Source organism: Tursiops truncatus, chromosome 1, assembly GCF_011762595.2.
Source record: "Tursiops truncatus isolate mTurTru1 chromosome 1, mTurTru1.mat.Y, whole genome shotgun sequence".
In the NCBI taxonomy this organism is placed as follows: domain Eukaryota; kingdom Metazoa; phylum Chordata; class Mammalia; order Artiodactyla; family Delphinidae; genus Tursiops; species Tursiops truncatus.
Genome location: NC_047034.1, coordinates 126,023,670 through 126,138,202, shown reverse-complemented (window position 1 = coordinate 126,138,202; position 114,533 = coordinate 126,023,670). Strand labels below are relative to the sequence as shown.

The 114,533-nt window shown below is 40.2% G+C and overlaps 1 protein-coding gene across 1 annotated transcript; it reads left to right on the top strand.

Moving 5' to 3' along the window:
• Positions 1–23,520: 23,520 nt before the first annotated feature.
• Positions 23,521–107,798, top strand: IL12RB2 (interleukin 12 receptor subunit beta 2). Its single transcript, XM_019919342.3, has 16 exons — positions 23,521–23,896; positions 35,219–35,330; positions 36,850–37,137; positions 43,992–44,106; positions 45,015–45,199; positions 46,418–46,560; positions 47,678–47,828; positions 56,770–56,849; positions 69,609–69,828; positions 84,254–84,454; positions 87,868–87,966; positions 88,057–88,215; positions 92,736–92,873; positions 95,644–95,734; positions 98,103–98,202; positions 102,529–107,798. The coding sequence occupies exons 2-16, from the start codon at positions 35,255–35,257 to the stop codon at positions 103,066–103,068; spliced, it is 2,586 nt and encodes an 861-aa protein (XP_019774901.1). The 5' UTR covers positions 23,521–23,896; positions 35,219–35,254; the 3' UTR covers positions 103,069–107,798.
• The last annotated feature ends 6,735 nt before the right edge of the window (positions 107,799–114,533 follow it).

Below are 114,533 nucleotides of genomic sequence, written 5' to 3'. Positions count from 1 at the left end.
CAATTTGACCTTTTTCGTTACCTCTAAAGAATTCCTCTTACGCAGGTAATTGCCAAATCCAATTAATACTTTCGCATATGTCACCTTCTATATGAATCCTTTCCATTTCCCCTGCCCTCCACAGGTAGAACTGGTCTCTCTTGCATTGGTGTTTTTTGGTATACCTTACGGAAATTTTGATCAAACACCTTAAATATTTCATTGTTCATATTTGCTTATATAATACTCCTCTACCAAAATGTAAGCCACCAAACTCTGAATTTCTATCCTTAATATTTAGAATTGCTTCTATTCTTAATGTTTAGAACCTGACACAGACTATGTTCCCAATATATATTTCACAAATGAATTTAATGACTAAATGCACTCCTCTGAAGCAGAACTTATCATTTTGGACAGTTCCTTACCTTTTTAAGTTAGTTCCTCCCTCAGTTTCCATGGTCTCTTTCTCTACCTGATTTTTCCCCAGCCTCTTACAGTTTCTTGTCTATCCCTTTTTTTCTCACATTCTTTCAAGATTAGTGTTTCTAAGGTTCCCAAGGACTTTATAAAATCTCCCTGGATGATCTCATGTACTTTCATGTTTTCAATTACCACCTTCATGCTGATGCCTTCTATATGTCTTGGCTAGATCTCTCTTCAAAGTACCAGGCTTATATAGCCAGTTGCCTACTAGACATCCTCCGTCATAACTCCAAACTGCCTCAAACTCAGCCTGTCCAAAGCTGAACTGACAATCCTCCTCTATGTGACATTCCATAATCTGGTTGAGTCCTATTTTGGAATCTGTTCCTAAATGTCTCTTAATTCCATATTCTCCTCTGCATCTCTGCCCCACTCACAGAGTACCCAGTCTCTCCTTCCTCCAGGTCACTCTCCTCTCTATTTCAAGACTTAAAAGGAGAATTAGGTCAATGTTTTTAGTGCTTCAACAGTTCTCTATATACTTCAGGATAATTCTCTCTCCCTAAACATAACATGCTTATTCCTTTGTCCTCTACTTGGGAGACCCCTCCCTGTCATATCAGCCAGCCAGTCTCTTGTCCGTGTAATCATCCAAGGAACTTTAACGTGTGCCTTCTATGTGCAAAATACTGGGCTCATATATCTTTTCTTTTTTTAAAGTACAATGATTATACATTGCAGTTGTTAATAACACTTTCTTTTCTTTAATATTTATTTATTTATTTATTTGGTTGTGCCTGATCTTGGTTGTGGCATGTGAACTCTTAGTTGCGGCATGCTTGTGGGATCTAGTTCCCTGACCAGGGATTGAACCCTGGCCCCTGCATTGGGAATGTGGAGTCTTAACCACTGCACCACCAGGGAAGTCCCTGGGCTCATATATCTTCCTTCAAAAAGCTTCCCTGATCTGCCTCCCCATTTTACAAGATGGCCACTTTCACAGAATTCATCAAACTCTATTATGATTACTTATCTACACATCTCTTTTTTTCCCCTCAGCGTTAGTGAGGTATAGATGAGAAACAAAATTGTAAGGTATTTAAAGTGTACAACATGATGATTTGATATACACATACATTGTGAAAGGATTCTTCCCTGCATCAAGTTAATTAACACATCATATATTTACCTTTTTTTTTTTTTTTTTTTTTTTTGGTGAGAACATTTAAGTTCTACTCTTTTACAAAATTTCAATTTGTGTCTCTTATCACCTCTTTCCTGTGGGGCCTATCATAACGTCCAACCCATACCAGGCATTTAACAAATTGCCACTAATGGAATGGACGGTTGAATCTTTCATGGGTCCTCACAAAAGACAAATGAGAATCTTCCAATCTGACCAACCCTACATGTCAGCTCATTTCCCACACTCCACCCCATGCATCTTTAGGATTCGTAGAAATTATTCAAACCTTCCCAAGCTCAACCTACACTTTGACTCCTTACATCTAACCATACAATCCACCTCCATCGATGATCTTCCCACGCTCCTTTGGACCTGCAAAGTTCCTATTCATCCTTCCAGACCCACCGTGAGTGTCACATCCTGTGACTCTGTTTTTTATTCCCTCAGGATGAGTTAGATACTCTTCTGATTATTACCATAGCAGTATACACATAGTAAAACTTACTCTTGCACATATGCTGTTGTTTAAAAATATCTTTATATCTGTTTTTTTTCACCAAAATGGGGAAAGATTGAGGATATGAAATATCTACCCATCTTGGTATTCTCAGCAATTGGCACTGTAAACTGAATGAATGGTTGACTGGCTAAACACATGTTCAAATTTGGGCTTTAGGAAGATTAAATTGGCGAAAGAGTAATTAGGAATATAATACAAAGGCAATGAATACCTGAACTAGGATGCTGCTAGTGATGATAGAAATACTAAGAATATCAAGGTGGCAATGTTGAAAGAAATTGACAACCCAGCCAAAGTTAAAAAGGAGAGAGAAAAAACAAAATTAACTCTAAGAGTTTTATTCAGTTATGCACGCCTTTGAAAATCTAAAGAAAGCTAAGGGCATCATTCCTGGAAAAGAATGCACATATGCTCATTCGCAAAAGCTTCTTTGCATAATAAATCAGGAGATTCCTTCCTTTCTTAAATATCACCACTTAAGTTCACACACCACTCCTTTAGAGTTGTAAGACTGGATGGTTTGGAGGATGGTGATAGCGTTAAGCAACCTATGAACAACTTGAAAAATAGTTGGTTTAGAGGAGTAGAGGGAAGTCGAGTTTTAAAAATACAGAACAAACACCTTATAGTGTGCGTGGTTTTGACTACTCTAAAGAGACCCTTGAGGAGCATGACGTGTAATTTCTAAGGATGCTGAAGCCTGAGGCAGTGCTCTATAACAGCAAGTGACTTAGTAGTTAGCCCGGCTGAGTGCCTAGCCAATGAAACTCAGCTTTTAATGCACTAGCCCTAACAAAGTGAAAAAGATCAGCTTGTGGAATGGGTATGTGCAGAGGAAACTCATGACTTTAAAGGCTAAGTTTAAATTATGAACTCACACAATCATCTCCTTATGTGAGAATTAGATACATCATTGATCAAGGTTTACTGTATAGAGTTTGAAATGCTCATGAGCCACAGAAGCAGAGATGCTCCTTAGATGGTTGAAATGGTTATTGAAAAAGAAACTGAAGTTAAGGTACAGACTTGAGATTCATTCCTGCTAAAGAGTGAATTTCAAATAGTATTCAAGTATAAGATTACCAAGTGTGATAGGCAGACTTCTAAGATAGTCCTATGATTCTCACTCTCTTGTATTCATATCTTTGTATAATCCTCCTTTCTTGAGTGTGGAACCGGTGACCTGTTTCTAACCAAGAGAAAATGGTAGTGGTGGTAGGATATCACTCCTGTAATTATGCTACCTTATATGGCAAAGGTGAAGGTATTTTGTGGGTGTAATTGAGGTCCCAAATCAGTTAGCGTTGAGTCAGTTAAAAGGGAGATAATCAGATGAGCCCTCTAAAAGAGGGACTGAGGCCTTCCCCACGTTCAGAGATTCTTCTGCTGGCTTGAAGGAACAAGCCACCAAGAGTTCTATCGTTGCATGGAAATGAATTCTGCCAACAACCCTGTGAGCTTGGAAGAGGACAGCATGCTTCAGATAATGTCACAGCCCTGGTCAACACCATGAGTGCAGCCTTGTGAGACGCTTTATGAGCAGAGAGCACAGCTGAGCCATGCCCGGGCTCCTGACCCACCAAAACTCTGAGATAATAAATATATATTGTTTTAAACTGTTACCTATGTGGCAATTTGTGATGCAGCAGTAGAATAGTAATACACCAATGGAAAAAGAATATGAAGAGAACCAAAGAGGGTCAAAATTTCTGACAAATATTGATATATCCATATTTGAATGACTGGGAAAAGAAATAGGGACAAAAATGGGTATTAAAAAGGGGTGGTGGTCAGACGGTGTCTTAGTTTGGGCTGCTATAACAAGAATTCTAGAGACTGGGTGGCTTAAATAACAATATTTAGTTCTCACAGTTCTGGAGGCTGGAAGTTTGAGATCAGGGTGAAAGCATGGTCAGGTTCCTGTGAGAGCTGTCTTCTTGATTTCCTCACAATGTGAAGAGAGAGCTTAGGTTTCTTTAACTCCTTATGAGGGCACCAATCCCATCATGGGAGCTCTACGCACATGACCTCATCCAAACCTATTACTTCCCAAAGGCCTACCTCCAAATACCATCACACTGGAGATTAAGGCGTCAACATATGAATTTGGGGGGGAACGCAAACACTCTGTCCAAAGCAGATGGAGACTTCCTGATAATAATATAGCAGGTGATATAAGAAGCTGTCTCTAACTCCAAATACATTGAAATTCTGAATTTTTAAAAAAATTTGTTTAAAATACATAGCCAAGCCAAAAGTAAGAAAGAACTACCCCATTTGCCAGATACGAAGAGAGGCTCAAAGTAAAAGCACTGAGTAGGAGCTAAAGCAGAATTCACAGGGGTAAAGGAAATAATTACAGACCTTTGGGACTGGAGTTTCACTACTTGTGAGAAGAAGCAGCACATAGCCTCAGACCCAAGTTTGATGGAAAGCTTGAATAATTCTGTGAACCACTCAAGGTTGACCTGTTAGTGAAAATGGGTCAAGGAAAACTCCACCAAACCAACATAATAAGACAATTAAAAAAATAAGAAGTATAAGAATTAGAAGTGACAAAGGTTTCATATTTTTAGGTGATACAATCATTTATATAAAAAAAAGATAAACTATGATAACCAATAAGATTAACTATTATAACAGAGTGTTATAATAATTTATCAGAATAAGATCTGTATATAAAAATCATTAGTGCCCCCTGGTTCCAGCAATATCCAATTAGAAAACATAATAAAAAGATTTTTTTTCCAATTAAAAAACATAATAAAAAGATTTCTTTTATAACAAAAGATAAAGTTGGAATTAGCATAATAAGTAATGCCAGACCTTTATGCAGAAAATTTTAAGTAAAAATTATTCATAAAATAACTACAGCATACATATAGTTCAAAAATTTAAAATACAAAAAGAAAGAAATACTATTTAAAAATGACCTCCCACTCTTTCTCAGCCACTTAATTCCCTTCTCCAGGGGAAATCACTCTTGGTTTCTTATGCATTCTTTCAGAGATATCCTAGGGATACACAGGCAAATATATATTTTTCTTTCTTTTTTTTTTTAATAAAATGACAGCATAGGGCTTCCCTGGTGGCGCAGTGGTTGAGAGTCCGCCTGCCAATGCAGGGGACGCGGGTTCGTGCCCCGGCCCGGGAGGATCCCACGTGCCGTGGAGCAGCTGGGCCCGTGAGCCATGGCCGCTGAGCCTGCGCGTCCGGACCCTTTGCTCTGCAACGGGAGAGGCCACAACAGTGAGAGGCCCGCGTACTGCAAAAAAAAAAAAAAAAAACGAAAATGACAGCATAGTGGAACATTGCTCAGTACCCCATCTTTCTTCACATATCAATATATCTTGGGGATAAATTCATATTAGTACATATGAAATTGCCTCATTCTTTTAAAGTGTAGCACTGCATTCCATTTACATAACCAGTCCCATATTAATTAATATTGGTACAAACAATGCCATTGTGAAAAGCCCTGTACGTAAATCACTTTCCACATTTCCATATGCAAAAGTATCTCAAGTTCAAATTGCTAGAAGAGGAATTGTTAAGTCAAAGGTTTTGTGCATTTAAAATATCAATAAATAAGCCAAATAGCCAAAATACCTCCCTAGAGGTTGCACTAATTCACATTCCCACCAGCAATGTTGGTTAGTGCCTGTTTTCTCCCAATATACTCTCCATCTCAGTGTTTTTTCAAAATTTGATCTTTGCTAATATGACAGGTAAAAAATGGTCTCATGCAAGTGAAAACCACAAAGAGATACCATTTCACACACAGTGGGATGGCTATAATAAAAAGACAGATATTAAGTTTTGGTGAAGAACCTGTATACACTGCTGATGGTAGGAATTTTAAATGATGCAGCCACCTTGGAAAACAGATTGAACATTTCTCAAAAACTTAAACATAGAGTTGTTATATTAGACCAAGCAATTTCACTCTTAGGAATATACCCAAGGGAAATGAAAACATATGTCCACACATAAACTTGTACATGAAAGCTTATAACAGCATCATTCCACCAAAAGATAGAAACAACCAAAATGTCCATCAATTGATGAATGGCTAAACAAAATGAAGTATATCAATAAAATGGAATAATATTATTTAACCAGAAAAAGGAATAAAGTTAGTGATACATGCTACAACACAAATGAACCTTGAAATCATGCTAAGTGAAAGAGGCCAGCTGCCAAAGACCATATATTATATCATTCCATTTATATGAAATGTCCAGAATAGGCAAATCTACAGACACAGAAAATAGATTAGTGGTTGCCTCCGGTCAGGAGGGTTAGAAGGGTCGGAGGTGATAGCTAAAGTTTACAGTGTTTCTTTGGAAGGTGATGAAAACAGTCTGAAATTGATTATAGTGATGGTTGCACAACTCTATGAATATACTAAAACCATTGACTTCTACACTGTACATGGATGAGTTATGTGGTATAATAACTATATCTCAATATATCTCAAACTGTTACCAAAAATATCTCAAATTATTACAAAAAAGTGGTTTCAGTGTAGTTTCAACTTGCGTTCCTATTATTAAGAGTGAAGTTGAGCATCTCTCCATATATTTATTAACACTTCAGGTTTTTCCTTTTGTGACTTGTCTATTTATATCCATTACTCATTTTCTATTCATTTTTTTCTTATCAATTTATAAGATTTTTTTGTACATTTTAGCTACAATGAGATGCTTTACAAATTGGCAAGAACTATAAAGTTGGTGTGGTCGGCAGAAAAATGCGCCCCCCCCCAAAATGATCCTGACATTTTAATCCCCAGAACCTGTGAATATATTAGGTTACAGGGCAAAAGAGAATTAAGGTTGAAGGTAGAATTAAAGTTGTTAATCAGTGGACTTTGAAAGAGGGAGATTATCCAAGTGAGCATAATGTAATCACAGGGGTCCTTAAATGTAAAAGAGGGAGACAGGAAAGGGAGAGTTAGGGTGATGTGACATGAAAAACACTTGACTGACCATTGTTATCTTTGAAGATGAAGGGAGCCGTGAATCAAGGAATGTGAGTTGATTCTAGAAGCTGAGAAAGGCAAGAAAATGGATTCTCCCTTAGGGTCTCTAGAAAAGAGTGCAACGTTGCCAACAAACTGATTTTAGCTCAATATGACCCGCTTTGGACTTCTGACCTTAAGAATGTAAAAATCTGTGTTATTTTAAGCCACCAAGCTTGTAGTAATTTATTGCAGAAGCATTAGGAAACTAATACAATTGGATAGTACAAGTTTCTGAAAAAGATGAGGAGAAATGGATATCCTCACATGCCACTCATGTGACTGCCAAATGGTGTAGCCAATTTTAAAGAGCAATCTTGTAGTACTTAGTTCATTTGAGTGTGTGCATCACTTATGACTCAGCACTTCTATTTCTGGGTGCACACCTTAGAGAAACATCCACATACATGCACAAGAGACATACACGAAGATGTTCAAGGTATTATTTGTGGCAGCAAGGAGTTCGAAGCAACTGAGAAGCCCATCAATATGAGAATGAATGTGGAAATGTGGATTATGCTTTTGAAGGAATGTTATGCAACAGGCTGCAACAATGAACCAAAGCTACTTGTAACAACATGAATCGATCATAAAAACACAATGTTGAGAGGGAAACAAATGTGAAAACAGTATTAAATTTATAAAGCAATACCATTCATTTAAATTTTTTAAAACATAACAATGTTAGATATTTATCATAAATTCATAAGTATGTGAATAAACACACAGAATGCAAATTGGAAAGATACATTATATAAATGAGAGTGTCAGTGAGTTGGGAAGTAATAAGACTGGGGATAGACAATTAGAAAGAAAAAAAAAGTAAACAAAACGAAAAGTTAAAAGGGGGTATGAACTAGACTCACCAAAAAAAAAAAAGAGAGAGATAACTCAAATAAATAAAATCAGAAATGAAAGAGGAGACATTACAACTGATACCACAGAAATACAAAGGGTCATAAGAGACTACCATGAATAATTATATGCAAAAAATTGGACAATCTAAAAGAAATGGATAATTTCCTAGAAACATACAAAGTACCAAGACTGAATCATGAAGAAATAGAAAACCTGAACAGACTTATTACTAGTAAGGAGATTGAATCAGTAATCAAAATCTTCCCAACCAATAAAAGTCCAGGACCTGATGGCTTCACTGGTGAATTCTAACAAACACTTAAAGAAGAACTAATATCATGCCTTCTCAAAATCTTCCCAAGAAATAGAAGAGAAGGGAACCCTTCCAAACTCATTTTACAAGGTCAGCATTACCTCACTATCAAAACCAGAAAAGGCCACTACAAGAAAAGAAAATTAGAGGCCGATATTCCTGATGAACATAGATGTACAAATACTCAACAAAATATTAGCAAACCAAATCCAACAATACCTTAAAAGAATTATATACCATAATCAAATGGGATTTATTCCAGGGGTGCAAAGATGGTTCAACATCCACAAATCAATCAAAGTGTTACACCATATTGACAAAAAGAAGGATAAAAATCATATGATCATATCAATAGATGCAGAAAAGTTATCTGACAAAATTCAACATCCATTTATGATAAAAACTCTCAACAAAGTGGAAACAGAGGGACTAGACCTCAACATAATAAAGGCTATACATGACAAGTCCACAGCTAACATAATACTCAGTGGAGAAAAGCTGAAAATATTACCCCTAAGATCAGGAACTAGACAGGGATGCCTACTCTTGCCATTTTTATTCAGCCTAGTACTGGAAGTCCTAACTAGAGCAATTAGGCAAGAAACAGAAATAAAATGCATCCAATTGGAAAGGAAGAAGTAAAACTATCATTATTTGCAGATGATATGATACTATTAGAGAAAACCCTAAAGGCTCAACTAAAAAAAAAGCAAAGAAACTGAGAAGTAATAAACAAATTTAGTAAAGTTTCAGAATATAAAATCAATATACAAAAATCAGTGAGGTTTCTATACACTAATAATAAACTATTAGAGAAAATAAGAAAGCAATCCCATTTACAATTGCATCAAAAAGAATAAAATACTTAGGAATAAATTTAACCAAGGAGGTGAAAGACCTGTACACTGAAAACTATAAGACATTGATGAAAGAAGCTGAAGAAGTCACAAATTGAAACATAGTCCATGCTCATAGATTGGAAGAATTAATATTGTTAAAATGTCTATACTACCCAAAGAATCTACAGATTCAATGCAATTGCTATCAAAATTCCAATGGCATTCTTTCACAAAAAGAACATACAATACTAAAATTTGTATGGAACCACAAAAGACCCTTAATACCCAAAACAAACTTGAGAAAGAATAAAAAGCTAGAGACATCATGCATCCTGATTTCAAAGTATATTACAAAGCTATCATAATCAAAGAGTATGATACTGGCATAAAAATAGACACAGATCAACCGAACAGAATAGACAGCCCAGAAATAAGCCCACACATATGTAGGTTTATGACAAAGAAGCTGAGAATACACAAGGGGGAAAAAGGAGTCTCTTTGATAGATATTGCAGGAAAAACTGGACAGACACATGCAAAAGAATGAAACTAGACCACTCTCTTACACGTTACACAAAAATTAACTCAAAACAGATTAAAGCTTGAACATCAGACCTGAAACCATAAAACTCCTAAAAGAAAATACAGGCAGTAAACTTTTGACATTGGTCTTGGCAATGATTTTTTGGCTTTGACACCAAAAGCAAAGGCAACAAAAGCAAAAGTAAACAGGTGGGACTATGTCAAACTAAAAAAGCTTTCACACAGCAAAGGAAACTGTCAACAAAATGAAAAGGCAACCTACTGAATGGGAGAAAAAATTTGCAAGTCATATATTTGAAAGGGGTTAATATCCAAAATATATAAAGAACTCATACAACTCGATAGCAAAAAAACAAACAACTCAATTAAAAAATTGGACAGAGGATCTGAATAGGCATTTTTCCAGAGATAATATAGAGATGGCCAACAAGCACATGAAAAGGTGCTCCATATCACTAATCAAAAGGGAAATGCAAGTCAAAACCACAATGAGATATCACCTCATATCTGTTAGAATACTATTATTAAAAAAACAAGAAATAACAAGTGTTGGAGAGGATGTGGAGAAAAGGGAACCCTTGTGCACTGTTGGTGAAAATGTAAATTGGTGCAGTCACTATGGAAAACAGTATGGAGCCGCCTCAAAAAAGTTAAAACTAGAGCTACCATATGATCCAGCAATTCTCCTTCAGGGAAGAAAACAAAGACAATGACTTGAAAAGGTATCCACACCCCAAAATTCATTGCAGCACTATTTACAATAGCCAAGATATGAAAACACACTAAATGTCCACTGATGGACAAATGGATCAGTTGTGTGTATATATATGATGGAATACTATTCAGCCATAAAAATGAAGGAATTACTGCCATTTGCAGCAACATGGATGGACCTTGAGGGCATTATGCTAAGTAAAATAAGTCAGATAGAGAAAAACAATGCTGTATGATCTCACTTATACATGGAATCTAAAAAGCGAACAAACAAACACCAAACTGGTGAATACAGAGAACAGACTGGTGTTTGTTGAAAGCAGAGGATGGAGAGTGGGTGAAATTGGTGAAGGTGGTCAAAAGGTACAAACTTCCAGTTATAAAGTAAAATAAATAAGTCCTGGGGATGTATACAGCATGGTGACTATAGTTAATAATACTGTATTATAGGGCTTCCCTGGTGGCGCAGTGGTTGGGAGTCCGCCTGCGATGCGGGGGATGCGGGTTCATGCCCCGGTCCAGGGGGATCCCACATGCCGCGGAGCTGCTGGGCCTGTGGGCCATGGCCACTGGGCCTGCACGTCCGGAGCCTGTGCTCCGCAACGGGAGGGGCCGCAGTGGTGAGAGGCCCGCGTACCGCAAAAAAAAAACAAAAAACAAAAAAACTGTATTACATATTCAAAAGTTGCTAAGAAAATCTTAATAGTTCTCATCACAAGAAAACAAAATCGTAACTCTGTGGAATGATGGACATTAATTAGACACTGTGATGATTATTTCACAATATACACATATATCAAATAATTATGTTGTACACCTGAAAGAAATATAATGTTATATGTCAATTATATCTCAATAAAAATTGTAAACATGCACTTTTTCTGATGCTTAAATTCTACTTCCAAAATTTATCCCACGAAATAGCCACAAATGTTCAGAAATGCGTATATAAACTATGTAAAGTATGTTTCTTGCAATATCATGTTGATAATGGAAAATTACAAAACAAAATGTCCATTAAAATGAAACTATTTCATGAATTGTGGCCTATTTGTGTTACAGATGTGATGAAGTTGTTTAAGAAACATATGAGATAGGCTTACACACTTTGACATGGAAAGAACTCCAAGATGAACAATGGTAGAAAAGACCAATATGTATACCATGGTCCCAAATGTACCCACACAAAGAAAGGCGTATGTTTGTGAATACAATGAATAGAAAGTGGGTGTAGAGGTTAGAAATTGTTAACAGTAGACCCAGCTAAAAGTTGTGTTTGCTTGGGACTTTGCATAAATTCAAACAACAGAAGGTGTCACTATCAAAGTATGGTCTGGATGGACTGATAGATATTAATAAGAGGACCAAAATCTCCCTAAACTAAATTTGATAGTTGTTGGGTTTATGATGAGGGTGGGGGAAAAGGGCATTGTTTATTTTGCTCTCCACTCTTATATTCTTGACTGTTGCCTAATTAAAAAAAAAAAAAGTACTGATGTATTAACTGCAAAGAAAGAAAGAAGAAAGGCAGGGGTGGGGTAGGATTTTAAAAGACAACTGCATGCTGTGTACTCCATGTACTGGCAGTTATACTCAACATGATTCTATACATCTAGGGCAAGGTTAGCAAATTTATTTTCTGTATAGGACCAGATAACAAATATTTTAGCCTCTGTAGATCCTGTAACATTTACAATATCTAGGATTCAGTAAAAAATTACTACATGGGCAAAGAAGCACAATTAATGTGACTCATAAGCAGGCAATAGAAATAAAATCAGAAATAGCAAAGATGAAAGAAATAGCAGACAAGGACTTTACTACAACTATTATAAATGCACTCAAGGATTAAAAGGAAAAACTGATAACAAGTGAAAAGGAAACTATTAAAAATGGAACTTCTAAAGATGATAAACATTTTAAAATTTTTTCTAAAACTAACTGGATAGGGGGCTTCCCTGGTGGTGCAATGGTTAAGAATCCACCTGCCAATGCAGGGGACATGGGTTCGAGCCCTGGTCCAGGGAGATCCCAGATGCCACGGAGCAACTAGGCCCGTGTGCCACAACTACTGAGCCTGCGCTCTAGAGCCTGCGAGCCACAACTACTGAGCCCGCATGCTGCAACGATCGAAGCCTGCGCGCCTAGAGCCCATGCTCTGCAACAAGAGAAGCCACGATGCTGAGAAGCCTGTGCACTGCAACAAAGAGTAGCCCCTGCTCGCCACAACTAGAGAAAGCCCGCACGCGGCAATAAAGATCCAATGCAGCCAAAAATAAATAAATAAAACTAGATAGATTTAACAGATTTGACACTGCTGCAGAAAGAGCAATAAACTTGAAGACACAGCAATTGAAACTACCCAAGCTGAAGCAAAAAGAGAAAAAAAAACTGAAAAAAAAAGAGGTTTACAGGAACAATGTCTGAATATTTTTCCAGTTTTGGCAAAAACAAAAAACCCCCACAGATCTACCAAGTTCAACAAACACTAAGCAGAATTAACACCAAGGAAATCACACCAAAGCACATCATAATATAATATGAATATCAGTGATAAGGAGAAAAATCTTGAAGACATCAAGGGGGCAAAAAGGACATTACATATAGGAGAACAAGATAAGAAATCCACTGACTCTCATCAGAAACAATGCAACCCCAAAGACCATGGAATAATATCTTTAATATGCTACGGAGAAAAAAACTTGTCACTTTATATAAACACGAAAAATACTGCAAAATGAAGGTGAAATAGACATTTTTAGACAAATAAAAGCTGAGAAAATTTGTCACTAGCACACCTGCACTATAGGAAATGTTAAAGGAATTTCTTTAGACAGAAGTGAAATGATACCCAGTGGAAACTTTGATCTCTACAAAGGAATAAAGGGTTCTGGCACTGAAAAATATGTGGGAAATATAGAAAATTTTGTTTTCTATTTTTAAATTTCTTTAAAAGATAGTTAAAGCAAAAGTAGTAATAATGTATTGTGTGGCTTGTAATATGTACGAAGGTAAAATGTGCAATGGAATAGCATAGAAGATATGAAGATAGAAGCCTACTGTTGTAAAGGTCTTGCATTATACATTATTTGAAGGTAGGCTGAGATAAATTAATAATACTTATTTGTAAAAACTATCAGACATAGGAAAAGATGATCGTAGTCAAGGATATACAGTTTAAAGCAATGAGATACCATTTCTCACCTGTTATATTGATAAAAATTACAGAAGATGGATAGCATTCATTGTTAGTGATGATGTGGTATGCTCGTAAGAGTGTGAATTATTACAGTTTGGATAATAATCTTGCATAATATATTAAAGTGAAAAAGCTCAAACCCTTTGATTCAACAAGCCACATGTGAGATTCTACTACACACTATACATTTGTGTATGTTTATGTTTAAGAATATTTTTCTTTTGGTGAGTATGTTGTATTTTTGTTTGGAGGAAAATAGGACAAAAACTGAAGACCTATAAATAAGAGAAGGGTCAAATAAATCTTAGTGTATACATAGTATGGAATACTTGTAGCTATGGAATAAATGAATTAGATCTATTATGTATGTTGTGGAATGAAGTTTATGCCAAGTGGTAAAGAAAAACAAAAGATAGATAGAATGACTCAATTTTTGTTTAAAGCAGGAAAAAAAAACCCTATACATCTGTAAAGACATGAAGAAAAATGTGGAAAGATTCTCACAAAACTATTACTTTAGGGGCTTCCCTGGTGGCGCAGTGGTTGAGAGTCCGCCTGCCGATGCAGGGGACACGGGTTCGTGCCCCGGTCCGGGAAGATCCCACATGCCACGGAGCGGCTAGGCCCGTGAGCCATGGCCACTGAGCCTGTGCGTCCGGAGCCTGTGCTCTGCAACGGGAGCGGTCACAACAGTGAGAGGCCCGCGTACCGCAAAAAAAACAAAAAAAAAACTATTACTTTGGAGGGAGGGACTAGAAAGAAAGGCCAAATTATTAATTTACCCTATTATTACTCTGTTGTGTTTGACTTGTAGCAAAGGATACTTAATTGAGATTCTGTCTCAGTTTTAACAGAGGTCCTGTAGACTAAAATCAAAAACACTAATACATCACCCAGCAGATAGCAGTGCTTCAGACCAATGACTTCCGGTGTCTCACATTTTTCTCCCTTCCAAAGGGGAGCATTCATTGTTCCTGTTCCACCACTTTACATCATGGGTGAGGGAGTGGGGTACAGGTAATGTGTGTCTGGCAGTTATAGGCAGTGGACCAGAGGAGTCATAGCTCACTAGGCAGCCACTGTTGCTCACTACCCAGAAAGCTTGGCTCTGAGCTGGATACATTGACGGGACAGGATTGGAGGTTATCTCACTACAGAAATCAGAGAGTATTTTTTTTAACATTTTTGTTGGAGTATAATTGCTTTACAATGGTGTGTTAGTTTCTGCTGTATAACAAAGTGAATCAGCTATACATATACATATATCCCCATATCTCCTCCCTCTTGCGTCTCCCTCCCACCCTCCCTACCCCACCCCTCTAGGTGGTCACAAAGCACCGAGCTGATCTCCCTGTGCTATGTGGCTGCTTCCCACTACCTATCTATTTTACATTTGGTAGTGTATATATGTCCATGCCACTCTCTCACTTCGTCCCAGCTTACCCCTCCCCCTCCCTGTGTCCTCAAGTCCATTCCAGAGAGTATTTTTTTATGTATGGAAAGCATGGAGCAAAGAGATATTTGGAGCCTAAAAGACTGATACATAGAAAAGAATGTTAATGCTCACCAAGCATCTATGTTCCAGAGTGCCCTTCATTAGATTTTCATTGAGCAAATCTATAACTAACTAACTAATTAAATAAATAAGAATCTACTGTGTGATTTTATGTAGGAATGTGAGAAATTTGTCTTTTATGTGAACCACTCTCCTCTTTAGAAGAACCTAAGAACTTTCTCTTGGGCCACCGCAAGTTCTGCTTCTGATGCCCAGGTTACAAGCCATTATATGATGGGATCTGTGAATCCTGTGTGTCATATGTCTCTTAGATTTAGCTGTTGAGAAGAACCAAGCCAGACTGCGAATCAAACTTATATTGTGCAGGGCCTGTGGCTGTCAGTGTTTTAAATTTGCCTCCTGTCTCATTTTACTCTTTAAGCTTTATTTTCATTTAATAAGGCTTCTGGCAACCTAAAAACCTCTTGTAAATGCATTGTTCCTATCTAAGACACGGCATTTTCCATGTGGTTTGTTCATCTATAAACAACATCTGCGCTTGCTGAATGTCAGTTGTGGAAAAGTTACAACTCCGCATTTTAAGAATCTTTGGGGATCACAAATAATCTAAGAATCTTACACTACAATATTTTATATTTTCAACATATGACACTATAAGTATATTTAGGAGTTACATTGGTGTCCTATCAGTGTAACACTTTGGACAGATGAGTAAAATTGATAATTAAGCAAAAACTTTCAGAAATGGAACTTTTGCAAAGTGAAGCAGTAAGAATGAATAATTAATCTTAGATTCTAATCTTCTTATTAAAATAAAAGGTTAAAATGTATGTCAAAACTTCTTACCAAGCTTAAGTGTGCCAGCATTTGTCTGATGCACTAAATCACTATGTTGGCAACCATCTCTTAATATTTATTCTGACAAATGACACTCAGTTGTTTATAGCACAGTATGATTAAGTACTTTCAGGACTTCTGGTATCAACAATGAGCCAAAATAGACATTTAAAGGAATGGAAAAATACCAGAAATGGAAACTGAACTAGTATTTCCTAGAAAAGTCTTTGTCACTGTCAGTGTGGTTATTCACTTAATTGAGCTTTTGATTTGCAAGTGCTATAGCTACACAGATGACCATCTCATATCCAAAGACTTAATCATCCTAACCATCATAGGTTGATAGTTTGGTTTGTATGTTAGGCTCTTGCTTCACCAGCCTTTCTCAACTGTCTAGGGCTTGTTCTCAGAAAATACAGAAGCAAGATTTTTTTTTCTCTAACTAGATAGGCAACCACTGACAACCACCATGTATCTACTAGGGAAACTCCCCAGAGATTCAAAGAAGAGGAGGAAGGAAAGGAAAAGAAAGGAAAAAAGAAAACAGAAAGACCTCTACAGATGGTTAAATTCCATACGGAAGGGTCATTGACATGCTAAGCAAAACTATATATAATTTTCCAACTATTCTTTTTTAACTCTGTTGAAAGTTTGAAGATTCAATATCACTTATAACTTTGGTTGACCAAAGAGAATGAGATCTCTCCAGAGCAAGTCAATTCAACTCAACAAGCATTTGTTGAGCCCCTGTTCTGTGCTGCTCACTGTGCCAAGTGCTGGAGATAAGGGGGCAAACAAGACAGGACTCCTTGCAGTCCTGGAGCTTACAATAACAGGAAGGATGCAGGGAGGATGGGAGAACCCCTGTTATCAATAACTATTAGCACGAGCTTTCCCTCAATATTTAACCCTAAATTGAATGAGCTACTGATGAACTTAGAAGAAGATAATTTCTCTAATAATGCTTATGTAAGATAAGTCATCTTCTGATTTATTTGCATCCAGGGAAAAGAAGAGAATAATGAAGGCTATCATTGTTGCCTGCATCTTATAGTTTTCTCATAATTTGTTTTGCTTGCTTAACTGATTCAAGTCCTTTCTCCAATACCTCTCATCTGTTCCCCTACAGAAAATGGCTCAGATGTACTGGAATACCATCTTGTGTCTGATTTAGCAATTTTATAACATGCTTCAGTTAGAAGTTAACAGACTAGTGGTTTCTAAACATTTTAGATTGTGCATGCCTTAAGAAAAAAGGGACTTGAGAATATAGCCCCAATATATGGTCAGCTTTTTAAAAAATTTACTTAAAAATTTTATATATACATAAATATATATTATAAATATAAATTTCCAACATATATATTGTAAAATGTACACAAAAATAGAAATTAATTTTAAAATGAGAGTAAAATTCATTTTTTGAATAATTTATTAACAAAATAAGAAGCCTTTCTTCTCACTAAAAATTGTAGAAAAATAAGCTAATCTATGAATTATATAAGCTTTTTATTAACATTTGGTTACATAATTTTATTACTCCTGATATTGATTAGTCGTCCTTTCAAACTGAGCAGAAGCTGCTGCATTTTCATATTTTTTAACACCTGGGTTGAAAATTCACTCAATTACTCAACTGAAAGACTGAAAAAGATAGTAAATTGTTTCCAAGTTTTTTAAGCATTTTTTTGTAGGTGACAAAGTTACATATTTTTAGCAAAAAAAAAAAAAATCCCACAATAGTGGTAACGTTTTGAAATATTTGTTTTCAAATGTTCTCTTTATAGCACTTTCTCACCCAGTGTTGAAATGTTATCTTTACTTGAAGGGACAAAAAAGCCTTGTTTTTTATTTTTTTCCAAAAATATCTATTAGGTAACATACTACTAAGAGACACATCATTACAGAAAAGATCAGCGAGTTTAAAATATTTGCCTTCTTCGTAAAAAAAAAAAAAAATAATAGCTCAGTTTTAACTAGATTCTTTTAACTTTGTTGCAAATAATTTTCACAGTCACTCACCAGCTCACTAGGCAGTGATGTTAAGATTCTATAACTTAAGGATTTGTTTTTATCAAATTATTCACGTAGATAAATTGCTGAAGTATGTAAACTACATGTCACAGTCTCATAAAAGCAATCCACTGTACTTTGTGATGTCTAAGACGTACATTTTTCATATTTAACATCTTCAAAACTGGGAGGTGTCTCTACATAATGATCAAGGGATCAGTCCAAGAAGAAGATATAACAATTATAAATGTTTATGCACCCAGCATAGGAGCACCTCAATACATAAGGCAAATGCTAACAACCATGAAAGGAGAAACCGACAGTAACACAATAATAGTAGGGGATTTTAACACCCCACTTACACCAATGGACAGACCATCCACAGAAAATAGATACATAAACAAAAGCTTTAAATGACACAGTAGACCAGGTAGATTTAATTGGTATTTATAGAACATTCCACCCAAAAGTGGGAGAATACCCTTTCTTCTCAAGTGTACATAGAACATTCTCCAGGATAGATCACATCTTGCATCACAAATCAAGCCTCAGAAAATTTAAGAAAACTGAAATCGTATCAACCATCTTTTCTGACCATAATGCTATGAGATTGGAAATCAATTACAGGAAAAAAACTGTAAAAGACACAAATACATGGAGGCTAAACAGTGTGCTACTAAATAACCAAGAGATCACTGAAGAAATCAAAGAAGAAAAAAATATATACACAGAAACAAATGACAACAAAAACACGTGACCCAAAACCTATGGGATGCAACAAAAGCAGTTCTAAAGAGGGAAGTTTATAGCAGTTCAATCTCACCTCAAGAAACAAGAAAAATCTCAAATAAACAATCTAACCCTACACTTAAAACAACTAGAGAAAGAAAAACAAAGAAAACCCAAAGTCAGTAGAAGGAAAGAAATCATAAGGATCAGAGCTGAAATAAATGAAATAGAAATGAAGAAAACAATAGCAAAGATCAATAAAACTAAAAGCTGGTTCTTTGAGAAGATAAGCAAAATTGATAAACCCTTAGCCAGACTCATCAAGAAAAAAAAGGGAGAGGAAGCAAATCAATAAAATTAAAAATGAAAAAGGAGAAATCACAACTGACACCGCAGAAATACAAAGGGTTATAAGAGACTACTACAAACAACTATATGCCAATAAAATGGACAACCACAAAGAAATGGACAAATTCTTGGGAAGATACAATTTTCCAAGACTGAGCCATGAAGAATTAGAAAATATAAACAGACCTATTAAAGTAATGAAATTGAAACTGTAATTAAAAATCTGCCAACAAACAACAGTCCAGGACCAGATGGCTTCACAGGAGAATTCTATCAAACATTTAGAGAAGACCTAACACCAATCCATCTTAAACTCTTCCAAAAAATTGTAGAGGGAGAAACACTTCCAAATTCATTCTATGAAGCCACCATCACCCTGATACCAAAATCAGAAAAAGATATCACAAAAAAAGAAAATTATATAACAATATCACTGATGAACATAGATGCAAAAATCCTCAACAAAATACTAGCAAACAGAATCCAACAGCACATTAAAAGGATCATACACCATGATCAAGTGGAATTTATCGCAGGGATGCAAGGATTCTTCAATATATGCAAATCAATCAATGTGATACACCACATTAACAAATTAAGGAATAAAAACCATATGATCATCTCAATAGATGCAGAAAACGCTTTTGACAAAATTCAACACCCATTTATAATAAAACCCCTCCAGAAAATGGGCATAGAGAGGACCTACCTCAACATAATAAAGGCCATATATGACAAACCAACAGCAAGCATCATACTCAGTGGTGAAAAACTGAAAGCATTGCCACTAAGATCAGGAACAAGACAAGGATGTCCACTCTTGCCACTCTTATTCAACATAGTTTTGGAAGTCCTAGCCATGGCAATCAGAGAAGAAAAAGAAATAGAAGGAATACATATTGGAAAACAAGAAGTAAAACTGTCACTGTTTGCAGATGACATGATACTATACATAGAGAATCCTAAAGATGCAAAATTACTAGAACTAATCAATGAATTTGGTAAGGTTGCAGGATACAAAATTAATGCATAGAAATCTCTGGCATTCCTATACACCAACAACGAAAAATCAGAAAGAGAAATTAAGGAAACACTCCCATTTACCATTGCAACAAAAAGAATGAAATACCTAGGAATAAACCTGCCTAAGGAGGAGAAAGGCTTGTACTCAGAAAACTATAAAACACTGATGAAAGAAATCAAAGATGTCATAAACAGATGGAGAAATACACCATGTTCCTATATTGGAAGAATCAATATTGTGAAAATGACTCTACTACCAAAAGCAATCTACAGATTCAATGCAATCACTTTCAAATTACTAATGGCATTTTTTACAGAACTAGAACAAAAAATCTTAAAATCTGTATGGAGACACAAAAGACCCCGAATAGCCAAAGCAGTCTTGAGGGAAATAAACGGAGCTGGAGGAATCAGACTCCCTGACTTCAAACTATACCACAAAGCTACAGTAATCAAGACAGTATGGTACTGGCACAAAAACAGAAATATAGATCAATGGTACAGGATAGAATGCCCAGAGATAAACCCATGCATATATGGTCACCTAATTTATGACAAAGGAGGCAAGAATATACAACAGAGAAAAGACATTTCTTCAATAAGTGGTTCTGGGAAAACTGGACAGCTACATGTAAAAGAATGAAATTAGAACACTACCTAACACCATACACAAAAATAATCTCCAAATGGATTAAAGACCTAAATGTAAGACTAGACACTATAAAACTCTTAGAGGAAAACACAGGAAAAACACTCTTTGGCATAAACCACAGCAAGATCTGTTTTGACCCACCTCCTAGAGTAACAGAATTAAAAACAAAAATAAACAAATGGGACTTAAAAGCTGTTGCACAACAAAAACCATAAACAAGATGAAAAGAGGATGCTCAGAATGGGAGAAAATATTTGCAAATGAAACAACGGACAGAGGATTAATTTCCAAAGTATACAAACAGCTCATGGAGCTCAATATCAAAAAACAAACAATCCAATTAAAAAATGGGCAGAAAACCTAAATAGACATTTCACCAAGGAAGACATACAGATGGCCAAGAGGCACATGAAAAGAGGCTCAACATCACTAATTATTAGGGAAATGCAAATCAAAACTACAATGAGGCATCACTTCACGCCAGTCAGAATGGCCATTATCAAAAAATCTAGAATCAATAAATGTTGGAAGGGATGTGGTGAAAAGGTAACCCTCCTGCACTGTTGGCAGGAATGTAAATTGATACAACCACTATGGAAAACAGTATGGAGGTTCCTTAAAAAACTAAAAATAGAACTACCATATGACCCAGCAATCCCACTACTGGGTATATACCCTGAGAAAACCACAATTCAAAAAGAGACATGTACCACAATGTTCACTGCAGCACTATTTACAATAGCCAGGATATGGAAGAAGCCTAAGTGTCCATCGACAGATGAATGGATAAAGATGTGGCACATATATACAATGGAATATTACTCAGCCATAAAAAGAAACAAAATTGAGTTATTTGTAGTGAGGTGGATGGACCTGGAGTCTGTCATACAGAGTGAAGTAAGTCATAAAGAGAAAAACAAATACCATTTGCTAACGCATATATATGGAATCTAAAAAAAAAAATTGTACTAATGGACCTAGTTGCAGGGGAGGAATAAAGATTAGACATAGAGAATGGACCTGAGGACATGGGGTGGGAGGGGGAAGCCTTGGCGAAGTGAGAGTAGCATGGACATATATACACTACCAAATGTAAAACAGTTAGCTAGTGGGAAGCAGCAGCATAGCACAGGGAGATCAGCTCCGTGCTCTGAGATGACCGAGAGGGGTGGGATAGGGAGGATGCGAGGGAGGCTCAAGAGGGAGGGGATATGGGGACATACGTATGCATATGGATGATTCACTTTGGTGTACAATAGAAACTAACACAGTATTGTGAAGCAATTATACTCCAATAACGATCTATTAAAAAGAAATTGGGAGGTGTCTTATGCTTACTGCCCAAACGGTATGGTGATGGAGTTGGCTCTTCACATACTAAGCAAGCCTGGATTGGTTTCAGTGGAAGGGAAGAACATCCCAGAGGTAACAGTGGGACATTCTTTTAAGAAATGTGGCTTTATTAATACTCATGTCACTGAAGATGATATTGAGTGAAACAAAAAAGTCATCAGGAATGTTGCAGACTGAACGCGAATGTATCTAAAGAATATTTTAACCAAATTTATTTTGCTTCTATTTTCCTTTTTCTTTTCAAATGAACAAGACTGATAGCAAACACATATGTCTAATAAATCTAAAAGGGATATTTTTTAAAACATAAAAATTTTAGGGGCTTCCCTGGTGGTGCAGTGGTTAAGAATCTGCCTGCCTTCGCAGGGAACACGGGTTTGAGCCCTGGTCCGGGAAGATCCCACATGCCCTGGAGCAACTAAGTCCGTGCGCCACAACTACTGAGTCTGCGCTCTAGAGCCCATGGGCCACAACTACTGAAGCCCACGTGCCACAACCACTGAAGCCCACGTGCCTAGAGCCCATGCTCCTCAACAAGAGAAGCCACCACAATGTGAAGCCCACGCACCGCAACGAAGAGTAGCCCCCGCTCGTGGCCATCAGAGAAAAGCTTCCACGCAGCAACGAAGACCCAACGCAGCCAAAATAAATAAATAAAATAAAATAATAAAATAAAAAAATTTTTTGAAAATAAAAATTTCAATTAAAAATATTCTAAGTGACAAGAAAGCATTATGTCACAAGTTTGTAAGACAGTTCTTTTTCTTACTAGTGTATAAAAAATAGTACGGGGCTTCCCTGGTGGCGCAGTGGTTGAGAGTCCTCCTGCCGATGCAAGGGACACAGGTTCGTGCCCCAGTCCGGGAAGATCCCACATACCGCGGAGTGGCTGGGCCCGTGAGCCATGGCCGCTGGGCCTGCGCGTGCGGAGCCTGTTCTCCGCAACGGGAGAGGCCAGAACAGTGAGAGGCCCAAGTACCACCAAAAAAAAAGCAAAAAAATAGTACGTCTTAGAGTTGAATTCCTAGCGTCAATAAAATATTGTCATAAGTAAAAGCACCGCTGTCATCCCCTCTGCATTTTGGACAGTTTTCCCTCTTCCCTCAGAATCCCACTTATAACATATGGAACATGGGACCATTCAGAGTCAGGGTCATGCCACCTATTTAATGTGAATTCTTTCTTACTTTTTAGTTACAAACACAAATGAAAGTTCTAGTATTTTCTTCTCACACCCAGTCTTACACACAGCCCGCTTCGGTGACCGCAGCACTAGGGTGTGGTAAGTGCTGGGCAAGCACAGAAGAACGTCTCTGAGGAAAGTTCTCTACAGAGTGTCAACGAAGTGCCGCTTCCCCGTGGCGGTGAAGGGCGAGAACATGATTCGGCCGTGCTTTTCATACCCTGGTGCTTAATTCACCTCACCACCCCGGCTGAGGAGCGAGGCTTTCCTACCCTCCTTGTATAGAAGGGAACCCGACGTGTGCCGCAGTAATTACCTTGCTCCGGGCGGCACGGGCACGGGCATAGCCCGCCAGGAGCGGAACCGGACCCTGGCCGGCCCGCTTCGACAGCTGACAGTGCAGCCGCTTTCCCTCTGCCGACGACCACGGCCACATCCATCTCCTCGGCCCGGGCGCCGCCCGACGCACGTCCGCGCGCGCCCCTGCGCCGCCGGAGCGCCCACCCCGGGGTCACAGGCGGGGCGCGCACGGGCACCGGAAAGCCCGGAGCGCACACTGCCTGCGCCGCACGTGCGTCCCGCAGCACCCGGGCTATCGGCTCCGCGCCGCCCCGCAGCGGGCCCGCGGGCTGGAGACGCGCGGTGAGTGGCTGGGGAATCGGTGGGGCGCGGACGCTTGGGACCCCCGGCTTTCGTGCTTCGCTTCTCCCGGGGAGGGGGATTTGGGGGCGGCCTCTGCTCATCTGGGTCCTCACTGTGGGCTGGACGTTCGCTTGAGAGTGCCGGGTCGCGGTTGGCCAGATGGAGCGGAGGGGCGCTCAGATTGAGTTTCCAAGGCGTTCGCAGAACGGTGGGAACGTGAGGAGGGGAGGGCTGGTGTCTGGAAACGGCAGCGGGTACCCGTCAGGGGCCAGGCCCACGGGCGTGACTCGCGGCTCGGAAGTGGATTTTTTGTGAATAAGATATGGAGGAGTCTTACTTAGTCTTGCATGGGGGTGAATTGTCCCTTTCTCCGCAGCACTTTCCTGGGGCCTCTGTAGACGCAGAGTCCCCACCTGTCTAGTCACTAGCAGAATGCTCTGGGGCGAGCCGCCTGGCCAGTCGCTTTTCTCATCTGTGAAATGTCTCTTTAGAGAGGCTCTTTTCACTTGGTTGAGGGGCAGTAAATACAAACATTGGAGGAGATTAAGTATCCCTGCGATTAGATCCAGGTTTTACGAATAGCAATGCAAATGCATACAAAAAGTTTTTTCCTGGTATCTCTAAAGAACAAGGCAAAACTCCGAATGTCTGTTACAATCCCCTACGAGTATATCCTGTGTGGATAAAAGTCTTCGTTGAGCACCTACTATGGACTTGGCCCTTGGGTATCACTGTTATCCTCTATAATTCTTTAGAAACTCAGTGAACTGGTTGTAAGTATTCCCGTTTTACAGATGTGGAAACTTTCACACTTTCACAGAGATAGTGAGTTACAGGTTTTTGGCTCCAGACTCTGTGCTCCTTGCCTTTGCACCTCTGACTCAAAACATTATATCCACCTCCACTTGGGCAAACAAACATTAGATTCTGGTTCCCATTAACAAGGAATGGTACAGTGCCCTGTTTCTCTGTCCAGCATATAACTGAAAGGACCTTAGTGGCTGAGAGCTGATACTCTTTCCCTCCATTTTAATGTGAAATTCTCAATTCATTACTGTCACTTTCTTGGGCACAAAAGGCTCTAAAAGAGTTTGCAGCATTCTTTTATCATGTATCATGTTTCTTGACTGTCATGATGCTTACATAAATTCCCAAATTTTGGCAAGCTTTGAATCTTTCTTACATTAGAATGAGTTATAGTGTGGAAAAAATTCTAAAGCAAATGTGAGATTTTTATGGGAGAAGAATCCTATAAGTACAGTAGATGTACATCATTTCTCAATTGTGGACTTTTTTTTTTTAATTGTACCTGCTTTGTTCTTTGGCCAATTATTTGTCATCTTTGCAATTACACTGACAGCACTGCTCTCAACTTCTGCATGTACATTTGTGCAGGCTAATCTGGAAAGAAACCCAAATCCCAAAGAAGCTTTGTCCAATTTCCTTTGTTCTTGGAACATGGTGGTGTTCTTTGCTAATGGTAACAATGTGTTTTTAAAGTATAAATACGTATTGAACATCTGTTATGTTCAAGACATTGTGCTGGTCATTGTAATATAAAGAAACGTAAGTCTCAGTTCCTGTCCTCAAAAAAGTTAAAACTGTTTAGGAAGACAATAATTATGAGAACACTTAGTATGTCATAAATTATAAGTGGCATGAAGTCACCTTTTATGAAGGAGGTATGGGATCTAGTTTTAATCAAATTAATTCTTCAGTGATGAGCCAGATGAATGGGCCAAGAGAGAGGTCAAAAAGCAAGGCTGTCTAGCTTAATTCTAACAATGTCCTTGATAAGTAAATGATATTATCTTTTTTCTTAAAATAATAATAATGGATGATAGTATTTATTGAGCTCTTTCTATATACCAGGCACTTTGCTAAGAGCTTCTCATTTAACTCCCACAATAATCCCGTCAGTTTGGTGCTATCTTTATTTTTATTTTACAATTGAGGAAACTCAAGCATGGAAGGTAGTTCTAATTTAGCTAATTCTGAATTTACTTCTGGTTTTTCTGTATTAGCGTGATCAACTTGCAGATCTCTCCACCTGCAGAATAGAGATACCAATAGTTACTTTATTTAGTAGAAGACCAAATGTTAACAACTCAGTCACATGCTCTGCATTGTGATAAATTGCTAAGTAAATGCCTATAAAAGATTATTAAGATTAGAATCTTAATTTACATCCCTTTTGCAGTAAAAGGAAAATATTAAGTAAAACAGGCAGAGGTGCTGAGATATGGGATTATTAGTGTCGAGATTTCGGTTGAATTTTTAGTTTATAGAAGAAACCTTGAGGAATATTGTAGCATGGTGATCATTAGTCTTTGCCCCCTACACCCAGGGTGCCTCCAATTATATTAGGATAGTTGTGAAATTCCGAGAAGACTCTTAAAACAAAGTAATTGTAATGTGCTTTAATATTTTTAATGCCTTATAGCACTAAGAAAAGACTCAGGGGTTGAAGCTACAAAACTTGCCAGGATTTTACAAGACTCAAGGATAAACCTGCCACTCCCATGCCATTGTCCACGAATAGAGACTTCAAGGTTAAATGTGTCAAAGGAGAGACCTTTCCAATAAACTAAGGAAGAAAAGTTAGTGAAAGAGATCTAATTTTCTCAATAAATGTGGATTGCCATTTTTCAGAGTTACTTGTGATGATGTTACTATGATGACACAGGTAGAAGTGGAGAAACCAGGATGACACCTGGCCCCAGGATGATCCTCTGGCCCTAAATACCAGGCTCTTTCCGGTATATCATCCTTTTCAGTAAGAGATGGCTTATTTTTTATTTTTTTTTGCGGTACGCGGGCCTCTCACTGTTGTGGCCTCTCCCGTTGCGGAGCACAGGCTCTGGACGCGCAGGCTCAGTGGCCATGGCTCACGGGCCCAGCTGCTCCGTGGCATGTGGGATCTTCCCAGACCGGGGCACGAACCCGTGTCCCGTGCATCGGCAGGCGGACTCTCAACCACTGCGCCACCAGGGAAGCCCAAGAGATGGCTTATTTTATTTATAGCTATTGAAAGATGCAGAGAGTGAAATTAGAGAAGATTGGATTGTTGAAACTTAATTGAACAAGTGCCATGAAAATTGTAGCCTTGTGAAGCTAATCGAAGAAAGAAAAAACATAGCAAATAACACCAACTGATCTGAAAGTACCTTGTTTCTTCAAGACTCCATCCACCTCTTACTTCTTCTTTCTTTATTTCCTGTTTATTGCTCTATTGTAGGAATGCTTGGTCAATTTATAAGACAGTTCACAGTACACATGATTCTGGGGTTGGGGCCTGATAAGATTCCCTAATGCATTTTAAATGTAATTTGTTTACACACAACATTTCAGGAGCCAGTATATTATGTCCAGGGTGATATATCTGAATTGGAAATAGAGACGAACAGGTCTGACAGAACATTCCAGAAAAACAGGAAAGAAGGGAAAAAAGCATAAGGGGATCTTTGTTAAGAAAAATTATAAAGAGGTCATAAAGCGGGAAAGGAGAAAACACCCTAAAATTTAAAAAAAGAGAGAGAGAGGGACCCAAACTTCAGAAGTCTCCTGAATTCAAGCAAGAGAAGAAAGTTCCTGTAAATGGGTAAAATTAGGACTACAAATGCTAACCAGTGAGATGAGAGAAGGTTCAAGAGAGCCTCAGCAGCTGCATAAGAAAGGAAAACAGGTGTGCGTCCAATTCGGCTCATGTAATGGGGGTTGGAACTGTTGGCTAGAGAGAAGAAAAAGCAGAAGGGGTTGATGTGGTTACTTTCCTTCCCCTTTAAGCCATCTGACATGACATTATGAAGGGGGTGATTTGATGATCTGAGGCTGGCAGGCCAGGGTTTGTCCGTGTTATGGCTTGTTCGATTTTTCAACAAATGGTAGACTCAGAAGCAAAAAGGAGATGATGCTTTGGTCAGGAAACTCTTCTTTTTCATGACATAGCCCATGGAAAGGTATGGGGAAGAGAAGTTGGCTCCAGTGGCTGAGTTGCAAGTTAGCTACTTGGTGGACCTGATTTTCCTCTTCCATCCTCAGAGTGGAATAGATCATTAGAGATGGTTACATATTGTATGTACACTGGGTTTTATTGTTTGATCTTCTTTTGAGGGAGGTGGGTGATTCAACCTTCTGAAAACTAAAGCATTAGTCATTGTAAGTGCTTTACTAGATGGGTATCATAAAGATTGTATGTAATGTACATCAAACATAATAAAAGATCAACAAACTGTAGCATTAGTATTAAGGGCAGTGTTAATATTAGCGTTATTTCTAGTTTTATGCTGCTATAGTTGCAACTGATCAGAAGCAATCTTACCTGCTAGAAGTAATCTTGGATTGGAAATTGGGACACCTCCGTTCTGATCTGGATTCTGCTATTAATGTGACCTTTGGACCTTTGGCAAGTCCCTTGTTTTCTCTAGGGCTCAGTTTATCTGTATATAAAATGAGGAATGTAGGGCTTCCCTGGTGGCGCAGTGGTTGGGAGTCCACCTGCCGACGCAGGGGACAGGGGTTCGTGCCCCGGTCCGGGAAGATCCCACATGCCGCGGAGCGGCTGGGCCCGTGAGCCATGGCCGCTGAGTCTGCGCGTCCGGAGCCTGTGCTCCGCCGCAACGGGAGGGGCCGCAGCAGTGAGAGGCCCGCGTACCGCAAAAAAAAAAAAAAAAAAAAAAAATGAGGAATGTAGAATACATTCCAAAGTGTTGTCTCTGTACTGATCTGCCACCAGTAAGATATGTCTGTCAGTAGCTTTGCTGGCAGAAGAGAATGATTTTGTACCCTGCCTCATTGCGTCACCTGGGTAATTAACGGCATGGATTTATAAGGCAGACAGCCTTAATGCACATTCAGAACAATCACTTGGTTGTTCTCTGGTGGCCCAGACTCAAATGTCAGCTTTTGGGAGGGGAAAGGAGCAGTAGGACATGGTAATTATTGGCTAACCTTTGAGGTTCCTTCCTCCTCTGAGTTATTAAATTCTTTGATAGCCACGGCTAAGACTGCCTAACATATGACCTTTTACCTAGTCTAACAAAACATACAATTCCAATACGTTGAAAGTCGTAAACGATTTAGAAAAGAGATACAAAAGCTGGACCCAGAAGGGAAAATGGGAGCTAGCCTCAGTGGAGTGCCTACCCTGTGCTAGGTATTCTCATGGGTCCATGACACTGGCATATTCATCCTCCTAGTAACTTTGTCTAGGTAGGTATTCCTGAACTCATTGCATGAATGAGGAAATGGCCCCCTGACAGTTAACAGCACACAGTAGAACTGAGATTCACTAGCCTTTTTCTTTTCCACAATACCATGCTGCCCCTTGAGCTTACTATGGTGCTACAGAAGAAAAGTGATGTGGAAGTAGGAAGAGTTCTAGCCTACATGAAATTACCACCTGTGGTAAGGGTTTTTCCTAGCCTAGTCAAATATGATTTTAGCTCTTTATTTTGTGCTTCTTGGAGCAGTGGGGAAAGAGAGGCTCACTGAGGGGGAATTGTCTCTGCCCTCCTGCCAGTTGCTTTATTTCTGGCTGGTCCCCGCCCCCCTCATTGAGATGTTGTTTTCACTGTCTGGAAATTGTCACCACTTGAGTGATGAGTCAGTGACATAGCACACTTTTTGATTTTCTGATTCAAGACAGAGTTGTAGTTTTAATATTGACCCTCCAGGCAGGCTGTATGAAGGATGTTTACAGTTGATAGGAGGTTTCATTTTATTGGAAGATACCTCATTTACTTGAAGGTCTTTGGGGTTCTGAGTTTCTTATAAATGAAGCAGCTATTTTATCTGGTCATTCAGAGGAAATGAGCATGTTTGTGTTTGAATCAATGTACTATATAAACTCAAATTTATCCTCTATTTTGCCTATTTCATATATAGGTGTGTGTATATATCTATCATATATGTACATATTTCAGATATATACATTTTTAAAATTCTTATAATAACCAAGTAATGTTTTACTGTTGAATATTTGGAGAATGTTATTGCTTCATAAGTTGCAAGGCACATTGAAAGATACCCTGTAGATACCCTTTGCAGTTAAGAAGCAGAAACCTATTTAATCCCTATATATCTGTTCATTCAGTTATCTTCTAATTCAATCCATAATTTCCTTTATGCCAGAATATTCCAAGGCTTAATGAAAACTAACGAATTTTAAACTAAACTAAGGTAGCTACAATAAAAAAAGACTTATTAATGATGTCGAACACCATGTAGCAGAATAAGATTTAATGTACTTTTAATGTATTGTAGTTATATTAAACTAAACCAGAAGTAAAAAACAGAAAAACCATTTAAATTTCATTCAGTTCAGCACATGCCTTTTATGTGCCACGGATTGTGGCCTCTGCCCATGAGGAACTTGCAAGCTAATGGAGGAGACAAGCCGATACCAGAAGAAATTAGTCCTATTTAATACAACAGGTGCTAAGATAGGAGGATGCCAGGATGCTATGAAGATACTAGTAGGAGGCTTCAGTCTACCTGAAGACATCAATAAGGCTAAGATCTGGCTACTTCTTTCCATCTCTGCTGCTATCACTGTGGTCCACATCACCATCACTTCCTACCTGGGCCTCCCCAGGTGCTTCCTAACTGGTCTGCTTGCTTCTACTCCAGCCTCCATACACAGAGCCAAGACTAGTTTTTCTGTTTGTTTGCTTTTGTATTTGTGTGTGTGTTTAATGTAATTCATATCTTGTGATACCCTAGTTAAAACCCAGCTAAATAAATAAATAAACCCTCTAATGATATACCAATGGTTTCCCATAGATTGGAGAGTAAAATCCAGGCTCTCTTCCATGGCAAACAAGCCCATGGTACATCTGGCTCCTACCTTCTTCTCAAATTTCATTTCATACCATTCTCCCCAGAGTCACTTTCCCCAGCTACCCTGACCTTATTTCTATGCCTCAACCACGGCAAGCTTGTTCCTTTGCCTCCAGGCTTTGCACTCAACCTTTATTCTGTCAGGAAGTCTTTTTGAGTCTTTGTCTGGCCTGTGCCAATCTCAGCTCAAGTTTCACCTCCTAGAAACACCTTCATTGACTGGCTTCTCTCCTCCTCGGGTTCTCTCTCCCCTTAGCCTCTCTTATTCTTTCGTCATTATCTGAAGGTATTTGTTTGTTATTTATTTGTCTTTTGTCTACCTTCTCCAGAATGTTGGTTCCATGAGACCTAAAACCTTGTCTGTCTTTTTCTCCACTCTCTCCCAAGTCCTTGGCACATAGCAATGGCTAAATATATATTTGTTGAATAAATGACTGAATAGAAGGTGCCTGAGCTGAGTTGGGATGGATGAGTAAGACTTAGCCAATCTGGGGCTTCCCTGGTGGTGCAGTGGTTAAGAATCCGCCTGCCAGTGCAGGGGACATGGGTTCAAGCCCTGGTCCAGGAAGATCCCACATGCCGCGGAGCAACTAAGCCCGTGCGCCACAACTACTGAGCCTGCGCTCTAGAGCCTGCGCTCCTAGAGCCCGTGCTCTGCAACAAGAGAAGCCACCGCAGTGAGAAGCCTGTGCACCGCAGCAAAGAGTTGTCCCTGCTCGCCTCAACTAGTGAAAAGCCCGGATACAGCAACAAAGACCCAACACAGCCAAAAATAAATTAAATAAATTAAAAAAAAATACCATTCACTAAAAAAAAAAGACTTAGCCAGTCTAAGAACAGTGGAAATGTAAGAGAATAGCATGAACAAAGACACAGAAGCATGTATTGGCATGGGATGTGCAGCTCAGTGTTACTGGACAACAGTGTCAACAGTGGTGGATGTGGCTGGTAATGAAGACAGGAATTAGCTCACAGAAGCCATTGTGTGCCATGACTTGGGCCTTCATGATTTAGAGAGAGCAAAACTGTTGGATTTCAATTTAGATCAGTGTTTCTCAAACATTTTAAACCAAGACCCAGAGAATACATTTTACAGTATCTGTGAGCTGAGGGTCATCTCCAGATTTCAGAGGCACCACCTTCCTTGGCCCATAACCCCCTCCCTCCATCTTCAAAGGCAGCTGCACAGTCCTCGCTCTACAGCTGTCTGACCGACCCTTCTGCCTCCCTCACCCACTTTTAGGGACTCGCATAATTAGATCGGGCCCATCTGGGTGTCCAGGATAACCTCCTCCCCTCAAGGTCCCTAACTTTAGTCACATCTCCAAAGTCCCTTTGTCGTGCAACATAATATATTCACAGGTCTGGGGATTAGGGCATGGACATCTTTGGTGGGCCATTATGCTGCCTACCACAGGGACGTTTATAGGGAATTGTCTATAGCCCCTCCATTCCCTTCTCTCGTTCAATAAAGACATATTGAGTACTCTTTCCCAATGCCAAGTGCTCGCATACGGCAGTGAGCAAGACAGTCAGAGTTCCTGCTCTCATGGTGGCCTAAACTCTAGCACAAAGGCAGATGACAAATACAACAATCAAATAAACAAGATAGTTACAGATTGTATCATGAAGTAAATAAGGTGATGAGTAGAAAGGAGATGGCCAAGACCACTTTGGCTGAGTGGTCAGGGAGGGGCTCTCTGAGGAAGTGACACATGATCTGAGGTCTGAGAGATGTAAGCCAGTCAGCCACTAAGAAGAGCCAGGGGAAGAGGATTCTAGCAGAGGAAATGAAAAGCGCAGAGTCCCCGGAGCAGCAAAGGGCATGTCTTGTTCAAGGAACAGTCTGAAGGCCAGTGTGAATGAAGCAGAGCTGGCAAGGCAAAAACGTAGAGCAAATGATGGTGGCAAGATAGGAGACATGAAGCCATGCAGTGGCTGAGAGACTCATGTATGGTAAGGACTTGGGATTTTTTTTCTAACAGCAATGGGGACCTGTTGATGTTTTTTTGCTTGTTTTTTTTTTTTTGCGGTACGCGGGCCTCTCGCTGTTGTGGCCTCTCCCGTTGCAGAGCACAGGCTCCGGACGCGCAGGCTCAGCAGCCATGGCTCACGGTCCCAGCCGCTCCGCGGCATGTGGGATCTTCCCGGACCGGGGCACGAACCCGTGTCCCCTGCATCAGCAGGCGGACTCTCAACCACTGCACCACCAGGGAAGCCCTGTTGACGGGTTTTAAATAGAGGTGATATGAAGCAGGTAACATAATCTGATGTATGTTTTTTTTTAAAAGGTAGTCAGCTATGTGAAAATGACTTAGAAAGGGGCAAAGATGGATGGAGAGGCACATTAAGGAGCTACTGCAGTCATCTAGGGGAGAGAGGACAGTGGTTTGGACTGGGGTGAGGATGGTAGAAATGGAGAGAAGTGGACTGATCTGTGATGTATTCAGGAGATAAAATTGACAGGACTTAGTGATGGTTTGGCTGTGGGGCATGAGAGAGAGGGTGGAATCGAGGATGACGTCTAGGTTTTTGAGCAATTCAGGGGATAAAAATATTATTCACGGAGGTAGAAAAGGCTGGAGGAAGAACCAGTTTGGAGAAGGGAGACCAAAAATTCAATTTGAATATGTTAATATTGAGCAGTCTCTTAGATGTCCAAGAAGTGATGCCAAGGAGACATACGTATGAGACTAGAGCTCAGAGCAATGTCTGAGTTGAAGATAAGCATCGGAGAGTCTTTAGCATACAGATGGTATCTAGAGCCAGGTGACCAGAGGAGATCCCTCGGGAGAGACTAGAAATAGAGACAAAAATGTCTTGAGTACACTGAGGTCCTCCAAGACTTAACAGTCAGGAGGAGGAGGAAGAGCCACCAGCAAAGACTATTGAAAAGATGCTGATATTATCTGGGGGCTACCCTGAGTGATGATTGGGTTAGAGGCAGAGGAGTCAAAAGAGCAGGTGGGGCTTCCCTGGTGGCGCAGTGGCTGAGAGTCCGCCTGCCGATGCAGGGGACGCAGGTTCGTGCCCTGGTCCAGGAAGATCCCATATGCCGCGGAGTGGCTGGGCCCGTGAGCCATGGCCGCTGAGCCTGCGTGTCTGGAGCCTGTGCTCCGCAACGGGGGAGGCCACAACAGTGAGAGGCCTGTGTACCGCAAAAAAGGAAAGAACAAGTGGACACTTTCTAGAAGCCCACTAGGGCAGGACTGTTGTATCTCTAGCACTTAACACGGTGCCTGGCAGATGAAAGGTAGCCATCACTGTTGAATGAATAAGTTAATTTTTCTGAGGCTCTCCAGTACGTTCTGGCCCATTTCTAGGTATGGGAATGTGAGGTGAACATTTGCATTGGCTGGTTGCCAGTGGCCCAACATCACACAGCTTTTCAGCCTGCTTCGTGAATTTCTGGCCCACCTTTAATAGAATTTAGGGATTTGCTAAAGCCATTCCTTAAGTTTAAACTTGGAAACAAACAGAAATCACCAGCTTGCGTTTTCCAAATCATTCAAGGTAAAAATACTCAGTAAAATAAATAAATAATGAATTAACAAGCAAACAAACAAAATTGAACTTCTATAGAAAACCCAAACAGCCCCCTAAGAACCCTTGGAATTCTTTTCTTACTGCCAAAGAGATCAATCTTTTACTAAATTCTTGGTGGGGGGGGGGCCGGGGTGTGTGTGGTTATGAGCCACTTTTTTTAAATTATTATTATTATTTGTGTGTGTGTGTGTGTGTGTGTGTGTGGTACGTGGGCCTCTCACCGCTGTGGCCTCTCCCGTTGCGGAGCACAGGCTCCGGATGCGCAGGCTCAGCGGCCATGGCTTACGGGCCTATGAGCCACTTTTTAATCTCCTGTTACTTCCAGAAGCACATAACTAGATCAGAAATTCTCACTACTGGAGCTTCCCTGGTGGTCCAGTGGCTAAGACTTCACCTTCCAAAGTAGGGGGTGTGGGTTCCATCTCTGGTCAGGGAGCTAAGATCCCACATGCCTTGCGGCCAAAAAACCAAAACATAAAACAGAAGCAATATTGTAACAAATTCAGTAAAAGACTTTAAATTTTAAAAATTAAAAAAAAAGAAAGAAATTCTCACTACTCTTGGAATTTAATACTACTGCGTTTGACTATGATGATGCAGCCCTGTTTGGAAGAAAAAAGTTTTGTGTGAGACTGAAGCTCAGAAGGTTAAGTAACTTGCCCAATAGTCTCAAAAGTATTTAAACCAGTTCTAAAGGACTCCAAAGGCCAGATCTCTTCCCCCACCCTTTGCTGACCCCAAGAAGCTTAAAGGACATGGGGGTTAGAGGTGGCTAAGATTTTCAGTTTACTAGTTTTAAAGGTAAACTTCATTAAAAAAAAAAAAATCTTAACAACGTGAAGAAAATTAAAGGGGCATTTTAAGCCCTCTGAATAGTATTGGTTCTGGTATTTTGTGAATGTATTTAACATGAATGAATTTGTGTTCTTTTACAAGGAAAAATACAGAGGTGTATTCCAGAGTTGACTGTCCATGGTACATACAGTTAACGGGTGCCCATTGGCACTTATTTTTATCATCGTGTGGCTGTTAGTTAAAGCAAAAATAGGTAAGATATTTCTGTAATCTAATCTGTGGAGGGATTTTTGGTTTAAATTCTCAGTTATAGATGAAATATGCATTTGTGGTAAATGTTCTGGTAGTTGGTCTTTTGTAGTCAATCTTCTGTCAAGTTTAAGTGGATAAGTCTGGTTCTATGTCTGTTACTAATATGTATTTTATTTCATTAATACTAATGATTAAGAGTCCAATGATATCTTTTCCTCTTAACAAAATGACTAGGTATCAAGCTAGGCATCATGAATGAATGTTTTACATTATAGTGCATTTTAACAGAGGGTATTCATGGATGGTTCAGCTCTGCTAAAAAAATAATGGCTGGCATTTTCTTTGCTGTTTTTATTGGCATCTTATTTTTTACTTTCTGGCCCCTTAGGATCAAAGAAACAGAAAACAAAAATATAAGTAAGATTAGAGAGAGAAAGAGACTTAGTTCTGAAAATAAAAATGGAAACTTTTCAGAATTCAGTATTTCCTTTATTTGATTTGAATAACTTTTTTACCAATTTGTTTATGGTAGTTGATCCAAGCAATCTGATAATTACCAAAAAAGGCTTTCAGTGGAGGCTTTATATCACATCTAAAAATTCAAGGTGAGTCTATAACCTTGAAAAAAACCTTCTGAGGGTTTTTTTCTTTTTTTCATCAGCAGTAGTGAGTACTACCCAAAACTGCTAATTTCTGATTAGTTGTCGTATCTACATATACAAAACCTCCTGGAGAGTAAGAATGACCTCTCTTTAAGAGTTTATTGTGGGACCTGGCATATAGAAAATAATATGGAGAACTCTTTTTAAAAGAAGAATACATTAATGTGATTTCGTATTAGCTGTATTGGGCAATGGTTCATCCTACCTAGGGTCTTACATCTTGAAGGAATACCATGGTAAGACTTGATTTCCATCCTTGATGCAAACTACACATACAGAGCCCCTAAATATTTTCTCTTTGTTATAAAATAATAGATTACACATACTTTAGACCTCTAATATAGCAAGAGAGGGAATTATTCCCAAATCTTCCCTTTAACATTTGTAATAGCCTTTTAAACATTTCTAATAGCTTGTTCATCATTTTGGTATGAGTATTGAAGTAAGTGTTATAAATCATAAGTGGGGATGGAAACAAATGTGATTTATTCTGGGAAGTGATTTTTAGTAGTCTGGTGAATAATTTGCATAAAAGAGAGATTGGTTTTTCCTAGAACTGTGCTCCTGAATGTTCTTCCAACCCTATTTTCTCACCACTTTCCTATTTATAGTTCTGGTTATAGTATTACTGTTTTGAGAAGGATGTACATTTTAATTCAAATACAGTTAGCCTTCAATATGTTTGCCTTCTCTCCTCATTGTGCTTCACCAATACAGCCAGAGCAATGTAGCTTATGTATATTTCCATCATTTGACAGGGTTAGTTTTATCCAGCTTTGGGGAATTACACAAACCCTCCATCTTGCAATGGGTTTCTTATATGCCATCTTATGTCTTTTGCATTTGTGTCTATTGCAGATGTGTGCAAGAGAGGGGATGTGACTGTGCAGCCTTCCCATGTAATTTCACTTGGGTCAGCTGTCAACATTTCGTGCTCTTTGAAGACCAAACAAGGCTGCTTGCAATTCTCCAGTTTTAACAAGTTAATCCTCTACAAGTTTGACAGAAGAATCTATTTTCAGCATGGTTATTCCCTCAGCTCGCAAGTCACAGGTCTTCCCCTGGGTACAACCCTGTTTGTCTGCAAACTGGCCTGTAGCAGTAATGACGAGATTCGAATATGTGGGGCAGAGATCTCCGTTGGTGGTGAGCATTCCATCCTGAATTCCTAAAAATTGGTGATCTTCTTGTATTTGTCATGATTAAGCAGAAATCCAAGTAGGAGACAGTGTTCTTTCTTCTCCCACCACAAGGATATATTTAATCTTTTTTTAAATATAAATTTATTTATTTATGGCTGCATTGGGTCTTTGTTGCTGCACGCAGGCTTTCTCTAGTTGTAGCGACCGGGGGCTACTCTTCGTTGCGATGTGCGGGCTTCTCATTGCGGTGGCTACTCTTGTTGTGGAGCACAGGCTCTAGGCACGTGGGCTTCAGTAATTGTGGTACATGGGCTCAGTAGTTGTGGCACACGGGCTTAGTTGCTCCGCGGCATGTGGGATCTTCCCGGACCAGGGCTCGAACCTGTGTCCCCTGCATTGGCAGGCAGATTCTTAACCACTGCACCACCAGGGAAGTCCTGGATACATTTAATCTTGATAGTAACATGAGCACCTCAATGTAAGAAGTCCAGAAATCAATAGAACTGGGATCACATTTAGTAAGTCTCCTCTTCCTTCTCTTCTCTCTTTTCCACCCCTCTCCTCCCCTCTCTCTTTCGCTCCTCTTTTTGGCCATTAAGACCATTTACCTATTGCCCGTGGCCTCCAATGGCAGGAAAATGGCTCTCCACAGCTGAGTGTTCATTCCTTCTTACTTATGAGAATTGTTCAAAGCCACTGCCCCCTAAAAAGAAGAGAGATGTCTCTTTTGACTTATGCAGCCCAGGCTGATACCCAAGGCTGAGCACTTTTCCTCTCTCTGACTTAATGCACAAAAAATAGTTCTTCCATCCACCTCACTCCTGACCACTGGTTATCAGACTTAGCAGAAGTTGAGAGAACTATCGTCATACTTAGTATCTTTTCCTGGGTTTTCTAGAAAACTGCCTGAGACAAAACTGACATGCTAAGACTTCATGGGGGGAGGGGAGTTGTACAGTTCTAGAGAAGCAAGAGTGAGGGAATGAACTAGAAAAGGAGCAGAGCAAACACGAGGTGGTTAAGTGACTGAGCTGGCCTTGGCATCAACAGAAGATACAGCTGGTTTCTTGGTCAGTAGCGACATCCCCAGAAAGAACATATAGAAATAGAGTGACACGTGAAAGAGTTAACAGTCTGCCATCGGTCAGAGTTCACCCACAGAGCACCAACTCCCCCGCACTGCTTGCTTGCACTGTGTGTGGGCTCCTCCACGCAGCCGTGGGGAGAAAGAACTAAGATGTCAGAGTTGGCGTCTGCAGCCTGAGCCACAGTGCACAGGGTGAGCCAACAGCACACCTTCCTGCAGCCTGCAGCCTGCAGCCTCTAAGGCCCAGCCCAGCAAGCCAGTGAGCATACATAGGCCCTGAGCGATCCCACGGCACTCTGTGCCTCTGTGGATCCAGGGAAGCTCCTAAGGGGCAGGTGAGAGGCATAAGAAGAGTGGGAGGAATTGCTGCAGTAGGCTGACTGACCAAGATGCGAGGACAGGGTCCCTCTCATAAAGAGAGTGACATAGAGCTCAATGAGACTCTTCAGGATGGAAAGAGTCTCTTTCCCTCTTCTAGGGACCTCTTCTCTGTGACCTATAAGAAGGTGGTTGGTACCAGGCGGTCTTCCTGGAGGTCAGCCACAAGCATTGAGCAGAACACCAAGCAAACGTCTAAGCAGATCATTTGTGGGCACGGAGGCATAAACTAGGTCCTGTACTCCTCTTCCAGATCAGGGGCTCCTGTTCACACCACTTATGGGTCATGTATTCTCAGCTCTGATAGCCTGTGGTGTAGTAAAAGGTACCTGGGCTTTGAATCTCAACACTGCCACTAGCAGTGGACTCTTAGACAATTTCAATTCTCTGAGTCTCAGTTTCTCCATCTGTGTGATGAAGATACTAACACCTACCTCATAAGGTGGTTGTAGTGATTAGATGACACCTTGTATGCAAAGTGCTTAACCTAGTACCGGTCACATAGGAGGCACTTAAGTGATGAGCGCTAGGGTTGCAGGTCCATCGGTTTTACTCTTTTCTTCATGTGTGCAGCATGCTAAGTGCTGAGCCTGTTTCTCTTGAAAGGAAGTATAAGCATTGGTTACAGACAAAATGAAAATTTTTTCTTAAAAACACCATTAGTCCTCACCTCCCTTGTCCTCAGAACACCTGAATATTTCATCCAGGTAATTCACAGTCTTACAGACCATCATACCATATTGGTATCAGACATTCTCAGCCCTGTGATGTCAGTTCCAGGTGTCCACAGTGCTGCAGGTGTTTTCTTCTTATTTAGGGGGCTAACAATGGCCTTGAAAGTCAGTATCTTTGCAGATGTCCTTAAGCCATTCCATTCCATTTCCTATCTTTGCTTAGGTGCATGAGAGTGATGTAACCCCTTTTCATTTGTTTACTTTTTTTTTTTTTTTTTTGCGGTACGCGGGCCTCTCACTGTTGTGGCCTCTCCCGTCGCGGAGCACAGGCTCCGGACGCGCAGGCTCAGCGGCCATGGTTCATGGGCCCAGCCGCTCCGCGGCATGTGGGATCTTCCCGGACCGGGGCACGAACCCGCGTCCCCTGCATCGGCAGGCGGACTTGCAACCACTGTGCCACCAGGGAAGCCCTCATTTGTTTACTTTTCCATCCAGAGGTTGTGGATACATCTGTGACAGTTTGCAACATCAGGAGATCTAGGGAGATAGTGAGGGGTATCTGCCCAGTGCAGCTCAGTTGGGTGACACTGCTGGAATGTTGCTTGTGCAGCATACTCAGGTGGTAACCACACTATCAAATGGCTGCTCTTTGAACAAGTTTAGCACCTTTGAGGTGAAGAACTGACTGGAAGCAACACCTTTTTCTGAGTATGGCTAGTCATTCCAAGAAAAGACACAATGAATGTTGGTTTAACCCAGTGTAGTAAGCTTAAACCTATCTAGTGAGGGAGTGAGCAGCCCATTTTCTTTTTTGTGATAAGCAGTAGCCCATAGTGCCATTGCATACTCTGAGTGGGCCTGTCATAAAGTTGACTGGTTCTTCAGAACTGGGAATGGGTAAATGGCCTTTAAGCCTTCTCTTTCTGGCCCCTTCCTGGGCTTGTGCTGCTCTGCTGCCTGGAGCTCATCCAAATTGTGCGGTAACTAAACAACCAGTGCTCTACCTAACCTCAGAGGATTGGGCCACAAACTATTTGGACAATCAAGGAAATAAATGAAAGACAATGGATCCTTGCTTAGTTGTTTTCAATATATGTTTAGCTGTTGATATTTCTGAAAGCTGTTTTTCTAAGACCTTTTATTTCACCTAGTAAGTAGGGCTTTTAAAAATAATAAGCATAATACGCATAACAATTCATTACATGGTAAACCATTTTAATTTTCAGAGACTTTGATTTCTGACCTTTCCTTAGCATCGGCTATTATATATTTGTATTGAAGAGAATCACATCTGGTTTCTCCTGGGGCAGACAGTCTCTGCCCAAACCAAGTCCTGGGCTGAAGTAGACACCTTGATTTCATGGTCCAGGGAACTCACACCGAGAAAGTTGACTTGATTTGTGGGTAAGAGCTGTGGTCTTTAAAATGAGATGCTCTGCAAACTTTTAGGAGTAAAGGTGAGGGTGAGTAACTTTTTCATTAAGCAAAAGTGCCAGGTACTTTATCTCATTTGGTCATCAAAAGACTGTATGAAGCGTTAGGGTAATGATGCTGGTTTGAACACATGCATTTACTTTCATTCCTTGTGAAATAAAGCCAAGATGCAGTAAAAAAAAAAAAAAAAGTTTTGTAGAGGCACAAACCGTAAAGGACAAAAGGAATGGGAGGGGAGACACAGCAACAAAGTTTTGGAAGCTGGAAAACAGGTGGGCCAGTGATAATTGGCTTAGCCTACAGCTGGCAGTGAGAAACTTCAAGATGCAACCTGATTTAATGCAGAAGCTCCCACCCCAGACAGACAGAAATTGGTGATACCATATACTGCTGGGAGTGAGGGTAGCAGTGGGGATAAAAATGGGAGATTTTAATTGAAAAATCTATTTAAAAAACAGATTCTCAGATTCCCTTCCCAATTTCATGTATCCAGTTACTTGCTGCTTTTCTACACTGGCATAGCCCTGGAGGCCTGGTATCAGAGGGCCACTGAGCTAGTTTCAGCCCATTCAGTTGAGATTGATGGTACGCACTGAAAAACAGAAGGATGAAAAGGACATTGGCATATAGCTCCCTTCAGACCTGTACCCTCCTCCTGGCAGATTAGAAAATCCTTTTCTGGAAATCAGACCAGGCTAAGAGGAAATATCTAAAATTATTTGCAATAGAGGTTCCTAAGAAACCCTAGTCAGATCATCCTGGAGTGAAACCCAGAGTCAACAAATGTCCCTCAACTGACATACCCACAGAGCTCCAATCTATAATGTAGTGTTCCCCCTCCTATATATGAATAAAAATACAAGGATCCAGGAATTCCCTGGTGGCCCAGTGGTTAGGACTCAGCGCTTTCACTGCCAAGGGCCTGGGTTCAATCCCTGGTTGGGGAACTAAGATCCCACAAGCCACACAGGGTGGCCAAAAAAAAAACAACAAGGAGCTGAGGAAAATGCCTAACACGGAGAACAGAAACTGAAACAAACATGTGGAACAAAGCATAGAAGCAAAGTGGAAGAAACAGATGTATTCAGGGAGAAGAAATGTTAAGAAACAAAATCTATCCTTGATACACTTAGGAACTAAAAGCAAATATTGCATGTAGAACAAAAATAGGATGCTATAAAAAGGAAATATTCACAGAATAAAAAACATCCCCCCCCCAGAAAAAATAAGTGGAAATGAAAAACTCAATAGGAGGGAAGAAATGTAAACTGAGGGGTTTTTTTCCCTCATATTAGAGCAAAAGGATCAAGAGTTTTAAAATATAGGAGATAAAATACAAAATTAGAGAAGAAGGTCCAACCTATGAAACTAGGGATTTTTAGAAAGAAAAAAACAGATAAGAATTATCAGAGAAATAATTCAAAAATGTTTCCCAAAATAAAAACTAAAAGTTCCCAGAAGTTATGATCTCTTTGAGAATCCATAAGAATGAAAGAAAAGAGACCCCATTAAGCACAGTCTATACTCAGCCAAAGTATCAGTCAAGTGTGAGGGTAGAATAATGACATTTTTAGCCATGTTCAAAATATTTCCTCTCCTGCAACCTTTCCCAGGGAACCACTGGAGGATATACTCCACCAGCACAAGTAATTAAATCAAGAAAGAAGAAAGCATTGGATCTAAGAAACAGGAGATCCAACACAGGGAAAAAAAAAAAGAGAAGGAATTTCCAGGACACTGAGGTCTGGCAGTTCCAGAAAGATAGCTGTGTACAGGTACAGAGGCAAACCCATCTCACTGGAAAGTTCACAAGGCTCCCGGAAACTGGTCTCCAAGCAGATGAAACAAATAGAATTCTCAGTGCTTCTGAGTATGTTGAACAGTGATTCAGATAATTGACTTGAAAGTTTAGAATTATATTAATAATAAGGAAACTAAACAAATGGAAAAACAAGAAAATGACTACCTCCAAGATAAACAAGAAGTTGTACATAAAATGAAAAGTTAACATAGTATTAGTCGTAAGCGGTTGTATATACAGATATATAAATGTATACATGTATATATGTATATCTATATATACACATATGAGTCTATTATCCTAGGAAAAGAAAGAGTTTATTATTCCATTAAACAAACCTCTATGAGCTACATATTGTTCTACTCACTTTATAGATGAAGAAACTGAAGCTCTGAGAAGCTCATCTGGGCAAGATCACACAGTGGGTACTTACTGTCCCCAGATCTATGGTGTGTGCTAAGGACAAAAAAAGCTTTTATTCCATCAATTACAGCTTTCTTTTTTTCTGAGCAGACAGTGTCTAGGGCTTCGGTGGTACCCTTGTTTTATCTCACCCAAAGGAAGCCTCTGTCTACATCTGGGTCTCAGTATTAGGGTAGAATGAGATGACCCAGTAACAGAGTATTCTCTCTTATCTCCATTGAATCTGAGAAACTCGTAGCTTTGAGTTCTGTCTTTGACTATAAAATGGCTTCATTTAAAAATACACACCTTATGATAGAAGGGACCATGCCTGCCTTGTTCACCTTTGCATTTCCACAGCTAACACTGCCTAGCCCATGGAAGGTTCTCAATGTCTGTGTACATAAAGAATTAATTTATACGTGTTCATTAAGTGCTCCAAGTGATGCTGCAGAAATTAGATTCAGGTGGTACAGCCCAGGAAGGCATGACTAAGGGCCAGTGCGTAAAAGTGCCTTGGCAACAAATCTCAGGTCAATGGAGAAAGAAAGCCCCTCAGTTTTAAACGTTTCTAATATTTGAATGGGCTTCATTCTAAAAAAGTAAACTCATTATCAACTGGGGTAATGGAGCTAGCACTGAACGTTCACCTGTCAGGGAGAACAGTAAAATATGGTGGTGAAAGACTTGGATTCAAGTCAGCCACTCCTGGGCTGGAGACCTGATTCTGCCACTTCATCGTTTTGTAATCTTGGGCAAGATACTTCATCTCTAAGTCTTAGGTACTTGATGTAGCTGCTATGATTTCCAATTGAGAAAAACCACACATAAAACACTGAGCATAGGACTTGGCATATAATAATTGTTTGATCCATATTCACTATTATTGCCATGGTTATTAGAAGAAATGCATGCCTAGGAGGCAAATTTGAACTTCATGGGATCTGAAATAGCTCCCAGCTCCTCTGGGTATAGGAGACATAGGGGAAGTATTGTTATCTTGTTGGCAAATAATAACAATGTAATAGAAGTATCACCTGTGTGCTGTTTAAAATAGGTGGTTTTGTTATTTATTTTTAAAGTTGTTCCAGAACAGCCTCAAAACTTATCTTGTATACAGAAGGGAGAACGTGGGACCGTGAGATGCACCTGGGATAGAGGACAAGACACCCACCTGTATACTGCCTATACTTTACAGTGAGTGAGACTGTATTTTCACAGATTTTTGGTAGGTCTTCTCTTAGATGACATTTAGAAGTACCGAACAGTTCTAGTTTTACCAGAGGGAAGAAGCAATAAACACCTCTAGATAATTAGATACTTTAAAAAAAATTCTAGTGTTCATCAAGTAAAACTGGTTTATTCATCTAAAGTGTGACTAACTCAGAGTTCTCTTCAGGGCATCCAAGGCCCCTGTTGTAGTCGTTCTTCCCTGCTCTATAGGATTAAACTGGCTGCATTATATCCCTTTCCTTTTCTGCAGTTGTGGACTCTTAGGGTCACGGTATAGACTCTTAGAGTCTATAAATAGACTCTTTTATGTGGTAGCATTCCATTTGCCTTGGAGGAGTTTCTTTTTAAAGCACCTTTGCCTGACCTGAGAGTTCACAAAAAGAGAGAGTCTGGGAGATTCTTTTCCTTGGAGTTGATTCTGTAATCCTCTCCAAAGATCCCGCTGGTAGCACTATGCCTAAGTGAGTAGGAGATAAGGAAAAGGCAGTGGGGCTCAGGGTTCTGGTCTGTACCAGCATCTGGCATTTCTGTGCAGTAAATGCCAAGGTGGCCATGGATCCTTTGGTTGACTGGATCTGTCCTAAGGAGCTAAGATGTCAGCCGGGGTTTTGGGAATTCAGACAGTGTAGAGATGGTTACTCACCCATACGAATGTCAAAAAGTCTCAGTCCTACCAAAAAAAAAAGAGAGGGGTGAAGTATGGTCCTATTTATGACCACAGAATACAAATATTCCCATTGTGTATCCCCTAGTAGTAAAACTGACCTTAAAAATGTGAGGAATTTTAAATATATGAACATTTTGTTCCTTTGTGCTAAGAAGGCAACAGCACATAAAGTATCTTGCTAAACACAATCGTCTTTCATTTACAGGTTAAAGGGACCAAAAAATTTAACCTTGCAGAAGCAATGTAATGATCACTATTGTGATCATTTGGACCTTGGAATTAACCTAACCCCTGAATCACCTGAATCTAGTTACACAGCCAAGGTTACTGCTATCAACAGTCTTGGGAGTGCTTCTTCATTCCCATCCTCATTCACATTGTTGGACATAGGTATGTATTATTTCACTTTTTGTAAGTGTCGATCTTTAGCACGTGAATATTATTTTTTAAATCACTTGAATGTTCTATGTGTGATTGTTTCAAAAGGGACAGTGGTTCATGGAAAGTGGCCAGTAGGCATAGGCAAAGGATAGATGTTTCTTTGATGCAAGCAAAAGGATGTATGTCTCTAGAGCTATAGAGAGATGTTCAAAATGGGATATTGAACACTATTCTCTCTGTTGGAGAAATAAGAGCCCCCTGGCCTCAAATCCCATGAAGGTACTGGCTGCCAGTGATACCATCTGACTGAGGCAAGGGTCATGTGAGGTTATTCAGGTGTCTTTTCACCCCCATGGCTACTCCATTGTTCTGAGATAGGCTGCATGTTGGCCTGCAGGGCCAGAGCAGCCAGGTGCCACCTATAAAGAAAGTGTATCACTGTACCAATCCATCTTCCTCAGAGAATACCTACCTCCACCCCTCTCATCAGCTTGGGAGCTAGAGTGAGCCAGTCCCAGCGCATTTCTGAGCAAATGTAATTGGCCCAGTTGAATCAGAGGCCAATCCCAGGCATTCCCAAGGTCTCAACATCCCATGTAGGACTGGGCTTCAGGCCTGCCTGAAGTTCTGGCCTCACACTATGTGTCTCTCTTCTCTCTTCCCAAAGCACCTCTTTGCACACATACTGCTAACTGTGAGTCTGAACGTCGGTATCTACTCTATATTTTCCTATCAAAGTTCTGCCCATTCCACCTTCCATCTCTTTACAATGATCATCTCTAGCCACCTTCTTTCCCTCTTATTCTTCTCTTCTATTCCTCTGTTGCTCTCTTTCCTATGGCTTTTCCTACCAATATTTCTTCTCCTTCTGAGGTGATCACCACTAACCACACCTCTACCTTCTCAGCCACTGGAACTCCTGGGTTTTGGCACATTGGTTTTCTTTCAATCATTGAATTAAATGGAATCGAAATTATTACTGATGTTCATCGTAGTTTAGTAAAAATGAGGGTAGATTAAAGGGAATTACTTTAATGATTTAGAAATGAATCCAACTTTTTCTTCTTTCTAAAAGCCAGGGACTACTCTCTTGTCTATTTCACCAAGTTTAGTAGCCATGCATCTTAGAAATGAGATTTGTTCAACTCTTTATACGCCCATGTCAATACATAAGACAATTTCCAATTATGGAGCCTGAATCACACTTTTTTTTGTCCTGGTTACCAGTGAGGCCTCTTCCTCCGTGGGACATCAGAATCAACTTTGTAAACGCTTCCGTGAGCAGGTGTACCCTTCAGTGGAGAGATGAGGGACTGGTGCTGCTTAATCGACTCAGATATCGGCCCATTAACAGCAGGTCCTGGAATATGGTAATGGTCTCTAGAGTGAAGGGGAAACCAGGGAGGGGTTCTTAGTAGCAATGCCCAGATCTCTCTTTTCATACCAGCAAAATATGGAGTTTAAGAATATTTAGCCCACAAGTACACATACACATTTGAGACATACCAGTCACTTACACTTCTGTTTATTAAGAAATATCTTAAAATTTGATCACTGATTCCGAAATTTTTTAAGCCACAGGCTTCTGTAAATCCACATTAATTTTCTACAATTTATTTCTAGTGAGTCATTTTTCCTTGTTATTTTACCCCCTACCCCATCATTACTTCCATTATTACTTTTTAGTAATTTTTTTTAACATTTTGGAAAGAGAAATATTAGGGAATGTTCAAAGAGGGGCTTATCTGAATTGAATATTCCAAAGAAAAAGCTTCACATTTTGATGTAATAGTAAACATTAATTTTTTTTTTTTTGCCATGCCACGTGGCTTGTGGGATCTTAGTTCCCCTACCAGGGATTGAGCCCCAGCCCTTGACAGTGAAAGCATGGAGTCCTAACCACTGGACCACCAGGAATTTCCCTAAACATTAAATTTTTTACAATAAAAAATATAAGATTATAATTCCTTCCAGTATTTTGTAAAATATAATGGCTTATAATAATAACAAAGGATCAGCTCCACATGTAGAGAGGTATAATAATTAAATTTTTCACCTATAATTTTTCCTATATAATTTTCTTATATAATTAAATTTTTCTGTTTGGGACCAGTTTTATGTCTGTGTTAAAACATTCATCACATCCTAGTTGTAACCAAATAAAGAATAATCTCTAGTGTAGAAACAAGCTTCTTCAAGGCCCTTTTGAAAACTGGTAGTTTTCTATCTTGTTTTTCAGCTGGTTTCGGGATCCCCCCTTGGAATCCATATAGATGGATTCTTAGACCCAGGAGTTTTTTGTTTTATTAATGAGAAGCTATTGTTTCAGATTAACATCACGTGTATTCAGTAACCCAGTCATTGATATTTCTTCTTATTGAATGACAGATTTGAAAAGTAAAAAGCGTTATCTGGTCTAGTTTTCCTACCCTTATTTAAATTAATTTAGTATTAACAGGCACTTTTTAAAATCTTGTTGGATTCAAGGTTAATGCCACAAATGCCAAAGGAAGACATGATTTGCTGGACCTGAAACCCTTTACAGAATATGAATTTCAGATTTCCTCTAAGTTACATCTTTATAAAGGTAGTTGGAGTGATTGGAGTGAATCATTGAGAACACAAACACCAGAAGAAGGTATGTGTCTAAAAAAAAACGGAGGGGAGGGAGGTGGATAGAGTGGAGGAAAGACAGGAGAGAGAGAGGAAGAGGTAATGATTTCCTTGGAATAGAATCTCTAAAGAACTGTTACTGAATCAAAAAGTATGAGTGCATTAATTAACAAGCTCATTTTGACATTGACTTAAGTATTGAAGCTGTCCAGGGAGATATGTTTATATTGCTAAAAATTTTTTAACATTAGGTAAGTCCTACTCCTGTTTGCCACATGTTATCATGCTGGTTACAAGTTTATGCCTCAGTAATGTTTGATTATATCTCTTATTTCTATTTCACTTACTTTCTCAGTTACTTTCTCTTATTCCACAAAGCTGCAACCAGTAATTTCATTCCTTTATCATTAAACCTTGATACATTTTACCCTTTGGATTCTATGAAAATTAATATGGCTTTATAAGCCATACTAAAAGCTTGAAAAAAGGTAAACTCTGGAGACAACATTTTAAAATAAAGTTTAACATCTGGCAATCTTCTCTCCTCCAAATGTTACAGCACTGTACTTCTTCAAACCTTTGATACTCACTGCTCACATGAGTACCACTAGACTGCCCATAGCTATAAAGAGGAGATCAAATATACTTTTAAGTCTGATGGACTTTTCTTTTTGGTAATTATTGGGAAGACAATTTTATTGAAGTATAATCGAAAAAGCAAAAATGCTTATATGAACTTTATGACAATACTAAATCTTTGGAGATACAAGAAATAGCCATCTGAATATTAGTTTTCAAAAGCACTCAGTGATACAGTATACAGCTTCATAATTTATGAAAATTTGTTTCAGAGGAAAAATAATTGACATATAATCTGTTGCTTTATTATCTGGAGATTTTGAAGCATTAATGTCAGAAAAGCTAAGTCCTTATTTGTGAAACTTATAGATATGTGTGCATGTAAACTAGCCTAATGATTAAGCTACATTCATTTTCTGTGAGCTACTAGTGATTTTTGGTAACTGATGACACTTACCAGTGATACTCCAGTGACTTTCAAGGATGTAAACTATTAATAAAATAAATAATATATAAATTGTAGAATAATTGTATACTCTTCCTTTCTTCTGACAATAATTGCATTTCGCTATTTAAAAAAATATTTTTAAATGAATTCATTCAGCAATTATAATTTATTCCTCTCATTTTATGATAAAAATCTCTTAAATTAATGTTGAGCCACTTTTTCTCTGTTTAAATGTGTGTCATTTTTATACTCCGGAGCTTACTCTTGTTATCCTTTTATTACAATGTCAAAGTAATGCATTTTAAAAATACCTCATGGATTTTTAGACTTTATTTATACATAGTACAGATAAAATTCTTGGAAATGGGCCATATTTTATGTCCAAGTCCAAGGTAGTAAATAGGCTGAAAATTTTTAAGTTATATCACATTAAGCTAAAGTATAAACTAGGGAAACTCTGGGCTTGTAAATTCTTATCATTTTTACTCACACTTGATAATGACCCATTTAGAGATGTATGAAAAGGTTTTTCTTTCTTTCTTTTTTTTCAAGTGTTTATCTGTTGCATTAAAAACCCAAGGCAGGATGGTAACTTTCTCATATCCTATAAAATAAACCACCATCATAACAATGAGTGTAGCAACTTGTTACGGTTATGAACTCGTAGATGATTATGAATTGAACCAAGGAAGCTGGCTTATTCAGAGTAATTGCAAACATTCATAAAGAGAGAAATGCATTCTCTGAGATACACCACGCTACCAAGCTCTGCTGGTTTCCTTTCAGTGTCTGAATCTCCCTTTTTTGTGTTTGATCTTTCTGTGGGTTGTTGTAGGATCTCTTTTCTCTTACTCTAAACTTCATGGTTTTCACCTCTAACCGCTGTTCCTGTCATCAGTTTCTGTATGAAACATCAACTGATGTAAACCTAAAAGGTGTGAATTTTTTTTTAACACTATTTCCTTTTGACCCCTGAGATGTGTACGGATGTATAACTTGGCATTTAAAAAAAAAAATACTAGTAAGCTTTTTTCTTTTTTTTTTTTTTTAGTTACTGTCTAAAACTGAATGATCTTATGGTAGAGCTTTTTCTTTGCAGCCTTGGTTACTCAAAACAGAGCAATATGTTATCTCCTGGTGGATTGGGCACAGTTATTTATAGCACTCCAGCAGAGAATGAGGGTATTATTCACTCCATATGGCCCTTTCCCATGTCATTAAATTCAACTCTTGTCATGGTCCTCCATGAAAAACACTTTTAAAATGACCACTAAGTAAGGGGTGGAAGGAAAGAGATAACTTTCTTATGTTTGGGAGGACAGTCCAGCAATCAGTAACCATCAGTGGGCCTGATACTGGGAAACAAGCAATCATATTTTACTTCTAGTGGGAAAACAGTCTGAATTTGGGCTGCATAGTGTCCAAACATGCCTGAGAATATGCCCAGATGTTGGGGGGAAGGCACTCCCTCATCATTTTGAACACCCAGGAGGAGACTCCAAAATAAAGATGAATGAGCCATTCCTTAGAGCTGTATCATCAGTTACGTGTTTCTGTCTGTTCATTCACCATTTTTCAGTCTTATTTATATGTTTGGTCTTGCTAAATGTGACGGTGAACAATTAATAAAGGAAGTGTTAAATGCTCATACTAGTGCCAGAGCAGCAAAGGAGGAGTCCTCCCCCACTGTGGTGATAGCATAGGTGATTGGTGAGAGATCCCAAAGAGGAGAAAATGCAAGGCTACCAGCTGCAGCCACCCATGTTCACATTAAGAAGCTAGACAATTATTCATTCATTTGTGACTTTGAACTATTGCTAGGATAGGTTAGGTGTGAACAATTAAATACTAGAGGTTATTTTACCATCTTAGTTAGCAAGCAAGATGGTAAGTCTAGCTTAGGAGTCAGCAAACATTTGCTATAAAGGTCCATATAGTAAATATTTTCAGCTTTGCAGACCATATGATCTTTGTCACAACTACTAAAATCTACTGTTATCACAGGCAAGCAGCCATTGACAGTATGACAAATACATAGACAAAGCTGTGTCCAAAATTTTATTTTTGCACACTAAAAATTGAATTTTATAAAATTTTCATCTCACTAAAAATGATTCTTCTTTTGACTTGTTTTCAACCATTTAAAAATGTGAAAACCATTATTATTAGTTCACTGGCTATACCAAAACAGGGAATAAGGAATCAGCCAGATTTGGTCCATGGGCCATAGTTTGCTGACTCCTAAACTAGCTAAACTTGAAACTATTATACTTGCATCTTTTTTGCCTAAGGCTGCAGGAAATGAGAATGAATGGTTCTTTACATTCTAAAGGGATTTACCTACAAACATTTTCATTAGAGGGAAAATGTTATGTTTTAGATCCAGTGAGTGTCCCTACCCTTTTTTCTTCTTCTTGTGGTCTCTTCTAAGCCCAGCATCTGTCCTGGAAGAAGTAAATGGCTGAGCTTAACTATTTGACAAGGTAGTGATCACCCAAATGGGAAGAAATGTTTTCCATGAAGCCCTCCTAAAGAAGCCACTGGGGGAAAAATACTTCTCTGGATGATCTGTGAGGAATGTGTGTATATCAGGAACTATGCCAGGTGCTCAGACATAATGATAACCAGTCAGATCCTCAGACTCAAGAGCTTATAGTCTATCTTGGAACGTCACGGAAAGATTCCTGGAAGAGACAACACCAAGAAAAACCTGCAAAGTCCAAAGGGAATCTTGTGGCCTTCCTCCATCTGGAACATGTGGTCTCCAAGGTTATTGCAGTAGAAGAAAAGAGCTATTTCCTCCTAGAAGTACTTGATTCTCTTGAATTCTGTGAAATCTCTTGTTCCTGGTTTTTACTCTACCATGTTGGTCCGTTCTTCTTTGTCTCTTTTGCTGGCCATCTTTCTCTTTTTAATCTCAATCTGTAGGGCTTTATATTGGACCCCCTTCTTTTCCCAGCTGACCTCATTCAGTCTCATGGCTCTAAAGCTAGATAGGTAGGTGAAGAGAGAGAGAGAAAGATAGAATATAGTTTCTGTCCTGGACTCTTTCCAGAACTTCAGGTTTGTGTTCCAATCACCTATTCCATATCTTCACTTAGATGTCAACAGACATTCTAAACCTCACATAGCCTAAACAGACACTTTTATTTTTTTCTCCAAAGCAAAATGTTTCCAAAATGCCTCTGTTTCAATCTTTCCTGTTGTGGTAATTGACACCACCATCTTCCTAGCTACTCAAGTCAAAAATGCAGAAATCATCCTTAACTTCTCCTTTTCTCCGATCCCCTCATACCAGCAGTTGACTCTTCTAAAACATTCAAAATGCATTCATTCTTTCCATTGCTACTCTGACTATCCTAGTTTAAGCTACTTTCTCATTACAAAGTGTAACAATAAAATGAACACTTAGAAACCCACCATTCAGCTTAAATGCTATAAAATTACCAATATATTCTTACCGTGTCACGCTTCACTATACGTAACCACTATTCTGGGCTGTGTGTTTATATCATCCTCATACTTTTTCTCGTAGCTTTCAGAAATGTATGTATTTCTAAACAGTGATTAGTTTTGCTTATTTTTGAGCTTAATCAAAATTATATGTGTATGTAATCTTTTGCAACTCACTTTTTTCCCTTGGCACTCTAACATGAGGCCTCCATTGACTTTCGTATGGATGAAACATTTCTGCTTCTATTAAGAACAAGCTCTTCACTTGTGATCTGGATGTTGAAAGGTTATGTTTCTTTAAGAAAAGAAAAGATGGTGGAGTATTCAGCTATGTCAAATGCTGCCAATAAATCCAATGAAATGAGAATAGAGAAGTGATCATTAGATTTGGCAAAATAGCATTCATTGCCGACCAGGAGCAGCATCAGTAGTGTGATGGGGACAGAATCAATTGGCATTGCTTGAGAGTGAATGTTAGGTGAGGGAATAAAGACAGTGACAATTCACAACTCTTCAAGAAGTTCTGTGAAGGAGAGCAGAAATGTTGGGCAGTAGCTGGAGCAGGATGTGGTATTAAGAAATTCCCTATTTGTTTTTGCTTTTAGGATCAGAGATAATACAGTATATTTGCAAGGTGATGATAAGGTCCCAGCAGAGAGGGAGAAATTAATGATACAGGAAGTAGGATAATGGTGGGAGAGAGATCCTTGATGAAGCAAGAGGATAGGATCCAGAACTCAAGGGGTTGGTCTTTGATGGAGGTGGGCATGCTTCATCCACAGTAAAATCAGTAGGGGTGCTGTGTTAGGGAATTGATGGGGAAGTTCGAAAGTTTCCAGGGTGGAAAGATTAGGGAATCCCTCTCTGATTGCTTCCTTTTGCTCAGTGAAGAAGTTGAGAGAATCAGATCATTGGAAGTGAGCAGGTGGAGGGAGGGACAGTACCAGCCATTGGGAAGGAACACCAGGGTGGATGATGAGCCACCAAAAATAGTGACAGAAAGGAGTGGAAAGAGAGAGTGAACCAAGTGTTGAAAGTTATCAAAGAGGAGGAAGGGTGGGAGCATCTGTGTAGGGCTTCCCATGGAGACATAGCAGGGGGTAACGTATAAAGGCAAGAGTATACCACTAAAAAATTGTTTAAGCAAATGGGTGTTTGTAAATCTGTTTGAGTTATTTGAAACTAGATTTTAGAGAAACGTATCACAGCCCAAAGAGTGGACGTGGAGTAACCAAGATGGCAAATGACTTATCTCTATCTTGTCCTGCTTGGAGCATGGTTTGGACCAAAATATTCTCATGGGTTCAATTTAGCCCACTACCTGAAATCTCTCAAGATATTCCTTTTTCATATTTACTTTGTGTTAAATTCTCCATTTTCACTGTTCTTAGAGATCTTTCTACTCCACTCCACTGCCTGCTCAAATCTCTGTGGAGGGATTGCTTTCCATTTGCAATTCAATTGCTCTTGTTTACGCCCTTGCACTTGCCTTGGCTTCAGAGACGGATGCTAACCTCAGAAGTAGCACATGGCTTGGCCCTGATTTATTTACCACATGTGCTGTTTCACAGAATCCTAGAATCTTGGGATTTAGAGTTGAAAGAACCCTCGAGGTCAGTTAGGTCAGTTAAACTGATCTTCTGCTTAATTTAGGATGTCCTCTTTTTTCATATTGGTGATTCCCTCCTCTTTAACCCAGTGGTTTTTTCCTTTACCTTGAAGGTACATTCATCTCAGGAGAACTGACTTCCATTTCTCAATATTCATATTTTTAATCATTTGTACCCATCTTTTTTTTGTCACTTGGACATATGGGCCTTTGACTTACCTTTTCTCGTCTACCCATAGTAGTTTTATCTGTCTTTTGTTAGATAACACTGAGGTTAGGACTTTCGCTAAGTGATTTTATGACAGTTGAATGTCAAAGATTGTCTCTAATATTAGCCCTTAAGTTGCTCTAAGCAGAAATGGTTTGACATTCCTGGTCATGAAATTTTACGCTTGACACTCAAACAGATTTAGCTAATGATTTCTCTCCCATAGAGGCTTATGCTGCAAGTGGGCACCATTAAAATTTCAGCTTCACTTGCAATTTATCCTGTGAACAAAATATGACTCTAGAATTTGATTCTTAGCTCTGTGATAATCTGGTAGGTTGTAGAGGCAATGAGTGACAATGAGAGGAAATGAGGCAATGAGTGTTCCCTTTAAATTTCTTACCAATATGTAATTGACTGAAGACATTTAGCACCATGGAACACGTCCACTGGCTTTGACATTGAGCACACCCAAGTTTCCAAATCCTGATTATGTAGTCAATGTCTGGATTATCTAGTTTGTGGAGTGTTCAGATCTTTGCTCAACACGGTGGACTGTAACGGACGAGCGGGGTCTTTGGAGACAGTGAGACCTGGGCTCGGCTCTTAGCTTTGCCATCACCAGCTCCACGCTTTTTGTAAATCACTTAACATTTGTCAACCTCCTTGTCCTCAGCTGCAAAACAGGTATAATCACATGTACCCTCTGCCTTGTGTGAGGATTAAATGAGATCATGCATATAAAGTATCCAAAGATTACCTGGCACATGGTAGGTGGTTAATAAATGTCAGGCCCCCTTTCCTTCTGTTGCCTGTGCTTTTTTCCTTTTATGCATCTGGACTAGCGGAAAAAAAGTTCTGAGCTTGACTCCTGGCTCCCTGTAATCCTGAACGATTGAGAGCACTTTCAGAATGTCTTCTGTACACATTTCTTACTTCTAATTCCTGGCTGCAAGGGTAAATACTACCACTGGTGGGAAGAGAAGGGGAAGAAAAGAAGTGAATGTTTAGAAATAAAAAAAGAGAGACAAAGGCGAGAGAGGCAGGAAGAGGAAGTGACAAAGGAAGAGAATAGAAAGGTGTACCTGATGGAGGATGTAAGTTTTATAGAGAAATCATAACCCTTCACAGAGCCAGGCAACCGCATGATGCAGAGCAAAGAGCACAGGCTATGTGATAAAACAGAGCTGTGTTCAAAGCCTGGCTTCTCCGATGATTAGTTCTGGAACCTTGATCAAGTTCCTTAACTTCTCAGTACTTCAGTTCTCAAAGGAAGAAAACACAGCAGCAAAATTTACTGAGTACTTACCATGTGTCAGCACTCTTCCGTTCATTTACATTCTCACAACAGCCCCATCTGATGTGTAGAATTACTGTCCTCATTTGACAGATGAGGAACCTGGCTTGAGGACATGGTAAACATTTGTTCAGGATCACAGAGCTGGGATTTGCCCATAGACAGTCTGGCTCTGGAGCTCACACTTTAACCACTGCACTGAAGCTAGTGCATCACGGGGCTGAGGAGGACGGGAGATATAATTGAATGGGCCCACAAAGGGCCTGCCCATAGTATGTGCTGGGACATGTGCTCCCTCCCTGTCCTTCTTTCTCTTCTCCCCTCTCTGGCTGTTTGTCTTCTGCTCTCCAGATGGGACTTAGTTTCTGGAAATTTCCATCTGGTTAAATGGAACTTGCTGCTCCAAAAGGAACCCAAGATAGCCTCACCCTAATATACTCTGAATGTCACTGTTACACAAGTAAAATTGGTGCAATTGAAGCCGTTTTCAGGGATTGCTTCTGCTGATTCCACCCCTGGCTGTAAATCAAAACAAATCTGACAGTGGGAGAAATAAAACTACTTGACCCATTCATACACACACACACACACACACTCTTAGACACAGGAGTTGATTATTCAGTTTCTTTTCAAGTATGTTCTATTGACTTTCTCAAATTAAATTAGGTAATATTTGACCATCGTCTTATGGATTGGTGATTATTTCTTCTATGAGTTCAGCCTGTGTTTCAGCATCAAGTAGATAATATTGCCTGGTTTTTTCATTTGCTTATTCATCATTTAACAAAGAGTAACTGGGAGTCTGTTACATTCTAAGCATTGTGCTAGGTATGAGAAGTATTAAGATGAATGAGATAGGCCTCCTTGCAAATAGATTATTGTCTAGTGATCATAAAACCAAATAATTATACTCCAGCATAAGTTCAGGAATGGAGATGAACACAAAGTTCATCATTTGTATTTTGTATTTTTACAGGATCAAAAAAATGTTTCCCTTATGATTTATGTTTATTTTTCTATTGAGAATTCTTTCTGCATTCCAATAAAAAAGAATTAACCAGACGTACTTTCTTTGAGTTGTTTTACTAATACACGTTTTAAGAGTAAGTTAAGAATCTAATTTCCTCGTCATTTTTTAAAATTTGTCTTCAAGGTAACCTTGTTTTTTCTGACTTCTGTAGTCAAAGATATATACATGTTCATTGTGTAACAGCAGAAAAAGGAAGATACTGGGACACAAAGAAAATTGAAATTATCCTATAATCCTACTCCCCCTGAATTATTTAATGAATAACCAATTGACTTCCAAAGTCTTCATATTGTATAGATATATATGTATATATGAAACTGTTTTTTTTCCCCTTCAAAACAGAGCCTACTGGAACATTAGATGTCTGGTACATGAGACAGCACATTGACTACAATAGACAACAGATTTCTCTTTTCTGGAAGGTAAGTTTGCAGTGTCCACTTAAAATTCAGGAGAATTATAGATTTGGGTTTTTTGTTTTGTTTTTGTTGAGGTATAATTGACATATGAAGAGAATTACATATTTGAATGATAAGTTTCAAGGCCAGAAAAAGACCTTCTGTTTCCATAGTGGCTTTGGTATGAGCCTTCAGAGTCTGTGTTGGAGCTCATTTTCTCAGCCAGATCCTCATGATGCTTGATTCTGTGTCATTTATTTTTCCCAAACAAGGGTGAGAACTCTGACTTCCTGCCTCCACACAATCACATCTTTCCCTCACCCACTTCCAGTCAGATCAAGGTTCCCTCCCATCCCCGAGCATGTCCACCCTTTGACCCCACTCAGTACACCTTCTCTTCTGATTCATACAATATGCCCAACAGTGACCATGCAACCTCACTTATTCATTTGTGGGGAAATTAAAGCTGTGGATGTTTAAGAATATGGTTTCTTGCAAATCAAAACTACAATGAGGTATCACCTCACACCAGTCAGAATGGGCATCATCAAAAAATCTACAAACAATAAACGCTGGAGAGGGTGTGGAGAAAAGGGAACCCTCTTGCACTGTTGGTGGGAATGTAAATTAATATAGCCACTATGGAAAACAGTATGGAGGTTCCTTAAAAAACTAAAAATAGAACTACCATATGACCCAGCAATCCCACTACTGTGCATATACCCTGAGAAAACCATAATTCAAAAAGAGTCATGTACCACAGTGTTCATTGCAGCTCTATTTACAATAGCCAGGACATGGAAGCAACCTAAGTGTCCATCAACAGATGAATGGATAAAGAAGATGTGGTACATATATACAATGGAATATTACTCAGCCATAAAAAGAAATGAAATTGAGTTATTTGTAGTGAGGTGGATGGACCTAGAGTCTGTCATACAGAGTGATGTAAGTCAGAAAGAGAAAAACAAATACCATATGCTAACACATATATATGGAATCTAAAAAAAAAGGTTCTGAAGAACCTAGGGGCAGGACAGGAATAAAGATGCAGATGTAGAGAATGGACTTCAGGACACAAGGAGGAGGAAGGGTAAGCTGGGACAAAATGAGAGAATGGCATGGACATATATACACTACCAAATGTAAAATAGATAGCTAGTGGGAAGCAGCTGCATAGCACAGGGAGATCAGCTCGGTGCTTTGTGACCACCTAGAGGGGTGGAGTAGGGAGGGTGGGAGGGAGACTCAAGAGGGAGGAGATATGGGGATATATGTATATGTATAGCTGATTCACTTTGTTATGAAGCAGAAACTAACACACCACTGTAAAGCAATTATACTCCAATAGCGATGTTAAAAAAAAACCAAATGGAAAACAATATGTTTTCTATGGTCATTGAAAAGGGAAAGGATGGAAAAAAAGCTGCTCTACCTCAGGAATACTAATAATAGTAGAAAATAATAGGATTAGGAAAAGGAAGCAGCCCTTACGAATAGTAGTAAAAGAGTAGTAAACTGGACAACCTTCCAGAAAACAATGAGGCCTAATGTTATTACAAAATGTAAAAGTTTTACAGAGTACTGAAAGCTGGCATTATCGTTTCACTTAATCCTTACAAAAACTCTAAGAGGTACATACTAGAATCCCCACTAACACATGAAAACACTGAGAGTCCAAGAAAGGAGGTTCTTCTCAAAGTCACCCACCTACTAAGTGCAGAGCTGGGGCTGAAACCCATCCAGCGCTCTTTCTGCTACAGCATGACTCATCTTTGTCCCAAAAAATAACTATTTGAATTGAGCTACTGATTGGCATGTTCATAAGAAGAGGTTTTATTTCCCAAAACTTACATCCCTTTTACGACAGTTCTTCTAGTTAAGGGCAAATAAACAGTTTTGGAATTATGAAGCTGATGAGCATGAAACCAGAAGTCAGACTAATGGAGTCCTCTGGTGGGGTTAGCTGGATAGATTTTGATAATTGCAATCTTCTTCAGTTTTAAGAAATGAGCTCTTGCTCCCTCTTTCCCTTTCTCTCTCTCACACACACACACAAAATGTCTGGCATAAGAGGAGTCTACTATAAATAGCTTGGTGAGTCATAATCAAGTTCTTCCCTTCGAAACTAAAACTGCAGCTTAAAATTTATCTTAAAATAAAGCATTGTTAATAGCAAGATTATTCCTAAAGCAAGGCGTTTAGAGCAGCCATGATTTGTAAATAGTATAGAAGAACCCAGCTCAATTCCTGGCTATTGGTTTTCATTTTCAGAAGTAAGCGACTGGTTAAAACGAATATTCTTCCTCCCATAAAGATCCCTCCTCCCAAAATGTACTTTACAGTTATCTGAAAAGATACTCTGTTCTGGTCCCATTTCACTCCTCTCTACTCTAGGGTTTCTCTCGGTAGAATGAGGGTAATGAGCCTGGTACCTGCAGAGCTGACAAGGCCGTCATAGGGCCCAGTCAATGAGAAGACACAAATGCAGAAAAATCACGGGGGCCACCAAGGAAAAATTAAATGATACTGCATCATGATTTTTATCCTAACAGAGTAAGCAATGTGCCTGGTGCTATATCTGTGTATACTGTCACAGAGAGAATTTAGAACAGGCATGAGCAGGGTACCCTGAAACCAACGTCAGAGCAAAGTCAAAATAATTATTTGTTAGCCAACAGGTAATGCTTAGCAAGCTTGCGTATGCAAACTCCTCTCTGCTACTCATCTTGATCCTGTCGCTATTCCTCACGAAGCTTAGATTCTGAAATGAAGCCTTGAAATTCAAAGAGGCTTTAAAGCTCTTCTAGTCCACGCTTTCTCTCATAAACATTGCTCCCAGCCCAGCCAGGACAGACAGATATCTGGGACCTTCTGGGACAGGGAGAATCGCTTTGGAGGAAGCCCAGGCCTCGATGGCATCTCTTATTGAGAAGTTAGAAAATCTTTCCTTTTGTGGAGCCAGAATTGTGGGCCCAAGAAGGATGCTTTGGACTGGAATCGATTTGAATAAGAAACCAAAAATGTAAATACTAGAAGCTTTGGACTGGAATCGATTTGAATAAGAAACCAAAAATGTAAATACTAGAAGCTTCTATAACCTTGTGCCAGATGGTAGTCGTGACAGGGCACCTTCAAAACCTTCAGTGATGGTCCAGCCTGAGAAAGGAAAGTTGGACCCAGTCTTCAGTTTTATAGGGTCATTGCAGGATTTAGTCCTTCTCTGTCGAATCCTGGGCTTCTTCAACTGCCTCTCCACCCACCTGGGAGAGGCAATTAAACCCCAGCTGGAGTTGCTGAGATGAGCAGTCCTGCTCTGGACCCCAGAACCACGAATCCCAGACCTCTAGAGCCAAAGGGCATTTAAGCAGCATGCGGTTCTAACACTCGTTTTACAAACACGGAAACTGAGGTCTAGGGAGGGGAAGTGATTTCCCATGAGAGGATTCCATGATGTGGTGCTTGTGCTGGAAGCCTTTCCTGGGCGGAAATACTGCCCTCTGGAACCACCCCTCTCCACTCATCCGCCTGGGGATTCCTCTTGCCCCCCTTAGGCAGGCTTGGGAGTCTCACATACAGGGCTGTGCTGTGACACAAGGAACTCATCTAAACCTCAGGCTAGAAAGAAACACTGTAGCCGGATCAAGAGCTTTGTGGTGGGGCCTCAGTCAGACCACACGGGGGAAAGGAAGCAAAGACGTGTGTGGTGGCTGATTTTTCTTTTTTCACTTTGATCAATACTGGGAAACCAGGTAAGGGGGACACCCCGCCACTGCAAAGGGGAATTTGGGGCTTTGGCACCAGAGGAAGCCCCAAGTAAAACCCCATCAGCCTGTGAACACAGAGAGAACACGTTTCTCTTGCAGATAGGGAGAAGTGAGATGACCTTTCATTTTTGTAGGATGTTTACACTAGGGGAGAACAGCTTGGTGCTGAATGGGTACAGCCCCGGTGTGTGTGGAGGGAGTTGAGGATGTATGAATGTGCGTGTCTGGAGTGGTGTGTGTGCATGTGTGTTGTATATGTGAGTGAGTGCACATGTGTGTGAATGCGTGGGAGTTTTGTATGCGTGGGAGGGATGTGAGTGTGTGGGTGTGTATATGTGAGTACGTGTGTGTGTGTATGGGCATGTATGTTATGCATGGATGTGTCTTAGTATAATAAAATACCATAGACTAGGGGCTTATAAATAACAGAGATCAATTTCTCACAGTCTGGAGGCTGGAAGTCCGAGATCCAGCTGCCAGCATGGTTGGGTGAGGGCCCTCTTCTGTGTCGCAGACTTCTGTTGTATCCTCACGTGGTGAAAGGGACTAGACGGCATTCTGGGGTCTCTTAGAGAGTGCTAATCCCACCCATGGGGGCTCCACCCTCAGGGCCTAATCAACTTGCAGAGGCCCCACCTCCTGACACCATCACATTAGGTGTTAAAGTCCAACATGTGAATCACCCTCCGCAGTGAGTAAGTGTGAAGGTGTGTGTGGGATACATGTGGGTATAAGTGTGGGTGTATATGTGTGGGTGTTTGAGTGTGAATGTGTATGAATGTATCTATATGCGTGTGATTTATGAAGGTGGGTGTGTGAATATGTTGAGGGTAAAGGAGACCTTTGATGTTCTGGTTCCCACATAGTTACTCATTTTCCCACACCTTGGTTTCTCCGAAAAACTCCATTTCCTCAAAAATATCCTGTACTATTTTTTGCCATAGTTGCTTTTTAAAAATTTTTTATTTTTAAATTTTTGGCCACACCACGTAGCTTGCAGGATCTTAGTTCCCCAACCAGGGATCGAACCCATGCCCCTGGCAGTGCAAGCCAGAGTCGTAACCACTGGACCACCAGGGAGGTCCCCATAGTTGCTTTTAAGAGAAAAAATACTTTCTATGTTGAAGACAAAAAGTAGAACGTAATCTATGAATCAAGCAAAAACACCTGGATGTTGTTAAAACAGTAAATGCAATAACAGGTAGAAACTGTTGCTGTGTTAGCAACAGCCTCAGTGTTGGGTTAGAGCCCTTTCAGGGGTGGGGGGAGGAGTGTCACCAATTCTTTCCCTCAGATTCCCTCTATCATCTCCTTCTGCAGAAACTTTCATACCGTTTCCTTTGCTTTGACAAAGCATTTCAATCCATGATTCCAGTACACTTTTCCTTCAGTTAATACAGCTTCTATCCTTTAAGAAGAAAGTCACCTCAAATATATATGGAGATGATGTATGAAAAGATATGACGATGGGTTAAAGCCACATTAACCTTTCCAATTTCCTCTGTAAATTTCTTCAGTGTCCTCTCACTGTCTCGATCATAGCAAGTCACAAACTTTCTGAAATGGTGGTTTGGGCCACGGGTCTGGAAGAGAAATACCTGTGTGCAGATGGAGCTGAATTCACTCCTTCATTCACTCACTCATTCATTTATTCATTCAAGCAAACACATACATGAAAACCCCTCTAGGCCTAGAGCCCGTGCTGCATGTGGGGATATGGAAGTGAACAAGCCAGGTCCAGGCTCCATGCCCTTGAGCTCACAGTCCAGCAGGAGGACAGAAATAGCAAGGAGGTGGTGAGGGCCCTCAGGTTCAAGGAGGGGTTCAAGGTTCGGCTGGGGAGGATGATGGCCAGGCAGGGGAAGGAGTGAGGAGTCAGAGAGGACCTTTCAGAATGTAATACTGCAGATTTCAGCATCGTCCATTCTCCATGCAGCTGACTAACTTTGTGAACCATAGAACAAAGTGGAGCTCAGGCAATGAGCGAGTCACTGCAGTTAAAAGATGGAGCATCAGAAGGACAAAGGGCATAGGAGAGTCTACACATCGAAAGATAGGCCTGACAGTCAGAATCCCACGTGAGTTTCTGCTTTTTAGTTTCTTAATTGGTTGGAAGGATTTCGAGGTGTGGGTAAAGTGAGTCCACAGTCGAGTTGCTGAGGGTTAAATAGGGTGAAGTTTTTGTTTGTTAGCTTGTTTTTTTAAACAATTTTAAGGATAAAATCTTTTGGAATAGTTTAAATCTTTAGAAAATATCACGTATAAACTGCCCCTTAAATTGTTAGTATTGATTCTGTCCAGGTGTTATTAAAGTTTTCTGACCCTAAAAAAAAAGAGAAGTTAATACTGGAGCTCCCCAGAAGAACAAGTTAGTCAGGACAAGGATGGGAGAACATTTGACAGGAGAACCCCTGGGGACATGACTTCGGCTTGAAGGATCACATTAGTGAAGTGCTATCCCATAGAAATATAAAGCAGGCCACGGATGCAAGCCACATGCATAATTTAAAACTTTCTTGTAGGGCTTCCCTGGTGGCGCAGTGGTTGGGAGTCCGCCTGCCCATGTGGGGGACGCGGGTTCGTGCCCCGGTTCCTGGAAGATCCCACATGCTGCGGAGTGGCTGGGCCCGTGAGCCATGGCCGCTGAGCCTGTGCTCTGCAACGGGAGGGGCCACAGCGGTGAGAGGCCCGCGAACAGCAAAAAAAAAAAAGAAAAAATAACTTTCTTGTAGCCACATTTTAGAAAGTAAAAAGAAACAGGCGGACGATTTTAATAATATATTTTACTTGCAGATATATTTGGAATGTTATCATTTCAACATGTAATTGATTTTAAAAATATGAATGAGCTATTTTACATTCTTTTTTTCCTACTATGTCTTTGACAACTGGTGTGTCTACTAAGTGCCAGTATGGCACAGTGGCCAGGGGCTCACCCTCCAGATAGCAGCCCGTCTCAGGTCAGGAGAGCCCCGTTTTGAAGGCTGCAGAGCTCCCTCCTGTAGTGGCCAACAACCAGTGTCCTGAGCCTTAACAAGCAAGATAGAAGAGAGATAGGGAATCTTTTGGTTCCAAAGGTGGGGAAAAAACTGGGTGTTTTATATTCACTTGTTCAATGAAGTAATTCATTTGGATAAACAGCTACCCTCGAACCATAGAAGTCAAGAAGAAAGAGAAAAGAGCCAGCCCCGTACACCAGTTTACAGCACAGCCTCAGACTGTTGAGACCAGAAGCGGCTTATTCAGTACATTCACTTGGTCTCTTTCTCCCTGTCTTTGTCTTTGGTGAAAGAAGAATATTCCAACCTGTATCACATTGCACTGAAGGGATGAATTCTTTGGCCTCCTCATATGAAAGGGATTCAGTAAAAGTAGACAGTATTATTTGTAACCTGGTTTATATTGATGGAGGACAAAGGTCTATTGTAAATCCCCAGGGAAGATTGGCTTCCAGGAGCCTGAGGCCCTTATATAATTATAGGAGGTATCCAACCTCAGAATCAATGTTTAAATACAAAAGCAGCAGATGGGAAGATTAGTTTTGCTGCAGTATTCAACTCTCTCTCCTTCCCTTTCCCAACCCTGTCTCATCACAGGCTGGCACAGCATTTCTGGAGATATTTTCAGACAGAACAGGTTGCTTTCCCTTGCTTACTAGTCACACATACTGTACCAGATGCAATGCAGGGAATTTGGGTTGGATAGCAGAATGTGGTCAGTGACAAAGATAAGAGTAAGTAGCAGAGAATTAACAGAAGATAGAAAACAGAGATGGAAGGGGAGTTAAAGCTTTGCTCTTAAAAAGTTTCCATTATTTTGCTGTTTTCTAGCTGTAAAACAAGATAGACATCATTATGCCCGGGTAACGACCAGGAGGTATGACTATCAATTAAATCAGTTCAGAGTAGCGGAACACCTGGGGGATGCCTACTACGTGCCAGCATGCCAGCAGTTAAGACTTCATTCTCCAGATAGAGCAGCTGTGCTAGCTGGGTTCAAGCTCCAGCTTTACCACTTACTGTGTGTTCCTGAGCAAGGCGCTTAAACTCTCTGTGCCTTACTTGCCTCATGAGTACCGTGCAGATAGTAAAAGTATATATAACATGAGGTTGGTATGAAAATAAGAATTGTGAAAAGTGTTTGCCAGGTCATTCTTAGGAGGCGGACACTGGTCATGACACTGAGGATGCAAAGACGAACTGACAGGCTAGTGGGGAGATAGGTCCACAGATGGAAATTTCCAGTACAGTGATTTTTAAAACTTCCAGGTGAGGATTGTCTTCACTTTGGACTGGGGTTGCTGAAGGCAGTCATAAGTTCTGAAGTCAAGGTACCCAGACTTAAACCCACAAATTGCATATACTTTGTAATCAACTGTATGGCACTGGTGAAACTTCCATAGAGAGCTGTGGTATAAGCCAGGTCAAGATTAATAGAAGAACCATATAAGTATGATGGGAAAAGTGCCAATTATGATGATTTTTATATTAGAGTTAAGTGAGAGTAGGGTACCCACCAAGTGTCTTCATATCTCTCATGCACCAAACACTCTTTTGAAACAGTTTACTGCCCTTAGCTCATTGAATCCTCCAATAAGCCTATGCTGGATATAGAATTATCCTCATTTTACAGATGAGGAAATTGAGGCTCAGAGAGGTGAAATAACTTGCCCAAGGTCATGTGGCTGCTAGGTGGTGGAGCAGAAAAGCAAAAGATCTTCCCGAATAACAAGAACCAAGTCAGCAGTGTTCCAAAACCAAAAAAAAACCAAAAAAATCTTCACAGATAAAGCTGTGACTAATAAGTATTCAAACTGCCCAGCTTTCCAACGGGTCTTGATTACAGACTCTCTTCTCTGATACAGGCTAAGCTCTAACAGTTATTTTAAAGTTATTATTTGCATCAGGGGAAGTTCAGAAGTAAAATATTACTTTATTGTAAGTACAGTAGTTTTTTCGAAGTCTTAAGAGGAAATGATTTATCAATTCACAGAAACACCTTTCCTATAATATACTTCAAAACACAAACGGGGCACACATTCACAAATGCATCAGACTTTGTCCTTTCTTGGATTACATTCACCAAGTTATTTTTGACGCTGAAAGCCTTTTCAGGCAGCAGAATTCTTATAATGGTTTATGAGGGAGCTGTTCACTCTTTGCTTCTCAGACAAAGTGAAGTCAGAAAGGCTACGCTCACTAAGTTTAGATCATTTTCCACAGGGCAGAGCAGAAAGAATACTGAAGGGAGAGAGGCAGTGGACAGCTTTTCCTTTTTAGTGTATTCTTACCAGTAGGAGAGGGTGACAACAACAGTAGGACCACTGGCTTGAAACCCACTCTCAGCACTGCCCAAGAAGGGACAAGAAGTACCCTGTCTTTGAGATGCTCCTAGGGACCCCAGACTCCGTCTGGATATCGCCCTCCTCTCTCATATCCACCAGGGGGCGCACTAAAATCTCTCATTACTTTTCTGTAGGGAGTTTTTTTTGAATTAATTTTTTTTTTTTTTTTGCGGTACGCGGGCCTCTCACTACTGTGGCCTCTCCCGTTGCGGAGCACAGGCTCCGGACGCTCAGGCCCAGTGGCCATGGCTCACGGGCCCAGCCGCCTCGCGGCATGTGGGATCTTTCCGGACCGGGGCACGAACCCGTGTCCCCTGCATCGGCAGGCGGACTCTCAACCACTGCGCCACCAGGGAAGCCCTAATTAATTTTTTTTAACATCTTTATTGGAGTATAATTGCTTTACAATGGTGTGTTAGTTTCTGCTTTATAACAAACTGAATCAGCTATACACATATGTTCCCATATCTCTTCCCTCTTGCATCTCCCTCCCTCCCACCCTCCCTATCCCACCCTTCTAGCTGGTCACAAAGCACCGAGCTGATCTCCCTGTGCTATGTGGCTGCTTCCCACTAGCTAGCTATTTTACGTTTGGTAGTGTATATATGTCCATGCCAGTCTCTCACTTCGTCCCAGCTTACTGTTCCCCTCTCCGTGTCCTCAAGTCCGTTCTCTAAGTCTGCGTCTTTATTCCTGTCCTGCCCCTAGGTTCTTCAGAACCTTTTTTTTTTTTTTTAGATTTGTAGGGACTTCTTGAGTCAGTTTCTTAACCTCTCTAAGCGTTAGCACCCTCATCAGAATGAGGAGTTATAAGGAATAAATGTGACAGGATGTAGAGCTTCTGACTCATGGTATGGCCCAATAAATGATAGATTCCCCCTTCTCACCCACCCAAATAAACAAACACTAGAGTAAAAATAAATTTATCTGAGAAGACCCAGCTGGCTCCTCAGGCCAAGGTTTTTCTCAGTTCAGAGCTTCTCTCCTTCTGACTCAGGGCTCGTTGGCTCTGGAAAAAAAGAATTCTGGATCTCCACTCTCCCCAAATTGCTGACCTCATGCCCACTGTTGATGTTCCAGTTGCTTTGCAACTCTGGGCCAGAAGGGTGAATGGGGTCCAACTATGCAACATGGCGCTCATACTCACCAGTTCATTGTCTCACGCTTGCCGTTAGAGGGAGCAGTGAGTCAGAGTGGAGGGGTCATGAATCCAGAAGTCAGGAGCCCTGGATTCCACTCTCAGCCCCTCTATCTGTCCCTTGAGTGGCCTTAAGCAAGTCATCTCTTGTCCCCAGGGCTTAGTTTCCCCGTTGATAAAATGAAACACTGAATTCATTGTTAATCTGTAGAACCCCTTCCTGTTCTGTTGTTCTGGGATGATAGTCCATTCCGTCAGGGCCACGTGTCATCAAGGGGTAATGCATTATATACCTGATTCGCAAACTTGATGTTACTGGGTTTTTTTTAACCAACCTAATCACACTCTTTTTAGTTGCTTCAGGAGACTGAGTGCCCCTCCAGCTAAATACCTGTTTTCCCACTGGCTCATTGAACTCATTGAATCTTTTATTCTATGGACCCTGCTGGACAAGTTAGACCCATTTTCCAGTTTGGTTAAGGAGACCAGTTATCTGAGAGATGTTTATAGCCAAACTGGAGCTTGACATTTTATACAAGCATAACTCAAGGCATACCATATTTATTTATCTAACTCCTTGGCCCCATCCTCACCTTCTCACTGATATTTGCAACTCAAAACTAATGCAGGGTGGGTCCAAGCCCTTCCCTGCCCTCTGGGAACATTTACTCATCTTTCCAACCCACACCTCTGTTTACTACATCACTGGGATCAGCTGGATTTCCACAGCGGTCTCTAGGTAGGTTCATTGGATCCAAGAGGACTTGACGTTTCCTCCCTTCTGTCAGCACTCTACTGCTGGATTGCTGAGGTGTCTGTGAACAATAATGAGCGCGTGGTAATGCAGGCTGTTTCCCTATTGCCCCTTGGGTTCCTGGCAAGAATGGGGAGCTTTGTGAGCCCAGTTAACTCTTGGGGAGTGCCTTTGGGTGGGGTGCCTGGGATGGGGGTGACAGTCCTCCCTCTGGAGCTGCACAAGGGACAGGGAGGGAAGAATGGAGTGAGAGAGAGCTGAGGGAATGGTCTTCCCTAGCCAGCTTTTGCTTTAATTTATCTTGTTTTTTCTCCTATGACAAAGGGCATGTTTATTAATAACAGTTCAGAACATCACAATGTCAAAAGCACTCACTTGTTTTAATCCACACAATGGGCCTATGAGATCAGCTGATGGACGTTTGCAGCGCTAACTTTCTTGGTTCTTGCCAGGACACAGGATGTCTTCTAGGGAACGGCTGAACGTGCGCCCAAAAATGCCCCCAACAACATGGCATTCACCCAGTGTGTTGACCATGGTTTATGACCCAGTCTTGGGCCTTGTGGATCCAGAAGGGTACCTAGGGCATGATCTGCATTATTCAAGCTCCTAGAGCCTGAAATATAAAAAGCTGGATGTTCATGCATTAATTTATAGTGAGAATTGCAGCTGTTGGGCCAACCAGAAGGCTTGAGTCAGCAGATAGGAGCATCCTCTCCCAGCGTGCTAATTATTTCAGAAGCCAAATTATAATCAGAAGGCCAATTTTTTCACTTTAAGTGAAAAATACAAATTTTAAGTGAACCAGATGTTCACGTTAGCCGAGCCTCTCCTGACAGATAAATGACGATAAATGACATAGGAAACCAAATTATTAAAAGATTGCTTAGGGAGCAGAGAACCAGAGAAAGGGGCATTTACCAATCCTAAGGTGTGTCTTTCAGTGGCTTGAAGCCACCCCACACCCCATGGAAGGAAGAGTCTTGTCAAGAAAACTGTGATGCTTAAGTCTGGTGAGCAATGCCTTTCTCTCCCTGCACTAGGCATGGACAGGCACTGCCAGCACAGGCCTTGGCAACTCCCCATTTCCAATGCTTCTGCTTCCCATGGTCCTTGTCCAAACAGGGTTACAGTACAAATAATTAGTTTTCTGCTTACTTTCTGGGATTGTTCCCAAGCCATCTCAATTGGAATTCTTGCAGTTCCAAAACTTGTTAGTCACACATTTATAAACAGTGTCTTAGTTTCCTAGCACAGATGGCTAATCCAATTCACTAAGTATGGATTTTACTAGTTTAGCTCTTAGAAAGCTTGTTTTTGATTTCAGGAGCAGCATTGCACTTTCTATGTAAAAATATATACGTGTGTGTGTTTCACAAATTTGGAAATGGAGACTCAGAGGGTCTGAATGCCTTGCCCAGGGTCACACAGCTGGTGATTGGTAGAGCTGGAACTCAAACCCAGATCTTCTGAGTCCAGATCCCTCACTTGTTCCATTGAATGTAATTGAGTTTTCTCCTATTAGGAAGTGTCACTTTGAAGCAAGAAAGGAAAATCAATATGTTTTTAAGAATTAGCTTTAAAAAATGTTAACTGATTTTTTTTCTAAGTGGCAGGGCTGGGTGGAGACATGAAAGTGTGCAGTGGAGGAGATGAGAAGATGTAAATAAAAAGGTCACTCCAGTGTAGCCACCTGCTGCTGGTAGTCATGAGGTCCTAGCATAGAGCATCCAGTGACCTTGTCTGAGAGTACATAGTAAGGAGATGTGTTTTGTTGCAGAATCTGAGTCTATCAGAGGCAAAAGGAAAAATCCTCCACTATCGAGTGACCTTGCAGGAGGTAGCAGGGGGGAAAGCCACACTACAGAACATCACAGAACACACCTCCTGGACCTGGGTCATTCCCAGAACTGGGAACTGGGCTGTATCCGTGTCTGCAGCTAACTCGAAAGGCAGTTCCTTGCCCACTCATATTAACATAACGGATCTGTGTGGGGCAGGTAAGTACCAAATTTTCTTTAATATTACTTGAAGGAAATTGTTTTACTAATCTCTTATCTCCCTCAGGTCCAGCTCAGGGCCTGGTATGAGTAACACAGGAGTTTAGAATTTGGAGTCAACAGCCTTCAGAGGCTGTCTGAAATTTCCATTTAGCCAGTGAGTGTCCTTGGACAAGTGAATTAACACCTCTGAGCTTCAATTTCCCCCTCTCTAAACTAGGGATTTTATTACCTGAATTACAAGTCATTGTGAGATTAAATACAGAGACTAATACGTAGCAGGTGCTTAATAAATACTAGTCAAGGAAATATTCATTACATTAAATTGAACGCTCTTATCTGGCTCATTTTTCCAGAAGCAAGAATAATATGTGTTGTCAAGTTCTAGAAAAACCATACCTATAGTCAAAATATGTTTTAAAACCAATAGTATTAAAATGAAATTCTGGCTGTTATGGAACTATAGTACAATGTTGCTATAATACAGCTCTTTATTACACAAATTTAGATATGTATCCAATTATCTACACTGAAAACCTCCCAACTAGCTATACACATTTTATAGTTGCATCCCCTGAAAACTAACTTAGGATGTAAGCCCGTAATTCATCAAAAAAAAATAGATATTAAAGCTATTTCTCCAGATCTGTATAATAAAAGTATTTCAAGTCAAGATCATTGGCCTAACTTTTTCAAAAAATGCCTGATAGAATAAAACTCTATAATTAGATCCTTCCTTAAAATTCAGTGTAACAGTTTATCCACATGGGGGTCTAGCAATTATCATTTTGAAGAAGCTTCTACCAAAAATGATTATCTTATAGACACTGTCGAACCTTGGTTATATGTCATTTCAGTCGTACATCTGTAAATGTAGAGGTAATATAGTAGATAAAAATACAAATAAATATTGATATAACCTTGGGTTGGCATATGAGTTAGGAATCGCTCTTAGGAGTAAGAGTTGCTCTTACCAAAGGCCTGACTACAGTGACTTATTTATTCTCTTGTATAAAAGAAATTTGGAGGTAGACAGCCCAGGGTTAGTGTGACAGCTTCATAACATTGTGAGGACTCCAGGCTCCTTCCTTCCGTACCCACTGCCAAGTTGACTTCCATCCACAAGATGGAAGTGGTCCAGGATGGCTGCTGGAGCTCTAGCTGTTTCCTTCTAGGCAACAGAAAAGAAGAAGGGAGAAGCCTCAACTCTCCCTCTTCAGGAGTTTTGCCCCAGGTCACACAACAACCCTTGCAGTCATTGACCCTAACTGGTCACCTGATCACACCCAACTGCAAAGGAGGCTCAGAAATACATTGTTCCCTTGCTAAAGAAGCTGAGGAGAGAGTATTTGGTAGGTAACTGGTAATCTCTGCCTCATGTGGGGAAGGCATGAAACCTGAAGGAAAAGATGGATTAACGATAGGGAAAAAAATCTCAAACTTTATGCATAGTAAAGTAAAAAATTTTAAAACACCATAAATAAGGCTTTAAAATGCAAAGAGCAATTTAAGAAAAGTGTATGCTACATTTTTGGTGAAAAGAGGATTGATTATCTGTATATATAAGTTTTCAAATAATACGAGATCATGGGATATGAACAGGCTACTCAAAACATAAATATAAAATAAAAGTAATAATAAAGATATGAAATTTTTAGCCTAGTTAGCAATCAATGAGATGCAAATTTTAAAAAAACATGAGAAATCAAACCAGACCGAGAAAGAGTAAGTAGAATTAGCATAACCTATATTGGTGAGAGTGTGGGGAAAATATACCCTTGTATACTGCTGGCAGGTGTGTAAATTGGTACAACTTTCTTAAGAGAAAGTTGGCAATTGGTAACACTAACAAACTTTAAATATGAACATATCTTTCGATCAAGAAATTTTGCCATTAGAAATGTGTCCTCGGGACTTCCCTGGTGGCGCAGTGGTTAAGAATCCACCCGCCAATGCAGGGGACACGGGTTCAAGCCCTGGTCCAGCAAGATCCCACATGCTGCGGAGCAACTAAACCTGTGCACCACAACTACCAAGCCTGCGTTCTAGAGCCCTCGAGCCACAACTACTGAGCCTGCGTGCCACAACTACTGAAGCCCACGTGCCTAGAGCCTGTGCTCTGCAACAAGAGAAGCCACCCCAATGAGAAGACAGTGCACCTCAATGAAGAGTAGCCCCCACTCAATGCACCTAGAGAAAGCCCATGCACAGCAATAAAAACCCAATGCAACAACAACAACAACAAAAGAAATGTATCCTAGTGAATAATAAGGCATGAGCTTAAAAAAATGTAAGCACAAAAATGTTTGTTGAAATGTTTTTGAAATAATGAAACACCTCAATAATGAAACACCTCAAAGCCTAAATATTTAATAATAGAGGATGGATTGGTTAAATATGTCATGACCCTCACCCACCTTAATCCCACTCCAGCATTAAAGTGATATTGTAGCTATGTTTTTATTAGCATGGAAATATGCACATAATAAGTGAAAAAGTAGGCTTTCAAAAGTATACATGGTATGATGTCATTTAAAAAATATATTTACACAAATACACATTTTAACATAGTAAAAAAAAAATCTAGGAGAATGTACATGGAAATATTAACAGAAACCATATCTACAATATGGTATTACAGGTGATTTTTATATTTAAATTTTTTTTCTTCAATGAATAAGTACTATGTATATAAGTTTTAAAGGGAATTCTGTTGGGGGGAAATTGAGATCTTACCACTGTTTAGTATCCTGCTCTTGTTAAGATGTAGTATGTCAAAATACGTTACTTCTTTAAACCTCACTGCAGATGGGTCTTGAGGATATAAGCTTCTTGAAGTTTCTGGGCCCATTCCAGCTTCTTTATTTAGATTTGGAAACAGCTTCTCAAAATGACACATTCATTATTTTAGAGTTGGCCTCTACATTATTGATTCAACAAAAATTTATTGAGATTACTATATAAGGTAACTGGAATTCACAAGAGGTAAAAAATACAGTCAAGGTCCTACAGTTATATTTTGATATTTTGTCCGGTGGGAGGGATAGACATATAAACAAGTAAACTGCAGTACAGGATAAGTGTAATATTAGAGGTGTGCACAGGGCACTCTAGGAACAGAGAAAAGCTGAAGCATGGGCTTAGAGAGGAGGCTACATGTGAACAGAAACGGAGAGACAAGATGGTGTTAGCCAGGCAAAGTAGTGCAGGTGTGCGAGCGTGAGGGTTTGCTTTAAAGTGAGGTCTGAGCAGGCATATAAGTTGAAAAGGAGAAATGGGGTGGGAAAGAGTTGAAGGTAAAGGGGAAAGGGGATCATTAATGGAATGAAGTTCCTGGGGAGCTGAAAGATGATGGGATCCAATAGCAAAAAAGATGTAAGAGACACACTTCTTCCTCTCATAATGGAAGGTGTTAAATAAGGGTGAGGCTCAATAAGGAGGAGCGTGGAGGGGTGGTAAAGTAGGATATTGAAACAGTTCTCTAGAACTGAGCTGTGACTAAGAGGGTCCTACTCCCAGAAATCTCAAGAGCCTATTGTCTCTCCTAATGCCACACCTAAACCATCCAATAAGAGTAGTTGTGCACCCCAGCGAGACCTGGAGGACAGATTTGCAAACCACATGGTCCCATCCTGGAGCCCTCTTGTCTTATGCAAATTCTGCATGATTTGTAGGAATAGCGTACCATGATTTTTGTCTCCCTCTCTTTCAATATATGTTCACACTACTCACATAAATAGCTTTCCTTCTAGGAAGAGAAAAATAACGCCCCACGAGGCAGAATTATGTTGATTTTGAGAAAGTAGGGACAACTTTGTTGTAAAAGGTATATGCCACAGCACTGCATATCAAGAAGCACTAGAATGATTTTGTTGGTTTATGATGAAAATTGAATGTGTGCTAAACCCACCAGTCAACAAGTAAAACATATTTAATATTTCAGACCAGTCCCTATGCTCAAGAATTCTTGAAACTATGACAAGAAACAGAAAGCAGTACAGCCATAAATAGAGGCCCACACAGATGTCAGAGACTGAGGCCCCAGGAGGTGATGTAACTTGGCCAAGATCATATACACAATTAGTGGCAGAGCTGGACTGAAAAACCAAGCCACCTGTCTCTTAGGTGGGCACTTTTTCCAAATACCTTATGACTCCATAGCTCTATTTAGAAGTTCTCGGTGAAAATGGAGATGGGAAGTCGAATGATAGAGGCTAAAGGAATAACTTTGAAAGGTGTCAGAGAGGTGAGTTGTTAGCAGAGTTCTAAAGGAGAGAGCATGCCCTGGCAAACATGATGGAGAGGAAATTCAGGCTGGTTCCTGCCAAGTGTGGTGACTCAGAGGCTGGGCAATGCCAGGTTGATTTACTTAGCTAACTGCAAAGAGAGCAGTGGTTAGAAAGGCTCTTTGGCTATTTTAGCCCATCATCTGGCAAAGGGTCTTGCAAACCCTAGGTGATCAATACATATTACTGAATGAATACATTTTATTCTCCAAAACAAAACAAAACAAAAGCAAACTTGTGACATAGCCAGAAAATAAGATACCAAGGCAAATGAAGATAAAGAACCAGGGCTGGGGAATTCGAGTTCCTGGCAAGGGAGCCAACACACAGGTTCCAGGCTCTCACCACCAAACCTTCCCTGAAGATAACCACAGGAGAGACAGAACTGGATGGCTGAGTGCCTGTGGATGGGTAATAGTGATGAAGGGGGAGGGCTGAGGTAGCACTTCCTGGTTACACTCCTTTTTCTTCCCCTTGTTGCCCTGAGATGTCCATCACCTGGGCATTTTTACTATGGGCAGGAAAGTCTGGAGGGCAGGGCAGAGTAACTTCAAGGAAGCCCTGGAACCTGACAAAGAGTGCCTGTGATTTTCTTCTGCCACCCATCCCATGGCCTGGCAATTATAAAAGAGAATAACAGCCCTACCCCCCATGAAGAGCAGTGCCATCCACAGAGACATGGGTAGGTTCTGGAGCTGCCAGGTACACCTACGGGGAACAGGAGGCAGGCAGAGCTTAGGGTGAATCACTACAGGCTCCCTGGCTTTCCTCTCTGAAAAGCTCTTCCACCCCACCTAAACTTACCTGGAGGAGCATGAGCTCTGGCTAAACTTTCACTCCTCCCCCAACAGAAAAATAAAGACCAAGGCTGCTGATCAATCCAAGAAAATAAAACATGATCCCAAAGGAGAAAATTAGTAGAAATCTGAGGGGCACAAATTCTGAGAAAGAAAGGCAGCAAATGGGACTACCTGTATGGTAGGAAGTATAACCAGCACAACAGAAAGAGCAAGAGTTTAGAATAAGCATAATAAGTATCCTTAGAAAGATAAGAGAGGATGCTAGGAACATAAATCAGAAATAAGTGGTTGTGGAAAAGGCCCAAATAAAGAGATTCAGTATGGAAAGTTCAGTTGTTGAAATAATGAACTCACCCAATGGGTTGGATTGCAGAAAGGACTCATCTGAAGATTGAAAGAGTACATGGAAGATTGGATGAGAAACTCTTTGAAAAGTCATCAAAAGGGGAAAAGAATTTGAAAAATGAGAAGACTTAAAACACTGAAAGAATAAAAAGAGAAGTAATGACAACCACCTAAAAGGAGTCCCAATAAGAGAAAAAAAGTAAATGAAAGGGAAAAAGTATTCTAAAATATTTATCAAGAATCTTATAGAATGTACTACTCTGATGCAGGATGTCAATAGTGGGGGAGGCGATGTGTGTATGTGGGCAGGGGTGTGTGGAAAATCTCTGTGCCTCCCACTCAATTTTGCCATGAACTTAAAACAGCTTTAAAAAATAAAGTCTATTAAAAAAGAAAGAAGTAATAGAAGGAAAGAATACGAGTGCAGAATGATCAAGCAGGTGTTGCTCCCAAAAATACAAAGATAGATCAGTATCAGAAAAATGCATCATTGTAATTCATTACTTTAATACTGAAAGAGAAAAAAAAGGATATGTTCTTAACAGATGTAGAAAAATATTCAGGGCTTCCCTGGTGGCGCAGTGGTTGGGCGTCCGCGTGCCGATGCAGGGGACGCGGGTTCGTGCCCTGGTCTGGGAGGATCCCACATGCCGCGGAGCGGCTGGGCCCGTGAGCCATGGCCGCTGAGCCTGTGCATCCAGAGCCTGTGCTCCGCGACGGGAGAGGCCACAGCAGTGAGAGGCCCGCGTACAGCAAAAAAAAATATATATATATATTCAGTAAAGCAAAGTTTTTAGTAAATAAATAGTTTTTGTTGTTGTTGTTGTTGGGTGTTTTTTTGCGGTACGCGGACCTCTCACTGCTGTGGCCTCTCCCGTTGCGGAGCACAGGCTCCGGACGTGCAGGCTCAGCAGCCATGGCTCACAGGCCTAGCCGTTCTGCAGCATGTGGGATCTTCCCGGACCGGGGCACGAACCCAGTCCCCTGCATCGGCAGGCGGACTCTCAACCACTTCGCCACCAGGGAAGCCCAAATAAGTAGTATTTTATTACAAATAAAATCAATTTGAAAGCTATGAAGAAAAGAAAACTTTTCAGCTTTGCTAAGACTTTCTACCAAAAACATGCAGCGAGCATCATCGTAATAAAGATATGTAGGAACATTCTCTTTAAAATTACAAGATAAAAGCAAGAAAAAAAAAAAAAGCATAAGATTTAATTCAAAGATTGAAAAGAGAAGATATTTTAAGTGTACAGCTAATAAGATTATTACATGGAAATTTTTTAACAAGGGCAATAGACAAATTATTAGAACTCATTAGAGAGTTTAGCAGGTCTGCCAGAATAAGAATAACATAAACAAATTAATACTGGAAAAAGCAGTAGAAAATAAGATGCCATTTAAATTGCAAACTAATAGTATAAAGTGTCTAGGAATTAACCTAAAAAAGAATGCATTAAAACTTTAAGGACGAATTTTTGAAATTCCATTAAAAGATATAAAAGGAGACCTAAATAATTTCAAATAGACAGTATATTTATAAATGGGACAATTTAACATTGTCTAAATTGAGCTATAAATTTAATATAATTCCAATAAAAGTACCAGCTGAAATTTTTGAGGACTCTGATAAACTGATTCTAAAAGCTATATGGAAGAATAAAGTTTCTTGAATACCCAAGACCACTTTGTAAAAAGAAGAGCAAAATGAGGAGGGACTTTAACCACCGAATAGTCAGGTGTCACAGAGCCTCGTAATGCAACCAGTGTGTTCTGGTGAAGAAGCTGACCTAGACATAAACCCATGAATGTGTGGAACTTGGTGTGGGACAGGGATGAAACCACATTTGGAAAAATGGACTCACTGTGTGGAAAAAATAATAAAGTTTATTTCCTTAAAAAAAATACACTTTAGCTAGATTTGGATTAAAAACCTAAATGTGAAAGGTAAAACCAAAAGCCAATGGGTGGAAATGTAGTTTAGTATCTTTGTGACCCCAGAATGGAAGGATTTCATAAACAAGACTCAAAATACACAAACTGTGGATAAATTTACCCACATCAAAGTATGTTTGTGCAACAAACACATCACAAAGTTTTCAGAGATTGAAAGACTGGAGTGAGATATATTTGGTGTTGAAAACTAACAAGTGATTAATATCTAGAATATAAAAGCTATTTCTGCAAGTCAGGAAGAAGACAGGAAACACAATAGAAAAAATGAGTGAAGTATGAGAAGGGGAAAGTCACACAGCTAGTAATATGGGAAGAGAAGTTCAGCCTCATAAGAAATCAGAAAATGAAAATAAAACCACAATTAAATACCACCTTACATGTACCGGATTGGCAAAATGAGAAAGTCAGAAAATACCAAGTGCTGGTGGGGAAATGAGAACTTCTTATGCTTTTCTTGTTGGAGTGTCAACTGACTGACTATTTTAGAGATCACCCTGGCTGTATTTAGTGAAATAGGTGAATTTAGTCTATAATCAAGAAATTCTGTGCATTTAGAGAGAGAGAGAGAGAGTCACTCTTTTTTTTTTTTAAATTGGAGTATAAAATAAATGCAGAGGAAATAGGCAAACTACCTGAAAAAGAATTCAGAGTAATGATAGTAAAGATGATCCAAAATCTTGGAAATAGAATAGAGAAAATACAAGAAACATTTAACAAGGACCTAGAAGAACTAAAGAGCAAACGAACAGTTATGAACAACACAATAACTGAAATTAAAAGTACTCTAGAAGGAATCAATAGCAGAATAACTGAGGCAGAAGAACGAATAAGTGAGCTGGAAGATAGAGTGGTGGAAATAACTGCCACAGAGCAGATAAAGAAAAAAGAATGAAAAGAATGGAGGACAGTCTCAGAGACCTCTGGGACAATACTAGGCACACCAATATTCGAATTATAGGCATCCCAGAAGACAAAGAAAAAAAGAAAGGGTCTGAGAAAATATTTGAAGAGATTATAGTCGAAAACTTCCCCAACGTGGGAAAGGAAATAGTTCATCAAGTCCAGGAAGCACAGAGAGTCCCATACAGGATAAACCCAGGGAGAAACATGCCGAGACACATAATCAAACTAACAAAAATTAAACACAAAGAAAAAATATTAAAAGCAGCAAGGGAAAAGCAACAAATAACATACAAGGGAATCCCCATAAGGTTAACAGCTGATCTTTCAACAGAAGTTCTACAGGCCAAAAAAGAGAGTGGCAAAATATGTTTAAAGTGATGAAAGGGGAAAACCTACAACAAAGATTACTCTACCCCGCAAGGATATCATTCAGATTCGACAGAGAAATCAAAAGCTTTACAGACAAGCAAAAGTTAAGAGAATTCAGCACCACCAAACCAACTTTACAACAAATGCTAAAGGAACTTCTCTAGGCAGGAAACACAAGAGAAGGAAAAGACTTGTAAAAACAAACCCAAAACAAGAAAATGGTAATAGTAACATACATATCAATCGTTACCTTAAGTGTAAATGGATTAAATGCCTCAAACAAAAGACACAGACTGGCTGAATGGATACAAAAACAAGACCCATATATGTGCTGTCTACAAGAGACCCACTTCAGACCTAGGGACACATACAGACTGAAAGTGAGGGGATGGAAAAAGATATTCCATGCAAATGGAAATCAAAAGAAAGCTGGAGTAGCAATACTCATATCAGATGAAATAGACTTTAAAATAAAGACTATTACAAGAGACAAGGAAGGACAATATATAATGATCAACGGATCAATCCAAGACAAAGATATAATAATTGTAAATATCTATGCATCCAACATAGGAGCACCTCAATACATAACGCAAATGCTAACAGCCATAAAAGGGGAAATCAACAGTAACACAATCATAGTAGGGGACTTTAACACCCCACTTACACCAATGGACAGATCATCCAAACAGAAATAAATAAGGAAACACAAGCTTTAAATGACACATTATACCAGATGGACTTAGTTGATATTTACAGGACATTCCACCCAAAAACAACAGAATACACTTTCTTCTCAAGTGCACACAGAACATTCTCCAGGATAGATCACATCATGTGTCACAAATCAAACCTTGGTAAATTTAAGAAAATTGAAATCGTATCAAGCATCATTTCTGACCACAGCGCTATGAGACTAGATATCAATTACAGGAATAAAAACTTTTAAAATGCACACATATGGAGGCTAAACAATACGCTACTAAACAGCCAAGAGATCACTGAAGAAATCAAAGAGGAAATCAAAAAATACTGAGAAACAAGTGACAATGAAAACACGACGACCCAAAACCTATGGAATGCAGCAAAAGTAGTACTAAGAGGGAACTTTATAGCAATACAATCCTACCTCAAGAAACAAGAAAAATCTCAAATAAACAACCTAACCTTATACCTAAAGCAATTAGAGAAAGAAGAAGAACAACAACAAAAAAAAACCCAAAGTTAGTAGAAGGAAAGAAATCATAAAGATCAGATCAGAAACAAATGAAAAACAAATGAAGGAAACAGTAGCAAAGATCAAGAAAACTAAAAGCTGGTTCTTTGAAAAGATGAACAAAATTGATAAACCATTAGCAGACTCATCAAGAGAAAAAGGGAGAAGACTCAAATCGACAGAATTAGAAATGAAAAAGGAGAAGTAACAACTGACACTGAAGAAGTACAAAGGATCATGAGAGATTACTACAAACAAGTATATGCCAATAAAATGGACAACCTGGAAGAAATGGACAAATTCTTAGAAAAGCACAACCTTCTGAGACTGAACCAGGAAGAAATAGAAAATATAAACAGACCAATCACAAGCACTGAAATTGAAACTGTGATTTAAAATCTTCCAACAAACAAAAGCCCAGGACCAGATGGCTTCACGGGTGAATTCTATCAAACATTTAGAGAAGAGCTAATACCTATCCTTCTCAAACTCTTCCAAAATATAGCAGAGGGAGGAACACTCCCCAACTCATTCTACCAGGCCACCATCACCCTGATACCAAAACCAGACAAAAATGTCACAAAAAAAGAAAACTACAGGCCAATATCTCTGATGAACATAGATGCAAAAATCCTCATCAAAATACTAGCAAACAGAATCCAAGAGCACATTAAAAGGATCATACACCATGATCAAGTGGGGTTTATTCCAGGAATGCAAGAATTCTTCAGTATAAACAACAATCAATGTGATATACCATATTAACAAACTGAAGGATATAAACCATATGATAATCTCAATAGATACAGAAAAAGTTTTTCACAAAATTCAACACCCATTTATAATAAAAACTCTCCAGAAAGTGGGCATAGAGGGAACTTACCTCAACATAATAAAGGCCATATATGACAAACCCACAGCCAACATCATTCTCAATGGTGAAAAACTGAAACCACTTCCACTAAGATCAGGAACAAGACAAGGATGTCCACTCTCACCACTATTATTCAACATAGTTTTGGAAGTCCTAGCCACGGCAATCAGAGAAGAAAAAGAAATAAAAGGAATCCAAATTGGAAAAGAAGATGTAAAACTGTCACTGTTTGCAGATGACATGATACTATACATAGAGAACCCTAAAGATGCTACCAGAAAACTTCTAGAGCTAATCAATGAATTTGGTAAAGTAGCAGGATACAAAGTTAATGCACAGAAATCTCTTGCATTCTTATACACTAATGATGAAAAATCTGAAAGAGAAATTAAGGAAACACTCCCATTGACCGTTGCAACAAAAAGAATAAAATACCGAGGAATAAACCTACCTAAGGAGACAAAAGACCTGTATGCAGAAAACTATGACACTGATGAAAGAAATTAAAGGTGATAGAAACAGATGGGGAGATAGACCACGTTCTTGGATTGGAAAAATCAACATTGTGAAAATGACTATACTACCCAAAGCAATCTACAGATTCAATGCAATCCCTATCAAACTACCAGTGGTATTTTTCACAGAACTAGGACAAAAAATTTCACAATTTGTATGGAAACACAAAAGACCCCGAATAGCCAAAGCAATCTTGAGAAAGAAAAACAGAGCTAGAGGAATCAGGCTCCTGGACTTCAGACTCTACTACAACGCTACAGTAATTAAGACAGTATGGTACTGGCACAAAAACAGAAATATAGATCAATGGTACAGGATAGAGAGCCCAGAGATAAACCCACGCACTTATGGTCACCTTATCTTTGACAAAGGAGGCAAGAATATACAATGGAGAAAAGACAGCCTCTTCAATAAGTGGAGCTGGGAAAACTGGACAGCTACATGGAAAAGAATGAAATTAGAACACTCCCTAACACCGTACACAAAAATAAACTCAAAATGGATTAAAGACCTAAATGTAAGGCCAGACACTATAAAACTCTTTGAGGAAAACATAGGCAGAACACTCTGACATAAATCACAGCAAGATTTTTTTGACCGACCTCCTAGAGTAATGGAAATAAAATAAAAAATAAACAAATGGGGCCTAATGAAACTTAAAAGCTCTTGCACAGCAAAGGAAACCATAAACAAGACGAAAAGACAACCCTCAGAATGGGAGAAAATATTTGCAAACAAAGTAACTGACAAAGGATTAATCTCCAAAATATATAAGCAACTCATGCAGCTCAATATCAAAACAACAAACAATCCAATCTAAAAATGGGCAGAAGACCTAAATAGACATTTCTCCAAAGAAGACATACAGATTGCCAACCGACATGTGAAAAGATGCTCAACATCACTAATCATTAGAGAAATGCAAATCAAAACCACAATGAGGTATTACCTCACATCAGTCAGAATGGCCATCATCAAAAAATCTACAAACAATAAATGCTGGAGAGGGTGTAGAGAAAAGGGAACCCTCCTGCACTGTTGGTGAGAATATTAATTGATACAGCCACTTTGGAGAACAGTATGGACGTTCCTTAAAAAACTAAAAATAGAACTATTATATGACCCAGCAATCCCACTACTGTGCATATACCCTGAGAAAACCATAATTCAAAAAGAGTCATGTACCACAGTGTTCATTGCAGCACTATTTACAATAACAAGGACTTGGAAGCAACCTAAGTGTCCATCGACAGATGAATGGATAAAGAAGATGTGGCACATATATACAATGGAATATTACTCAGCCATAAAAAGAAATGAAATTGAGTTATTTGTAGTGAGGTGGATGGACCTAGAGTCTGTCATACAGAGTGAAGTCAGAAAGAGAAAAACAAATACCGTATGCTAACGCACATATATGGAATCTAAAAAAATGGTACTGATGAACCTAGTGGCAGGGCAGGAATAAAGATGCAGACGTAGAGAACAGACTTGAGGACACCGGAGGGGAAGGGGAAGGTGGGACGAAGTGAGAGAATAGCACTGACATCTATACACTACCAAATGTAAAATGGATAGCTAGTGGGAAGCATCTGCATAGCACAGGGAGATCAGCTCAGTGCTAGAGGGGTGGGATAGGGAGGATGGGAGGGAGGCTTAAGAGGGAGGGGATATGAACATATATGTATACTTATAGCTGATTCACTTTGTTGTACAACAGAAACTAACGCAACATTGTAAAGCAATTATACTCCAATAAAGATATTAAAAAAATTTTTTAATATATTGGAGTATAGTTGCTTTACAATATTGTGTTAGTTTCTGCTGTACAGCAAATTGAATCAGTTATATATATATATATATATATATATATATATATATATATATATATACATATATATATATATATATACACTCTTTTTTAGATTTCCTTCCCATTTAGGTCACCACAGAGCACTGAGTAGAGGTTCCTGTGCTATACAGCAGATTCTCATTAGTTATCTGTTTTATATATAGTAGTGTATATATGTCAATCCCAATCTCCCAGTTCATCCCACCCACCCTTTCCCTCCTTGATAACCATAAGTTTGTTTTCTAATCTGTGACTCAGTTTTTGCCCTGCAGATAAATTCATCTGAACAATTTTTCTAGATTCCATATATAAATGATATATGATATTTGTCTTTCTCTTTCTGACTTACTTCACTCTATATGACAATCTCTAGGTCCATCCACATTGCTGCAAATGGCATTATTTCGTTCCTCTTTATGGCTGAGTAATATTCCATTGTATTAATATATATGTACCACATCTTCTTTATCCATTCCTCTGTCGATGGACATTTAGGTTGCTTCCATGTCCTGGCTATTGTAAACATGAATATCGGGGTGCATGCATCCTTTCAAGTCATGGTTTTCTCTGGATATATGCACAGAAGTGGGATTGCTGGGTCATATGGTAGCTCTATTTTTAGTTTTTTAACGAACCTTCATACTGTTCTCCATAGTGGCTTTACCAATTTACATTCCCACCAACAGTGTAGGAGGGTGAGAGAGACACTTTTGCACAGGCACACATGAGGACATGCTAGAGAATGTTCATTGCATCCTTGTTTGTGTTGGCAAAAAGTTGGAAGGAAGCTACTGCTTGTCACTTGGAGACTGGACAAAGACAGGGTTGAGGCAGCAGTCTGAAGGAATGAGCTGGATTTTCATATAGCAGCAGGATGGATGTATCCTGGAAACATAATGTTGAGTGAAATAAAAAGTTAGCAAATGCATTAGATTTACTCCAAACATGTTTCATGAAAATTCAACACACCAGCATAAAGCAACACTAATTCTCAAGGACACATATATATGTAAATAAACATATGGGAGGTGGATTAGAAGGATGCATATTATATTCACTAGAGCAGGTACCTTTGGGGACACAGAAATGGGAAGTGAAATGGAAGGTGAAGGGGAAAATAATTTCATAAATAACACTACATAGGGTCCTGGCACTGATCTGAGAAGCTGGATGAACAAAATCTGTGAACCTGCAGTTCTTTAAAAGAAATCGGTTCTTGCTACAACTTTGCTGGGTTGAGTTGTTGTTTTCTATGTCTTTATCCACTGTGATTTTTATTTTTACTCCTCCCCCTCTTTCCCCATAAAGGGTTGCTGGCTCCTCAACAGGTCTCAGCAAACTCAGAGGGCGTGGACAACCTCATGGTGACATGGACACCTCCAGAGAAAGCTGCCGCTGCTGTGCAGGAGTATGTGGTGGAATGGAGGGAACTCCATCCGGGGGCCAGCACGCAGCCCCCTCTAGGCTGGCTGTGGAGTCCCCCCTACAACCTGTCTGCTCTGATTTCAGGTACTTAATTATTCACCTTCCTTCTAGAGGGTTTCTAAGTTCACGTTTTTTGAGGAAATTGCAGGTGGGAACCCAGAGTCATGCCTTCAGTTACAGGCAGCTGCATGAGAAGAAGGATAGTGATGACCTAGAGCCCATCAGGATGCACCACTGCAGCCATAGAAGACTCACTGATTAACTAAAAACTCTAGAATTTATGGAAAACTTATGTGCCTGATACAGTGCCGTATAAGATGACTGAATAATGAACCCAACAGGCATGGCTGAGAGCTAAGTAGTAGCCAGTCAGTGTGATGGACACCTTGCATTTGGGAGTTCATTTAATTTTGAGAACAGTCATGTGTAGCAAGACTTATTATACCCATTGTACAGATGAGGAAACCAGAAGATCTTTCATTTCCAATTCTGCTACTTACTAGTTGTGTGATAACAAATCCAGAATTATCTATATGATAATTGGTGTCTCTAGTCCTCAAATTCTGAATCTGTCAGTGGTTAAAATCAAGTGATAGAAAGTGTCTGAAAATGTATTCAAATAATTGGACAGAAGTTAATCAATGCCTTTTCTTTTTTTTTTACAATTTCATTTTACCCTTGGAGCAAGCACATCCTAAATTTCTGTATCATGCAATATGAATTTAAACGAAAAAGAAATCTCACAAATAGTCACCCATTCAATCCTGAGCATAAACCGCATTGGACAATTGGAAAACAAGGTAGCCAAAGGCTCATTTAATCATTTTTATAAATGATTGTTGTGGTGCACATCTTCCTCCCGTCAGAGTCTGACACTTGCCCTTTAGCTTTCATCATAGCAATCCCTAAATGGGGCTTGCCATTCCTGACCAGTGAAAAGAATCCTTAACCTCTTCTCTCAGAGGAGAGATCTAGTCCTAGTCACACAGCAGGCAGTTGACATTTGCCAAACAAACGTTAAAGGGCAAGGTCTCAGGTTTATTTTTTTTCAAGTTCTTAATTCACAAACTCTGAAGTGTCTTACTCTGTCTGTTAGCCACAGTCAGCTTCTTCTTTTTTTATTTTTTTTATTTTTATTTTTGGCTGTGTTGGGTCTTTGTTGCTGCACGCAGGCTTTCTCTAGTTGCGGCGAGTGGGGGCTACTCTTCGTTGCGGTGCGCGGGCTCCTCATTGCGGTGGCTTCTCTTGTTGCGGAGCACGGGCTCTAGGCGTGCGGGCTTCAGTAGTTGCAGCAGTGGGGCTCAGTAGTTGTGACTTGCGAGCTCTAGAGCGCAGGCTCAGTAGTTGTGGCACACAGGCTTAGTTGCTCTGTGGCATGTGGGATCTTCCCGGACCAGGGCTCGAACCTGTGTCCCCTGCATTGGCAGGCAGATTCTTAACCACTGCGCCACAAGGGAAGCCCCACAGTCAGCTTCTAAGATTGTTTTGTGTTTAAAGTACTCAGAGGCCTCCCTTACTTACCGATGAATATGTTACCAAAAACCTATTAGTGAAATTCTTCTTATTTTAATTTTCCCAAAGAGAAATGGTATTATTTGCATATCAAAGTTAGGTTAGTTAGGGCTTCCCTGGTGGCTCAGTGGTTGAGATTCCGCCTGCCGATGCAGGGGAGGTGGGTTCGAGCCCCGGTCCACAAGGATCCCGCATGCCGTGGGGCGACTAGGCCCGTGAGCCATGGCCACAGAGCCTGCGCGTCCGGAGCCTGTGCTCCGCAATGGGAGAGGCCGCAGCAGTGAGAGGCCCACGTACCGCAAAAACAAAACAAACAAACAACAACAAAAAAAAGAGTATGGGCTTCATCCACCAGCAGCAAAGGCTAAGGAATTTTTGAGGTAGGGAGCAGACAATGATTAGGGGGTGTTCAGGTAAGAATTAGCCAGTAAAACAGGAGTTCCTAAGGTCAGGACTGGGGAACAAGCTTGCTAGGGCTCTGCTCTTCATAGAAAGGAAAATGTCAGCTAAGTTATGGAGCCACATTTTCCTCCCTCCTCCACTAAGGGTAGGCTGTTCATAAGAAGGAACCCACAGCTTCTGATGCAGCAGCTCCCCAAGGCCTCTGCCCTGAACTCACACTTTGCATGGCAAAATGCAACGAAACCATTTGCCTAATGAGCTCATCTGGAACTCCCACATGGCACAGTGGTTGGTGGGTCCCTTCCAGAACTAGCGACAGAGCAGCCAGGCACCAGCCTCTCCCAAATGAAATGATTCCATATTCCGTGTTGCCCTCGGAGCTTCTGGGTCTGGAGGCTACCCACAAAGTATCTTTGGATTACAGGACTAAGCTGATTGCAGCCTCGCTCCATTTCACTCGGTTCATGGATACGAGTTGGAACTCACCCATGGTGTGAGTTTTGATTTCCTCGTGGTCCCTTCTGACGGTACTGGTTGCACGTCTGCGCTTCATATACTACCTACTTGCTGGAATATTTAAGGGACAATGGATTTTTATATAACACACACACTAGTAAATTATTTTGTGATGTAAAATTCTTCTTCCCAAAAAAGAAAATGTTAAACCCTAATCAATTGTCAGTGTAGGGGACCAGACCTACCTATGGCAGGGCATTGAACAATATGGGAGAGAGTCCTTACCCTGACCACATGAGACTACAGTTAGGTACCTAACAGAAGTAATCTTTTTCCTTTAAACTTTCATTGGGAGTTTAAAGATATGTCATGGGCAGTATCTATGAGAGGGGACTTTTCTTTACAGGAAGTAGAAATCTGAGATTCATGGAAATAGGGAGTTCGGGAAGGGAAGAGTGACTTGCCAGTAAACTTCATGACTGACAGAAAACTGCCAAGTGTGGCACTTTAAAAGCTAGGAAGGAGGGCTTCCCTGGTGGTGCAGTGGTTGAGAGGGATGCAGGGGACACGCGTTCGTGCCCCGGTCCGGGAGGATCCCACATGCCGCGGAGAGTCTGGGCCCGTGAGCCGTGGCCGCTGAGCCTGCGCGTCCGGAGCCTGCGCGTCCGGAGCCTGTGCTCCACAACGGAGGAGGCCACGACAGTGAGAGCCCCGCGTACCGCAAAAAAAAAAAAAAAAAAAAAGTAGGAAGGAGTATTAACATTCCCAGGTATCTTCCTAATCTTCCAAGCTGTGAAACAACTGAGATCTGAGTGGAACATGGTACGAGGAGTGGGGGAAGTGGGGGAACAAGGGGTAGATTGCACTGAGCACCCCTGATTAGTCACGCCTGAATGTGTCATCCCATGTTGCCCTGTCAGAGCCTGATAAGCATCTAGGGAATTAGAAGAGCCGTTCCGGTGCTATGTCTGCAAAACACCACCCTTACTTTTCTGTAAACAGCAAATAATTTATTTGTAAAAGTCAAAGTTTTTCCTTGAAGGTGAGTTTTGTTTCAGAAGCTGTCTGTGTGGTTTTCTTTAAATCCTTGTTTCACCCGGAGTAGCGTCTGTCTTTATGTCTTGCAGAAAACATAAAACCCTACATCTGTTATGAAATCCGCGTGCATGCACTTTCAGGGGACCAGGGAGGATGCAACTCCATCCGGGGTAACTCTAAGCACAAAGGTGAGTCTTGGGACCTTTTGCCCAATTTTGCTGTAGTTTAATGGTTTGGATTTGGAGGGTGACAAAAGCCTCCTGTGTTCTACTTCACAGCACCACTGAGTGGCCCCCACATTAATGCCATCTCAGAGGAAAAAGGGAGCATTTTAATTTCATGGAACGAAATTCCAGCCCGGGAGCAAATGGGCTGCATCCTCCATTACAGGATATATTGGAAGGAACAGGACTCCGATTCCCAGCCTCAGCTTTGTGGTATGTGTGAGAAACAAAGCCAGCAGGGTCTTTCTTGTTTAGATGTTGGGAAAACACAAGGGTGTGCAAGTGCTAGCACCATACCTGGCACTTAGGAGGTGCTCCATAAATATATGTGAAATTAATTGAATGAAGAAAAATAGACATCTAAACACACACACACACTCACACACACAAAGTTACTGAATATGTGTTACGTGCCAAGCAAATTGAAGAAATGAAGTTACTGGACGAGGCTTTCAAGGAGCTTACTCATATGGGGAGATAGCATTTCAAAAAGCAATAAGTGTGCTTTGATACTATTATATAGACCCTTGAGGCTTGCAGGAAATGCATTTGGAGAATCTTCGAATCACCACACTTGCAAATATCATCATAGCATATTATTTTCTCCTTAAATGGATAAAATACAATTTAAGTAACTCCTTATGACCCGTAATTACGCTGTAAGACTAAAGCAATTAAATTCTGGCTGGAGCATTATCTCAAATGATTTCATCACTCGTTCACCGAGCAGTTCCAAGTCACTTGCCAGATTTAATGTTCTAATCTTTGATTTACTCAGTTTTGTTTTGTTTTTCCTGGCTTGAGCTTCCCTTTAGTATTTCATAGGCAGCTGGCTTTCTTTCGGGAGCATTTATCATAAAGAAGCAACCATTTTATTCCTTCGTGAGAACTATTAGGTCCAAGAAGAATATAACAAAGCCAGCCTGAGATGTAGGTGTCAGAGGGCTGCCTGCAGAGTGATTTTTACCTGGGAAACCTGAGGAATTGGTCCTCTCTCTTGACCTTAGATCTGCAGTACTGCTTCTCTAAAAGTTATGACTTTTAAAGCTAATTAATTTCTTATTACATAAATAATACTTGTATATAGTAAAAGCATTCAAATAGTTCAAAAAGATATAAAGTGGAAATTATCCCTTCCTCCATACTTAGGCTGTTAGCAGTTCTTTGTGTGTTCGTCCAGAAAAAAACTTAATGCATACACTAGCATACATTTGGGATAAACATCTGTATTTTGATCTGCATCTTACTTTTGCCTCTCAATAATGCATACTGAGATCTTTCCACATCAATCCATGTGGACTTGTCTCATTCTTTTTTTAACAGCTTTATAGTATTCCACTGTAAGATCTTACAATAATCAGCTTAATAATCCACCATTGTTAAATACAGCAGATCACTGAACAGAACTGCTCCCCACTGTCGGGGTCAGTTCTGAAATGCACCAAAGGTGATGAATCAATTGATCTCGTCATGAGCCATTTGGAATACTTCATATGAAATTTGCTCCCCCCTCAATTTTTCATTTTGACAGAATTTAAACCAAGATACTTATTTACAACAAGATCAACATCGTTAGATGGTTCTTAAATCTGCTCTTGTAGATGTTGAAGAAATTACCTACCTTTTTTGCACCAAATCTGATGAATCTAAAGTCTGTGTAAGGGTATTTTAAAATAAGTTTAAAGGGGAGAAGGTGCAGATTCAAAGCCCTGTTTTGTACCAGTTTTAGATGGTTTCCCTTTTAGCACTTACAGATGAACAAAGACCTGTTCCCTATCTTCGGAGAGCTCGCAGTGCACCCAGGGAGATGGAAAAGTACTCAAAAGTGATATGTAAGTGCTGTAATCAAGGACTGACACCTACTATTGCATTGGGCAACCAGAAATCATTGGCAAATCCACAAGTGCCATTTCTAGAGAGTGGTAGAGGGCAGTAGGTTGAGGAGGAGGGAAAAAGAAAGCAGAGAGGCTCCACATCAGCAAAAGGAGGATGGAGTTCCGAGGTGTCTTCTGTCACGGCCCCTGACAGCACAAGCAGGGTGCAGTAGGAACACTTCGCCTGCCTGGGCAGGTGAGCGGGGTAGCCCTGGGGCGGGGCATCTGCATTCCCCAGGTGATTTGGGTCCACAGCCACTCCTCTGGAAGTTTGTTGATACTGCCATGTGCACTGCTCTATGGGCACACACATTCTACTTATCGCTTGGCTGTTTTTGCCAACATGAGGGCAGAAGCCATGGCAGTTAGCTCACCATTGTCTCCCCCCTACCTATAATACAGCCAAGCACCCAGTAGGTGCTTAATAAAAATAGTATTTTTTGAGTAACAAATGGGTTAATACTGCCGTGGGCTTTGTCAAACCAATGCAGATGTTTAGATAAAAGCTGATTTCCAGGCGCCATGCAGCTGTTTTGCCTGGTACCACTTGACCTTCTTACTGGTGACCTTTCAGATGATTGGCAACCATCACATCTCCCTAAACTGGTGCCTTTGTCATTTAACCACCTTAAACCTAAAGTTTCAGATCCAAGAACAGAATGGCCTCCTTTATCTCTGCCAGAGATCACAGCCCAGACAAGGCAGCAGAACCAGTATTTCCTGCATGACTTCTTTCTTCCTTTACTCGCCTCAACCTATTTGCCAGCCAAACTGCTGACACCATCACCCTCCTCTTGGCTTCCCCCATAGTTTCTATTTTTATTCTTCAAATATACACATGCGCATGTATCTGTGTTTGCGTGTAAACTTTTTTGGCCCAAAAAATCATTCAAACTCCTTCCCTTGTATTCCAACGGCTCATTCACTTCTGGAGTTAAGGATGCCCTAACACAGTTGGATGACTGACTCCCTGATGCTCGCCTATGCTTTGCTGCAGAAAGATGAGCAGAAAGTCTCTCCCAAATTATTGTTTTAGTCCCCTGCCTTGGGAATAAGAGACATTTTAGTGTAATCATAGAGCTGAAGTCTGTGCAAGCAATTTCATCAGGTTAAAGTAGGCTTGGGAATTTTCCACATGGTACTTTTTCTCAAAAGGATGTAAAATATAGAAATTGCTCTGATAGTCATGTTAGACCTGCGCAGTCTCCTAGGAGTTTCGACTCGCCCAGGAAACAACAAGAGTCGGAAGTCGATGCAAAACGCAAGAGGTTTATTGAAGGCCGGTGCACCGGGGTTCCTTGGTCCTCACGCAGGAGGTCAAAGAAGGAACCCTTTTGGGCGCGAATATGTCAGTTTTATAGGTTCCCACTTCCCCGTATGTAAATTATAGATTTGGTTGTGTTCTCCTGCTGATTGGTCCCGGCTTAGGCTCGGACCAGAGAGGGAACTTGTCCCCAGCTGCCTGATTGGTCTTTGACAGACACCTTTTTTACATTTTGTTATCTCCCTCCTTCTCCCCAGCTGCCTGATTGGTCTTTGACAGACACCTTTTTTACATTTTGTTATCTCCCTCCTTCTCGGAAGGGGGCCGGACATCCTGGAAATTCACCCATTGTCTAAGAAGCCCCTATTGTCTGGAGAGTTCTTAATCATTAGCTGGAACAATGTCCCTCGAGTCCCACATTCACAGCTGTTAAATGATCTGCTCAGGCCTCAGCTCCTTTGGGTGGAGTGGATGCAATAATACAGGGTTCCATCTTGCTGGTCACACATAGTAAGTAGGGGTGAGTGAGTGTAAGGGGTCTGTTTTCCCTACTAGATGGTGAACTCTTTGAGGCAGATTCTGTGCCTTGGTGCCTTGTCCAGGGCAAACACTCAATAAATATGTGTGACTGTTGAAATAAGTTCAGCAAACAGGAGCTCTGACTTGCCCTGGGGTTTGTGAGACAGTAACTAATGTTGAGGCACAAAGTGCTGAGTTCTAGTTTCCACTTTGATCACCAGCACACACACAGGTCTGCTGAGCAAACCAGTAGGCTACACCTGTCAAAGTTCTTGCCTCGATTCTATAGCCCCCCTCAGTTTTTGAGAGGTCACTCCAAAACTCACACCCAGCAGATCCGTGGAGGAGGAGACTGCCTATTTACTAAAGGCTACCGATATTCATATCTCTTGGAGGAAAAAAACAGCATCAACACATTGCTCAAAAACCAAAGTCTTACTTGCTGAGAACCTGCAGGGGTGTTAAAAGCATAAAGAACTGACAGTCTAGCCTTGAACTACCAAAATAAATCTAAGTACCATTGTTCTCATTTTTTAGATTTTATGTCAAATTGAAGCAGATCAATGATTAAACCCACTATGACCAGTACCCAGAACTTACCAAAAAATAAAAAAGAAAGTCAGAATTAATAAATGTTATTAAATGTCTATTTCATTAATTGCTAAACTTAGCTTGCTTAAAAATTCCGTTGAAAATAATTTGTACATTTAGTTTCCTCCCCAGTAGTTCTCAAATATACCTGATAAATGTCGGAAACATTATAGTCATAGGAAATAGAAGAAGTTACTACAGCTAAATAGTTTCAAAAGCAAAATAATAAAAATTCTTTGAAAAGATTTTACCACAGGAAAAAAATGTAATTCTTCTGATATGCTGTGAAGTGGTGCTGTCATAAATGACAGTGCCTAGGGCCTTTTAAAGTGTTAAGTATTAATGAATTAGGACTACTTTAAAGCAGCAATGTGCTTTCCTCTTTCAAATTAAATGAAGCATTAACAAATAAAAATGAGTAAGAGCCCACATTCAGATATTTCCTTTAATTTGTGCCTTAACCTTTATATTTATCTTCCTTTCAGAAATTCCCTATAGGGTCTCCCCAAATTCTCATCCCATAGACAGCCTGCGGCCCAGAGTGACATACATTCTATGGATGACAGCTCTGACAGCTGCTGGTGAAAGCCCCCAAGGAAATGAAAGAGAATTTTGTCTGCAAGGTAAGAACCACCCTTAGAGAGGGCAAGTCCACTGTGAATTCCTATACAGGAGTATACTCCCACTACTTGATATGGAGATTATCAGATTTTCTGTAATTCACTAATTACTTTCTTGCTGCTATACCTTTGCACTTCCTATTTCCTCTAACCAGAGTGCCCTACCATTACATTGTCTGCTTGGAGACAGTGTCTACTCGTTTTTCTAAACTCAGCAAAAATGTTGCCCCCTCCAGAAAGCCTTCCCAAATGCACATCCATATTTCCTTCATAATGCGCTATACTTGACCCCTATTCAAAACTCTGAATCCAACAGGCAGGGACTAGTATCTGTTTAATCTCTATCATCAAGGTCTAGAATGGCACCCAGCACATAGTACTTGTTAAATGAATATCTGTTCAATGAATGATGAGAATAATCCCAAAAATAATACAGCTACTGCATATCAGATAGTTATGTGCCAGGCACTGTGTTAAGCTCTTTGAATACTGCATCAGTTTGCTGGGGCTCTTGTAACAAAGTACCACAAACTGAGTGGCTTAAACAACAGAAATTCATTTCCTCACAGTTCTGGAGGCTGGAAGTCTGAGATCAAGGTGTCAACAGAGTTGGCTTCCTCCAAGGGCTATGAGAGAATCTGTTCCACGCCTCTCACCTAGCGACTGGGGGCAATCTTCGGCATTCCTTGGTTTCTAGGTCTCTACCTTCATCTCACTTAAAGTTTTCCTTGTGTGTTTCTCTTTGTTCAAAATTGCCCTTTTTACAAGGATACCAGTCATGTCAGACTAGGGGCCACCCTACTCCAGCCTGACCTGTCTTAACTAATTACCTCTGCAATGACCCTATTTACAAATAAGGTCACTTTCTGAGGTACTTACTGAGTTAGAACTTCAATATATGAATTTTGGGGGTGGGAGGACACAATTCAACACATGTAACACATACGTTTACTCGTTTAATCCTGCCCACAACCAAGTAATGTGACTGCTTTACATGCCTGTACCTGGCCATACTACCAGGCACTCAATACGAAATGAATAAAAGAATGAGAGATTATGATGCCTTTTTACAGGTGTGAGGTACAAAAAGATTACCCAAGGTCTTAGAGGTGGCAAGTGGCAGAACTACAAATCAGACACAGATTTGAGTTTCTTAAGTTAAATTTGAGTATGTGACGAAGTGACCCAGCTAACATGAGTTTCTCTCCACTGGCTAAATTATGCTTTTCTCTCTGGCAGCCCCTGTTTGCATCTGCTCTAAGCATAAAACAAGCTGTTCTTGCTTTATGACATGGAGTATCAAGTTAATCATTCAGGACTTTGTTGTTCTATGCCAGATACTCCTCCACTGGGGAAAGTGACAAGCCCTCTTCTCAAGCACTCCCATGAAAGTTAACTTGTGAGCAATTAATTGGACTAAGGACTCAGCATCTTTCTACTCCTGGTACTCCAGACTCGTCCCATCTGCCCAGAAAGAAAGGCAGATGCTAACGAAATGTCAGATTGTGCCGATTGTGTGGGGTGGTAACAAGGTTTCCTGCATTAACTCCCCTGTTCAGCCCTGGGAAAAGCCCCTGTCACAAGGGCTAGCAGGTCTCTGGCCGCTAGTGGCCCCTGGTCACCCTCCCTCCCACCCTGTTCTTCACTCTATCAGAAGAATCTTTCTACAAGATCCCTGTTGCTACATTCTACCTCCTGTTGCAACCCATCGGTGGTTCCCCACGGGCTTTCAAGCTAGAATTTAAACTGCTTTGTTACCAAGCCCTGCACGACCTGGTCCTGTTCATCCATCTAGCTTTGTTGTCTGCCGCATACTCATCATTCATACTGGAAAGCAAGGCCAGACTATTTGCGGTTGCTGAAGCACTCGCTCTTTCCTCCTTCCGTGCTTGCTGTCTAGTCTGTACTTCCCTAATTTGTCCACTTAGCCAACTCCTAGCCATCCGACTCTAAACTTTTGACATCCTGCCTTTTGGGAAACCTTCCTGAGCTGCTCGTGAAGCCATTTCCCATGCTGTTCTCTGTGACACAGCCTTGTACATGCTGTTTTTACATGTATCGCGTGGCATCATGGTTTACTGTTTACGTGTTTACACATCTGTCTCCTGGACTGTCTTCAGAGCCTATGTCCCATTCACCTGTGTATTACAGCACCTAATCTGGCCTGTTACATGGTTTACATTCAATACATGTTGGATGAATTAATGAAAAATTCCAACACGTAGTGAAATATTTACATGTCATAGGAAGGAATCAGAACAATTTCAAAGACCCTAGGTAGACAGAGGGCTTATCCAATGGTTTGGTAAAATTAATAGCTACCATTTCTTGAGGCCTCCTCTGTTCAAGTACATGGCTGTGCCCTTTAAATACACCATCTCTAATGTTCACAACAACCTGCAAGGTAGATGTCATCGTTCACCTTTTGTAGATCAGGAATCTGAGGTCCACACATCAGTCAGCGGCAGAGTTAGGAATGGAATCCAGGGCTTCCAGTTCACAACCAGTGCTTTGTATACCACACTCCCTTTCCTTCTGCACCTATTAGAGGAGGAAGCCCTTGTAGGGCTGGAGCTCCTTCCTTTGAACCTTAGTATTGGCCCCTTTGGGCCCTTTCTTCCTTCTTCAATGGGCGAAAGAGAGTTGGCCTTGTTCCTGAGTCTAGCTATCCAGGAGCTGTGGGTAAAGCCCAGCGGGTTCACACAACAGTCAGTATTTAGAAATGTTCATTGACGATAACTCAGTCACAGGGTATGCTAACTTTTCGTTTCAGGTAAAGCCAATTGGAGCACATTTGTGGCACCAAGCATTTGCATGGGTGTCATCATGGTGGGCGTTCTCTCAGTGCGTTGCTTCCGGCAAAAGTAAGTTCATTACACCTGCCAACTTTGGTAAATTTTTTTTTTTTTTCATATAATAGCTGTTGCTGCTATGGGTCAAAAAAATGATTACTCTCCTACATCGCTGGTAGCACACTAAATATAGTCACCTTTTTGGGGTGACAGTATATGTTTAATTTTAAAAAATATTAAACATTTCACCTAGCAATTCCCATCTAAGTATATCATAGGTATATACAGATATTTAGTGGCAACTATGTTCACTGAAGTATCGTTCATAGAAGGAAAACAATTTGAAGCAACCTAAATGCCTAACGACGTGGGATTGGTTAAATAAATCACAGTATATTTCATGCTATACAGCATACTATGCATTCATTAAAGATGTAGAAGAAAATTAAATGGTATGAATATTTGCTATATTACATTTTAAAAAGCAGGTTGCAAAACATGTACTTTCATTTTTAAAAAATAGTGCATACACACGTGCCCACAGACACGCGAGTTATATTAGTTAGCACTTAATTTGGTTGTATGTAACATAAAAATATGACAAATGAGCTAAGTTTCTCACCCAGGTAAAGTAAGTAAACTCAGGTAACGGCTGGTGTAGGAGGTCCCCAGTCATCAGAGACCTAGGCTCCTTCTTTTTCTGCTTCACTATCCCGACATTGGCTTTCATCATCAAGTTCACCTCATGGTCCAATGGCTGCAGGAACTATGGCCAGCGTGCCTGCATTCTACAACTACAGGGAGAGGGGAGGTGCCCACACCCACCTTTTCAAGACACATGAAGAAGTCACACATGGCACTTTAGGTTACCTCTCATTAGCCAGAACTTGGTGAGGCAAGGAAGGCTTAAGACTGTGGCCTTTTAGCTGGGCTTATTGTTGTCCCAGTAAATCAGGGTCCCCTTTCTAAGAGGGGAAAATGGGTATTGGACGGCAGTTAATACTGTCTGCTCCAAGGACATACACTAAAACATTAATGGTGGTTATAACAGGGGATAGAATCATAGTGCTTTTAGTTCTATTTAACTGTATTTCCTAAAATTTCTTTAAACATGTATTATTTGGTAAAGAGAATTTTTTAAATGAGTTATTCAATAGTTTTCTTCAGATGTTGTGTAATGTAGGAGAAGAGGTCAAAATAAAACTAGCTCAAAGTCATTCTACTAGTCATTGAACCTGTCTGAAAGGTTTTCCATTTATTGAAGTTCCCCCATATGTGATAGATAATTCAAAGCAGAGCTCTCTTTAGGTAGACTTTGAAAAAGTTGAACTCAAAGAGTCAACTAGGATCACATGCATCCTCTCTTCAGGGAAATAGTATCAGTTAGGGTGGAGGCTTCTGCTGTTAAAGAAAAAAAAAGAGCCCCCAAATATAGTGGCTTTAATAAAATAGCTCATTTTTCTCCCATATAATAGTTCTAAGGTATGTCATCCAGATTGGTTGGCAGCTCTGCTCCACACTGTCATTTAGGGATCCAATTGTCTTCCACTTTATTGGCCCACCATCCCTTGGGTACTTTCCTCATCTGCATGATCTATACTAGGTCACAGGTACCTCTGCTCACATTTCTTTGGAAAAAACCTAGTCACATGGCCTCATCTCTTGTTTCAAAGGGTTGAGCACGTCCCAGAAGCTTACTTTTCTTATTAAACAAAGTGTGTTAAAGCCAAGTCTTTAAAAATGCTTCATTTTGGTCTTGAAATTTTTTTTAAAAAGTCAAAATAGCTAAGTCATATGCATATGAGAAACATTTTTAGGATTTTTTCTTCCACATAATAAACTCACTTTAAAATATTTTCAAAAACCCAGAGATGTGGAAAGAAGAAATAAAAAGACCCTCTGATCACCAAATACAACTACTTTAATAGTTTGGATATTTCCATATTGGTATTTTTTTTGGCATTTTTTTAATTGGTTATGTCCAAGCTGTTTATACCATCTGTATCCCGTTTTACTCTTTGTTTTCATTACAAGCTCTTTATAAACATTCTAATTTACTAAATATAAACAGTAATCTCCCCAAGGGTATTGACCATGTCCTCTTGTCTGCTGTTTTATCCCCAGCATGTGGCACTGTGCTGGTCATACATTAAGGATTCAATCAACGTTTGTTGAGTGAGTGCTTGGCTGCTTAGTGATAGCTAAACATTACACCGAGCAAAAGTTCCCTAGTTTATTTAGCAAACCCTAAGCGGTTGCACCACGAGTCTTTATCATCTATCCAAACTTCACAGAAAACTAGTCCAGACTTGGACGATGCATCATCTTTCTCCTGCAGTGTTTACATGTTACTCATTTGCATACCCCTACACTGAAGTCACTGTGCTTCCATGCCACCGTGTGCCCACTTAACCCATGTCACTGTTTTCTTTACCTGCAGGGTATTTGTTCTCCTTTTGGCCCTCAGACCTCAGTGGTGTAGCAAAGAAATTCCAGACCCAGCGAATAGCACTTGGGCCAAGAAATATCCCATTGTGGAGGTAAGGTATAAAGCCTTAGTGGTCGGTCGATGGGGTTCTGGTGATCAGTACATCTAAGTCTTTCATTGTAGTACAGGGAAACCTCGGTGTTTAGATCCTATGGATAAGCTGCTTATCACGAGTGCTAGGTTACCATCTGAGTCATCACTCCCATGCACAGGAATTTTCTGAAGCTTATGACCAAGACTAAAAGACCCATAACTTTTCATTCCTCTCTATGCCTTCTGTTCCTCTCCTCACCTCAGCTCACTTCAAAAGAAATTTTAAAAGCAAATATATTTGCCAAGCACTAGTCTGAGCATTGGCTCATCCAAATTCAAGAGCACTGAAGCTTTACTGTGATGTTCCCCGTCCTGTGTGAGCACAGAACAGATAAATAGAGCCCAGACTATTTTGGTCTTGGCAGGAAGCCAGTAAGTCATTCCATTGTGCAAGGAAAAGGTTTGAAGGCAGGAGAGGTTGCTCAGCTGCAGATGAGCGTGCTGGGAGTAAAGGACACGCAGGGAGCGGCTACCACAGTCCTAGGAGGGAAGAGCAGCTCACAGCGGGCAGCAGGGTCTGTCTCTGACGGAGGGTCTTGAAGGGGAGGAGAGGGGTGCCCACATTCTTCCCATCACCCGGCGCCTCGGCAGCCCCGCACTCTCGCATCGTATAGTCCTCCTCCTCCAAGATTCTTCTCTTCAGTCACCCATGCCTCATCCAGAAGCCAGTGGTACCAGCCGCCTCTCAGAGAAAGAGCTGGTCCCAGCCATGTCTGCCTCCGTAGGAAGTTAAGTCACCGCAGTTTAATGCCTTTGAAATAAGGCCACCTCTGCCACTTACTATGTCAATGACCCTTGAGCGCTTGCCCGATGACATAAGCCTTAGTTTCATCCTCCGTAAAATAGGAATTGACAATATCTCTCATATATATTGTTGTGAAGACTAAGTAAGATGCCATGTAAAGCACATGGCTCATACAAGGCAAAGATCATTCATTTTCTTCCCAGGAAGATTTACACTTGAAGTCTCCTCTCTCTATTGAGTTTTGTTGCTGTTAAGTTACAGTAGCAAGAACAGTATAATAATAACAGTATATGTATGTGCGTGTATATGTCGTATATATGACAGATGTTTGATATATATTTGATTATACATGACATATAATTATATATGATATACAACAGTATTACATAATAATATATTTACATTTATATATACACATAACATACATTACTTTCTCTATGCCAGGCACTTAAAAAAAAAATTTTCATGCATTAACACCTAATCTGTACAACAGCTTTATGAGATTGTAATATTATTATCCCCATTTTTCAGATGAGGAAAGTGAGGGACAGAGGACTCAGTAACTTGCCCAGTGTTAGTCAGCTAGTAGGTGGACCCTGGATTCACATACAAGCAGGATGTGCTGTCCTCCATTATACTATACGTTCTAAAAGATCTTAAGCACAGGGTGAGGGGTGTGTTTCCAGCAGTCAAAACCTCTGAGCTGAACAGACTAACTCAAGAGGTGTTCACACACTGGGCCCTCACTTGGTGGCAATATTGTGATGACCTATGGGAAGGCACTCAATAAGGATGCCACTGCTAGTATTAGAGGGGATTCAGGTACCAGGAACTGAATCAACTGAGCTCTAAGATCTCTCTCTTCCAATGCGGAGATTCCACAGTCCCATGTCCTAAAAGCCTGAAATAGCACAGTGAGAAGCAGCTCTGGGTCAGTCGCTGACACCTGGCTCCCAAGCTGGTAGCTGTGGCATCATGGCCTCTATTTGCCACTGCCTGGACACGAGGGGATACAGAGGCATGCAGAGCCACTGAAGAGCCCACAAAAGCCTAGAAGAGATACTGAGAAAGACAAAGAGTTAGAGAAAGTAACACATGGAAAAAATAACAGAAATTGCCATACATATGCCCAAAGTTGTACAGTATGAGTATGTTCACTGCAGCATTATAAATAGAAGCCGTAACGTAACCTGCCACCAGGGGGCTAGGTTAAACATTTGGGTATACCTGTACAACAGGATGTTACGCAACTACTCAAAAAAAATGAGATCTATATGTGTCTAACATCTCTAATATATTTAAAAGTGAAAAAAAGCAAAGTTTGTACTAATTGTCTAAAGTGGGTTCTCATTTGTATAAAAAGATGATTTTATACACACACACACACACAGTCTTCAACATGTACACAGGATATTTCTGGAAGCCTAAATATGAAACTGATAATGGTGGTTGCCTTTGGGGAGGCAGCTGTAGGCATGAAGCCCACTTAATTTTTATTACAAATTCCCTTTGAACTTAAAAAATTTTTTTTTACAAAACTATGTGCATATATTTCTTTTGCAAAAGTAACCAGTGAATTAGAAAATTAAAAAAAAAATTAAACATGCCATCTATGATGGCCTTGTGGCAGCCTCAGAACCCCATGTCACTTGACCCTTGAAGGGGTAGACTGTTTTTAAAGACCCAAACTGCTCTCCTGGTGACAGGCTGGGGCAGACATCAGAAACACAATAGTCTTTCACCTCCAACAAAATGTGCTTTAAGTTCTCAGACTTTACATCCCCCTACCATTTCTTAAAATGTGGCTAAAAAGCCATGGGTCTTAAAGCTCTAGAGGGAAAGGCCCAGTCATAAAGGGGATCACTGGGATGTTATCTATTTTGAGCTTGTAAAAGCTTAAAATAGTTTCCATGATGTACCTGAGTTATTAGTGGTCCAAGACGCCTTGCCCCAGGACTTGTCAGCCAGGGGGGCTGCTTTGTAAAAGCTCTGAGGAACAGCCTCTATTGATACTGCCAGAGCTTTCAAGAAGGCAGAGCCTCGCACTGTGAAAACAACGTGATCCTCATCCAGTGAGATCTCTTCCATAGCAGTGGTCTCAGCACTTTGGCCGCTGCCAGTCACGTTCCAAGCCAGACCAATGTGCCAGGGCCAGTTTGCATAGCGATAGGGAAAAAGCAGGCTCCCAAAAGAAAAGTACACACGTACCCTCTGGCTGTTCAGCGCCCTTTGCAGAAGTCTACCCTAAGACAGCATCGTCATTCACTTTGGGGACAACTGCCATGCTCAAGGCAAGGGTGGGGACATCAGAGGCCCGTCCAAACCAAACCATTCTTGCACAACTTGGCATCCGACAGATGAGGGATCCAAAGTCCAGACAGGTAGACTGAGTTTTCCCAAGCCGTAGAGTCTCCGAGTTGGGACTAGTCCTCAGGGTTTGCCCTGTCCTAATGCTATTTTTTGTTATTCTCCTCCTCCCTTAAGGCATGGTCCCTACTTGCAGATAGCTTACAGACATGTTAAAAAAAAAAAAAAAAAGTGACAGCATAAAGCTTCTTGTGCTAAGAACCTAACAGGTGGCTTCTTTGCTGTTGTAGGAATCCAGTGGAGGGAACAGTCACTAGGGGCTTCATGAAAGCAGGCTTTGGAGATCTGCTTCAGAAAGATCAAGCAGTCAGCATAAAACATAGTTTCAAGGACGTAAAGAGAGCCCAATAAAGCCTGTAAAAAGAAATGTTAATAAAGTGCTTGAACTTGACTCAGGAATCAGTAATAAGTTTGGAAAGGAAAGATATGACACTGAAGAGCTGGTAACCAATTAGATGTCCAGAAAGACAACGCAAGAAAAGTACCAACTGAAATTAGCTGTAGGGAAGAAAGGATGAACATCATTTCCAAAAAAGTTATTCCAGAGGGTTCTTTCTTATGAGCATAACTGACAAGGACATTACCCTGACAAAAAACCTTCAGTAGTTGTATCAAAGCCCAAACTCTTTAGCATCCCATAAAAGTCCCTTCAACATGTGACCTCCTTCTATTTCTGAAGCCTCAGTGTGTCTGTCCTAAGAAAGAACTAGCAGGTTCCAGAATAGACCAATTCTCCTTGCCCACCACCTCCTTACCTGGAAAATACTATACATCTCTCAGGATTCAGCCCTAGTGTGACCCTTTTAAATTCTTCTGTGCCTCATCCCCAGACAGATGCAAGCTCAGCCCTTCCTTTGCACACCCTCGTACCCTCTCTGCTAGAGGAAAAGCAGCTGGTGCAGTTTGACTCACCAGAAACAAGTCTAGTTGAAGGTTGAGCAGGATAGCGAATCGCTCACTGGCTGGGGTTGAGAGGAGTCCACGGCTCCTGCCTGTCTGCCTCCCCAGCAATGTTAACTGCTTCTCTTACCTCACAAAGTAAAGGCCCACAGTGTTCCACCTCGAGCTGACTAGGCAGTGCAGGCTGCCAGGCCTTTTGGAACCCTGGAGAAGTCGGTCGTCATGGCTACTTACTCAACATAGCCACATGAGTTTCTTCCTCCCCTTTTTCAGGAGGAGACGCAGCTGGCCTTGGATAGGCTCCTGACAGACTGGCCCACTCCCGAGGAACCTGAGATCCTGGTCATCAACAAAGTCCTTCACCAAGTGACCCCAGCCTTCAGACGTTCCCATCACCCCAACTGGCCAGAAAAGGGACAAGGAGTCCAAGGTCACTATACCTCTGAGGAAGACACAGGATACAGTGCTTCGAGCCCCCCACCTCCGAGAGCTCTCACAGCAGAGACAGGACAAGGGGTGGATCTGTACAAGGTGCTGGGGAGCAAGGGCCCCGACTCAACACCGGGAAACCCAGCCAGCCCCTCGACAGTCCTCCCAGTGGACTACCTTCCTGCCCATGAGGGCTACTTACCCTCCAACATAGATTATCTCCCTTCACGTGAGCCTCCCATAACTGACCCTTGGGAAGAACTGCCTCAGCACATCTCTCTTTCCATTTTCCCCTCGAGTTCCCTTCACCCACTCACCTCCTCCTGTGGTAAAAAGTTGACTCTGGATCAGTTAAAGATGGGGTGTGGCTCCCTCATGCTCTGAGTGGCAAAGCTTGAAGTTTGGAAAGTCGATGTGCCTCCAAGTGGCACAGCGTGCCCCATCTCCCCAGCCACCTGCTCCAGTGGTTGTTACGTCTGGTTGCAGCTAGAGGGCAGGCAAGCCAACTCAGGGTGAATCTCATCTCAAGATACCTCATCTTGCCTTCTCCAGAGCCTTAAGATCACATCCTCTGCTGTGTGGACCTAGAGACTCCAATCTGGGTTCCTGCAACTTTCTTGGCTATGTTGGCCAGAAAGGAGAAAGGCAAGAGTGGAAACCAAAACTCTTACTAGCAATGGCAGACAGTCCAGAGGACCATTCATCCAACAACTATTTACTGTTGACCCTGAATAATATGTTTGAGCTGCATGGGTCCACCTATATACAGATTTTTTTAAATAATAAATTCTACAGTACTACATGATCCATTGCTGGATGAGCCCATGGATGCAGAACCACAGATGAGGAAGGCCAGCTAAAAGTTATATGCAGATTCTCAACTGCACAGGGGAGTTGGCACCCCAACCCCCACATTGTTTAAGGGTCAACTTATAAAGCAGCTACTACAAACCAGGTCTTATGTCTAGATCAGTACCGTCCAATAGGCCTGAGATAGAAATGTTCTATGTATAGCTGCCCTGTTTGATCCAACAGATACTAACCACATTGGCCATTGATTACTTACGGATGTATCTCTAGTATGACTGAGGAATTGACTGTTTATTGTAATTAGTCACATATGACACTTGGCCACTGTATTGGAGAGCACAACTCTAAATGATGGACATATTAGTGAGAATTACTGGGTACCTTCAAAACAGATCGACCTAGTTTTACATATGCAGGCATAAAAGACCCCAGTGAACACCAATATAAAAGGGCTCCCAAGATGGTCATGGTTGTCCTTATTTGTAGAAGCCTAAGAATGTACCTTTTCCTTAGTTTTGCCCGTTTGTTTTCTTTTGCCTTCACCCTTTTTCAGTGAAAGCAGCTTGATGGTGGAAAGCTACTGCTAAACCCACTGTAGGACCCTGGGCAAGCAGCCTCCCCTCTCTGAAATCCAATGTCTTGTAAAAGAGTGGGCCAAAGCTTCTCTGACCCCTTGTGTTTCCTCTTCTTTCTGCTGCAGCTGATACTGCCTTTAGGACCAGGGCTACCTCAGGGTCTAAGACCAAACTGCCTAGATTGCACTCATAAGTCATCCCTTCTGAAGGCATCCTGCTTTCCTTCCTCAAGAAAACTCTTGAGCTGGTCCTCAGACAGTTCAAGTTGAGCATGGAAGATAATTCTCTTTTCCCCAGCATGAACTTGGAAAACTTTAAAGATATGGCCTCTGGCTTATCATCCTCCCTTCACCCATCACTGCCTCTATCCCTTAACTATAGGCACTTCTGCTAAGTTGATAGAGAAGACTCTTAGTCTACATGCTAATAGTACTCTTTGCAAACAAATGGGATGAAAGGTCCAGAAACCTTTTTCTTAAATCCCTGTCAAGCCTGGGTCATACACCCTACCACCATCCCACTCAAACACTGGAGCTGAGGCAGCTTTGGTTTACCAGATGTCCCTCAGAGCTCTAGAAATTGAAATGAGCATTTGCTCTGTTTGTTCAACACTTCATCCATGCCTCCTGCTATTCCAGACTAACACGTTTAGTTCTTCCGAGCTTAATTTGAAAAGCTTAAGCTTCTTCCTTACATCTCCATTCTACTCTATTTAGCTGCTGTGTAGCACTCCCATACCATGGTTCCCTGCATCTCAGCAGCTTCAGTACTGGCTTGTCTGCACCCAGGATGTGGAGCCCCTTGACTGTTTGCAATGGGCCATGACAAAGCTGCCACCTCAGAAGCAGGCCAACCTATCACCTCTTGACAATAAGAGCCAACTTTTCTTTCTTGCAATACCTGCTTTTCCTATATTTACTTTCCTTTTGATTACCTGATAGCCATCTTAGTCACTCTTCCCCTACCCCGGGGGTCCGGAAGCCCCAGGCCATGGACCGGTACCGGCCCATGGCCTCTTAGGAACCGGGTCGCACAGCAGGAGGTGAGCAGCGGGCAAGCGAGCGAAGCTTCATCTGTATTTACAGCCGCTCCCCATCGCTGGCATTACTGCCTGAGCTCCGCCTCCTGTTAGATCAGTGTCGGCATTAGATTCTCATAGGAGCGCAAACCCTACTGTGAACTGCACGTGCGAGAGATCCAGGTTGAGAATCTAATGCCTGATGATCTGAGGTAGAGCTGAGGCAGCGATGCTAGCTCTGGGGAGCGTCTGCAAATACAGATTATCATTAGCAGAGAGGTTTGACTGCACAGAGACCATAATAAATCAATTGCTTGCAGACTCATATCAAAACCCTATCAGTGAGCGGCAAGTGAAAACAAGCTCAGGGCTCCCACTGATTCTGCATTATGGTGAGCTGTATAATTATTTCATTATTTATTACAATGTAATAATAATAGAAATAAAGTGCACAATAAACGTAATGCGCTTGAATCATCCCGAAACCATCCCCCCTCCCCCCACCCTACCCCCGTCTACGGAGAAACTGTCTTCCACGAAACCAGTCCCTGGTGCCAAAAAGGTTTGGGACCGCTGCCTTACCCCTTTGGCCTCAACACACAGGCCCCAGTCTCCCTTTTCCCCTCCACACCTTTTCCCCTCCCTTAAAACTCCAGGTGGTACTGCAGTCCTCACTTGCTTTCCTAAAAGGTGAAAAGGGAGAGTTCCTTGACCCCTAAAGGCTCCTTCTAAGGATGCAGAGGCCTCCTCAGTGCTCCCCTAGCATGATGCACTTACTTCCTCTAGTGGACTGCAAATAGCTGGAAAGCAGGAACCATGGCAATCTCCAGCACCATGCCTGGTCCATAGTAGGCTATCAATAAAAAGTAAAAGATGTCTTCTGCCACCACTTCCACCTTGTTCCTTCTATTCCAGAAGCCAGTCCAGCTGTGCCTGCTTCCTCTTTATTGAGACAATTGCATTTGCTTGTAATCTCTTCATTCCCAACCCCCATTCTACCCTACCGTTTATTGACAGTACTATTGTAATACATGTAGCAGTTTCTTATATTAAAAACATATTTGAACATGCCTTTGGCTGCTCACCCTGCCAGATAAAATGTCCTCTTTCCGTGAATGACAGGATGGGTAACCTCATTCTGCCCTTGCCCCAAAGTTTTTGTTATCTCCCTTTCTGCCCACACACAGTCAAAATCCCAAATCAGATTGCCTAGTTTACCAGGACTAGGTAGAGCTCACTAATATTCATATAGCCAGGCTTTCATTCCTCAGGAAAATTGCAACTCTTTAAATCCTCTCTCCTTATATCCAAAAGCCAACCCAGAAATCTCTGCTCTACTAAAACACATCAAATTCCTTAATTCTCTGGGACCTAAATACTACAAATAGTCCAAGTTCATTCTCAATGAATTCATGGGAATGTCTACCAATTCCTGTGTACAGATCATTACCCTGAATTAAAAGGGCCCTCTTTTCCAGAAGCCAGAAATTCTATTTCCTGGGCCTCTGTTTTCCTTATAGGCAATAGGAAAGCCAAACTGGTGTTATCTAGTTCTTTCCCTTTAGTGCCTTTTCCCCTCCACCCTGTCCCAATTTCTCAGCTTCCATTAATAGCCTACAGCTGCAACTCTCCAATTCCCAGAGGCCAGTCAAAGAAATGCCAAACTAGGCACATTCTATTCTAGTCAATCCCCCCGTGTTTGATTCTTGGTTTTCTCGATCAAGCTCTTTTTCTTTCACCTGACGTAGTCGTCATCTGTCCCAGCTCAGGCCCTCCAAAGAAGCCCTGTTGTTCTCTTCCTAGCCTGCAGGACACAAAGACACTCACATTATCCACCCTTATGAAAGGCTAATAGGTGAACCCTCAAATTAATCAATCTCTAGAATAAAAGATCAGAAAGGCCTCTTCTTCAACCTAAAAGAAAAAAAAAAAGATAAGCAATTTAATCAACTGGCCAACTGATGATAGAAAGAAACAAGTCATATTTTTACATCACAGCCTACACAGGAATAAATTTCCAATTAAAACTTTGCAAAACACACACACCAAGTTAGATAAAAGTATTTGCAAGACATGCCAAGATACTTAATAAGGCACTCTTACAGATCAATATGATAAAAGCCAACACTTCAAAGAAAAATGGAGTGAGCAACTCATAAAATACATATAAATGTCCGATAAGCATAAAAAAACCCCAGCTGTAATCAAAGAAATAAAAATTAAGTACCATTTTTCCCTTACCAAATTAGCAACAGTAATGAAAAAATTAGCGACTATTAATCAGAGAACTGCGGTTGGCTACAGGAATGTTAGTTGGCTCTTTTCTGGAGGCACCTGGGCAATATTCAATAAAATTTGACTAGCAATGTAGACTAAAGAACAGTACAAATATCATAGTCTATAAAAGATTTATCACAGCATTGATTATAATGGGGAGAGGAACCTAAATGCCCTTCAGTAGGGACATGGTTAAATCACGCATACAATCAATCACTGAATTTCATGGAGTCTAAGACGCCACCAATTTTAGGGGACACTTCAATACTTTTCTATGAATAGGGAAAAATGCAAATTAAACTGTAATATGCCATTGATTGCTATGGTGCACACTTCCCCGCCCCCTCCACATAATTTTAACGTGACTGAAATTGGGATGCATCTTAGAATTGATGCAAAGCATACTATGCAGCCTTTTAAAAAAAACATAAAAATGTCTGACATGGAAGTGGTTAAAACGGCTGAATAGAATCATCTCACTTTTATAAAGCAATGCAAAAAAAAATCTAAATATACACCAAAATGCTAACAGTGACTACATCCAGCCACAGGTTTTTAAATTACACTTTTGCATTCCTTTCATCACAAAGGCTCATTACTGTTAGAAGTGGAGAGTCAATGAAATATAAAATATTACCAATTTCTTTCCAAAGACCTGAGACAGTGGGTCCTAATGACAGACACTCACCACTTTCTTTATGGCCCATGTCTCTTTCATCCTCCACCTCCTGTCTGGCACTTCGACCCTTAATACTCCAGTCAGAGGGTAGAAAAGACAAAGTAGCTTCCACACTAGGTGAGGCGGGGGGAGGGGGGGGATGTTAGAGTAATAACTGAAGCAATGGATCTTTGAAATACAAAGTTTATATAAAAAGCCAAATTTTGCCTTATTCCCATTCTAACAGTAATTGTTAATAATGATCAATGACCTCTAACACAGTAGTTAATACATGCAGTTTTTAAGGGGTGTAAGACGGTTCTCACCATGACTGGTTTAAGGTAGGTGTTCTCTCCACTATAGAGATGAGGAAACTGTGATACAAGTAACTTAACCAAAGTCACACAATTAGTACCTGATACCGGTCTGGTTTTAGAGCATAATTTTCAACTACTTTAATTCTTTTCTGTGCAAGTGACTACACAACAAATTTATATCGATTAGGGTTCTGACTGTAGTTGACTGTAACTGTGAGTCCATAATCTTTGAAGCTATTGTTACTAGGTAACCAAAAACTGGCATCTCTGTACTTCTAAAGTTCTAGAGCCTTCTTGGTTCTTGAGAAATCTACCCAAAAAGCATGACACCAGGACAAATCTGGCACTCCTGAATTTGCTAACTTATCTACCCAGCTAATCTAAATCCTACAATACAAGGCACACTGTGTAAGGCCACAGAAGGGAAATAACACTCCTGAGAAAGTCCATTATTTTAAGGAAATTGCTAAGTATTTAAAACTATGAAAACATTATGCCTTTCAAAGAAAGAGAAAAGTAACCAGAGCAGTGTGTTCTCTCTTTAATTAAAATAACTATAACCCCATCCAACTTACCTGATTTTTTCCAAACATGGTTATTTCTTAAGTAAAAAGTAGGGCTGCATTTGACTCAACTGTGTTGCTTGTATGAACTGTTGAAACATAAATGCCTTTCCTTCATTCTATGGTAACTGGCTCCACATTTTGTTAATCGTCCTCTTTTATTTACAAGTGGCAAAACCATTCTTAATTTGGCTCCGAATCTCCAAGAAACATACAAACCTATTATGTGCTACCTTGGGGTTCCTTTACATCAATTCTGGCCACTTTTCAATTTCCACAACTGTACGGAATTCTTCCACAAGAGACCTGGGCCTTGCCTAGGCAAGAGAATGTCAGGTGAGGCCCACAATACCTTCCCTTTTCCAATTTCACATATTTTGCTACCCATAGGTAATTGGACCCAATGAAATACTTATAAAAGCTGTTATGAGATTCTCACAGAGACTAAATTGTTTTCAAAGGCCCTGAATTTTCACCAGAAAGGTAGAACACCCACAAGCTGAAACATTTTTGCAAGTTCAGAAAACTGCAAAAACATTCTTCTGAAATTGGATAGAAATTATTAGTAACGAAACACACTTGTTCCTTTAGGAAACAAAATCTAACTCACTTACTAAAATGTCAACTATATATCCTCCTGCACATTAGCTGAAAATGTAGCCTGTGTTAACTAGAGGGTTTTTCCTGTGCTATTCAAAGCGAAGAGCCTGGAGACCCTCATCCCTAGACAAAAAAAATCTCTCAAGGTGAAAATAGGATGCCACAAGAATTCATTTAGAAGCAGAAATCTTACTTTACCCCATCACAAAGGGAGTTAAAAGACCATTTGCCTTTTCACAATACTGTAGAAAATACTAGTTTTCTAAGTTTTCTCTCCTTTCACTTTAACAACTGCATATGACTGGATTCCTTTGCATACCTATGAACACTCCCTTTAGACTCCCTCTGGTCTATGGCAGGATAGCTTTCAGAGCAGTTGTATAGATGTAAAAGAAAAAAAAAACACCCACTTTTGACATACTTAAAATAGATAAAATAACTAGAAAGGATAATTCAGTAATTTCTCCAGCTACAGATACTCTTCAAACTTTTTCCTCTAAAAATCTGCAGTTATTTTTAAAGTTTAATAACTCTTAAGTAGCAAGAAACCGATGATCCTGAAAAAAAAGGTGGGGGGAACATCCATGCTTTGCTGTAATTGAGGTGCTGGTTATTTAAGTTCTTCAAGCAAATATTTTCACCTGGTATCATACAGCCTCCAAAGCACTTCTCTATTTCTGTCAACGTGACTTCCAGCTCTACCATTTGACTCAAAATGTGGGGCTGAGTGGGGGTGGGCCAATCCAACTGTTCAATGTTGAACACTTTCATCTACTGGATTTTGTCGATACAGTGACAAAGTGCCACTCATCTTCAAGGGATACTGTTATGAACAAAACACAGTGGTCTGAAGCACACACAATATACGTGGCTGGGTATGCTGATTTTCCTCGTATGATTAGTGACCAATGAACACCTGCATGAAAAGTAGTTTTATCCAATCCAGTCTTCCATGGCATATTTAAGAAGCTACTACAACTGTAGCACCTAAGTGAAGCCTTGATAAACAAGTACACAAGAGCAAGCTGAAACCAAATTATCTGTAGTTTTTAGGAAAAGGTCTTCCTCTTTTACTGGGAAAAAAAAATGTGGAAGCTTCACTGGAAATTCAGAATTTCCACAGAAAAGACAAACCACTGTATCTCTAAACAGAAAGGTTTTCTGTGTTTAGTTCATTTTGCCAGTCATGTAAGCCTACACATTTTCAGCTATGAAATAGTGTTGGGGGGGGTGGGGAGGATTCTACCATCTTCGTTGATGTGTTTAGTCAACCCCTGAGCACTTTGACAAAATGCCTAAACATGTGCTCATCTAACTTTTGTCAGTATGGCTGCCAAACAAAGTAACATTTCACTATAGATTATTACACCCAAGGTGTGAAACAACGAATTCAACATGTAAAAGTTCCCATAATTTCTGACATTATTCATCAGCTAATAAAAAACTTGAGATCCAATCTGACAAAATTCTGGGCAATGTCAAGAACCAAGTTCAACTGCATCACTTTACACAAAATCTCCATTCTAGGTAGATGAAAACCTGTGCCATTTCTTCAAATTGAAGCTCTTTCTAGGTCCTAAAATCTGTAAGAGAAATCAACTACAATTGCAATTAAGGTGACAGTGTAAACTATATACAGTGTATATTATACTATGTATTGTATATAGTGTCAACAATACTGTCCAAACAAACTACTTCCCAAATAACTTCTCAGTTCTCCAAATAACAAAATCCTAAATATTCACTAGCCCTTTGCTTTTCACATTTCCATACCAGTAACACTAAAGCAGCTATTTAAGGAGTAAAGCCACAGCAAGATCAGTTCAGAGCAATTCTCATCACTTTAGGTACTGTCTGTAAAGTTTTTAAAAATCCATTGTGAACCAGAATTGTCAGATTAGTTATCAGCAAGTATCTCTTTTATGTTTTCCAAGCACAAGACTTAGAGTACACCTTCAAGTGGCAGAATACACATTCAAGTGCAATAGAACTGTCATACCCTCCTCAATGGGCAACAAAAGGGACAAATGTTACTGATTTAACACTACCTATGTAATTAACATCTCCAACAAAAATGTAATTTGGTAAATTATTTTCTAACTTGAACAGGCCGTTTCTCACCTTTTCTTTCCTTCCATTTCAAAGCGAACTGACCTCCAGTTATTTTGTACGACAGAAGCGAACAACTGACTCCGTTATTTAAGACGGAAGTAATGGCACAAAAGCTAGATTCTGCCCAGATAACCTCCTGGTTAAGCTGAGAAATGCAGTCCTCAGAAGCCATTAATTCCCACCCCAGTCAACCTATGGAGTTAGAGACATTAGTTTTCTTACCTATACAAAATACTCATAATTGTCATCTTACGGAAAAGTCAAAATTAGCATAACAGAATTATCTTAGCACTAAGTGGTTAAGTGCCACTAAATGTGAAAAACTATAATCGGGCACTAAATATACTGTTTTAGCAAATTTATACTTTCCTAACAGCTTTCAGAATTTGCAAGCTAAATAATTTTTTAAATAACAAGATCTTCTTTACTAAGAAGCTATCAAGTATCTTGCCCTTATTCTGATTAGAGGTAAGGGGTAAAAAAAAATGTTTTTTAATACTTCTAATTTCACAACTTCCCAGGAGGTAGGGTGATTTAATCTGTACCTGGAAGTAAACTTTTTTTTTTTAAAAAAAGAACTTATATGTTGACCTGAGAGTGATGCTTAGATCAGGGGTCAGCAAACATTTTCTGTAAAGGACCAGATGTTTTAAGCTTTGTGGGCTACACACATCTTTATAGAATAATTTTTAATCCTTTTAAAATGTAGAAGCCATTCTTAGCTCAGGAGCCATACAAAAACAGGCCACAGGCTGAAATCTGTTGACCCCTGGCTTAGACATAGCACTTATTTAAATGATACTCATTACTCATTTCCAATGTTAGTAATGATTTCAATAATTTATATCCTAATCACTTTCTGAAATTAAGCTTATCCTTTAGGTTACAACCTTTCCCCATATTACTGATCTAATGCATTCCTCTCAGCTTGACTTATTTCGATCACTTCTCTATTTGTCTAACTTACATCAAGTAAGATTCTGAAGCTGAGAGAACATGTCATAGGTAAACCCAGGCTGAGCAAAAAATCATTGAGCCCAAATTTCTGAAAGCTGCCACTTAACATACAGCTCAATGGTAAAACCTGATAGTTTTACAATGTTTATAGATTATCTCACTAATTACTAGAACTGAAAATCTGACTAGGGATTTTACTGCCTTGTTACTACTGTAAAGCATTCTAGTCATCACGTTCCGGGCTTTCTCCAGTGAACCTGGAGATGTGGCTTGTAAGTGTTCCGACTCCCTAAACATTTATTTACACGTTAATCTCAGCAGAATTACAAATGTCTGCATTAGAATCTATTTTCTAAGCATTTATTTATTTTCTTTACAAAGTAGAACTACAGGCATCTGAGAGCCTGAGAATTTGCTTTACCAATTACTTCAACGTTGGGATACAGATGTCCATTAGTATACCTGATATGATCTTACCTTAAAGTCAAAATCATTCCAGTTCTAGTAGCTCCACATTTCTAAGTTTTTATTTAGCCCTTTACTATTTGTTGATTCTTTCCATATAATGCTAGTGCTCTTAAAAATATATTTTAAAAATCCGATATACCGTATTCAGACTTTCTATGCAACTCCCTAACAGCATAACAAAATTTTTCTATTTCAGGACAACCATCTACAGCAATTCGAAAAATAACACAATCAAAATGAACACTTAATATTCTCCCTCCACACCCACACCAACAAGCCCCAAATGTATTTACAACTAGATATATGTCCTGCCTCCACTTTTTAAATAAAACTGAGTAAACTTAGACGTATAGTGCCTAGCGACACATATTAAAATCTTTCATAACTCTGCACAGGTCTCAAAACATTTAATTATAAAAAAAGAGACCTCATCCCAATCATCAATGCAAACTGGAAACATGTTAATAAAAAATATAAGCTCTGGCATTATTTCCATTTAAAAGCATCAAGATAAAAGTTCATTAGAACATTCTATCAGCCACCAAAAAACAAACGACCCCCCGACATTCAGTATGGTTAACCTTCACGCTCAAAAACATGGTTTGCTAAAAAGAAATGCCAATTGTCTTGTCAGTCCTTGAAATTCATTTTACAAGAACTTTCTTATTATAATAATTAAAATAGGTATCCCTCCCAAATGTTGACAGCCTAGTTTAATAAACACCCCACATAAACAAAACCTAAGTTTAAGGAGGAAAAAAGAAATATGAGCATTACCCTTGGGGGTGCACACATAGTCAGAAAACACATGACGATAAATGGGCTCCTATTTGATTGTTTTTATGACTTTTAAGAAGTGAGCATGAAAATAAAATCTTTATTTTCAGTTATTACCCACCAATAAGAGAAAGTTAGGTTCACAGTTTTAGCTCTTGACACAAAGTGAACTAGGAGGCAAATTTACATCCATCAGATACAACTAATGGACCAACTTTTAAATTCCAAGCTATCTTGAAAGCTTGCAACATACCAGATATTGCTGTGTATTCTCTAGTGATAGAATGCCAGCAATGGCTGACAATGAATAGAACTTGTGATGGGTTTTTAATAGCAGTGTTTTTTTATATGTTGCTAGAATCAGGAGGTTTATAACACATTCATGTCCAGAAATGAGTTAAGATACTTCTAAATCTAAACACACTTATGTATGAGTGTGTTTAGGAGTGTGTATGTTGCAATCTCAAGAGGGGTAAAAGTCCATATGGACTAAATTAATACTTGCCTCTGGGTAGCAGGTATGTTTGTAAATATAAAATTATGTTAAACATTAGCACCAGTGCAGAACATGCTCAGCATCATAAGATCCAAAACACCAGCACAAGTTTATCCATCATTAAAAAAAAACCAATTACCTCCTTCCTAAGATGTCAAACTAGTAGGTAACTAGGTTAATAAATCTAATCCCAATGAACAACTCTTGTACTGTACAATTTC

Excerpts from the sequence above, each read along its gene's own strand:
- IL12RB2 (XM_019919342.3), top strand. The coding sequence starts at position 35,255 with ATGGTACATACAGTTAACGGGTGCCCATTGGCACTTATTTTTATCATC. Across the intron at positions 87,967-88,056 it reads GGGTAACTCTAAGCACAAAG|CACCACTGAGTGGCCCCCAC; the intron begins GTGAGTCTTGGG and ends TCTACTTCACAG. Across the intron at positions 98,203-102,528 it reads AGAAATATCCCATTGTGGAG|GAGGAGACGCAGCTGGCCTT; the intron begins GTAAGGTATAAA and ends CCCCTTTTTCAG.